This window comes from Diadema antillarum, unplaced genomic scaffold, assembly GCF_040938485.1.
Source record: "Diadema antillarum isolate AM-2024a unplaced genomic scaffold, OU_Dant_1.0 scf00000170, whole genome shotgun sequence".
Taxonomy (NCBI): Eukaryota; Metazoa; Echinodermata; class Echinoidea; order Diadematoida; family Diadematidae; genus Diadema; species Diadema antillarum.
In genome coordinates, this window is record NW_027271059.1 from 2,505,107 (window position 1) to 2,649,285 (window position 144,179).

Genomic DNA, 144,179 nt, shown 5'->3' on the forward strand with positions numbered 1-144,179 from the left:
GCCTTGTATCATAAGTATGAAGAGAAAAGTTAAACATATCGCTGGTGTTTTCACGAACCGGCACAGCCGGCCCCGGAGCCGCGAAAGTAAGTTTCGAGATAATCGCGTTTGAAGTTTTGCCTTTGCAAAATCCATGATTGCGCCTATATTTCACGTCCAGTTACCTAAATATCACACTGCACGACAGATTAGGAGTTGTTTGTGTGTTTCATGTTCTTGGTTCATCGTGAAAAACAAAAGTTTCGTTGAAATATCGGGCTAAGTCCGTCGTGCCGGTTCGTGAAAACACAAAAACACGTAAACAACGCTTCCAATATTTTCACGAACCGGCACCGTCGGCCGTGCCGCTTCGATTCTTCGCGCATGGTGCGGATTTCATTTTTCACGAAGTGACACCATCGGCGCGCACGCGCTGCGCGTTAGGTTATCTTCATCATTTCTCATAGCCGCGCGCGCACATAATCGAGCGCGCGCATTAGCGATGCTCCTTTGTATACTAGTGATATGAATTGGGTATCAAGATTTTGTTTGATACTCTTTTTTTTCTTCCCCCCTTCTAAATCTCTCATCCATTCGCAGAAAGGCATTATTATTGAGTTGTTCTTCATTATATTACACATTGATCATTGCTCTCAGCTCATTGCATCGGTCTTTCTGCACATTATTTCGAATCATAATTTTCAAGATTCACTCTCTTCCTCGGAGCATTACTGTATCTCGTGCTATAACCACGAAGCATGTTGTTTTCGAATATGAAATGTAATCAGTTTGCTCTATTGCTTTGTGAATGTGTCATTCTTGTAAAGAAAATAATTTTGTGCTGGTAATACTCTCTTTCACTCTCTTTTCCACCCTTTCTTTCGCTTTCTTTCTCTCCCTCACACACACGTAAACACACACATACACACAAACAAACACACAATCCCTCTCTCTATTTATTTCCTACACGTGACACCTTACAAAACTTTTTAAATTACATAAAAACTAAATGAGCTTTACTTGGGTATCTTTCCTCATTCATAGATTTATTACCACGTGTGTACACGAGTTTTAAATATGGCTTTTCAATAAACTATACGTGGATCATACTACTCATATAATGCAGATTCCAACTTGAATGAAGTTAAGGTACAGTACATTACCTTTCATTTATTTTTCAGATGTAACGAAGGTTTCTGTTATGTTCTAACATTTATACCAAGCTCTGTATGTATCATCCACCTTGATGATATCTATATTTCATGGCATTCAGGGTACTACAATATTTCATTTTTTTTTTTGTAGATTCAAAAATGTTATTCAGACGTATGAGACTAGATTGACTCTTGCCTTTAAAGCCCCAAAATCTTACAAAATAATGACCAAAATGTTCCACCTCCTTCCATATCCCATCACCTAACTTCAACCTGGTCAAATGCTGTTTACCAAACATTGACTTTATAATCAAACTAGAATTTGATTATATGAATACAAGTACATAATTACAAAGACACTAGCTGATTTGGTATGGATAACCTTCTTCATATTAAAGGCAATACAATCTCGTAGACAGTGACTGAACTAATTGATGTTTAAGTTGCTGTGACAGTTCACAAAGTGTATTGTAAATCTTCTGCAAACAGCCTTGATCTTCCCTCATTTTGTAAAAGTTTGTAAGCACTCATATTATGCACAGTATGTGCCTGAAATTTTATTCATTACCATACCATGTTATTTTGCAAGATATAAAAATCCTCATGTTTCCCTTTCTTTTCTCTCACTGCTAGAGGATACCATATACAAAGTTCCTTATCTAAGCTCAGTAAGAAGTGGCTATCAGATCTGCATTTACTCATTATTGTTTCAAAAGTAAAACCCACAAAAATATACAATATAAAAAGACATAGATAATGATGTCTAGGCCATAATTTCTGATGTGGACACAGACTGCAATAATATGGCTATGTATTGCAGTACATCTATCATCCAAGAAAACATTTACTGTCAAAGTTTATTAGGCATTTTTAGTTGCAGAGAGAGAGCAAGCAGAGGACATGTAAGCATCCGATTTTTTATATCCCTCTTGCAGTCTACTAATACCTTTCTAACTTGCACAACTTGACTTGACTTGGTCCTGACTTTAGTTTATGTCTGCTGTGGGTGTCACAGGTGCTGGGGTAGGCATAATTCAAAAATACTGAAAATTGTTTATGGGTTTGGCCTAATGGTGGTTGGGCTAAGGGAGACAAAATGAATAGTGTGATGGGAGAGCTGGTTCATAAACAAAGTAAAAGAAGAGACATCTATATGGTATTTGACATTGCTATGGTTTTGTTGTGAAAAGCACTGTTTAAAGTCAGAGAGGGGAAGCATAATACAGTGGAAATTGAGGATGGCATCATTGTGACAAAGCAGTATAGAGAGACCCGTGGATTGATGGTTAGCAAGAGTAATGTCAGTGAATAAGGTGACAGTGAGAGATACAGTATGTAGGATTAATGTCCCTTAATATCTCCTTGATTCTTTCACATACAATATTTTGAAAATTTGACACTTTACTGATAAACGCACAACAGTACTTCATGGTTTCTTAATGTGACATGTTGATCTTGTCATTAATTACTTTGTGGATTGTCAGTCAAACAGATACAGAGATTACAAGCTATTCCAAACTCTGCTGCAAGAGTAGTGTCCAAATTAAAAAAAAAAATGAACAAAAATTTCACCAGTGCTAAGAAGCTTGCACTAGCTTCCAGTCAAAATTCATACACAGATCAAAATGTTGATATTAACTTTTGAATCCACACTATTTGAAAGAACTACTTTAAATAGGAAATACACCAGAGAGATACCTTCGTTCAAAAGGTAGTGACTTATTTGTTATCCTGAATAAAAAATCAATGGCATACATTTGCTTGTAATGTCTCTACCATTACAGTCTAAACGTGAAAAAAGGTATCATTGTAATTGCAATTGTATGTTTTTGTTCAATCATTTCTATCCTTGAGCACAAAAGGCATAATACAGAATGTTTCCATATGCTATATATTAAAGCACTGTTGATTATTATAATTATTACTGTTTTTATTGTTATGATTATGATGATGATGATGATGATTATCATTATTATTATTATTACCATTATTAAAAATGATGTCCTACTTTATGACACCACTACCCCCCCCCCCCCATTTCTGCACACATACAAACCCAAAGTCATTAAATAGAAAATCAAAAAGAACATCGAAATAATGTTCTGCTAGAACCTGCCTGTCCATTCATAGAGCACACACTCTTGTGAAAAGTTTGATGCTGCTGTGTGGAGCAACTCTGTGATTGTGGTGAAATATTGCTATGATCTCCTTCCACAATGATCCCATGGCTTGGATTTTAGTGCAGATGTTCAGCTCAGCCACCCTAGTCATTTGTAGCTGTTTCGGGTTTCTCTTGGCTTTCTCCAGTAGACAGTTGTTATCTGCTTCTCTCCCTATGCAAAGAGGAACAATTGTTTTTCACAGACAATGTTACTTCTCCATTGCAGAGGAGAATGATGACATTTGATACAACAGTCATAACATACTTCTTAATTAATTTTACACATTTCTAAAACTACACCGATTTCCCTAAGAAAATAATTATATGATAATGTTCCTTTCATATCAACATTTTGGTAATGTTTTACTCAAAAGTGCTAGTACATCTTTTTTTTTATCATAAAGTTGAAATCAATGTGATAATGTGCATAACAAGACTGTCGTAGGATTACACCTAATTGTCCATTGACACTGGATTTTCTTAGTAATTGTCTATGACAAAATAAAACCAAATACTACATGAAAAGGTGTTATGCTGTTTATTGATCTTGCTCACCTTTAGCATGGTGCACAATGTAACCTTTGAGTGCAGTAAGAAGAGGATGCTACGCCAGACGAAATGGTGAATGAACATATTGTTGACTAGAATCAGGAGCAGAACTAAAGTAAAGAATAAAGAAAGCAGGACATCACAAGTGAAAATCAGTTACACAGTCAATTCCATGTAAGTAATGTCTCAGACATTTGACTTCTGAGTGAACAAAGAAAAAAACACATTGACATGAGTAAAACTATAAATGTATATTGAGACAGTTCATTTTCATCGTCTCTGCCAAGAATTTGTCATACAGTATGTGCCATTGACTTTTGCAAAGTTGATGGTATCTCATATCAGTACAGAGTGTGTAACTGTTTTTCCTCATCTCCCTTGCCCCCCCCCCCAATAAAAAAATAAAAACACAACAATAATCAAACTAACAATAAAAAACTACAGTTACAACAGTCCTGAAAGATACATGACACTGAAGAAATGCACACTGCTACCACATCAAAATCAGACTGAGGGACAACATTGCCTTTATACCAAAATGCAACATGACTACAGATAATTAGATGTCAAAATGTTGGATTCCATGTTATGTCAGTGCTTCACATTCATAAAACTACAAATACAGTTGTAATTAAAGAAAGAGTAAGACAAAACAATTATTTCAGTATGTGGCAAATCATATTAGGAATATTATTATTACTAGTAGTGTGCCTGCACTGTCTATTACACACTAGTCTGTCTAATTTACTCTAAGTCCTTGACAGATAGCAATGTAACTTACGGTTCTTGTTCAAGCTTGAGATGATAGGAGAAATCTGCAGGAATGTGGTATGGAGTACAATACTGTAAAGTAGCCCATCATCGAAGGACAGCACTCATTTCATTCCAGTCTGCAAGTTGTTGGGTTGTCCACACAAATGCCTCAATATCTGTTTGTAATGGAAGATGAATAAAAGATGTCAGTCACATGAAACTCCATCACTACCAGTTCTGTAAGAATATAAAATTGATGCACAGATTTGCAAAACATCACACTGCCCCCCCCCCCATCCCTTTCAGGTCTATATTCTACAGCTTACCAGAATCTGAAGTTTATGAACGTCTCTCTGGTTTAATTTTACAATTTGCCTAGCTCTGAATCCCTAGCCTCCATCCCCCCCCCCCCCAAAAAAAAACCCCTCTGTGTTTCAAAGAACCATAGATTGTAGAAAATCAAAACAAACAAAATGAAAAATCGCAAACTAAGGCAAAAGTACTTGCCACGTATAGGCCAATTACGTCTACATTGAGGCTTTTAGGCTCATAATATAGCATGATAGAACAATTTATGAATTCGTGTGCTGAGCATAAACGTTGCACAGGAGTTTTTTTTTTTTTCTTGTTGTCTATCCATTATTCCAAATCAAATTTGCTGGTACGGTATTCTTGACAACATTATCAAACTCTTCATTGTTGTTGGTAACGCCTCAATTAGACAGGGAGGTGGGAAGAGGACCTCCCTGATTTAATGTTAGACTTTTAGCAGAAGTAACTCTAAAATCATTTTTTTTTTTTTTTCATGGAGAATTCAAAGGTAATCAAAACAATTATTTTAGTATGTGGCAAATCATATTACATGTAGTAATATTATTATTACTAGTAGTGTGCCTGCACTGTCTATTACACACTGGTCTGTCTAATTTACTCTAAATCCTTGACAGATAGCAATGTAACTTACGGGTCTTGTTCGAGCTTGAGATGATAGGAGAAATCTGCAGGAATGCGGTATGGAGTACAATACTGTAAAGTAGCCCATCATCGAAGGACAGCACTCATTTCATTCCAGTCTGCAAGTTGTTGGGTTGTCCACACAAAGGCCTCAATATCTGTTTGTAATGGAAGATGAATGAAAGATGTCAGTCACATGAAACTCCATCACTACCAGTTCTGTAAGATCATAAAATTGATGCACAGATTTGCAAAACATCACACTTCCCCCCCCCCCCCCCCCCCCATCCCTTTCAGGTCTATATTCTACGGCTTACCAGAATCTGAAGTTTATGAACAATGAACATCTCTTTTGGTTTAATTTTACAATTTGCCCAGCTCCGAATCCCCAGCCTCCACCCCCTGCCCCCGAAAAAAAACCCTAGTGTTTCAAAGAACCATAGATTGTAGAAAATCAAAACAAACAAAACGAAAAATTGCAAACTAAGGCAAAAGTACTTGCCACGTATAGGCCAATTACGACCACATTGAGGCCTTTAGGCTCATAATATAGCATGATAGAACAATTTATGAATTCAGGTGCTGAGCATAAACGTTGCATTTTGCTTGTTGTCTATCCAAATCAAATTTGCTGTTACGGTATTCTCGACAACATTATCAAAGTCTCCATTGTTGTTGGTAACGCCTGAATTTAGACAGGGAGGTGGGAAGAGGACCTCCCTGATTTAACGTTAGACTTTTAGCAGAAGTAACTCTAAAATCATTTTTTTTTTTCATTGAGAATTCAAAGGTAGTCAGTGAAATAACATCACTTTTAGAGTAACCTGGACAGGTAACCTGGACAGGTCAAGAACACTATTAACATTGTAACACTGTTAACTATCTTAATTAGATGTTGAAGTTGTAGGCCTAGATATAGACTCCCTTAAATGGATCTAAATTCCTGGAAGATTCAGACATAATCAAGTAAGATAAGAGAGTTAAATCAGTCTACCTGCCACCTGGGAAGTAGGTCGTTGCATTACATATTTGAGCTCGTAATATAGGAAACAATAAAACTTCACAATATATCACCAGTTAGTGCGTTTAAGATTCGATGCAAATGTGAGACGTGTTCATTTGACTTTAGTTCGAATTACTTTCCCTGCCTATTCTCCACTTACACCGAATAATAGATGTGGGACTGCACACGTAGATAACGAACCTAGGACAGCGCCAAACGAAGTCAATGTGATCTGCAAGAATACATATTTACGCTGTTTTGATATTCTAATTCCTCATTCATAAATCTACATTCAAGAATGTGAAAAATGAACAATTAAAGTGTCAATACAGAGCGAAATGTAACTTTACCGATTTCATCTGTCTAGCTTCCGTTGCTCTGGGCGCAGCCATTTTAGACGCGCGCGTACGAGGACGTTTGGCAGATGAATGATTTATGATGACGTCCGGCGTATACGCACCGTCAACCCGCGATCGTGCCACTTCGTGAAAATCGTAGACCGACCAGTCGAAGTTTTCACGAAGTGACACGGTCGTTATTATTACGTAATTATTTGAGATTGAGGTTCAAAAATTTGTCAGGTTGTAGATCTCGGTATTTACTATCATAATATGCAAAAATCTTAAAATCGAAAATTTACTCGATTTTGGCCGGTCGTGCCACTTCGTGAAAACACCGACGATATTCTCAAATACTCTAGGAACATTACCAATATTAAAATCATGCATAAATTATGTATTGAAGTATTAAATATAATCAATTCCTGTGGAAAGTGGAAGAATTTTATTTTCTTTGAATAATGGGAATGTTGGAGCATCACGGACAGAGTGCGTTATAATTCGAATAGCTCTTTTCTGGAGCATTACAAGTTCTGATAAATAAAGAAGATTATAGCCCAATGTCATTGTTGTCATCGATTCCTAAACTTTATTGCAAAATAGCCAAAGCTGTTGATAGGACTCATCATACAGTGGGTGTTTTCCTGGACCTCTGTAAAGCCTTCGATGCCATTGATTTTGAAATATTACTTCATAAATAATGTCACTATATGGTATTTGTGGTGAGGCATTGAAGTGGTTCAAGAGTTCTCTTACAGATCGCAGACAGATAATACGTTGCGTTATCTGATCAGAACTCGGGCAACCAATGTGAAGTTCCTCAGGGTAGTTTACTAGGACCTCTTTTGTTTATTCTGTTCATAAATGATGTAACAAATGCTTCCAATATTTCACATTTATACTGTTTGCTGATGACTCAAATGTATTTCTTTCCAATTCAGATCCTCACATTCTGAACGTAATATATATATATATATATATATATATATATATATATTGGATAAGGTCAAACAAGTCATCTTTGAACCTTCTTAAAACTAAAGGAATATGTTATTTAGTAATATTTGAATTCGAACAGTCTCCCCAATAGAATAGAATAATAAAAATGGGCGCTTAAGCGCCAATTCCACATGACCAATGAGACGCAGTAATTCAAAGAGTGACTTATGAAATACAGAAATCCTTAAACACACATGTTAATGGAAGAAAATTAAATAATTATATGATGAAAAATAAGAAATAACATAATGTGCAATTCTACTGGAAGTAGGTATGAACAAATGCGTCTAGAGGGCAACTTTAAAGCAGTCAACATTCGAAATGTAACGGATAGCCTGAGGCAACTGATTCCACAGGTAAGGTCCAGCATGTGCAAATGGCCGATCCCCCATGATTTCTTGGTGTTTGGAACAACATGCAATTTACCATTGCATGATCTCAAACATCTGGGAGGGTTATGAAGTGTCAGCGAATTAACATTGTACTCTGTGGTAGATCCGTGTGTGCAAGGAAAAATTAAATACAATTTAACGGGTTACCAATGCAGTGAGGATAAAATTGGGGTAATGTGAGCATTTCTTCTATAGTAGGGGTAACAACGGGCTGCCGAATTTTGCAACTTTTGTAACCGTGAAAGTTGAGATTGTGTAGCTGAAATAGAAGTGCATTACTGAAGTTAAGTCGGGATGATATAAGGGCATGAACTAGTTTTTCTGTGGTTGAACGAGTTAAAAACTTGCGAATAATGTCTAAATTGCGTAACTGATACCGCACGGATTTACAAACAGCAGATATCTTTACAGACATGGACATTGTAGAGTCAATACTCCAAGATTTCTACACGATTTAATGGAATAATAACCAAATAATTGTCAACCGTAAGAGAAGGAAGACTGAACTTGTCAAAGAGAACTCTAGAGCCAATGAATGTCAATTTTGACTTTTCTTGATTTAACTTCAATATATGAGAGCCCATCCACTTTTTGACATCATGAAAACAAGCCTCAAGTTTCTGAATAATATCAACGACAAGGGTTTGGGTAGGTAGGAAGGGTATGTTGACTGTACACCTGGATATCATCAACATAACAATGATAGTTAAAAGAGTAACAATGTAAAACTTCTTTCAAACCACTCAGATAAATCGAGAAAAGGGTAGGGCCCCCGACACATCCTTGTGGAACACCACGGTCTAATGGAACAGGATCAGATTTTGCATTAACAGAAACAACCTGAAACCTTTCAGATAAGAAGTATGATTTGAACCCCTCAAGAGCTTTACCATCAACACCGAATGACTTCAGAGTATTTACCAGGATTGCATATTTAACACTCTCAAAAGCTGAGGATAAATCAAAGAGTAACAGAATAGTAATCCTCCCATCGTCCATATTTATTATCTCTGAAAATATCATTGGATAAGTTAACTAGAAGGTCTTAAAACTATGATGCGGCTGATATGCTGACTGACGGTTATCTAAGAGATTATTCTCCAGCAGATAGTCTAATGGTCTTGAAGAGACAACAAGCGCGAGGATCTTGGACAGAAGTGGAAGGTTCTATACATGCCGGTAATTCTGCAGAACCTCAGGATCAAGGGATGGCTTCTGTAACAAAGGGTGGATGTATGCTAACTTCAAAGAGGCTACTAGGACTGATGCCTGTTGAAGTCTCAAATTAACAATGCTGGGTATTAAAGCTTAAAAGACTGCTGCATACTCTTTGGATTTCATTCGTAGGACTTCGGTGATATGTTGCAAAAAGTTTCTCAATCTCAGTGGAGTGGTAGATTTAAATGATAACCAAGATGCATGGGTTTGCAAGGATGGTTGAGGGTCGACGGCTGCAGGAAAATTACTACGTATGCATCTAATCTTTGACTTGAAGAACTGGATAAAGAGCTGCGCCAAAGATTTAGCATTCACATGGGCTGGAAGGGGTGATGACTTGCGATTCAGAGGATGATTAGCCACGCTGAATAGACGCTTCGAATCCAATCCGCAGTCTTCAACGGGACTAACATGTAATTACGCTTGGCCTTGCAAACAAGGGAATGAACACTCTGTCTCTAATGGGAGTACAGCTGCCGATCTATCCCTAGGTTGTTTTTAGTACGCCATTTCCGTTCAGCTTTTCCACAGCTAGGCTTAATTTCGACAGCTACGCTTGGTGCTATTAAGACAGTGACATATTATTTTTCCACTCTCACCCTGTTTATGTTATATTCAGCTATTTCTATAACTTATCTTAATAATGGTATCATAGCTTGGGGGAAATACTCATCCAACTTATCCCGACAGACTGTCCTGTCTCCAGAAAAAAGTAATAATAACAATAATTTGCCACGTATCTTGGAAATCTCACACCGAAGTTTTGTTTTCGAAAACAAAATTTTAACTAGAAATGTCGCTTTGGCGACTGGTATGCCTCCGCCATAATGCATGATTTTCCCAATAGGTCTAGATAGTACATGTGGACAATGTGTGATTACATTTTCACAAAATTGGCAAAATATTGAAAGGACAAGTTTGTCACAAATGTGTTGAATGTTCACCTTCCTTGACCTAGGTTTAATTGGATGAATAGGAGAGCATGTAACTAGGGATTTAAGGACTTTAACTCGACTTTGACCCATTCATACATTTAGGCATTGAGTAATTTTCAAGGTACAGGTGTGGAGAAAAAGTGCAATTTCTGAATTGAATAGTAAATGGTTACCATTTTCATCTGGCCCTTGACCCTAAAATTCATAAGATAATCACTTTCAGGTAGAACATGCATAATATGTACTAAGTTTCAAGATAACTTGAGCCACTTCCGAGATATGGAGGAAAAAGTTAGTTCAGCACTTTCACTTGATCTTTGACTTTTTGACCTTTGAGGCAAAAAAAAAGAAGAAAAAAAAAAACTTTCCGGAGAATTTCTATTAGGTTACACATGTATGCATACACCAAGTGTAAAAAAAAAAAAAAACCTGCCGGCATTGCATGATAGGAGGGAAATAGTAAAATTTTGAAGTGTTGCACTTGACCTTTGACCCCTGACCTTTGACCCCATGAACCCTACATTCTCTAGATAATCACTTCCAGTCAGTATATGTATATACTATGTTCCATGATGATACCTTGAACAATTTTCCAAAGTATGGAGAAAAAAAAGAAGTTTTAATATTTTACTTGACCTTTTGACCTTTGACCTTTGACCTCATGACCCAAACTTGCACCAGAGAATCTTAATTGGGTAATACATATATACACTAAGTTTCAAGAAAATATCTTCAGGCATTCAATAGACATGGTGGAAATAGTGAAATTTTATGTATTTGACCCTGACCTTTTGAGCTTTGACCTTTGACCTCATGACTCCAACTTTCACCAGAGAATCTTAATTGGGTAATACATGTATACACTAAGTTTCAAGAAAATATCTTCTGGCATTCAATAGATATGGTGGAAATAGTGAAATTTTATGTATTTGACCTTGACCTTTTGACCTTTGTCCTTGAGCATGTGCACCCAAAAGTTGATAGGCAATACTTCACCCCCTAATACACATACATGCCAAGTTTCATTAGGATACCTCAACAGGTTTTGATAGTTACCTTGTCCACAAAATTCATTACGGACGGACGGAAGGACGGACGAACGGACGGACGGAAGGACGGACGGACGGAAGGACGGACAACCCGAAAACATAATGCCTCCGGCACCACTTCGTGGCGGAGGCATAAAGATAACCGATCTTTATTATTATAGTCTTGGCCAGTTTAGGAAAAAGTCAGTAATAATTTATTACCGTCCGTTTTCATCACCATGTTTGCGAGAAACCACTCCTTCCATAAATACCCGGCTGGTCGCTCTGATGAATTTCTTTCGCCTTTACTAGTACTATTTTTACACAATCTACATTAACATTTCATTTTGCTGGACCTAACTATTGAAATAACATCTGTGATAGTTCAATGGTGTCCCCAAGTTTTTATTATTATTATTATCATTATTCAGAAGAGTTTGAGTTTCACCACCAAAATTAATGTCTTATATATCAACATCACGAAATCGTAAAATTGTGCTATGAATTCTTTAATGGTTGCAAAGAACTGGAAAATCCAACTTCATTTTCTGTTAAAGTTAAGCATTCACTGCTGAGCTGCTTCAACCATCTATTATCTCTCGTCTTGTTATAGTCTTCTATCTTTTATCTTCACACCACATAATCAGTTTCTCTGTGTGTGTGTGTGTGTGTGTGTGTGTGTGTGTGTGTGTGTCTCGCTCTCTCTCTCTTTCTCTCTTTCTTTTCTCTTCCTGCATGACATTGACTTAGTGTAGTGATTTTCCGGGGTGTTTGTTTCGTATATCTTTGTAATTCCGCCTTTTATGTACAACAGTATATTAATCATATAATTTGTTGTATTACGTATGGGGGAATCCCCTCACAAGCACTGTTTCCTAGCATTCCAACCATTAGCATTTCTGTATACTTAAAATATTCTGTAAACATTTGTTATTACGAATGGTGATGAAATTTGTTTTCAATTTCTTTACAATATTTATATGTTTTTCTCGGAAATTGAAACATGGGTGAATAAATAAGATGTTACAGTTTGTGCCTACATTTGTGATCTTGAATAATACTATAAAGTTCGCTCCCAGAGGGAAGGCTGTGTCCTACCATCCACACACACGATGTATGTATACGGAAATCTCAAAGGAAAACCTCATACTAGGATAAAGAAGAGATAATCACCACGGGAGACACAAAAACAACGGCAATTTGTGCAGTTGAGTACAAGGAAAGCAAATATTAGATAATTGCAATCTCTTAAACCAACTCGAAGACCAATGGAAATATTTGGGAAAAATTAGGACGGACACGTCACCAGAACATTTTTAGGTCTGTGAATAGGATATGGATTCACGTTTCTTTTTGGATGATTTAACATTGTTATACGTCATATCATGGGTATCTGTACTCGAAATGTCGATTTTGGAATGATGATTTTTTTTTTCTTTCTGTTATGTTCGTTTGAGGTTATTTCGGTAATCAGTAGTTGGTTTTGAGCGAATTCTCATACTTTGTAGCTAAAACGACGTCATAATGGTCGAACCAGTGTTCAATTAGAAAAGAAAGGTGAAATCTTAACTAATTGCGTGTTAAGCCCAGGAAAGTCAATCTACATGACTTGGTTCTTCGAGCAATACTGATTTGAATTTCTATACGTCTCCAGGCTTTTGGTATGTTGTAAATGAGACTATGTGATATCCTGAGAGTTATTAACCAAATATATGTTTGGTACAAAAATTTCCAACTGAGAGTTTAAAATCTTGGGCTCCTTATAATTATTATGGAGATGTTCTGTAGCCTAATGGTATATCCTTCTAACTATCACGTTGTAGCGGCCTCAATCCGGGCATTTTTAGTTTTGTCTATCTTTTGTTATTGTTGATTTAAAGAGATCTTAAACTCGTTAATTTCATACTTTAATCTTGTTTCAAGACGTTTAATATTTTATGAATTGTTGCACGTTGGAACTGTATGTTCTATACAAAGTTAAAGGGGAATATAACATCACGAAGAAAATGTTACATAACCTTTTGAATTCAAAGTTGTAGATACTGAAAGATACAATTGCTTAGACGTTATTTGAAATACTGTTATTTTGAAAGCTACTCTCTTTCTCTAAGATGTTGATGGTTTATTGAAATATTGAGCATGAAATTGTGTGCAAAATATCTGTCAGAAAGGTCCGTTTTTCTAGCACTGGAGATTATGCGTCTGACAATTGTAAGATGACATCTATTGACTATAACTTCAGCATGAGATTGCTGTAGATCATGTTATAAGTCACCATTGATGAATTCAAGTTTCCGTTTGGTTGTTGTTTATGTTCGAGTTCAAGATAATTTTTTCTCAGTCTTAATAAAAATACCACTTGGGTATAATTCAAACAACGGAAAAAATGTCAAAAAAGTAATAAAAAAGCAAGGTCTGTCATAATTCTGATAAGAGTTAAGAAAAACAGTGAGACATCTTAGTAATACTTAAATACTGAGAGATGAAGATTTGTAGTTTTTGACTGAAGTTTGTGGATCCCACCAGTTGCAATATACACCGCGCAGAAAAAAGAGAGAATATAAACACTTTTTCATATTTATATTTCTAAAAGAATATTTGGCTAAAAGTTAATGCATCATATACGGCCTACCATTGTGATTGATTTTCAACCTGGAAGGTCAATAAAAGGGGAAACTTTACGTATGAGTGAACAATGCTGTTTTTCTCTCCCAAGGCATAAAAGTAAAATGGCAAAATTACATGTAACAACAAGAAAAAAAAAAGACAAATTTAGAGGAATGGTACAAATTTCATTTGAGATGGGGCTTCGGGTTTAGAACGCTTTTTGATGATGACTTTTTGAGATAATGAGAAACCTGTTATGTAATGAAACATGCAGCATATATCAATTCTAAAAAAAAAAAAAAAATTCAAAGTTGATTGGATGAAAATCAGTTTTGAAATGGTTGAGATACCCAAAACAAAGCGATCCCAATACAGGGTGGGTCTTGCTTTGTTTTACTTTGTTTTTGGATATCTCATCCATTTCCCAACCAATTTTCATCAATAAACTTTGAATTCCTCGTAGAATTGTATGTTCTCAAACATTTCATGGAGTGGTTTCCAAGTATCTCACAAAAAGTTTTAAAGCTAAATCCTCACTTCAACCAATACCATACCATCCCTTTGACACAATAATAATAAAAAAAAAAAAATGATGATGTTTTTAATATCTTTGAAGCCCAAAAGATCAATAAAAGCTTAAAATACTGGAGGAAACTGAAAATTTTTCTGTCAAATTCAAATGAAATGAGAAAAGAATCAATAATCAACAAAAATGGCAAAAAAATTAAATTGATATCTGAAATTAGGAAAATTGCAAATGATATTTGGTTCCCCAATATGTCTCACGAGTTCTTAAATGACAAAATAAAAAAAAAATAATAAAATAAAGATATTCTGTTCATCTAATCATCTTTGTGCTTTTACTCCCTACGTCTTTTGTACAGAAAATTCTTATTTTCCCCATATAGTTTCCCACATTGATTGTGTTTTAGGTTATAAAGATATAAAGAGAAAGAAAAATATCTTGCTATGTCACTCATGCTTCTCGTTGTGTTAAACTGCACTTTGTTATCATTGCTATCTGGAAGGGCATTTGCAAATGAAAGACAACATGTCAATTTTTGCAATTTTACCTTTCGAGGACAAAAACTATTGTGTTCACTCATGGGTAAAGTTTCCTTCTATATTGACGTAAACTAGGTTGATTGCAAATCAAATTGCCAGTAATATAGTATATAATACATTGATTTTCATCAAAATTTTCCATGAAAAATATGAACTTGAAAAAGTGTTTATATGTACTTTTTTTTTTGTTTTTGCTGAGTTTTACATGCACAAAATCCTGGACAAATTATAATAACTTAATTAATACCTATTGACCAAATCCCCTATATGCAATGAAATCATAAAGAAGGTTACAACTTTCAACAAAAGATTGAAGCATGTTTTGTTATTGCGATTATACGAGTTTTTTAATCTATATGTAATTAAATCAACGAAATCAACGAGTCCCTCACGTTAATGCTACTACGTCTTGATTCTGTGATTTATTTACTTATTTAATCATCACAGAATTTGCATAGTTTTTCACGTAGATCTGAAAAGTAAATTCTGTTCACAGCATCCCTAGGACAACGTCAAACCTAAAAGATATGCCCTACAAAAATGGGCTGGGCAGTGGAGTCATATAACTACGGGGGGGGGGGGGGGTATGGGGGGCATGAAAGGGTGATCAAGAAATATGATATTTTTCTAAGATTTCTTTTAACCATAATTAAAGGACAAGTCCACCTTCATATACATATGGATTGAGTGAATGCAACAATATTAGTAGAACACATCAGTGAAAGTTTGGGGTAAATTCGACAATCCGTTCATAAGTTATGAATTTTTAAAGCATCTGCGCAATCACTGCTGAATGAGGAGACTACTACAGTGTATGATGTCACATGCGTACAATAGTATAAGGAAAATAACAAGAGAATTTCACAAAACTTTGTTTTTTGAATAAAGTGCACATTTCTTCAACTCGTTACTGATGTATGTTAAGGGAAATATTATTCCCCTTGCCTTCTGAAAGAGAGAAGTCAAGTGTTCTTTTGTTATACTAGAAAAGTGAAAATATGTTGAATTTTCTTTATGCTTCCTTATATCGTTGTACTCATGTGACATCACCAGCTATAGTAGTCTTCTCATCCAGCCGTGACTGAGCAGAAACTTCAAAAATCCATAACTTTTGAACGGATTGTCCGATTTTCCTCAAACTCTCAGTAATGTGCTCTACATATTGCTGCATTCACTCAACCCACATGTCTATAAAGGTGAAATTGTCCTTTAAAGAGTTGTATAGTGTGAAACATTGTTCAAAAAGCCCGGAGCCGACAAAAGATAGTAATTCAGCGTGATTCCTGGTTGGCATTCTGAATATAAGCAGGATGTGCGTAGTGTATCAAAGCTATACAGATCATTGATTTTGCAGTGTTGCTTTACATACTAGTCTATATTAAAATTCCTTGCATTGCCAATAATAAGACTTGACCTAGGCTGTTTCCTAACTTTCCCATGTATATAAAACACACACACACACACACAAACAATTAGGGTATGCTCTAAAGTGCAGATATTGGACATTCTTCAGCTGCTTGGTCATTTCAATGCCCCCTCGATGGACATACCTCCCCCAATCATGAACATAAACCGACATCCTTGACTACCAGTGGCGAATCCAGGGGGCGCAACAGGCGCCCCCACCCCCCCCCCCCCCCTCTTAATTTCCAAAGCGAAAAAATAAAGCTACAAACGGCAGTTTTGGGACTGTAAAATGTTAAACTTTTCAAGCTCGCATTCAATCACTATGTCATTCTCCTGTGTGATGTTGCCGCCAGTAATTGCCAGCAGTTGCGCCTGGTGCGCCCCACCCCCTTAATTTGCAAAGCTTAAAAGTATAGCTACAAACGGCAGTTTTTATACTGTAGAAATTCATGTCAAAATTTTCAAGCTCGCTCGCTTCACTCGCTTGCATTTAATCGTTATGCCATTCTCCTTATGTTACTGTCAATAATTGCCAGGCGTAACCCTTGCGCCCGGTGCGCCCCTCCCCTTAATTTCCAAAGCGAAAAAAATATAGGTACCAAACGGCAGTTTTTGGACTGAAATATGTCAAGATTGAAAATTTTGACATAATTATTTCAATCCAAAAACTGCCGTTTGGTACCTATATTTTTTCGCTTTGGAAATTAAGGGGGGGCGCTTCGCTTTGGAAATTAAGGGGGGGGCGCATCGAGCGCAACTGCTTGCTCAATAACTACGCTGTGGAATGTATTACATTCCGTTATGTATTGTAGTCCCCACTAAGTTTGCAGACTGACACACACGCGCGCACACACATACACACGCATGCACGCACTAGCATACACACCCTCAAAATTAATTTTCCACGAGGTGCCCCCCCCCCCCCCCAATGTCTTGACCCACGGTACGCCACTGGGGCTGGGCACGTAGGAATTCACTCCCCTTAAAACCAGGGAAGAGAAGATTTCAACACTTTTTCCACAAATAAAGTGGCTTGAATGATTATATAAGGATGCGTCATAATCAGTGATAAAATTATATAAACTAGTTTCACTTTTCAATTCAACAGGATCAAATTACTTGAATCTAGCACAAACAAAAATAGACAGTATCACATAGTTGCTGGAATAGAAGGGTCGTCTTATGCTCTGAATTAGAGTAACTTCCTTTCTACGATAACATAATTATACACCCAGCCCTGGGCTGAAGATGCGAAGTCTCCTGTCCCTTCTCCCGGCATGGGGGGGGTGGGGGGGGGGGGGGGGGGGGGGGTGGTGTTCGACGCTGCAATCTTTGAGGTGATAATGCAGGATAGAACAATTGTTTCATAAATATGAACTACTGTGAACGCCATGACAAGAGAGAGAGAGAGAGAGAGGGGGGGGAGAATTTTTGAAAATCTGTGTGTGAAAATGGCATTTTCTTGCTAAAACACCACTAATAATAATAATAATAATAAATAAAATAAATACATAAATAGAAAAAAATAAAATTACAAGTTTAAAAAAATATAAGATTTTAAAAGAATGGTCCCCGGATTTTTTTTTTTTTTTTTTTTGGGGGGGGGGGGGGGGGGGGGGGTTGCAACCCCCCCCCCCCCCCCCCCCCCCCCCCCCCCCCCCTCTAGATCCGCTTCTGGTAGGCGTGAACGAGTGCACCATGCCGAGCGCGATACGACTCACGTCGAGCTCCGCATGAGTTACCCAAATATCTAGATAACAAACGAGTTCGTTAACAGCCTTGTACGAGTTTCAGTCGTAGGAATTGCAACACATTTACCCTCTCCATATTGGCAGTGATTTTGCTCAGTTAGTATAATTCGTTTGCCTCCAGAAAAAACAAAAGGAACGGGTGTCGATTACCATATTTTGCCATATGCAAGTACCTCCTTTAATCTAATGAACATTGCTTTAGATTAATGGTTCAGACCTATTAACCAGATTTCTTTTTCGTTTTCATGGGAGATGTGCAAAAAACACAAGAAAGTTCACCTGTTAACAAACATACATCAATAGATTAATAAGACAAGTTTATTCGCAGCCAATTTTATTGATATGCAACATTCATCTCACGAACAGAAAAATGGATTCTTTAATCCCTAATTAAACAATCCCACAGAAAAGGCAAGACATTCTAACAATTTGCCAGAATAGTACGAATTTAGTAGAATTTTTCCAGTGAATAGGACCTACTTGGAATTGAGTACTGAAGCGGATATTGTACCTTACCAAATCATTTTCACACGTTGGTAAGAATGTATAAAACCTGAAGTGCCGTGATCCTTAATGAATTTTACAACTGTATTTATGAGCCTGTAATGTTGTTCAAAAATAACGTTGCTTATCATGTCATTGTGCTTAGTAGGGGCCAGATATGAAGCCATTAACTTGACAAAGATGGAAAAAATGTGAGCAAAATAAATAGAATTATCTCTACGAAAAGGAAGGGCTGAACTCATTTTGATTTCTGTAAATATGAATGGTGTTTAAATGGTAATAAAATATACAAAAGAATCTTTAAGAAAAGATCTCAGGAAATTATTCAAATTGTCGGCATCATATGCTCAATTATGTTTGAACTTTCAAAGGCTACAGTATGTAAACATCTGATAGACCTGGGCTTCAGAAGTGCTCTGATATGTAGGCCTATGTTGCGAGATTTATAGTTAGTAAACGTTGGGTTGTCTTCAATTAAAGTACGGTTTGCTTAATCTATTCCTGTGAGGTAACTGAAGTTAAAAGGTAAAATTTCCTTCAATACGAGATGAACATTCAAGTTTTCAATCTCCGCCTATACGGTCCTTATCAATAACCTTGCGTTTCTGATAATGTTTATTGTTTTGTCATTTTGTCCCCCAAGCAATTCCCGAGATGAGGACAAATCTCGAACTTTCTTTATGGAAAGTTGGACAACTACCGCCAGAATTATGCACCGGATCGCTGAATTGCAATCATAAATATGCAAAAGCTACTGGGTCCCTTTCGATAGACTTTGTACACTTTTGAGATCGACGTTTTATTTCCTTATATTTATCAAAGAGTGTGCAGCAGATCTTTCACTTACAAAAGCTCCCTCATAATTATGCAGAGGCGTCGATGGAGGGGGAGGGGGATGGTTCCCCCATAAAAGTATTGGGACAAACAGATCATTTTGCTCCTCCTCGTAACTCCTGAGATGTGGAAATGTTCTTACTTTTTTTGATAGAAGACTGTCTAAATATTTCACCCAAAGATGGCTAGATTTCAATTCTGAAAATACAAAATCTCCCTCGCGTAAGAGGGGGATAGGCCTAACCCCTCCCATACCCTCCACGTTCAATCATTTCTACTTAATACACTTTAGATTGACAGATTTCAAAATGTTTCATCCAAAGTGTGCACCAGGCCTGTTACTTCAGTTTAAAGAAATGCAAATGTTCCTTGGGTGGGAGGAGATATCTAGATACTTTCAATTAACGGAGGATCCCCCCCCCTAAAAAAATAGTATACACTTCTGGGATTGAAATTTCCCCAGACTACATCATAAATGTGTTTACGAGATATTTGTTGCTGCCAGTAATTGCTGGCAGTTGCGCCCGGTGCGCCCCCATCCATTAATTTCCAAAGCGAAAAAAGTACAGCTACAAACGGCAGTTTTTGGACTGTAAAATGTCAAATTTTTCAAGCTCGCTCGCTTCGCTCGCTCGCATTGAATCGTCATGCCATTCTCCTGATGTTGCTGCCGGGTAATTGCCAGCAGTTGCGCCCGGTGCGCCCCCCTCCCCCTTATTTTTCAAAGCGAAAAAAATATAGCTACAAACGGCAGTTTTAGGACTGTAAGATGTCAAAATTTTCAAGCTCGCTCGCATCAGGGAGGTGGGAAGAGAAAGACCTCCCTGCTCGCATTTAATCGTTATGTCATTCTCCTGATGTTGCTGCCAGTCATTGCCAGCAGTTGCGCCCGGTGCGCCCCCACCCCCTTAATTTCCTAAGCGAAAAAGTACAGCTATACAAACGGCAGTTTTTGGACTGTAAAATGTCAAAATTTTCAAGCTCGCTCGCTTCGCTCGCTCGCATTTAATCGTCATGCCATTCTCCTGATGTTGCTGCCGGGTAATTACCAGCAGTTGCACCCGGTGCGCCCCCCCCCCTTATTTTTTCAAAGCCAAAAAGATATAGCTACAAACGGCAGTTTTGGGACTGTGAAATGTCCAAATTTTCAAGCTCGCTCGCATTTAATCGTTAGGTCATTCTCCTGATGTTGTTGCCAGTAATTGTCAGCAGTTGCGCCCGGTGCGCCCCCACCCCCCTTAATTTCCTAAGCGAAAAAATATAGCTACAAACTGCCGTTTTGGGGCTGTACAATGTCAAAATTTTCAAGCTCACTTGCTTCGCTCGCTCGCATTTAATCGCTATGCTATTCTCCTGATGTTGCTGCCGGGTAATTGCCAGCAGTTGCGCCCGGTGCCCCCCCCCCCCTTAATTTTCAAAGCGAAAAAATGTAGCTACAAACGGCAGTTTTTGGACTGTAAAATGTCAAAATTTTCAAGCTCGCTCGCTTCGCTCGCTTGCATTAATCGTTAGGTCATTCTCCTGATGTTGCTGCCAGTATAAAATTGCCAGCAAATGCGCCCGGTGCGCCCCCCTTAATTTCCAAAGCGAAAAAAAATATATATAGCTACAAACGGCCGCTTTTGGACTGTACAATGTCAAAATTTATGATCGCGTTCATGATCTTCAGTGTAAGAATTAAGACAAAAAAATTCTCTAAATGATACCATAATTTTTATAGGCAAAATTGTTCAATAATAATCTACATAAAATGTACTGCTACCTTAAACATGTTGGACTGTTTCAAGTCGATAGAACACGCAAAAAAAATGAATCAAATTGCACCATTTACAACATCAATATGCAAAAAGTTCTCACTGTGGGAGGGGGAAACCCCCCTCCCACACCCTCCCCCCTCGCTCGCATCACTCTCTCGCATCTAACCGCTCCCCCCGAAGATCAAATCCTGGCTACGCCGGTGATAGGCCCCACTATTTAGTAGGCCTTCACAGTGATGTCGCACAGGCGGAGCAAGAGCTGAAATACCACGATGTAGTCATTCAATTATCTATTAATATTTCTTTTTCTTACTTGTTTTTTATAGGAAAAAATATCCCAAATTTCACCAAAAGTGTGCACCAGATCGCTGAATTTGAGGTCTGAAAATGCCAAATTCTCTCGTGTGGGAGGGGGATACCCCCTCCCACACCCTCCCCCCCCCCCCCCGCTAGGCCGCTCCGCTCCCTCGCACAGATATTCAAACTCAAAGTCCCTCCCCTACCCCCCATCATTAAAACGGAACGATGCCCCTGTGATGATTGCTTTACTGACTTAAAGCAAGAAAATCGAAGAATACAATAAATAGCTACAGGAAAATATCTACTATACGTTATTCAAGAAATGGATATCCTAATTAGCATTTTATTGAATTCATTTGGGCATTATTCAGGGCTGCGCTACTTGTTTGAAAGGGGGGGGGGGCAAAATCGCCTGTCAGTCAAGAAGAAAGAACATCAAAAGACAAGAGAAACAACAGCAAAAAAGTCTTCATACTTTTAAGGTCTGATTTTCCGCGGAAAGTCGGCTGACAATAAAAAAAACAAACAAGCAAACAAAAACAAGAACAAAAAGTCGTCATATTTTTGCTGCCACTTCCCTCCCACTTTGCATGGAAAAGAATGGGACATTTGATCCCTGCAAAGTGTGTGTGTGTGTGTGCCCCCCCCCCCCCCCCCCCCCAGGGCTGCGCCGGTCCGGTTATGGGCTTGAAATCGTGGTAATGGTGACTATCGCCAATCATCCCCCCCACTCCTCAGTACGGATTTATGCCGTTGGTATAGAAGTATGTTTATACCAAAAGTGGGTTCGTGCGTGTGTGTGTGTTTGTGTGTGTGTGTGTGTTTGTGTGTGTGATAACTTCATTGGGCGAAACAACGTATAGGATTATACTGTTTAAGGGCTATGCAGCATTGTTGAAACCCCCTTTAGTAATAATGATAATAATGATAATAATAATGATAATTTCCCATAGGCCTATACTAGGCTCTTTTTTAGCTGGTTTTTTATTCCTCTGAACAGACAGATTACGCCACTGCACTTGAATCAAAATCAGAATAATGAGAGCGCTGTCATCTTTTTAAAACATAATTCAATAAATATTCTTCAAATCTGCAATTTGGATTTGATAATTTGATAAATACAGTTTGCTCTGGCTATAGGTCATTATTCAAAACCTCTTCATACGTTTACCTCTGACGAAATCGCTCTCATTACTTCTGACATTTTACCTCTGCCATTTTTACTTCTGCCATTTTTACCTCTGCCATTTTTGCCTCTGCCATTTTTACCTCTGCCATTTCTACCTCTGCCATTTTACTATGACATTTTTACCTCTGTCATTTTTACCTCTGCAATTTTTACCTCTGCCATTTTTACCTGGCACCAATCAGGTTCCATAGCTAGATTGAGCTAGGGCCTACGACAGTGACACTGACAGTGTGTAAATTTATGATGATAATCGATGGTGATGATGTTGATGATGCCATGATTAAGATCAAATCCCCAAATGAATGTTCGTTTTGCCAAATTTTGGTGCGTTTCAAATTCCATGAAACCGTAGTCCCGAAACCGTAATGTTTGTATTTATTTGAATTTTAAATGACAAATTTATATCAATAATTATCCTTAACTTAAGGTTGAGTTTATTTTGATGGCAAATTTTCACACACACACACACACACACACACAAATCAGCTCGCTCTCTCACATATCATTGAGTATCATGCATTGACCCTCTCCCCCAGCTCACAATTAATCATGTATTTGTAGCCTGTTTGTAAAATTCCAGGATATTCTTGTAAATTCCAGGAGTTTTTAGTGTTGATTTCAGGAGGACTGACCTTGAAAAGTGGAAGCACTGATGATATGAAGCAATAAGACAGACGCAGGATCTTGCCTGCTTTTGATGAGCAACTGAAACTCTGGGCCTAACTTCTTTTAGTGGCGAGCATTATGCCTAAATTAAAGTGCTTATTAATGAAGAAACTTGATTTATTTACGGTGCATATGTAATTCTAGGTTTAATAAAGTAATCTAGAAATTCAACAGCAAGAAAAAAACGCCGCAAACATGTTAAGAGAACTAATGTGAGTCCTCCGCATAGCCGCCATACAGCCTACACACAGCGCCCGTGCACACATGATTTCGTCGAGCTCTGGACCCTTTTTATCGACATTGTCAGACTGGCAAAAGATCGAGAAGTTTAACTCGAAGTTTTGCCAGTGTGACCGCAAACTTTCCACGTAACTTTCCGCCAAACTTCTCGATCTGTTTGCGGGCTATGTATCCGAAGCGCAAGGCCATTGTCATGTACAAACGTGCATTGTTACGTCATAATCACTAGCCACTGGACGGCGTGCTCTTGCTTGCGCGCGTACCAGTGGCCCAGTCTGACCAAGGAGGTACTAGGCAAGCCTAAGCGTGCACTCCATATAAGGAAAAATTGACCTAACAAAATGGCGACGCAACACGGTAAATTTGGCTGCACGGTCTCGTGTGTGTTGGGAATAGGGACACGCATTCCACTATGTTTTAGTTCGGTGGTCAATACTAGGACCCCTTTTATTTTTGTTATTTATGAATGATATAACGCAGTGTCTTAGATTTTCACAATGCAATATATATGCGGATGATGTGGTTATATATACCACCAGTAGGTATGTTGATGAAGCATCCTCACGTCTGCAGTCAGATCTGAATGATTTATATCTTTGGTATACTAGGAATAAGTTAAAGATCAACGTTGATAAAACAAAAGTGATGGTTTTGAGTATGTCCAAAAAATATGATCTGAATATTTGTATTAATGCTGAACGTATTGAGCAAGTTCACAGTATTAGGTACTTAGGTATTGAAATTGATGATAAGTTATTATGGAATAATTATGTACGACAGTTAACGAAGCAGCTAGGTTGTAAAATTTATTTACTACAGAAAATGCGTAAGTTTGTCAATCAAAATGTGTTGAATTTTCTGTATCTCACTCTCATACAACCTTGCATAGATTTTGCTTCTTCTGTGTGGGGCCATCGCTCTTCTAAATCACTGGATAATTTGTTACGTCTACAAAAGAGAGCAGCAAGAGTGGTGAAAAGTTATTATGATTATGTTAATAGTCATGGTGTTGATCTTATCAAAGAACTTAAATGGAAATCATTTGAGCAACGACGAGATTATTTTTTGGCAACATTAATGTACAAATGTGTATATTGTTTAGCCCCCACTCGTATGGTTAGTGAAATAGAAATGGTCTGTGACAGGCATTCTCATAACACTGGTTCAGCCGACTCACTCAATGTGGTCATTCCAAAACCAAATCTTGCATGTTTTGAGTAGTGCTTTCGCTTCTCAGGAGCACAAGTATGGAATTCACTACCAGACATTTTACAAAATGCCCGGGCTGTTCAGAATTTTAAGCGTGTATATAAGCAGTTATATTTTTTGTAATATGTACTTGTTGTTGTGACCATCTCAGCTGCAGAAAATCTTTCCTGTCGTTTTTATTCTAGGTATTGAAAATTATTTATCTTTTGGCTTTTTTTTTTTGTAACCTCTTTTCTGCGAGAGACAGCGAGGGAATATTATCATATCTCTTATATGCTTGTTAATATTATGATTATTCTTTGGTGTGTGTGTGTGTGCGCGCGCGTGTGTGTGAGTATGTGAGTGTGTGTGTGTGTGTGTATGTGTGTGTGTGTGTGTGTGTGTGTGTGAGTGTATGTGTATGTGTGTATGTGAGTGTGTGTGTGAGTGTGTGTGTGAGTGAGAGATTGGGTGGATATGAGTACTCTACTGTCATGTGCTCCCTTTGAAAAGAGTGACATGTATGCCGGCATTTATGCCAATATGAATTCTAATGCTTAGTCCAGATTTGTTTTTCTTTGTCTTTCTCTGCAGTCTTCTCGCCAAAGGAGTTGCAAAGTGAATTTTAGGACATGAATTTTATATTGTTGATAATTAACTATTCATCTGATTTGATACTTCAATTACTGCAGCTGACTTGGATTTTATACTGGTGACAATTCATTGTAATGATTGAATTTTTGTTTGTATTTTTATGTTTTATCTCAGGACCTTGATGAAAAACAGCTCATGCTGATCAAGCTATCCTGAATAAATATGTTTCAATAAAATAAGAATAAAAATGTCTAGCCATGCAAAGAGGTAAAAATAGAACTCCTTGATTATTATGAACAATGAAAATCAGTCATGTAAAACACACCTTCAAGATCATGGGCATTGGCGTTGGATACATGCCAAGCTATGAGGTTACGAAACAATCATTTATTTTTTCCTATAGCACTATACCATGCATTCGAATTTGTGATAAAAACTAGGAACTCCTCCTTGTGCCGAGTAAAGATGAACAGTTAGATTTCCATGACTTTCCGTTTCTCCGATTTTCATTTAATTTCATTTGAATTCTATAAAAAAAAAGATGTAAGGAATACAAAGAATGTAAGAACTATCATGAAAGAACCCTGGAACATTCCATGAAAAAAAAAAGTGCTGTAATATTTCGACGAGAGACAAAGGACGACATGAAAACAGGTATTTCAGTTTGTAAGGGATAAGCATACACCGTTGGTTGTTCTAGGGCCGATTCCGAGATTTAAATCTATAAAATGTTGTAATAGTTAATGTTGCAAAAAGGAAAAAGAGAACGACAAAAAGAACAAATACACATAAGAAGGCGAGAGACATCAGAAGGATTTACATAAAGCACATCGAATGGAAATAATAGTTTATAGTAATCTTAATGGACAAGATATAATTTGCTCTGTACCGATTAATGGTAATTCCGTATGTCAAACTGCAGTAAGTTTGCAATGGTTCCAGAACTTTCGTGTGAATAACTATGATGTGTGTGCGTGTGTGTTTGAGGCAGTACGGAGATCCCGAAGGAAGAAACACAGAAACACAGAAAGGATTGTAAGGATTGTACCTTTCATGTGGGAGCTCCGTTGTTTTTGTTTTTAATTTCCATGATTAACCTTGTCTCGATTGTATTCATGCTCTAGAACAGCCACTGAATGGTAGAAACTTATTCTAACAGAATGAGGTCCTATTTGCTTTTCGATTCCGCGATAGTTTGGTGGTTGTGTATAAACTATTCATTTCTACGAAGCGTATAGCAAAGAGCAAACAGCTCTAACGATATTATCATCTTTTGAGGCACATAGGTGATGAGGGTTAGAATAAAATGTAAATATTTGCAAAGACAAATTCTTTTTTCCCTCTAAGATAATGGCTTATGAAAAGCATGGTGCACACAATGTCGACCCCATCATGTTTCAAATGCAATGTAGATAAAGAATAATTCAGCCATTGATTCATCAGTCAGGTGGAACCCTCGGGAAGAGGTCCTTACATATCAAATAACGTCACCTCTACTGGGTTCCTTCTTTCCTCATTATTGTGACATTGCTCAACTTTCTCGCTCCTAATCCATTCTCTCACAATTATTCGTCATCATTTTATTTCCTTCATTCTCTTATTAACTTTATCTTGATCTACTACCTGTGATGACTACTACTTCTTGTTTACTCTTTCTCTCTATTTTTTCTCCTCTCTCCTTTCTTGCTTGAGGTTTGTTCTTGATATGTCCATCTTTCATCCTCCTCTTCCTCCGCTTCCATCACCTGAGTTTATTCTACATTTTACCTCTGTCTATTGCCGCTGAATTCTCATGTGTGGTTGTGGCTAACACTATATTCTTCGTACTGTACGATAATATTACTGATATTTTGTTTTACTACTACCACTTAACTGCTACTACGCTACTACTATACCATGATTACTGATACTATAGTACTATTGCCGCCGCTCTTTCAAATGCCCTGTGCCAATGTCCAATGCATATACACGATTTTTTCCTGATATGAAGTGAACGTCAAATTTTTAAAGCTACTACCTCGTTTGGTTCTTTCGTGTACCATTTATCAAATATGACGTCACCTTTTTACCTTTAACGTTTTTATTCTCTTGAGATTTTATTATTCTTCCGACTAGTCGAGATTAACAGACAGACAGACAGACAGACAGACAAACAGTCAAACAGCCGGGGAAGGGGACGGAGAAAGAGAAAACAAATACCATTGTCTTAAATAAGTATACAAAAAAGGTGAAACAAGTGAAATCAGTGTGAAGAACATAAGCTCAGGAGTACAGAGAAAACTCTGACACTCACCTCGGCATGGTTGGAGCGAAAATCCTCGCACTGTGTACCAGCAACTAAGGTAATAGTGTGATCTAGTCGGCAGGTGAACATCGAATGAATGTTACTCGACCGCAATGCTCCCATCAGGGGCTTGAAGGCGGCCAGGTGAATACACTGCTGCTGGTTTCACGTGACTGAATGTTATTGGGGCACAGAATTGCTAATTCTGTGGGTGTTGTTGTCTTTCTGCAGGTATTGTCAGAATGTAATAATGAGCTGAAGTATAATATGCGACAAGAAAAATCTGATATGCAGTCGATTCTGAAGTAACAAAAACACACAACGAATCTTATAATCCAGCATAAGAAGCATCTGTCGCACCCGTTCTTGTGAGAATAATCACAGGATCAGTAATAACAGACCTTAAACGTTCTCACCGAACTTGTACAAGTTGGTCTCGAAAATTCTTAACAGTACCCTAGAAAATACTCACCATATTCCAAGAACTCCAAGAACACTCCAAGAACACGACGAGTTCGGTCTTTTAATTTTAACCCTTTCACCGCAATTGGTAAGTATTTGCAAATAACTTTTCATTGTTTTATTTTTCCATATCAAAATGATAAGAAATTATCGCAAAATAATGGTGACGATTTGTACAAGATAAGGTTAAATGAAATTTGAAGCAAATGCTAACACAAACAGGAGTACACTATATTCAAATCAATTCAATAATTCATTTATTTCCATCAAAGAAACAAGTACACACTCGCACAAAGTATTCATTCTCATAATCATAGATCCACATGTTATGAAGAGCTTGCTTCCAAAAGAGGCTAAATCCATCATTTTCAATGGATTTAGCTCCATTTAGAAGCAAGTTTTTCATATACATGTATAGAACTGTTTTAATCTCCATGGAATCATTGTGGGTTGAAATAACACTAAGTAATGCCAATAATATCATAAAGCGTAGCCCTATTCGCATACCATCTCTAAGCTGGCTCCTATAAATGAAATAAAACCGAATAACCGCATAATGGCAAACGATTCTTCAGAATCAAACCTAATAATCGTTCATTTCTAGATAAAATTATAATATAGGCGAGTTGAATAGCATACAAATAGCGAACGATATATATATATATATGTGTGTGTGTGTGTGTGTGTGTGTGTGTGTGTTTGTATGCGTGTATGGGTACATCATGTGTACATATAGGCCTACTTCATATGCAAATGATATACTTACATAAGAATAAATACCAAACATGCACGATAAAGGGAGAAGGAGAGAGAGAGAGAGAGAGAAAGAGGGAGAGAGAAACAGAGAGAGATAGAAAAAAGAAAGGAGAGAGGGAGATGTATTTTGATTTTTGTTTGAATAAAAGTATGCATGGAACCGCACAATGAACTTATTTACTTTTTTTGTGCTTGTCAGCTGATGAAACCCGAAAGTGAACCCCCCTCCCCTTTACAGAATCCCTGGATCCGCCCCTGATGTTGTTTAATATCTCAGTGGTAACCTGTCCCTTCGTTACTGGTAATGACAATCCATTTATAAATTATCTTCAATACTCAATCTGGCGTGTTCCAACTCCGCCTAATCATGACATTTTAGTATAGACTTAATTAATGAAAAGTGCTTCGTTGAGCAACTATGGTTTTTGGATACATTAGCAATGGCAGTGTGTGTGTGTGTGTGTGTGCCTTTATCAGACGGAGAGAGATGTACTTTAAACTCTGCTGCGATTCGAGTATGAAAACAATCGACCCTTCAGTCTAACACGTTTGCATGTTGCAATAATTTCTATTCATACTGGCTTTTTATAGACACTCTTTGGCTCGAATTCACAAAGGCCGGCAAAATTCAATCCCTAATGGATGCTGCAATGTTTCATCTTTAAGAGTCTTAATTTTTTATACTCCTCTAAAATTTGAAAGACCACAGTCGAGGCAGGCACTCTGAACATTATTACTGGTTTGCCTTAGTTTACTTTGGGTTTGTTTGTTTGTTTTAAATCACCAGGGCCCCATATGATGGATGCACAATAGCATTAACACTGTATAAAGAATCTATAATTCACTTAACGATGATCGCTTTACTTTCAAACATGAAACAAAGCATCAGACTGCATGCTAACCATGTGTGAATAGTAGAAAAAAAAACAACAACGTCAAACATAAGCTACCGCCATCGTGACCACAGCTTGAGAGTATAACATGTATAATGACACCCTCTCTCGTCATAAAAAAGACATTGTATCATTAACGTTTCCATTTTGTTTGTGATTTACTACAGTACACGTAAAAAAAAGAAAAAGATAGATATCCATCATCCGCACCCAGTATACTTTTGGTCGTAGTGGCTAAATCTTTACACCTTCGAATATTACATTACGTTCCCGCAAAATCAAACAACTTTAATAGCACCTTGAATATCCTTTCTTGGTTATGCAGCATCAAAATATTCTTGAAAACACATTGGCGTGCATGCATGATAAAGTGATAAAAACATTTTAAAGCAAAGAAATGGAACAACTGTAGTTACTCTGGGCTGAATTTGTAAGAATGCGAGAGATCATCATACAACCAAAGGCAGGACGCTGGTCAATTCAATGAGTAACACGTGAGAACGTAATTGCTTTTATCTACTTATCATTTTTTTTTTCTCACGTGATTCGAAGAGTTAGTAAAACTGGCAATCCGATCGACTTTGAATAGGTATACATCGGCTGAATTACAATTTTACTGACTGTATTAAACTTTATGTATCAGTGTTCAAATTCTTCATTTTTGCAACGTTTGAAGAGTTTGTTCGCAAAAACCGATAAGTCCATATTTGTCAAATGGAGATATTTGCGATTAAAGGTCGAGAAAAATAAAGAGAATAATAAGAAAAAAATTGCTTCTTTTGGCCATGACTTCAAAAATGGACCTTTATATGTAGAGAGCAATATGTCATTGAAAATGTATTATTTTGTACTATATGACAGAGACCGTACTTCAAAATCTTCAAAAATGGACTTATCAGTTTTTGCGAACAACTCATCGTTTGCAAAGTTAATGGATTATTCTTACAACGTGAAGGAAGAACTCCTTAAAGGATAATAGGCCTATAGTTTTGGTAGAGATAGGGATTAAAATCTTAACTTTGTGCAGGATAATGATTAAAAATCTCTTATGAAATACGTGAAGAAATACTGTAGTACGAGAGATCATTCAATTCTATAGCAATTCAAAGTTTATTTACTGAAAATCGGATTTGAAATGGCTGAGATATCAAAAAAGACAAAAAGTAAAACAATGGGTACGTCCTAATAAAAGGCGGGTAACACCATGTCCTTTTATCAGGACCTGTTTGTTGTTGGATATCACAGCCATTTCAAAACCGATTGTCATGAAATAAACTTTGAGTTCCTCTAAGAATTGTATGCTTTTTCATATTACAGTATAAAAGGTTTCTCATTATTTCACAATGAAATTTGGAAACCTGAGGTCCCATCTCAGCCAAAACCATATCACACCTTTAAGGCAGTTATTTCAAGCTATAGAGTATTACACAATCCCCGTGATGGTCGAAATACATCTCACCTGCTTGATCTGCAAGTATTTCGTCGATACGTGCACGGTAAATGATCCTGTCTAGAAAAGGTCGTTTGGAATTAATGTACCACATGAAACACAGGCATAGAGAACTAACGTCACGAAGAATAACAGTGTACGTGACTCGGTGGTCCACCGAGGCCACTTTCTCTTATTCTTAATTATCATTGTTCTTTTTCATACTGTGTATAGAAGGTAAAACCGTTCCGATCAAGTCCTCTTATTGCTTTGATACTGAGTGAATTAAATTAGCACTGTCTATCTCATGCATTGCTTCTGTCTGCACGTGACATTCAGGGAAGTGGAAAGTCAAGCGGTCAAACAAACTTAAAGGGATGGTATAGTTTTAGTTATGGTTCTTATAAAAGGTGGACCCCACCTTTTGTTAGGACCATACTGTTTTTGGATATCTCGGACATTTCAAAACCGATTTTCATCAAATAAACTTTGAATTCCACTTAGAATTGTATGTTCTTTCGTATTTCAGAAGTGGTTTTGAATATCGGTTTTGAAATGGATGAGACAGTTACAACCAAAGTGGTAAAATTTTATTAGCACCACAACCAAAACTATACCATGCCTTTAAACGGTATAAACATTGAAGCCGACATCAAAAAGGGAATCGCCTTGTCTCAAGGCCACACTCCGTAATACTATGGGTACAGGTTACGTACGACATAGACATGACATGATAATATAACACAGTTCTTCTCAGTCACGATATTTCAAGAGAAATGTACAGGCCGCCCAAAATGTCAGGGATGTAACAATGACAATGTAAAAGGAACAAAGAAACAGACAACAATGATATCGCAATTTTCCCGTGAGCCTAATATTATCGCAGTTATTCATGTTATTGTTGAGGTAATACATTCAACCTTAACACTCGTGAAGAACACAGCTCATTTTGGATGGAGATGTAGTCAATTTCAAATTCCCTTCAGACACACCCGGTCTCCACAATGTTTTGACGAAGATCGATTTAATAAATTATCGCCCTATTTCTTTGTTAACTTCATTTTCAAAACTTCTTGAAAGGTTGGTATATACGCGCACACGAAAATTTCTCGAAAAGTGTGAAGTTTTTTGTAACTCCCAGTTTGGTTTTAGGAAAAACCACAGTACGACCCATGCCTTACTCACTTTTATCCATAAAGTTGCACATGCTATAGATGATGTCTCCCACACTATTGGAGTTTTTCTTGATTTTTCAAAGGCCTTCGACACAATTGACCATGATATTCTGATTTACAAGCTACGACATTATGGTATACGTGGGAAGGCTTTGGACTGGTTTCGAGATTATTTATCAAACAGAAAACAATTTGTGAGTATAAATGGTCGTGATTCTCAGTTAAAATTAATTTCATGTGGTGTTCCACAGGGCTCCTTACTAGGCCCACTTTTGTTTATTTTGTACATTAACGATCTTCCTAGTTCCTCGCCAATTCTTTCCTTTATATGTTTCGCTGACGACTCCAATCTGTTTTTAACACACAGAGATCCTTATACTCTTCTTAACACAATGAATAAAGAACTTAAATATGTGCAATCTTGGATATACGCCAATAAATTGTCACTTAATATCGATAAAACTCATTGTATGCTTTTTAGCAACAGTCTTAAAATCCTTCCTTGTAACATTAAGTTTTATGAAATTGAATTAAATCAAGTTAGTAGTATAAAATTTCTAGGGCTTTTTATTGACAGTGATTTGTCTTGGAAATCCCACGTCAGTTATTGAAGTAATATTCTTTCCAAAAATACGGGTGTTCTTAATAAACTGAAGAATGTTTTTCCAAGTCAAATCCTGCTTAATCTTTATTCCACTTTGATTACTCCGTACCTTATTTATGGTATTCTTGTTTGGGGGAATGCACCTAGAAATCTTCTTGACATACTGTTCCGTGTTCAAAAACGGGCCATCAGAAATATCAACCATGTTGGATATTTGTCCCACACGAATGATTTATTTTTCAAAAATAAGATACTGAAAATATCAGATTTATTTAGTTACAACGTCGGCATATTTATGTACAAATTTTCTGCCAAGGAGTTACCGGATGTTTTCACTCGCATGTTCAGGAAAAACTATTTGATTCATGATTATCCTACCCGCCAAAGTGATGCATTGCACCTTCCACGTACTCGAACAATTTTCGCTAAAAAATCGATAATGTATACGGGCCCTAGATATTGGAATGACCTCTCCCCCGAAATAACAAGCTGCTTGTCTTTATATTCCTTTAAACGCAAATTCAAAGAGTCTTTATTGAGTGCATATCTTGCAGAAACTGAATAATTGTAATGTCTTATGTAATATTGTGGTATGTTATTGTCCGATCAAACATTCTTGTCAACACGCTGCAGATTCCATTTTGAGTCTTGCTGTCAGGCTCTCCGAATTCATCATTATCAATTCCACATTCTACTTCGCTTCCCTCTCTTCCTCTTTCCCTCTTTCTCTCTCTAACTTTCTATACAGAGCTTGACGGCGGACACCAAATGGCTTGATAGATGTATATGTTACTTCTTGTGTCTTACTGATCATATCCTGGCGATAGCTTTAATGCAACAACAGTTTATAGTGTACATATATATATATATACCAAAGTAGGCTTTATGATTATGCAAATCATGTTGTCCTCCTGAAACCAATGATATCTCGGTCACAGTAATAGTGCACATTTTAGTGTGTGTTTTTTTTTTCTTATTTGGCACCCTTACATCATCTGGTCTTATCTACTATCCGTTCTCCGTTTCTTCTTCACAAACACTGATTACTCGGGGCTTACAGCCAAACAAGCTTGCTTTCATGTAGGTCCCGCCATACTTTTCTTTGATCAACCCCATCTCGATTTCAAATTTGACCAGTTATTACATATAATTACTGTGTTATCACCATGTATATTGTTGTGTTTTGCACATTGTTTACAAGGTGAAAGAACTTGTTTGATTTCTGTTATAATGTCCACAAATGAGAAGTATGGAAATAAAATGAATTGAATTGAATTGATTTTCTTTCTTGATTCTACATCTTGTAAAATATATCGTACAGATGTATATTTAACACGCTTATGTAAACGAGCAAAGATCAATACCTAGCACCAAAGTATGGTCCCAGCTTAGCTATATAAAGCTCTGACAATATGTTTGATGTTTCATAGTTACGAATACAATATCAATGTACGACTTTAGCAGTCTGCTCTACATAGCACAGCAAATTGAGCGGAAAGTCATCTTTCTGTAACCTTTTGATTAGACATCGACCCAGGTTCTTTTCCTCGGCAATCAGTCACATGTTGATGACGATCGTTCCTTGCGCCACCAAAACGGTGAACACGGTCAATGACGCAGTGAGAACCAAGAAACACACAAGAAGTAAAACAAGCATCACTCGGTACACCGTTCGATGGCTGCCACGTGCGTTCTGTGCCTTTGGAGCTGACGCGCTCGTCTGCGCGCTGGGCGTCGCGTAATCCTTGCGAGTTTCTCCAGTTTCTTCTGCGATGGACGCTGCGGGAGGGCGACAAAGTTTTAAACCGCAGATCTTCGAGATTCCGACGAGTAGGAGAATGATCTCGCCGAACGACATGAACGACATCCCGATGTACAGACCGAGGATGCCGCCAATATCGCCAAAGAGACTCTCGATCTGTGAAAAACATGTACACACAATTTCGAGAACGTTCATAGTGACGACGAAAACGCTATCGCTGAGATATATGCATAAGGTAAATAGTAATGGTGTACCCTCGGTGTGGAGCTGTATACGTTTAAACAGATTGTCAGATTTTCCTCAACGTCTCAGATTTGTTTTACTTTTTTTTACACTCACTCAATCCCCTCTTCAATTTTGGATGGACTTGTCCTTTAGGCTGCTTTTCCTAATTCGGGCCTATAGGATTAGTATTCAGCTATCAAAACTATACCCCTATCATTTTTTTTTTAATGTCTATGCATGAATAGGAGCTGACGAATGTGATCGTTTTTGTCTCCTGCTGTCTCTTGATTTCTTTTTTTATTACAAATGACTATTAAACATACACAATGGATTATTCTTCACACACATAAACACATACATGCACACACTTTTATATATCTATGTTCATATACCGACGACTATATCTCCAGCTTTATTTACATTGCTGTGTCTATATACATTACAAGCAGTTCCTACCGTATGCACAGCCACTTGAAGGTTGAGTTCATAGTTCAGCTGCTCGTAGTAAACGACCAAACGGACCAGATTTTTCCTGTGTATTCGAGTTACAGAGAAAATCGTAGTTACATAATTACGATTTACTTGTTTCTTTATATGAATCTTACTCAGTGTCAGCTTACTTCATCTAAGTCACCACGTATGACTATATAAGGCATATCATAATTGAATGAAGAGAATCAGAATCCGAAACCTTCGGATTGCCAGACCAGTGCTCTTACCGACTGGGCTATGGAAAGCCCATGTACGGTAATTGTCCCTGAGTATCCCTTGCTCGTGAGATCAGAAGCTATCATAAACCCGATATGCATAAATCCGATGGACAAACATCAACTTGGCGATAAACTTCAGGGATTACGAAGTGAAGCAGCTCTCAAAATAAAAATAATTCAAATATCTAATGGTGATGATGATGACGATGATAATAACAATGCTACTACTACTACTACTACTAATGATAATAATGATGATGATAATAATGATAATAATAATAATGATAAGAATGATAACAATTACAATGAAGTAGTGATACATAACAATTTATATTACTAAAATATTAGTGACAACAGTGATAATGATAATAGCATCAATTATTTCAGGATTCTAACAAATCTTTGCCTGAAGCGGTTGTTATAAGATTAAACAAGGGAGGTGTAAGAAAAGGAGAGATAACTCTTCATAATTCATGCATACACATGTTTGGGTTCAAAGCGTTACAATGGGATGTCTAGCATTCCACTATACGCTTTGAAGTCATGCTCTGCACCGCTCTAGTTGCAAGGCGAAGTTCGGAGACGAAGAACGCATTTTACCTTTCGTTGAATTACAAGCTTTATTTCCCCGTACAATTTTGAATGAAATACTCGAATTGATTAAGAGTAGTTTAGGAAAGAATTCAAAATAATGAACATGTATTTCTAGTTTCTTCGTAATGCGCAAATCGAAATGAATTGAATATTAGGCCCTCTAAAAACCTAATATTTTCTATAATGCGCACATTTCCGCATGTTAGTTTTCTATCCTTTAATCTGGGATATTTTGATCTTTCAAATAAAGTACTCCGCTAAAGCGTGCTCCAGCGTGCTTTTAAACTATTTGCTGTTAAAATTGTCAGTTTTACACTGCATTTTGATTCGCTGCTTCAATTCAAGGTGCACAAATTCATTGTTGCCATCACATTGAAAGAGAGAGAGCGAAATGCATTAGGGGCAAGTATTTCTAGATGTGAGAGCGCTAGTCCCGATTATTGATGCTCTCTTTTGTCAAAGCACCTGATTTCCACCTGTAGTTAAGCGCATAACTTCTCGGCGGAGCCGCGCATCCTTCAAAGGAGAGCAGGAGTTGTCTCTCCTTTTCTTACACCTCCCTGATTAAACTATGCTACCATCTTCGAGTAGTTGAGAACATGGAGTGTTCACAGGTATCATTTATATTTTATACATACCGAGTTGATTCCATGTCAGTCAGTATTCTTGCTGCATTCTGGCTAATCGACGAGAGTTGAGTGGCAAGGTGTTCCTGTGTGTGTGTGTGTGTGTGTGAGAGAGAGAGAGAGGGAAAGAGAGAGAGAGAGAAATAGAGAGAGAGAGCGATAAAGAAGTATCAGAGGCAAGAAAACTCGTCACGTGTTGCTTTTTAACACTGCTTTCATTACAACGTTTGATTCCAGTAATGCAAAATATGGGGAATTAATGATGGCTTGTCTTTTTCCGGTACCATCGATGCAGATAAAAGTTAACAGTTTAGATTCTACTACATGCAGATAAAAGATAAATAGCTTAAATTCTACAAGTTGCGGGTAAAAGATGAATAGTTTTAATTCTATACCCACCTCGTATCTTTCTCCGGGCCACAATGCTGATGATACCGAGTGGCGATAAGATATTTCTCTATCGACAAAGAGTAGATGAAAGAAGAAAAGACGGTAAATTGTAAGTAAAGAAAAACAGAAAACACCACGACGACGACTACCACCCCCACCACCAACAACAAAAACACCACACCACAAACATCAACACCACCACCACCAATATAACACCACCATCAAAACCAATATAACACCACAACCACCACACCACCAACACCAACACCAACACCATCACCACCACCACCAACAACAACACCAACACCAACACCACCACCAACGCCACCCATGTAACGCCACCACTTACAACACCAACACCAATATAACACCACCACCACAACCAACACCAACATCTCCAACACCGACACCAACACCGTCATCATCACTACGACTTCAATATAACACTACCATTACTACAACATTAATATAACAACACCACCAAAAACAACACCAATACCACCAACAACGATACCACCAACGCTAACACCAACACCACCATCACCACTACCAACAACAACATCGAAAATAGAAACAATTGCTATCACTGTTTCTACCATTCTCTGGTCTCCATCTCACTGTTTCCTTCTCCGTCTCATCCCCCTCCTCCTAACTCTTGCTCTCTTTCTATTTATCGTTTAATCCAACTTAGAGCCTGGAAGTGAATTTTCAGATTTTGTGTTGCCTTAGTATTTCACATCTTGTTTAGGTAGGGTTTTCTTTTTATCGGTAGATCTCATTAAGACTAATTTTTCTATTCATAAACCATTGCATATTTCGTCTTTTGTATATCATTTGTTTCATATTTCTGTTACCTAAATTAAAGTGAAACATGTAAATAAAAATGTCTTGAACTGTCCATCGAGTCAGTAATCCATGTTGGAATTTCAGTAATCAAAATCAAGTTAAACGAGAATAGAAAAATCAAATTTAATCAAACGTTTATTCTCATAGACAAACAAAATAATATTTCCCCAAATGCTGATTGTTGAAAAACTACCAAACACTCTCTCCTCTTGATTATTACTGATGGTTGTTCTCTTACAATCACCTTTTTTTCAATACTGGTCAACGATTATTGATATCAACATTGCGTTCAATAGTGAACGTGACACATTACATCCCACGCATGACAGGGCTTAAAAAAAAAAATTATTGCAAGGAACTATAAGTTAAGTCAACCTAGGTGGATATATTGACGCATGCATGTGAAACAATCATGTTTTAAGCTTGTTAAAATGAAATTTGGAGCTATTATTGTGCGATTGCACATGTATAATTATAAGTAGTCATGGGTAAGTGCGCATGTGTAATTGTACACTCGCGTTCAGACCCAGAATATCTCCATTTAATCCTGAGCAACTTCATTTTCTAACCACATAAGATGTAAATGAATTTAGTGATCCGTTGTTCATACTCGCAAGATATCGGGCATTCGCATTCGAGTGTGTTCCTTTCATAGAGATACTCGACCAGCTGCTGACACTTTTCTGAAACGAACACACAAAATATCTCACGTTAACAAGTTTGATCCAAATTTGAGGGATGGTCATCTTAAACAGTTGCAAGGCTATCTGCTTAGAAAGTGCAAAAATCACCTTATCACTATGATAAGAGCAAGAAGGGTGGGGCGGGGTGGCGGTTACCTTCTACTTTCCATAAAATGGAGAAGCAAAGACCTTTCACTTGATCACTTCTCCCATCTCCGAGGGAAATACTGATATAATCTCTTTCTCTCTCTACCCCCCTCTCTCTATCTTCCTACCTCAATCTTATACACACATATTGAAAATTTGTCCCCTTTTTCTAGATTCCATTTGTTGACCAACTGAAAAAGAAGAATGAAAGAAACGCAGAAAGAAAACATGGCAAACGGAATTCACTCAGAATATCCCCATCCCCCACATATAATATTGTTCAGACCATTTGACCAAAAATTGCAGAATCATTCGCATTATTATAATTATATCATATGTATTGTTATCATCTGTATTACTACTACTACTACTTCTACTTCTACTGCTACTACTACTAATATTACTATCATCATTGTCATTATTATCATTATTATAATCGGTAAGCTCTCAACAATTCAACATATTAATTTTTTTCTGGGGGGGGGGGGGCGGGAGGGGGAGTCTGCAACGATCAAATATGGGCATTCGCACTTTTTTTGCACCCCTATAGACATGTTGCTTTAGTTTGTCTGAATAAATACAATACAATACAATACAATACAATACAATACAATACAATGCAATACAATACAATACAATACAATAATCATTGTGAGATACTGAAATAAAAAAAATCTTCAGATTTGTCTGTATTCGATAAAAGTAATTAATGTTGAACTATTAAAAAACACATATTATTTTGTCTACTTTGTGACTTAATCGGATGAACTGACATCGTTTTGAATTCATTCTGTTAGATTTAACTTTGAAAGGATGTGGATTTGAACCACAAACCTTGTGTGCTGTTGAGTGCACTGCACTGGTTACTGTCAATGATCCTCACGTCAGTGATGCAGTCACACAAGTCAAGGAGCGTCTTCTGTAAGCAATGTTTCTGGCAAGCCTTCTTGGTGTACGAGAACTCGTCCGTCGTGAAGTTTGTGTTCGCTCCATTCGCCGTGCACGGTTCGCCGTATTGACCCCCTAGACGTGTTATGTTGAGCTGATGAGGAATTAAATCTCGCTTCATTACGTCATGTTATGTTATATTTACTTTATCTATAACCCATCGCCTCCCAGTCGTAATCCCTCTCAAAGTTTATCCATTACCACCCCTGCTGAAAAGAACACAGTGCCCCACAGTGTGAGACACACAGTGTGAGACAGCGCGAATACAGTGTGATATCTCCTCACACTGTTAAACTCGAGTGTTTTAACACAACGTGAACACAACGTGAGACATCAATTCAGAGTGTAAAACAAAGCATTACTATGTGAACACTCTGTGAAAACCACACCACAGTGTGAAATCATGTTCACACTGTTAAATTCGAGCGTTTTGACATAGTCGCCTATGTGAACATTCTGTGAACACAGTGTCAGACCCTGAGCTCATTCCAGTAGGGATATGTGGCACAATTCTTAAAGACGCTATTAAATATGACAAAAATATTGGCTGTAAAACTCTTTCATAAACAGAAAATTTGTACACTAAGTTTCTTGCAAATACTGTATCGCAGAATCCTGGCAATGAATGGCTTCAATCTTACATAGATCATACACATAATTATGTAGGCTGCTTGAGCAACACATCAAATTCAACGATTTCCTTCTCATAACTATAAAAACAGACAAAATTTTAGACAGAGAAGCGATACTGCTCCTGAGATCCGCAGAATGTTAAACGAGACGCACTGGTAGACTGCTTTTGTAATGTGTCAAAGTCCAATGTTCTGACAAAATCAGTGTAAGTAAACATTTTCTACCGTCTGCCAGTTTTGTACAGTTGTTCACTTCGCTTCACCAGTCAAGCACAGCCTCACAATTTTACATTGTACCCTAAAAGTGTTAAAGCTGTTATTCTCCCATGGAACATGCTTTGTACTGAACTTGAAGCTGCGCCTTTTTCATTAGATTTATGGGGAAGATTTGCTAAAAATAGAATGTCATTTTCACAAACCTTCTGCATTCCACTACACATTATCTGTGTAAAAGAACCCTTTGACGTAGCAGTCATTATTACAGCGTAAGCAAGCCGTCAGTGAAGACGAACGAGCTAGGGTGGTGCATGATTGATTGTCGACGCCAACAACAGTGTGAGACATTTTGAAAAGAGCTATCTTCTAACAATAATATCCCTTCCTTGGAAAAAAAATCTGCCAAATGAAGTCCAACATTGCAATATAGGCTTTCACACAGACGGACATCGTTAACACAATACGTGCAATGATAACGCTATACCTACGTAAGCACACATCCCCCCCCCCAAAAAAAAAAGTTGGTTAAGTTCATAACAAATGTATTCCGTGGAGGACAGACTCAACTCTGATTATTTCAGTCTTCAGTCTTTAGTCTTTATTGTCCATTTCATGGATACTTGTTTTGTTCACATGCTTTTTACAAAACAGACAAATATACAATACACAATAACATTGACGACATTCACAAGACATCACCAATTTTCAAACATTCAACCTATTAATATATCTTTATCTTTAACTGTAAATACAACAAAAAAACTGATATGGGTGATTTGTTTCCGAATATTTCTGGCACAGTATACAAAATCCTCGGACCGCGAATAGCATGCAATGGAGGATAAGATAATATCAAATAAACCGAATAAAAGGATTCAAGCTATACTCTTAAGCAAAGTAAAAGTACCTTAACATAGAGGTTTAGCCATTAAGAATGCGACTGCGGTAAATAAGTCATGGAGGATTTCTCTTTAACGGTAAAAATCGCCATCTTTTCATAATCTTGTTTTCATAATAATGCTCATAATTGTTATTATCACAAGAATTGTAAACACCGAAAGTTTTATCTGAAGCACAAAACTCATGCAGTGATGTGAATAACTCATCATCATCATCTGAACAATTCATTTCTCTCGAATTGGACTGTGCGAGCTTCCTTTACCACTGGTCTGGGCTCCGTCCCTTTTTTCCTTGGTGCGATATTTTGCCAAATGCGACAGACCAAGAGATGGCGCAAATTTTCTGATTGCGATAATCCTCGGACGTCACGCCCTCTTACGGATTGTCGCGTAGGAGCACAGGAGAGTTCTGTGGCTGCGAGTAAAAAGAGTTCAGAAGCTAAATTATGTTACCACTGGTTATCGAGGCCGATCCAGCAGCTGCTATGAGTCGTTACTTCTATTTTCTTTTTCGGTGGAAACAAGTTTTCCAAACGGCTTTACCCAGGGCTTTTTTCTCCTTTTTTGTTTTTGTTTTTGTTTTTGTTTTCTTTTCTTTTCTTTTCTTTTAGAGATGATAAATGCAAAGCTGTTTTGATTGTGGGGTTCGGAAAGCCTTTTTGAAAACCACAAATTTGTTCTTTTCGAAACAGGTTTCAGCCAGAAACGAATTTCTAGAACCGAGATAAACGCAAAGCGCACGCAGCTGTATAAGACCCCTTCTCCTTGGGTCAAACGGAGCAGTGCAGCTGCTGCTACTACTGCGCAGTGACAAGGCCAGTTTTGGTGTTGGCGAAGACTTGATAAACGCAACTTATTTTGGAAGGCGTTTGCATGAGGCTTTGGAAACGACTTTTGATAGTGGGTATGGAAAATTGTTTCAAAATGGAGAAAGATGATAAACGCAGACTATGACTTGACTTGTCTGACTTTTCGCCCTTTTACCAGAGACCACTCATGTAAATAACAAGGACGTCAGAGCGGAAGAAGAAAAATAGAAGAACAAACTGAAGGGGTCGGTGCAATAGTGCTAACCCACACTTGTCAAAAAGTTACATGCATTTTCATAATCCTTATCATTCACTCTAACCTCCGTGAAAATATAATATCTTAATTCAACCAATAAGATGGTAAGAATGCATGCATTCATGTTTTATTAATGTACAATGTATGGACTCTTCGAACATTCAACAGCGATTATCTCAAAATGACTATTGTGTGGGTTAGCACTATTGCACCGACCCCTTCAAATAATTTTTTAGTTTTTCAGGTGTCTTTGTGCCCTTCTTCTCAAAGAGAACTACATATTCCTTTTTCAAAGTGCCACGGATATGCTTCATAAGTTAGAATGTCCTGACATGAATAGTGATTTTAATGATAAAATTGTGCAAGTAAACGCTGGCTCCGTGAATTGCAATGAGTGGCGAGAAAGATCTCGTGGAAACTGTTTACGCCCTCTACGACTGCCATTCTAAGATCCCCGGTGGCAATATTTTTTTTTCCCAGCATGGGAAAGTCACTAGTGTGTGTAAAATCTACGGCAGTCTACTGACAAAAAAAGGTCAGAAACCTAAAGACTATAGGGAGACAATTTGTGTTCGTATACTTCAAAAAGCTCAATGACCACCAATCTCGGCAGCTCCTCGCTGTGGCACGATTTGTTGGTGCCCTGATCATGGAGCTACTACTGTTCATGGTAGCTCCATGCACTGTTCAAAAGATGGACGGTTGTTCGAATCCTAGACTGGGTTTTGCTCAATATCTTGTTTTCATTTTTGCTCTTAATTTCTAAAGTATATTAAGTTTGTAACGGTTTATTCCGTCAGGCTTAGAGAGAGTAATAAAGTCAAAGACTTGATAGTTATTCTCTATCCAAGTCACCAAGACAAATACATGCCTTCCCCATACTGGGAAAAAAAAATCGCTCCCCGATGGACAACTGTAGGACTGGAGGACATCGATCATGTAATTTGATCCCAGATTATTTTGCTTCGGCAATAACAGACTAATACGCTAAGACTGGTAACGAACCTTCCGCAGAGCTATGGTCGTTTTTTGTCCCGTAGAAGCCGTAATGCCGTCATCTTCCGGAAACGGCTGCTCTGTGGGCGGGTGGATAGACACTTTCACGCCGGAATCCGAGGTTAGCAAGCCAACGTATTCGGGGTGTTCCACAAACAATGTTAAGTGGAGCCCTTAGCGAGAAGGAAATGGGAAATAGGAAGAACTATGTAAACCAAAGCAACGTTTCTTTCCACCACAAAGGATAAAAAATGTTGCGTCATCATTAGCTTCGAATTCTTAACAAGTTGAAAGGCAAAACATCATCATCAACCCGTTAAAAAAAATAATTCAAACGGAATCTCGAGTCGAATTGTGAGGAGACACCAAGACGTATACAAAACATGTATCTACATATCGTGCTAACACCTCTCTGTGTAAATGTACAGAGGCAACATGCAGTACCACACCAGGAGTGGGGCAGGGAGGATTACCCCCCCCCCCCCCCCACACACACACACACACACCTCACCTAGCAACTAATGACAGACACTTTAGATAACAAAGAGAGAGAGAGAGAGATTGAATTTGCACGCACACAAACGCCTACTACACCCACTAAACCCATTTTGTGGTCCCAAGATGCTTTCGTGTTTGCACCATACAAAGGAATTCATAAGGTGTCACCACTTTGGGTCCCCCAATTTTTTTTTTTTTTTAACCCGGAAGTGCGTAAGCACAATAATGAAATAAATAGAAACCTTGAAGTCAGCTGAAGAAACCCGGAAGTAGCACCACAAGTTGCGCTGAAGGCCTTTGTTTTTGTTTTTGTTTTTGCTTGTTAGCTCATGAAACCCGGAAGTGCCCCCCTCCCCCCCCCCCCCCCCACTTTTGAAAACGTGGCGCCGGCGGTGTATAATGTCCATGGTTATAAATAGGAGTTTTATCTGAAAACGAGCTAACTCCATTCTTGTTAAGTTGAGATGTGTGATTAAAGCTGCTAAAAAAAGAAAAAGAAAATGGAGGATATTCTTAATCATAACTTTTAGAAAATTCCTTGTTATGTTACAAGTGGGGTATTGGAAAGGTTAAATTTTGGTCTATCTGATGATGGACTTACCTTGAAATGTTTAGAAATGGCGCTTAGCTCATTTTGCAATGAAACTCTTCTTAGATACGCCACATACTGTTTATAGGTTTTTCTGTTAGTTCACAAGAACCGTTGGCCGATATGAAACCTCACCATACTGAGCGCCTGTCTTGCCCGTATCCCGGACGTCTGTCCCGTTTTCAGTCAAATTCCCGCCATTGAATGTGAAGCAGTTGCCATAATCTTTGTGCTGAAATATCCTAAAATTTCTGAGGGTGCAAGGAGTAATGAAGATGACTTTGTCAACAGCAGCAAATCACAGACACAAACGCAATTTAGTGTAGCTAACTGGATACAGGGCTGTTTACAGTGATAGGAGTCAAGAATACCTACAACGTACCTACTTTGAATACCTGCAAGTGTATATTATCCGCATGACATTTCTTGTCGGGAGCATATACATAATGTGAACTCAAAGTCTTTCTAGAAGTTCTGTCAATGAAAGTCACTTTCTTTAATCAGACCTATCTACAAGTTCTGTTGATTATGACAATTGAAGAACGTCGGATGGATCATTCTGGGTCACTAGGGTAGCATCATAGCAATGTTTAAACGAATTCTAAGATTTACTGCAAGCAATTATCAAAATAATGAATTAGCGTGAGTTGACCAGGCAATGTGAAGCAGTTGGCGCGACTCGGATATATTCGGGAATTCCCGTGAAGAATTGTGTTAAGGTTCAACGCTGATCTCTATGTAAGAACACACACAACCGAAGAATCTCGACTGCAGTCGAACGTCACCGATGAGCGCAGCCAATAAGCCATCAGTTCGTAATTCATTTAGCTCATGTACACATTGGTACAAATGACTTTTTTTTTTCTGTTGGTTAGGCACTTCACTCGTTTTCAAAGCAGCATAATGCATAAGCTTGCCCAACGTAACAATTCATGGAATTCATCTTCAAACAAAGAATGAACTTGCGTTGAGTTCAGGTGATCGGAATACTCCATCAGTTGACAATTCAACATGCATTCATTTCATTGTTTTGTACTGAATGCAATAACAGCCTATTTCCTTTTATATGGCGAAATACCACTCTTGCTGTCAGGTGGATGTGCTTGCAAGCACCATTTAGATAAGGATCACATGAATAATCATTGCATCACAGATGCTTATCTCAGTGAATTTCAAACCAAAATGCTTGTTGGTACAAATGACCTTTTTCTGCTCATGCGCAAAGTGGAATTACGAACTGGTCTATCGTGTGTGTTTCGATGCAATCACTTGCTAATGGCCCAATACATTCTAACAGACCTGTTTCAGTCGTGGTTTTCGAATGAACATATATAGATCGGTAGCAGCGAATAGATGAAGACTGAGAAAATTGGAACGTGCCCTCCTACCTGTAGCTGCACGCTCGCCTATCGAAGACACACTGGAGAATGAAATCCTCTGGCTGGTGGCCGTACGCTCGAAGCTCCTCCAGAGTTGGGTTCATCAAATTCTTTACGTCATAGAAATCTGGGTCACGTGACTGCTCAACAATCGCATCCCAATCACTGCTTCCTGTTGAGAAAATTCAAAGATCTATGGATGCACACTCCACTTTGTATACCTACAAAATAAATACGTATGAATACATATATACAAAAATGAAAATAAATGCGCGCGCGCGCATGATCAGATATAGTGTAAACATTATCTTCATCAAGTTATACATTTTGTATTGACTTTGCCACACACAGAAACACACACATACAAATTATGTTTTTGGTTGATTCTGTAGCTGCTTAATAACAGGTGTCCTTATGAAAGTCAAACCTGTTATGTTAAATTATATAATCAATTAAAGCATTAATGAATTAGTAGGGCCTAAATAAACAGATGAAAATGAATGAGTACAATTATGAAAGGAGAATGATGTATACGATTTAAGAGATGCTTTTAAAAGAGGAATATAGCGAAGACTTATGATGAGGTGATATTATCAATTGAATAAGATTTGCATTATCCGATTGCTCTTAGAATTATCACTTATTCGAGGAAATGCATGGGAAAAATATCGAATTCTATACTTTCATATTCTCTGCCCGAATTTGTTGAACCCTTTATCGATGGCTAGTTTCGCCTTGATACGTCATACGGGTTCTTCAAAGACAAAGTTTGCTCGATAAACACGGCCAAGACGCGGAAACTTGTTTGTTGTGTAAAAGGTAGTCGACTGATTGTTGTGTACATGTAAAACCATAGATCTTGATCTGCATTTAATATGATTGATGTGATCAGTCCAGTCCATTATGCATGCACCATACGGACGTTACTTACAGCGAATCGTGAAAGACACTAATGAACCGTTGTATACAAAAGACAGCACCGCAGTCTATAATGATTGACAGTTTTACATTGTCGATCTTCGTAATAAAATGGTCACAAACAGCGTCTTCTTGAATCCTGGGTCTTTGTCCGTTTAAGCATTTGCGATATTTTATTTTTATATTTTTATTTTTCATTTTATATTTTTATCATTATTACTGTTATCATTATAATTATTGTTATTATTATTATTGTTATTATTATCATTATTATTATTATTATTATTGTTATCATTATCACTATCATTTTTATTATCATTTACTGGCTCTATATTTATCAGTATTCTTTCTTTTTGCATTTTTCTTTCAAGTGGCAAAGATAATTTTTCACGTTATTTTTTGTTACGTCAAGGTATATCTTACAACGATAAAATATTTTGAAGAAGATTTTAAAATTCATATATTCACTTACTATGTGATCGACTGCCATACACGATGTGGAAAGAGCCATCCACAACAAGTTACACAATTGCTTCTCGCAAGAATAGATATGGGTTTATGCAGGTGCTACTCATGACTGTATTATTATTATTGTTATCATTATTAATATCATTATTATTATTATTATCATTATTATTATTATTATTGCTTGTATTATTATTATCATTATTATCATTCTTCTTATTATTATTATTCTTATTTTTGCTATTACTATTTTTACTATTATTACCACTACTATTATTACTGTCACTATTCTTTCATTATTATCATCATTATTATTATCATTATCATTACAATTTTAAGTACTCTCACCATCAACACCAACAAAATTTTGGTCGTAGAAGTCGAAGTCTCCCCCTAGCCATCCACTCTCTACGAACGAGAATATGTTTGCCAAGTCAGAGCTGCTAGACGCCACCGACATCGCCTGATCAGACGACGATGGCGACAATGACCACTCCGTCTCGTTGGAAGACAAAGGAGTCGATGACGACGGCGATGATGTCGTAGATAATCCCGTGGTCGAGGTTTCGGTTCCATTCAGTGATGACAACTCGTCTCCTGTTCAAGGGATACAAATTTTGTTTCTTGAAGTGTTAGCTAAACCGAGGAAATTGTTCACGGTGTTGAAAGTGAAAGTCACAGCACAATGACAATTCCCAGTAATAATTCTATTTTTCAAAAATGATCATCAAGGCGATATGGAGCTCTTGAAAACTGAAGAAGGAGAACACATTGCGGAGCGTTTTCAAAAGGGAGGGGGGGGGGGGGGCACTTCCGGGTTTCAAGAGCTAACAAGCAAAAAAAAAAAGAAAAGAAAAAAAGGCCTTCAGCCCAACCTCTGCTGCCACTTCCAGGTTTCTTCAGCTGACAAGCAAAAAAACAACAACAACAAAACAAAACAAAAAACAAAAACAAAAAAGGTCTTCAGTGCAAAAACATAACCTTACCACGCTCACTCTTCACTGTCTCTAGTGCCACTTACGTACTTCCGGGGTTAAAAAGTGTGGGGAGGGCCCAAAGTGGTGACACCTTATGTATTTCTTTGTGGGTGGGGGGGGGGGGGGGGCGAGCGCCGCCCCCCCCCCCCCCCCCCCCCACCCCCGATTCCTCCGGCCATGCATTCTGTGCGTAATATGTAACGGTGTTGTGGTCATTGCTAGTGCCAATTAACATCTTCACTAAATATCACTGTAAGAGGCTGTTGTCGTTGTGGTACTATTAATAACGAAAGAGGCAGTGGCACAATTTCTTCCCTTTCCCCTCATACATACTGTCCATTATTCCTTCGTAGTTCCTTCCTTCATTAGTCCTTTAATTAATTAATTCATTCATTATTCAATCCTCCTGTTTCTATTCAAGGATCACAAATTCAAAACAAAAAAACTAAAGAAAGAAATTCAAAGAAGAACAAGAAAGTGTCATTGGATCAAAAAGATTACTGAAGTCAGAATGTAAGCAATCTATCTGATCGAATTAAATTTCACCGCTGTCTCTCACCTGTGTCCGCTGGGGTCTCAGTGATGCTCTCTGACTGCATGGAACTGTCGACCAAATCTCGATAGAATTCGCTACTGAACCACCAGGAATAATCGTCCGTGGCACCTGAAAAAACAAACAAACTTAGAAACCAAACATATTCAACAAATCAAACAATAATCATACCACTACTGCAAAAACTGCTACTTGTATCGATGATAACAATGTAATGTTAGAGATAATTAAAGTTGAGCACTGCCTACGATGATATCAATTAAACAGCCATAAAAAATCACGTTCATAATTATATATTCATAACAGTCGTTTTATCACATGAAGCCTGTCTACCATGTGATGGCGCTAATTCACCTCACAACGACTTGTCGTAACCTCACCCTAATCGCTGGAATCATACAAACTTGATTCTCACAACGCACTTACTCCACTACAAGGGACATTCCGGCCAGACTTTCACTTTTTTTTTTGACAGGCGGGCAGCGAAACTCACTAGGCCTACCAGCAAGATAAACTCCTGTTCTGCTATAACTTCCAGAAATACCATGCTTTCTTATTTTTTTAATGTTCACTAAAAAAACCAAAAAAAAAAACCAAAAAAAAAAACAAAACAAAAGATGAGGATCCTATACGAGATTCTGTGGTTTACTTTTAATGCAAACGACATGCAAGCGAACACACATATATACACACGCACACCATCGCACACACACACACACCACACATACAGACAGACATTTCCCACACCTGTCGAGGTTCCGTCAAGCTCGATCAGGTCTTCGAACCTCGTGTTGACAAGCCGCGATCTCCGCATCATGTTGACATTACAGACAGTGATGGCGGGAAACCGAAGGGACGATTCCGTGATGATGTCTGTCCTGGTGGTATACGGGTAGGACATGAAGTCCTGGAGAAGTTTTGTTCCTGGCAGGAATAAGAAATGCGTAAACATTATAAGAGCTACTCTCTCCCTCGGAATATAGTATGTATGAGACAACGAAATTGAGAGTGATTTCTCAGCCACATTGCTTATGCTAAGAACTGTGGCTGTTCTTCGAGTATAAAAAGTGACGTTTCCTCCAAAGAGATTATGTTCAATTCAATTCAATTCAATTCAAATGTTCGACCAGCAATTTAATTCAGTGTTGCTTTAGCAAACGCACATGTTATTGCGGTTAAGGAAAATCCATAGTAAAGGTTGTTTGCAGAAAACACATATGACAATTTCTTCAAAATCTGTTACTTTATTGGTGCTGATTAATCCCATGTGAGCTATGCTCATTGAAAGACAGTAATCCTTGTTCATGTTACAGATTTCCGATCTATTCAGAGGGCAATATATATAAGGTTAGAACTACATAACCTTCGAATGATTGTCCGATCTTCCAGACATACATTCCGTATGCATTTCAATAATATTTATACATTCACTGACTTATCATTGTCATAATTGTTTTGAGAAACGTCAACATATTAAACGTTATGATGAGGAAAGGTACGCGCCAATCTCATAAGGCATATTTCAAATACCATGTACATACTTACAAAGTTACAAAGAACCCAGCAAAATTTTAGCCCATTTATCTGATTTTTTTTTCTTTAAAAGACAATCATCTGACATGCATGAAATGTACGGTCACAATTCAGTTACAGTAACGGACATGCGCCATCCAATTATGTAGTTAGAAAAATCGATCGGTTAATTGTTAGCAGTAAATAAATGATGGAGTAAAAGTAAATACTTCTTTCTACAGAGTGCCTCACCATTCATCTCGTGCGAAATGTTGCACCATTTCACTCATGACCATTCACTATTTGTATAACAACATTCACTCAAAACGTACTATAGAGCACCCTTCATTCAATTCCATTTGACCTTGACATTAAGCCTTGGTAAGATTCAACAGCACTTGCGCTAATTTGACGGTAGTCGTAAAATGTTGCCTATAGTGGAGAACTTGCACGGTCAGGCTGTACTTTTGCAATTTCATACGTATATTTACTAAGCATCAATACATCAATAGCATTGTATTACCTTGAAAGAGAAAGACTCCTAAACACCCACAGAAAGCGCAGATCCAGAAGAGCTTTTCGACGACCGACTTGGCGGAGTAGACGCGCGGGATGCCGTGGGCCGTGGTCCTTATGGCGAAGTCGCCCAGGAGAGACGAGACCGTGGACGGTGAATCATTTTTCACGTCAGAGCTTCGTAAGCCGACTTCGATGTCGTCATTATTGCTGCGTATAACGTCAGAAAGTTTGAAAAGAAAATTATTACGACAAGAGGGAATAAATGGAATGTAAGAATGTGTGGAAAGCCGAAATTAATAATTTTGCATGAGAATACATTGAAACGTGTTTTCAGGTATATTATATTCATGTGTGAATACCACTGAATGATATTAATGGTTAACCATTTAGATATGAATAGACCTTCCATGCACGCTACGATAATTTCTCCAAACTTGGCCAGATCTTTATAAAACATCTCCGCTAATCCGAATGATTAAGTTTTTAACAATTTCCTGACATTTAATTGTCTAGATTTTTTTATTTCTCTTGCAATGGAGTGTTGCACTTTATATATTGTTTTAAAGTTTAGGATTTGGAGAATGATATTTGCCAGAGGAAAAAAAAATATATATGGATTTGATTTACTCCCGATACCATTTGGTGTAATCCCTTGCTACAAATTTGACTACATCGGGGAGTGGATTTCTCCCCCCCCCCCCCCCCCCTCTCTCTCTCTCTTATTGACTCAGTCCTTACAACAACTCTCCAGTACAATGTAATCGTTTGTACCGAATAGATTGGCACAAATCTGTGGTTCGAGTAGGAAGAAACTGCAGTGATAATGGTTCTAACATGACACTCGGCTTCAGTGAAACTTTTTTTTTTTTGTATTAAGTACCGCTGATGGCGTGCCAACTTCTATCAATTCAATTCAATTCAAAGTTTGTTTCATTTTTCGACAAAACATGTTTCGCTTCTTTTGATAACAGAGAATAAGGTAAATAAAACATAGTGAAATGAAAAGACTGCACAACAGTTGAGGACCTATAGTAATCATACATTGTATAGTAAAAAAGATACAGAAGTGATCAAAGTGAAGTACATACCGTTGCTTAAAGTGCGAAAAATGGAGGGACCCACTAAAAAGACAGAGCTTGTAGTATGTGGGCCCCTTAAGTATACCTTTCTGTGACGTCACGGACGTGGTCCCAACCAGTCCTACTGATTGTTTCATTGACTTCATCTTTGCTTATGGGCACAACATTATAGAGTCTACCTGTGTCCTGATTGTCAGGCTATTTGTCTGTGTGTTCATCAGTTTATTGTTGTTCATAAAGAGTGACGCACACGTCCCACTAAACATACGCACAAAGGAACGTGTACTACCGCCATGGCTTTTATTTATTTTTTTGCTATAAAATATATATAGTTACATGTGTGCATATAAAGGTGATATAAGTGGGTGTGCGTGGGAATGATTGTCACTACCTAAAAATCAATACTATTGCAAAGCTCTTTAAGTGGCCCATAGACTTCACATCGCATGTCACCTCTATACTCTTCTCCATTTCATATTGAAATTGATCTACGCCTCTTGAGTCTACTAAGTAGGGATAGAATTTCCTGATACACAGCTGGGGATGGTGTGTAAGATAATAATAGGACCATCCCAATATTTCCCATACACATCACATCAATATCTCTAGTTTCTGGGGAAAGAAAAATGAAAACGATGATAAGATAAAGGATTTGAAAATGGATCATATACCCTGCTGACTGTGTGCGGGGGACAATTGCCGAATTATGCCCAAGCATTTCATGTGTGTTCACTTTCTTAGTATACATGATATAACACAAATGTAAAAAATGTAGCAAAAATAATAGTAAAAAAAAAAGCAGCTCGAAAAATTACTTATCCAGTGGCGGGTGGCAGGCCAGTGGAATAAACTGAAGTCCAAAGGGACTTGAGATTTCGATCCTACCAGAATCTTCATCAAAGGCAAAATGAGTGGATAGGGAAAGACATAGTAATAACATTGAACACAACAAGCACAGTAAGAGCTATCTTCAAGTATTAAAAAGTTGATTATATATATATATGGCCAATAATGACTTGATTCACAGTACAATATATAATATATACATATAATGCAGAGGGCCGCCGTTATAAGCCGTGCTTGAACAGACGGACAGCCAGAGTTAAATTACCATTTTTTAGGAAATATAGGAAATGTACTCTTAGCAATGTTCGAGTTGTTTTATTGACAGGGGAAGAGATAATACACTCGAGAATTCCTGAGCAACCTGTGAGGTGTTATTGACTTGAAACCCATACTCTTTAAGAGAGAACAAAATAAGCAGCAAAATAAGCTACAGCAATGACTTGTTTTAATATGAGTTAGATCACTCAATCAACAATAAGCGAAAATAAGATTAATTCAGAATGATCTTTTGCGACATTGCTCAAACACTATTACAGCATTGTGGATTCAGACTTTGTTGTTATTAACGAGAAGAATCCTGCTCAGTCATATAAACCGACATTACTCAAAGCTTCCAGTTTCTCACAACTCGCAATCTCATCATGATATTATCATAGAGAATGATTTTCTGAACAGAAGGAAAATAATAATAAACATGATAATGATGATGATGAAAATAATATAATAATAGGCCCTAATAACAATAATAATAATCATAATAATAATAATAATAATATTAATAATAATCACAGTATTACTGTTATTAACATTATTATTATTATTATCATCATTATTATTATTATTATTATTATCATTATTATTATTATTATCATTATTATTATCATCATTACCATTACTAATAATGATATTGAAAATAAGGTCTTATTTACCCAGGGTAGCGTCTTTAGTGTTGCAACTGCTCTACCAGAGGGAACTGCTATTATTATTACCATAGCGTTGCGAGGTTCCCATTCTTACATTTTGGTCGAGAGGGACACAGTTGGACTGAAACATCTTGTCCAAGAACCTACGCACTGGGCCGGATTCGAACTCGGGTCCTCCGATCAGGAGTCGGGAGTCTTAGGACCTATCCACTATGCCACATCGCCCCCCCCCCCCTCCCCCCCTCCCCCCCCCCCCCCCCATAGAAAGATACAAAGTTTTGGTGAAATTAAGACAACGATGGCCTTCTTGATGTTATGATGTGTTTAATTTATTGCTGCCCTGCCATATTTTACAAATAACTCGGTGTCCTAGAGAGGCATCGTTTTCACTCGTCCGCCGATGGGTCAAGAGGCCACGCTACCTGGAGGGCTTCGGCCACGTAAGCCTACTTAACTCTTGAGAGGACCAGTGAGATGAAACTCACTGTGAGGAAGGGAGAAATGTTGTTTGTTGGGACTATGAATGCCCTGGCTCTTTAGTAAACATGGTGAAGGTTAACAGTCCGTGAGTCTGTTATATACTGTGCCCAGGCTATACAGTATACAGTTGCGAATCCAGAGAGGGGCGCACTGAGAGCGCGCCCCTCTGTATTTGTTGCTAAAACAAAAGAAAAAGACAATGAGATGAAATCCGAAAGTAACCTCGGAAATATTGTTTGCGCCCCTCCTCCCCCCCCCCCCCCCCACCCTTTTGCGGAATTACTGGATTCGCCCATGATATAGACTATGGAACTACTACCAGACGGGATGTAAGCGGTACGTCACACAACAGACCTGTATGAGAGACTATGCTTCACGATCTCGTAGTAAAGCGAAAGCCGCCAGCAAGCTTCGTAATCTACAAGCATATCGTTATCTACGGGCGGCATGATTTCATCACCTCAAGGTCGCAATCCTATCTTTAATCCCAGCGAATGTTTGACAAGGGCGAGGCGGTAGGGACAATGATTTTTTTTCCACATTCATTTAAGAATTTCACTTTCAATTACGTCGCTTGGATATACGGAACTACTAATAGGCCTATTAATAAATAATCAAAAATATTCGGCAATCTAAAAAAAAAAAAAATATGGAAGAAAGCATGACCACAAGTTGTACGCCTTTTTTGCAACCTAATATCAAAACAATAAAATGCAGAAACGAAAATTCTCACTTTAATTCTTTACTTACTCGCTATGTGTTTTTTTCATTACAAAAGGAAAAGACTGATGAAGTCGTGACAAAAAATATATACAATCTGGATATTTTACAACTGATTGACAAATTGCCCTACATCGATGTAAATAAGCACTAACGAATTAATCAGTGTTTTAGTAGTAGCCCTGGTAAAAAAATTCGTACACCCATGATTTTTTTATTATCATGGCTAGTATTATACTTCCATAACACGTGATCAATTCAGTGCTTGTTTACGTCGATGTAGGGCAATTTGTCAATCAGTTGCAATGAAAACATCTCTACTGAAGAATTTCATGAATTTGAATCTGGATATTACCTTTTACTGCTCCGTGGTATATCTTCAGCTTTCATTGTGCTTGATCAGTACAGATGACGAGTAAGTGGCAACAGATTCTTGCAGCAGAGAGAGCAAAACCCGCAATCACTGGGATGGTAGAGAGGTACTTACTACCAGACGTCCCTCTCATGCCGCGGCGGCTCCACAAACTTTGCATGAAAGCGTGCGCTTTGCGTGCAGCGAACTGAGCAATGTAAGAGCACAGACATGACAGTGGCGTGATTTACATGGATAAGACCTCCACTTGTTTGTTTTCCTTTAGTGTAGCCGACTGCGCCGTAATAATAATCCTTCTTTATGTTTGTATACAGACCCAGCCTTCTCTCTCCATCTCTACCCCCTCTCTTTCTATCTCTCTCTCTCTCTCTCTCCCCCCTCACTATCTACCTCTGTTCATCACATTGTTTCTTTTAAACCTCTCTGTGCTATTTAGCCCAATTTGATTTCACACACAACCGATATAGAAAGGAAATCATTGTATCACGCAGCATGAGAGATGAATATTACGTAACACGTGCATATTCATTCATTTCATTTATTTCATTCCTTCTTTCTTTTTCGGCAAACATAACACGAGATGAATCAGAAGATATAACATAGGCATGTATTCGACTTTACATGGTAGATAATGTTTAACAAATACGAAATTACACATGCATACTGGCAAAATACAAAGTTATGTTTAGAGAAAAATAAAAGAAAGAACTGAGAGGTTCACTGAAAAGCATGTTTGTAAATTGTGAACTCAAAAAATTGTTGTGAATACATGATTATTTATTTATTTATTTTTTTTACAACGACAGGACAGAACAAGACAGTAGAAACACAACGACATTCCATGACTTCACAGTAGGGTATACCATGATAGTAATAAAACACAAAAGAATAATGGAAAGAAAGGAGAGAAAGAAAAAGGAAATGAAAGGAAAAGCCAACACGCTGAACATCGGGATCAGAAGAGGGAATTGAAGTGCTTCAGCTCGATCATCCGAGCATAGTTTGTGCAAATAAGATAATGTAAAAAATACACAATGATGAAATAAATGATTGACGATGAACCCTTAGGCTGTAAAGACCAGCTAAGTAATGAATCGTATGTATGTTAATATGAGTTCAAAAAAAAAAAATAACTTACGCTTAAACGAATTCAAAGATAAGGCCAGTGTATATAAATGTATTTTAAGCCAATAACGTTCTCAGAAGGGGTAAATGAAACTCATTTGATCGCCTGGTGGGATAATTATGAAAAGATTGATTTCGTGGAAACATTGAATCAAAAATGCTGGGAAGTGCATTTGTGTTATAATTAAACATAAACTTATCCAGCTGAAAGAAAAACAAATCTTTAATTTTTAAAATCTTATATCTAATAAATAATGGATCTGCATGGGAACGTGGAGAAACGCCACAAATAATATTATGGTTCATCATATTACAGTTCATCTCTAACGTGTTAGTTGAATACTTTGTAGCTTCCAATGTAATAAGAGTGTGTGAGAATGAAGACTAATTGCTTTTGTTGTCCAGACAAAAGGAAAGTAGACAATTTCCAAGACTGAACCTCTAGTCTAGTGTTGGGCTCCGAGGCGATTTCCCCTTCACACGTTAATCTGCGAAGTCAACACGAAGGTATATATGACACCATTATGATGCTAAACGGTGCCATTGTTGTAATGCCTACCAAAAAAGTTTCAGCAACGTTCATGCGACATGCAAAAAGAAACTCAAAATAATATCCTTAAAACTTTCACTTTCGCTTGGCCACCCTGACAATGTTTAATTTCGTATGATTTTCACTTTAATCAGACCCACAATTCAAAGGAGATGTATATATGTACACATAAGATTCTCCTCTTTACACACAAACTATAGTGATGTGATATCTTACATCTGCTTTCTCTGGCTCAATTTCTGTCTGTGTGTCTATAGTATGTCTGTCTGGTTGTCCGTCTGTCCATCTACCATGTCCCTTTTCGTCATTCTTTCTAGCTCGTCATCGTACAAGCAGCTATCTCTCAAGGATAACGATGAATATGAATGATGATATCAAAGAACGTGAAAGAGCTGGACCTGTTAGCCTTGTAGTTCATCCCTCCCACACTGGCTGCATTCGTTTGTCTGTGAGTCCCTGGGAAAATGACTGTACTGCCCTCGCTCGTCGTAAGGAGGAAATAAAGTGTCTTGAGTCCTTGCACGGCAGCGGTATTTCTCCATCATACCTTTGCATTGACCTAAGGCATAAATCCCTTTTTACTGACTTTCACGGATAGCATCACGGATCATCAAGGATCGTCATCTCCATGGTCATCCCGGGATTTCATCCGTACACTGTTTCCGGCATGACCGTGTTGACTCCGTGAAGTCATCCGGCATTATCCTTGATCATCTGGCATGTCCATGAAAAAAAGAAGCTTGCTTAAGAAATGCATAAAACACAACTAAAAGAAATATTTGACTCCAGAACGAACTATTCGAATTTTCACCGAACAAACTGTCTCCTGTATAGTCTTTCATTCATTTTTTTTTCTTTTTGCATACATTTTCTGAATTATACGAATTCAGTAGTTGCTGAGACAGTGTTGGTCAATACAGTATTCTCTGAAATAGGAGAATACATTACAATGCAGAAGAATAAGAAGGAGAAGAATATGAAAAAGAAAAAGACAAGAAGAAAAGGTTGACGAAAGAAAATCAAGAAGATGTAGAACTTGAGATGAAAACAAAAAAGAAATTAATTTGATAGCATAAAAAGAATACGAGGAGGATGAAGGAGAGGAAGAAAAAAAATCAATTAACTCTTTGTGTGCTTTAAGTGTCAAATGATAGAGAAAATCCTTATAGTATTGTACACACTGTACAAAATCCCTGGAACAGACAGGGTTAAACACGGCTGTTAAACTGTCTCATGCCATTTTACCACAGGACTGATCTCTTGATCAGTGGAGCTTACATGTATTGGTCAATAGATGGCGCTAACCAAGTTTTGTGAGCAGACTCTTCGTGACGTGCACCGAATGCAGTTCAGAAGTTGTAGCTTTGGTTATCTCAGTGATAATATCAATAATCGGTAGAAGGTAAATCTGGGATAGGACTACATGGCCACGCCGCAACAAACTCATACTTATGAAGACCTGAATATAAGAACGACGCAAGTCCAATTTTTGGCCAAATTTAGTTTGACATGGGAAATTGTAGCTTATGCATGGACTCAATACATCTCATGTATAAAATCCTAATTACCCCCGGAAGTGCCTGAAATGAATGAGTTAAATCTTATATTAATGTAAGAATGAAGGACTTGGGTCATTCTTACATTCATATAATAGCGCCCTCTCTCATCCTTCTCTCATCTCTATAGCAGAATATCATGTATATGAATCAAAGAACGACCCAAGTCCACCACACAAAATGGCCTCTTCACAATTAATGTAAATGTTAATTGTCATAATAGTGTGTTCTAATTTGTATAACAATGTTGCCTTCCCATCACAGTTAAATATAATATTACTGGACAAATAAAAAAGATATGAAGTTCTTTTTTTTTTAGTTTACTCGAAATGGTCTTCCATGGACTTGGGTCGTTCTTATATTCATATATCATACTCTTATGTTTAACACACTCGCAATCGTTATTAGTACATATAGATGAAAGAGGCTACTAAATTAAATATCATTTCACCCAACTGATAGCAGGGGTGACGCTATAAAGAATATTGAGGCGATTTAGAGAGAGATATATATATAGAGAGAGAGAGGGAGAGAGAGGGAGAGAGCCAAAAAAAAGAAAAAAAATTCTATCTTCATAATCAGAGTCAGAAACTTTTTGCATGCCGTTACTCACAATTCGTGTTATTTTGTTTCTATCTTGTAAATGTAATTTTCTAATCAAACAGTGGGATATTTTGTGTATTTGAAAATAATGAAAACCCTTCTTTTTAACAAATAAATGGATGTGGCTTCCCACAAACACAATGATATCGAGACTGCAAAGACGTGACTTGCTCCCCACAGAGTGACACACAGTCCTTCTATTAATCAGTTGCATTCCAATATCTGTACGTCTACCAGTGAAGTACCTTTTTTTCATGACGTCACACGTGAGTCAGCCAAGTCAGCCAGACGATTTCAAGCTCGAATGAGCAACAAGAGGGAGAGAGAGGGAGAGAAAGAGAGGGAGAGGGAAAGAGAGGATTATAAGAGCGAAGAGAACAAAACAACAACAGCAAGAGCTGAAAAGAAAAGGCTATTCATCAGAAACACTGCGTAACAAAAGAATGAGAGCCGTTATTTTCTCGCCGCACGTAAGGGTCTGTGTATAAACCGGGAACGCAAGAGCTCTGTGCGTTGAATGGCTGGATGCAAGCACATACATAGGACCGTATACTAGTATGCATTGTACTCAGACTCTCTGCTCTCCGCGCGCAACAACACGAACACAGGACCAAGTATGCGTTGATATGATAACACTTTCTCAGTCAGCATCCGAGAAGTAGTGTGTATTTCCTGGAGGACATTCCTACGATATTTCATCCTCAGCACAGTGCGACAGACAGGAACCAAGATGATAGTTTGGATAACGTTTTTAACGGCTTTACTTCCCCTCCTAGCAGGTAAGCAAAGGAAGGTTAATGTGGAGGGATGACGTATGCTATCTCGAACCAATTTGAACCTTGAATGTGATATGTATGGATCTGTTGTTTGAACTACAGCTGTATATACGTTTACGTATTCACCGAAAGGGAAACATATGATCACAATTATATATTGTATATTACCACAAAAAAATGATGTATTCATCCATTTCCATAATACATTGTCATGGTACATTTTTATGTAGCAACTTACATCCAGGATTGCGGAAAATTGATACACGATGAGAAGAGACAGCGTGACTTCCGTCGAAAAATGCGGAATATTTTCAATGAACACAATGAATGAAAAGCCCTCGTTGCGCTGCGTTGCGTTGTTATATTGATTGGTAGCAAACCCAAATCAGATAATGCTTGTGTGACCCGTGGAATGTGTACACAGGTATTTGCAAATGATGAAAAGAGAAAAATGAAAACCAAAATGGGTAAAGCAGCAAGACTGAATTCGGGACTAAAGAGGCCTAGGTTCAACACTTGAAGATCAGGTGGAAAGAAAAGACACATAGGAGCAAGCCAGTTCAAATTATAAAGTGTGATATCAATTTATTAGGGAAGTTATTGTGAATGTGAGATTCGATTGTGAAGAATCTCTGTCTTATCCCTGATACAATAAAATACTAAACAAAATGAGTTGCTTTAAAACTAAGAACAACCCCTGACCAATATCCAACAAAGAAAAGAGAGAAAAAGGACCAAAATTAACTAACTAAACCAACACAGCACCGTCCGGTGCACGCCGTTAGGTGTACATGTGCTGTGGGCAATGAACAAAAGAAAACATGAATCAATATACATTACGTACAAAGGGCTCATACCAACTACAAATTAGTGTAATCTAATGCAACTAAAATCGTACGCGCGCTTTCTTACAATCTAACCATAGACAAACAATCTTCTAACAAAATATTACTTTACTCCATAAAATGTCGAAGAGTGCAACAATATGAGTTGAATCTACATATGGCATTATTTGCTTAACATTCCACCTCGTTCCAACGTGTTGATTGAATATTCATGACACTCTTATTTCATGAACTACTCCTACATATTGTGTTTGATTACTCCTGGGGTGATAACATAATTCCTTTTGTTGCTATCCCTGTTAACAATAACCAAAGAAATGAAACTGGGATTATAAAAATGAATACCAAGAGCCTTAATACTACGCTCGCCCTTGACATTACAGCAATATATGAGGAAATCATTTCTCTTCGTCAACATTCTTCTTAGTAAAATGTTTTAACTCAAAACCACACGTATCACATTAACTATATGTATTCTTCTAATCATTTCTCAGTAAACTTTAAGGGTCCGACCAAACCGGGTACACAATGAAAAACATGTATTTGGTTATCCTTAGAGATCACAGTGACTTATACCATATGCATAAGCTATTTGAGATTAACATGAACATTGAAATATTATATACAAAAAAAGGGCAAGAAATGATGTAGACCAACTACAGGCAAGATTTACCTCCTTATTTGGACAGTACCCAGCAGTACCTCGCCTTTGAACTCAGACTACTCGATAAGAGTAGAAATTCAGCTATAGAGAGAACAAATCAGATTGTATAATGATTATGGTAAACCAAATGAGTGTAACAGGTTCATAAACACATATCTATGTACAAAATCCCCCAATGAATTATGGGATCCAGTTGTCATGGCAACAGCAACATAAAAAACCCCAAATTAATGTGAACAAGGTTAAGGGAGTTAACAGACAACTAGTGATGAGGATCCCCCCTTTTGTCCAAAGCAACTGACCGTCACTGATGCAGCCTGCCTACACACAGGCTCATTGTTTACGTTAACCCTTCAGCCACCAGTGGCGACTGACCACACCGAGTGCACATTACATCTTGGCATCCCAGTTTTCTTCATACCAGTCTAAAATCTAGACCCTAAGCATATCTTTGGTACCAAACACATAATATGAGCCATGTACAAGACTTGTCCGTAAACAATATGAATGAACAAAGGAAACAAAGTTTACCATACCCAAGATCAACTCACTAATATCAACAGCAAAATAAATGAAGCAACAGCACACATGTGCGAATGTTTAATACATATAAGAATACGAACCAGCCTTGGTTCACAACATGCCTAACCGACCAACCCTTTCATATGAACTGAAGTTGCTATCCACATCCAAACTTCGTGTATTTAAATAAAGGGTGATCTAAAAATCTGGGTGATCCTTATCCTTATGTAAATCGAAAATACAACACGATATTAAAATCCGATTAATGCATGTACACCAACATATGTATAATGTATAGCATGGTTAAACTTACAATTAGTCGGCGACCAGCAGCATGATTCCACAAAATAAGTATGATAACCAGCTCTATGCAGGCTGAGACACCTCCTCCTCTTGTGAATGCAGAATGTGGAATGAATCCTACCTCTTCGATGGGGAAGAAGTGGTCCATTGTTTGTCATAATGTCTCGAGCAAAGCCTTACCACATTGTTTATGTTATAGGGAAAGTCGGGGAGTGGAGTTCCGGAGACCACCTATGATTTTGGTCAAGCTGACCTTGCTTCTTCATCCCCTCGATGGGTGCTAAGATGTATTATGTCTGTGGGAGTGCTACATGTACTCCTGGTCATTAATTCAACACACATGGCACATAACATATAAATGGTACATATTTACAAAAAGAGCAAGAGAGGGGAGAGAGAGAGAGAGAGAGAAGGAGAACGAGGTGCATAGCGAAAGCATGGCATCTGGATAGACATACAATGTATTACAAAAAATACAACAAAAATGTGTGGCTACAACACCGTTCATTTCCTAGCCTCACACTTGGATCTAATATCCACTGAAAATGGAAGAGAAGAACAGCCAACTGGCTGGCGAGAGGCGGAGTACAATTCTAGCTGTATTTCTAACTGTTCAGTCCTACATGGAACTATATTGCTATGTATGAAAAACCGTGTATCATCACTGATCAATACATCCCCACGTACAGTGTACCCACGTCGGTGTTTTCATGTTGTGCTATCGCATCGTTTGGAGAACCCTGTAGCTACGCGATTATATCACAAACATTCATTCACAGTCATTCGTCATCGTTTGACTCAATCCGACCGACTCTGAGCATAACAAGTACAATATGTTGTACGTATATACACCGCAGTATGTGTGGTTGACAGGAATGTGTAGGAAGGCATGATGTAATTCAACCCGATATACACTTTACTCCATATGTCACAGTAAAAAAAAAAGCTCCGAACATATTTATCAACACTCATAAGACCCTCAAACACTGGATGAATGTAGGCCTACAGCTACATTAGCTGTACCAAGTTACACTACACGATTGAAGGAGGGAGATTATCCTGATGTTCAAAGGAGGGGAAAAAAAAGAAGGATTATTAGTGGTCGGGCGTTCACTCATCACTGTGCGATATTATTTTCATGGTTCTCGAGTCGAAATAAATGATAATGTTCCACCCCCTGCACATAAAAAGGAGGAAGAAAAAAACAAGAGAGAAGAGGGAATATAATAGCGACAGAAAAAGACTAAAAGTACAAACTACACTTCGGTTTCCACGGCAACTCTTAAATTCATGGCCGTCTGTATCAAGCTGTGCATCAGATTTCGGCATTCCGGGTCAATGACGTTTTAGGAGTCAAAGGTCATAGAATCCTACACAAAGGATCACCGTCTGACATTAGAGGAATTTAACAACCTCGCGCGTTGATGCTAATGGGGGAGAGAGATTCGTCATAGGTGTATAGCAGGGAAATAAGTACTCTCTAAAACAAATCGAGTGAAAATATACATTTTCACAGGAGTGAAGACAAAAAAGTGTGGATTTATTTTGAAATTGGAGTGAATTTTGAGTGAAAATGTTCACTCTTTTTAGAGTGACCTCAGGGATCACTCCAAAATCTTCGAGTGATCCCTGAGGTCACTCCAAAATTAGTGCAAATCAACATTTTCACTGAAAATTCACTCCAATTTCACTCTAAATTCACTCTCTTTTGTATTCACTCCTTTAAGAGTGAATATTTTCACTCGATCTGTTTTAGAGAGTATACAATTAACTACACACGTACATTGAATGTAGATAACTTAAATTCTCTCACAGACTGTATATACAGTAATACTCGAATCACCATAATCTATACTGTAAACTTAAGCTACTTCTGTTCATTCTGTTCTGTGTGAGGCTACCCAGTCGAATATAATTCGGTATCATGACATATTGTGTAAGTGCATCATGCGTTTTGTTGTACATGTATTTGCATGATTGTTTTTATTGTTGGGGAATGGGATTCCAAAGAAGTAACCATACGGACAGTATGATAAATGTGTGGCTTTTGAAAGTACGAAGTACACTGAGCGTGAATAGACTTTAATCAGGAACCGAATGAATAACAATCAGAGTGAACTTTCCTAATGGCTTAACCACAATAATATGGACTACAGTGAACTGCCAGTAATGGCAGTCATTGTGTCTGGGGTTTAACCCGCCATCAGTATCAACTTCAAAAACAGAACAGTTTTGCCTTGGTTTCTTGCTGCAAGGAACCAGTCATCTCTTTAGGAGCAGAGACTCAATGTACTGTCACCGTAAAGGACAATCCTTTTAAATCGTTTTAAAGTGTGCTAGCACCAAGGAGCTTCAGTATATAGCCCCTTGCTAGCACTAGTACACTACAGTACATGTGAACTGCAGTAATGTTTGCCTATTAAGGCCGCAGGGACACCTATGTTGGTGGGGTAGGACATTTTGCGAGGATGTTATTTATACGGAAGAGGCTATCATAATTGTTGTCAGCTACAGTACACAGACTCCTTTTGCGATGCAATTGACAAAAAGTGTATGTACAGAAATACAATGTACATCCCGGAACGATGACACATATATAATATGAGACGTTGACAGAAATTACATGGTAATGGTCTATTTACTACAATAAGAGTTTGAGATATTGCCGCCAACAGCAAGGATTGTGTGGGCGCAACTGTTATTCATCGCTTGATTTCTGATTACTACATGTAGTAGGCCTACTATACAGCTGTACACGGGAAATACACACACTGCAATGTTACAGCTATGTCTGTGTGCATACACTGCTCTTTAGTGGTATCTTTAAGTTGTGACTTATTCAAACACAGAGTATAACTGATAGATATTGTAAAAATTCACCAAATAAAAGCACTGGTCTTTAGTTCTCCTTATACTAGAACAACTAAGAATTTTGATTTGTAGAAAAATAATCACATGCGCATACGAAAATAGTTATAGGCTCCATGCAGACATAGACTTCGTAAATATCAAGGTATATTTATGTATGTATAATTTTTTTTCACAATGATTTTGAAAAAAATATATACTTGATATGACTGGATTGCAAAAAAAAAAGAAAAAAAAAAGAAGGAAGAAAAAGAGTGCACCAACTTTTGTTCACAAGGAAAGTTTACATTGCGTCCACTGAAAAAAGTGCACCAACCATTTTCACCATGTCTGGTCTTTTTAAGTTAGGAACACGTGCTTTGTTTGCTTAAATCGAGAGAGCTAATAGAGTTGAAGTTGTGACCCTATTTGTTTAAAAAATGTAACCAGAAAAGTCATGTTTGCCGTGTTGGGGAGACTTCGAACACTGTGTGCGATTATTTGCAGACTCACGCTTCTTTTAAAAGACTGTGAAAGATGTTTACAAGCACTAAGAAACGAAGATGATTTCACGGATGAGGCAGAGAGAGAGAGAGAGAGAGAGAAAGATGATGATCAAAGTAGTTCCAAGGACGAAACGGAAAACTATGTTGTTGGTTTTTTTTTTTCAGATAGTCTACATGTAAGTACTCTAGTTGATGTGAAAGCCTTATTTACATATTAAGATGTTGACTTACATGTGTCTTCATGATAATGAAATCATATTATCCATTGCGGAATATATAATTCAGTCAAGGATATTATAACGTTACAGATCGAACGCTTTTGATTAACTTTTCTCAATCATCTCTTTTTCTTTCTGTTTTTTTCGGACCCCTTCAATGGGTCATTTTCTATCCATCCTCCTGGCCATCTTCTATTCTCCTCTCTCTCTCTCTCTCTCTCTCTCTCTCTCCCTCTCTGTGTCGTTCTCTCTTACCACCTTTATATTTCCTACCCATGTAAACACATTCCTACCCCGCTCTCGCTGTCTTTCTTGCCCTCCTCCCTTGCTCAATCTGTCTTCTCTCATGTAAATATTCTTTTCTTATCCTCCTCCCATTTCTACATTCTCCACCTTCTATTATCTGTCTCCATGTCTTCTATCTACCTCTCTCTCCTTCTCCATCACCCTCTTTCTCTTTCTCTTTCTCTAAATGTTAACCCTAGATGCCCTTACCGTGAATCCACCGGGGTCGTTGACCTTACAGGTCGGCGGGTCGGGGATCTTGACCTGCGAGAACTTCGATGTAGACGGACCCCAGCCAGAGTGGGACGACCCCTACGGTGACCCCATCTATACCAGTTCCGGAGGTCAGTCAAACTTTAATACTAAATGGATAATGGATAGAATTAGAACTCCACTTCCGCAATGGTTTGAATGTAGAGACTAAAGTTTGTTTGTTTGTTGTTGTTTTTTTGTGTGTGAGAAATAGATTGTTGTACTCACTCCCTTCTATTTCATACGTGTTTGTTTATTTACCTTGTTCGACCTGTGGTCTGAAAGGAGGCTCATTCTGCAGGATGCTTTCCTTCGAAAGATTTGATAATTTTCATGCCTTGACAGGAGAATTTGTAGGTTCATTCATTATGGAATATAATTTGTGCTGCATAAAAAAATCACGACTATCACAATTGATACAGTGTAAGTCTTTGTCCTCCTTGATTTCCACATGTAAATGTTTGGAACAGTGATTTATATCACTCCTTTCACTTTCTCACTTCAGATATCGTAATCTGTTTCCACTAGAATTCAAAAAAAAAAGAAGAAGAAAAGAATGCAGAATATTGTTAGCTCTTTTGTTGGATTGAATTGATGTAGGATGTCCTTCGTATCAGTTTGTCAACGGATATGTCAGAGTGATTATAGCTAATTATACTGTTGTGTTATTTCATGTTTTTATTTTTCGTAAAACATAATCATTCAGTTATTCAAATGTGTTTATTTTGACTAAAACTTATTAAGTGCTTTTAGTGAACGACCACACAACGTAATTCTTCGTACAGTATTCACTATAATTCTGCTAAACGGCAGAAGGTCTCATGTTCGAAACTTACGTTAAATGAAGAGAGACAGAGGGAGAGAGAGAAAAAAAAATAATATCCGCAGATTTGTCTGGCACGCCAAAGTGAAAATTTGGCATCAGTCCCAAAATCGTATGAATGAATTTAGAATAATTATGCTAACGCTAAAGAGCGCTTTCAGTTCCAGTGTACATGTGTATGATAGCATTTACAAAATAATTATGAGATGTGTTGTACTATCCTGGTTAACAATCCACAGGATCCGGCAACCGTGTGTACATCACAAACTCCATCGACCCCACGGACTTTCACAAAGTGACCAGACTTCACCTGACCAATGTAATAGTCACCGATGGGGGCGGCTATTCGTGCAGGGCTCCAGGTCACCAGACGCAGTCGAGGATCGTGATCGTGCAGGGTGAGTGAGGATATCGATATGATCGAAAGAAGAAGAAGTGAAAAAAACAACAACAACATTGTTCAGATCATCTTTCCTTTTATCGTCATCTTCTAGCGATGTCTACCAAAACAGTCGTATCAAAAGACCCGAATTACAAGATTTCAGAAGGATTTAGGTTTAAACACATTGTTTTAACAGTTTTTGATACGAAGACGGTAACCACGCCAACCTGAAATACGATTTTTTTCCAAGCCGTATGGTAAATATATTTGTTTGTGAAAGAAGAACATATGAAGAGTTTGTTTGCAAAAACCGATAAGTCCATTTTTGAAGATTTTGAAGTACAGTCTCTGTCGTAAAGTGCAAAATAATACCTTTTAAATGATATATTGGTCACTACATACAAAGGTACATTTTCGAAGTTATGGTCAAAAGAAGCAAAAATGTTCTTATTATTCTCCTTATTTATCTCGACCTTTAATCGCAATTATCTCCATTTGGCAAATATGGTCTTATCGGTTTTTGCAAACAAACTCTTCATATTTCTATGAAATCATCAATCAGTCTCATTCAGGATATTTGTTCATTATTAAAAAATTACCATTTTATATTTTGGTTCATACATTATTCTTCTTCAATGTGTCTGTGTTACACAAAAAAGCATTAGTCTACCTACCTTTCCATCCACCTATCTACAGTCATATCTGTGTCTATCTATCAGTCGATCTATTTATCCATCTATCCATCTATCTATCTATCTATCTATCTATCTATCTTTCTATCTATCTGTCTGTCTATCTGTCTGCAAATGTCGATCTTTCTGTGTGTATCTATCTGTCTATATATCTATCTGTCTCTCTCTCTATTTATCTATCTACATCTTTCCATCTATCTATTTGTTTTATCTATCTCTCCATATCTCCCATCTATCTTAACGTCCCACCACCTATTTATCTTTAATTCTTTACCTCCCATTCCCCATACCTGTATCCTATAGTCGAGCTCTCCCATTAATACACAGGTCGAAAGATAAGGGATCATACTGTACCCTAGTCTCCACCCCTCATACCATACAGGTGCCATTCCACTTTCACCAAAACGCCTTGTTTTACTTGTTTTCACCCGATCTAGAGCTCATTCGTTTCACGCGCCAAGAAGAGGAGCAAAACCAGCGACTCATCTTCAACACGACGGGCACGTTGTTCTGCACGGCCGAGCCCCGCGACACGCTGGAAATTGCCTGGTCCAAGGACCGCGACTCCGTCGATCCGAGAGGTACGATTGCGCCGTGCTATACTTAGTATTTCTATGTCATTGATAATAGCTTTTATACAAAGGCGTTTTCAAGCAGCCACGCTACTCCCTAGCAACTAAGAATAAAAATAATGCTTCCTAGATCGCATGTAACTTTGTAAAATGAATCAACTTTATAATATCATTGATACATAATAGAGAATTTTAACTCTTGGCAGACGTACTGTTATAGCTGGTTTATAGAGTGCTCTGGGCTTAAGGACTCCTTGATAATTGTGTCTCACGAAATTGTCCTTGAATGTAGCAGGGAGGTGGGAACTTTCCACCTCCCTGAATGTAGCTATACATTTTGTAGTTTTAGAGGTTGTAAAGAGTTTACCAATTATCTTTTTTTCTCATTCCCTAATATACCGATAAGGTGTCCATCTTCAGGTCCCATGCTTGTTCATTTTGGATACTTTCCAAACATCTTTACGAATATAATCATGATGCACAATACTTCTAATTCAGTGACCTTATACACTGTAAACACATCGGTGTTAGATTTAACACCACGGGTGTTAAATCTAATACCGATCAAACTTCAATAAAGGACCACACCCACAGGTGTTAAAAATGCACTGTGATGGTGTTGAAAAGTGTTCACCTGACACTTCGTGGTGTTAATTTGACACTGTACCTGGTGTTATTTTGACACTGTACTGGTGTTAATTAAAAAATGACACCACATGGTGTTGATTTGATATTTGTTGGTGTTAATATCAGTGGTTTAACACCCGTCCAGCTTCAATAAGAGACCACACCAGCTGGTGTTACTTTGGTGTAAATTCATTTTCACATTTTTTCAAAAATCTAGTATTTTAATGTAAAATTCTTGATCGTCTTGTTTAAATTAAAAATCAGCAAGCAGTGCAGTTACTAAGAAACTCTTCAAAGAAACAGTTTAAAATTTGGAAATGACACCCGGAGGTGTTAATTTAACACCATAAATGAGCACCGAAAATTTAACACCAGCTCGGTGTTCACTATTTAACACCGGACTTTCTACAGTGTAAGAGCATGTGCTGATTTCTGAAAAATTTGTGTTAGTCAAACATAAAGCACGGACTCGCTTGTCCTTCAACTTGCTGTAATACCTCTCTGAATTTTTGGACAGACATCAAGTATTCCATCGTGTTCGGTCAACTCACGGTACACAACATCATCGAGGCAGATCAAGGGATCTACACGTGTAGTGCGTACTACCCAAACAGCGGCTCGACCTCCGTTCTCGACATCAACGTCGTGGTCCAAGGTAGGTGGCTATGTCTGTTGTACATCCCAAGGAAAGTGAAGTTGGGGGGGGGGGGGAGCTAGATTAGCTTGAAAGGAAACCCTAAGGAGAAAAGGGGATTTTGCAAAGTCTAAAGATACAAAGAGTTGATAGCCGTCACTGATAAATAGATATCACTGACTGCCAGTCGTTTGAAGTGATAAAGGGTTTCTGCCACCCTATCCAAGTATAGTGAACGTTCATGATCCTAGTGAAACGTTCATTATCCTAGTCAAACAACCAACAATGATTATTTTTAGTTAATCTAATATCTTTACATAAAACGAGCAGGAAGGAATGAATTAGTAACAGGATAATCTCCACATTCTCACTGTCACAGTGCCCCCAACCTGGGAAGTCGCGCCAGGGAATCGGGAGGAAGTGGTAGGCACCACGGTGGTCATTCAGTGTCGAGCTCGAGGTAACCCACCCCCTACCTACACCTGGACGGACCGCACGGGGGCGGTGGAGCGCAACATCACAAACGACGACCCGCGGTACTCGTTGTCAGACGACGGAGAGTTCCTCACGATTAACAATGTAGAACTCCCGCAAAGTGGCAATATCTTCGTCTTTGAGTGTACGGCCAACAATGATCCAGTGGGCTCGAAATTTAGGTATGAATCGTTATTGTTTATTTGTTCTTTTTATCGACTTTGATTTTAAGAAACGAAAGTGTTGTTACAGTAGTATCATTTTCTTCCATACATTCAGGCTTGAAACAGTTCATTTGTCCCTTTGTCTCCGATGAGAAACCGTGGACTAAGAATTAAAAAAAAAAGATTTTGGACTTGCGTTTTTATGTCAATGCTCTATAAAGAAATTGAATTTCATGATTTTTTTTTTTACTTTTTCTCTCCTCTCCTACGAACTACCACAGGACATCAATCAGCAAGTCGTTTCTCTTGACCGTACTCGTCCCACCCACACTCAACCAAGCCGTCACCATTGTCGTGTCTGAAGAGCGCCCCCAGACGGTCAGCTTCCAATGCGCCAACACACAGAGTAACTCCGAGGCGACGTTGTCATGGCGACGAGATGGACTGGAGCGTGAGGACGAACTTTTCCTCGGGTCACAGGTACGTCGTTTGGAATGCAGGAGGCTGCAATGTCTAATTTGTCGCATATTATTTTGCAAGTGCATACTAATGTATGTCTATGTCCAAGTCGACCTTCATGACTCACCTTCACCTAGCTGACAAGTTGCTCACAAGCGAGCATTCAAACCTAGCCATTTCAACTTATGTCACTTCATGTCGCTTATGTCATCGTGGTTGTGATTATTATACTGCAATACAATACAATGAATGCTTGATGTGCTCTTATAACAATAATGTTAAGGTCTTATTTACCCTGGGTAGCCTCTTCAGTGGTACCACTGCTTTACCAGAGGGTCCTGCCATTATTATTACCCAGGTAGCCATTTATACACCTGGGTCCAGAGGGACATAGTGGGTAAAAACATATTGTCCAAGGACGTCAGCACTTGGCGGGATTTGAACTCGTTTCCTCCTGCATTATGCCACAGCACCCCTGTCTTCTCATGCGGCTCAGAGCGCTAACAAATCACTGCCAAATACTTTTATAAGTCTCAACATGATTGTTGTCATTATCATTATTGTCTTGTTGATTTTCGTACTGCTTCAGCCGGACGATTCCCGTGTGGTGGTCACAAGAGATGACCAGACTGGCGCCCTCACACTGACCATTGAGAATGCCCAGAGAGTCCACGAGGGCCAATGGAGCTGCTTCGCGGAAAGCCGAGCGGGAGAGTTCTATGTACACCACATCCTGAGAGTAGAATGTGAGGATAGCTGAATCTTATTTCTTTAATCTAAAGATCGAGGTATAAGTAAAATAAAGTAGATCAAATTAATTGATCGATCAGTCAATAATTCGTCATCTTATTGGAACTTCTTTTCAGGAATCAAATTCTTAAATGATTAGAGCTGTTTAAGTCAATAAAGCAATCTATGTTTATCAATCGCACAGTGCTTGTAGCCTCTAGACATTCCGGTGAATGAACAATAAAATGTCCAATAAATTACATCATTTTGGCTCTCGGTAAATCAAGCTCAGAAAGGGATTGGAATTAAAGACTGCACTTAAGAAATCGTATTTGCGCATCTACTGAGTTCACTCTTTGTAGTTTTGGCATAAAGCTTTGGCTCATATTTGTAGCCTGATTCTACTTAGCCCGATCAGAGAACCAGGACAATCACAACTAGAAGTCCTAACAGTAGTAGCACACTGTAAAAACATCGGTGTGAGATTTAACACCATGGGTGTTAAATTTAACACCGATCAAGTGTTAATAGAGGACCACACCCACAGGTGTAGAAAATGCACTGTGATGGTGTTGAAAAGTGTTCACCTGACACTTCGTGGTGTTAATTTGACACTGTACTGGTGTTAATTAAAAAATGACACCACATGGTGTTGATTTGATATTTGCTGGTGTTAATATCAATGGTTTAACACCCGTCCAGCTTCAATAAGAGACCACACCAGCTGGTGTTACTGTGATGTAAATTTATGTTCACATTTTTTCAAAAATCTAGTATATTAATGTACAATTCTTGATCGTCTTGTTTAAAATAAAAATCAATAGGAAGTGCAGTTACTAAGAAACTCTTCGAAAAACAGTTTTATTTTTTGGAAATGACACCCGGTGGTGTAAATTTAACACCATAAATCAGCACCGAAAAATTTAACACCAGCTCGGTGTTCACTATTTAACACCGGACTTTTTGCAGTGCAGTCTAGAAGAAAATGGCGGAGGATGCAGAATAATGGTTGTGATAACAAGAAGAAGAATGGAAGATGAAAACTGGATGATGACCAGGAGAAGGAGGAGGGAGGGGATAATAAAAAGAAGGCAAATGACACGAAATGAAATTTCGAGTCTGTTGAATCTAAATGAGAAAATATAGCACTCACATTTTATAGCTGAGGTTATAACCAAGTTTTGCCGTTAACGAAATCGATGACAGAATATTTTGGGATATCTTCTGAATATCATCGATTTTTGACTTTCAACAAAATTAACTCATGCGTATTTTCATGTTGAATGTCTATGTACTTCAGATGCACCGATCATTGATCAGACTAGAACGCCCTATCGGACGATATCTTGGGAAGGTAACCCGACAAACCTGACGTGTGCTTTCCTTGGATACCCTAATCCTACGCTCAGATGGTTCCGGAACAACTATCGGTTGAACGAAACCGATCACATTGATTTCCTATCGAATCTCCCCACTGGCGTGACGATTGTTCACGTGAGTACTAACAGCAAACGATTTTATATTAGAAGTGCATGGCGGTGTACGGATCTTTCCTATCCTCCCTGGACGTAGTTTAATTCTATTTTAAATCCACCTGCATTTAACAAAATTCATCTGGATAGCAGGAATCAATGGAAGCGTGATTAGATGTTCCAAGGTTTTGCAAGCCCATGTGAAAAAAAGGAGAAATGTAGGAAAAATTAGATTTTGTTATTAAGTTAACAATTGTTCCTTCACTTATTGCATCAGAAAACATGCACCAAACCGATGACAACAGAGTCTCGTTCCCAATGACAAAAGATTGTTTCCCTTCTAACTCTGCGATCAGTGACAAGATGTCCTTATAAACCATTAGTCTGTATAAAATATTAGATCGTTATTGTTCCTTATTTCTTGCCCACAAATCTAATTCCTCATGTTGTTTATTCTTTGAGAAGAAAAGACTAAGAGAATTCCTTTTTAAGGCCTGACGCAGATGCACTAGCATGCACCACTTTGGAGAATAATTAACATCTATTTTCAGTAGCTGTGTTCATATTAAACTTATGTCTTTACCAGGGTTCGTAATGAATATGTCTGTATGTGATTTACGTCTTTTTTGAAAGGAGGAGACACAAACAATTTAGAAAGAGTACACAGCAGAGGTCGTTATCCTTAGTCTCTTCTTTACCTTTGTCACATGTCTGATAGATTGTTCCTCAGCTGGAAGACTTCGGAGCCTATTTCTGTGAGGCGAGAAACTCCGAGGGATACCTGAGATATCGTCAGGAGCTGATCAAAGCGGGTGAGATCGGCGGGACGGTGACTCGGAGGTTCCGATGGTTGATTCGCTTCGTGCTGCTGTAGACCTGCTGACTAATATGATTGATTCAAATTCTATCCATTCCATTTTTACGACAGAAATGTTCTTAACGATCAGAGAGCATGCACAAGGGTTGTAGAGTATTGCACAACACAAGAACTAATAACAAAATTGCTTCCAGAGATTATTGTATTTAGATACAATGAGTATCGCATGTGTACATGGATGGTACAGCTCGTAGCTGGGTCCTGAGAGGAAAAAGAAATGTAAGATTTTATACTCTGAATGCTCTCTTAGATTGGCCTATTCAATAGGGCTGAGGAGCAGGGATATTCCGGATAGAAGACCCTTCAGCAATTTTTGTTAGGAAACATCTAAGTGTGTATTTCAAAGTGGAGGGGAAAAAAATAACACACACACGGCAACCCCTGCCAGGCAAGATAAAAAGATAGTGACCCAATAGTTATTGTTCAAAATGAACAAGTATTGCTGTTATGAAGTTGATATCATTGGCTTACCATCAGTAAAGGCACAACGGTATCCTGATAGATACAAGTAAGGGATTCGAAGTCATACTTTCAGGTTTATGCCGCCTAACTTACAAACTTATAAAGATTAGAGAATCTTATATCTCAAATTATTCTCAACTGAGGGAAGAAATCACACGCAGCAGAGAAAGCTAAATGTCATGCCGATTGTTAATGAATTTATCTTGAAGAGTTACGTCGTCTTTCAATGTAAAGAACAGTGAGTTAAATTGGGCACAGACCTTACCCGTCTTTGTACATTCACAGATAAAACCCAGGAAGAAAAGTATTTATCAAGTGTCACATGTATACAAAATATATCAGATAAAGTGCACCCCCCCCAAAAAAAAAAGTGTCGTAGACAAGCTGTTTATCGACATAAACTATTACAATGTTCCCTGACTGCTGACACTTCTTCCCCCCTGCAGCAAAGCCCTCTAGGCCGCTGGCTTTGGAGGTTCGCGACGTTAGCGCTTCAACCATCAAGATAAGATTTTACCCACCAACCGACGATGGCGATCTACCGATTACCGGATATGTCGTCAGTTACTGGATCCGATTCAACGTCCGGGCAGAAAACTACATCTACGATAATCGTATGTTGATCGATACCCGTACTTCACTCGATTACGCCATTAACATGGTGGCTGTGTTATATCAGTGAGACGAAGGGCAGACGATTGGAAAAGAAGTGGCTTCATAGCAGTTCAACCTAGAATAATAATGTTCTAAAAAAGACATCAATTTGATTCAATTCAGTTCAGTTCGGTGTAATTCAATTCAATTTAATTCATCTCAATTCATTTCAATTCATCTGGCGTAGATTTTTTTCTCTTCATTTTTCCGTTTTGGCAAAGTATTATTCCGAATTCAATATTTCTTGTATGTTATTTTGCTCATTTTTGGGTTTGTATCAACCTAATGTCAAAATATATTGTACCACAAATATTAACATTGCATCATTAATAAGAAGGTATCCTCTTCAACAAGCCTATTTGCCTCTCATGATTCCGCATATAACTGTCATACTTGATGACCTGTATATTTTTTATGCATCTATACAAATTCGATTATGTATAAACTGGAAATGAATGACTTGAACTGAAATGATTCGAATTTGAAAATCCACCTGTTTTGAGGAGACAGCGGAATTAATTGCACACCAGGTACAGGTGGTAGAGGGGATTATTTTATCACCTCGCAATAGTCTCCTAACACAAATCTTATAAATCGAAATCAGTGAGAAGATGGTGTATCCTATAGTACCCTAGGAATGGTGACTTACATGTATATGGGAAAGGGGTCTATATAGCTGTCCACCAAGTTTTTATACCAAAGTTTTGACTACCAACCTGGTTAATCGAATAGATTACACAGTGATGCTTTTGTCTTCACTTTGAATGAGGTCACCCCACATGTCGCTATGTGAAACTTAATTGTTTATTAACTTAATTACTTTTGTTACATAAGTGGAATTAATTTCTTGTTACATGTCCGAATCTGATAATGTTTCAGCCATTCTCCTGTACATCGTATTTACTTTATTTGATAAACACAAGTTAAACATGGCGTGGTATACTCTTTACTGTTGGCATTATCTTTATTAGTTTGCATACCTTTCGTAAAAGTATTCCATCTTGTCATACCATCCAATCATATTTTGGAAATTATATTACTTGTTATGTAACCTCTCAGCTGTTGCATATTTGGAACCAGTCTCATGTTGTGTTTTATAGACACTACCAACTATCAATTTGCTTGTAATGTTCACCCACTTGCGAATTTATTTACACCACCTAATTAAAATATCGAAAAGAGAGCACAGTCATGCGGATACAGCCTCACACAGGTATGTATTTCATATATCAGTCAAACGCATTTCAATGTATCACCGTGGTTACAAGTTGTATCTATCACAGTATGCTCTCTCCCCTTCTTGTTTGTATACCAATGTTTCCAGCCTATTCCGATGTTGATCTTTGCCGAGATATACTGGCGCCCCCTAGCGCCGGAGCCGAGCTAGAGTGTTTCGATTCCTGTGAGAACACGTTGCAAATCTGCTGCCCGTTTGGAACAAGGAGACTGTGTGTGGATAGACCCGTCACGCAGGAATGTAAGTAGGGCTGTAAATAGCTCAGAAATAGGCGCACGTCACCTCTTCGTTGGTCCTTACATGCCGAAAGTTTCTCGTGTATTTTTCCCTACCATTGCTTATGGAGAACTTGATTATTCTGTCCTAATAAAAACTGAAGTACAGTTGAACCTCTCGTATCCGGACAAGTCGGGACCGGGGCTCGTCCGGATAAGGGATTTGGCCGGATACGGGAGACTCAATGCTTTATACATGTACATATACATACACATGTACTGATGTAGCCCATTGTAGTACCACATGTAGTAATGTGTATACTGCAACCTTTTCATTGTTACATTTGGGGATGTTTCGGGATGTTGAAATGTCTGAAGGTAAGCAATTTGGAAGGAAATTTGATGCAATGTATGTTAATCATATTGGAAGTAATATGTAATTCATGTGTGTTTGGGTAGGAGTTCTCAAGGAGTTGGGAATCCCCCTTTCTTCCCGTAATTATTTAAAAAAAAATCACGGCGAGATTGCGTCCGGATAATAGAGAGATCCGGATAAAGGGAGGCCGGATAATAGAGGTTCAACTGTACTTCTTTACCTGCCCCAATCAGGCCCCAATGGTCATGTGAAGTTTCACTGTCCAAAACATCTCTTTTCCTTTTTTTAAATGTTTTTGTTTTGTTTTGTTTGTTTGTTTGTTTGTTTGTTGTTGTTGTTTTTTTGGGGGGAGGGGTCTTTTTCACCTACACCATCTATTTTTTTTAATCATCTGCAATCTTTAGTGGCAGACAATAGAGATAAAACAAGCCACCATTTATTGTAGCAGCGCTCTCTCTGTTGTACGCTACGAAGGTTAAGCTAATTAATTACAATTATAGAAGAACGGCTAGTTCTGTTTTTCTTTCATTTTTCATAATGTTGTTTTCATACATTTTCTTTAATGTTAAATGTCTATTTATTATATCAAAAAGAAAATCTGACTATTTTTTCATTCTATTCAGACACCGAAATTCTACTTGTTGGACTAAGCGCACAGAGTATTTATATCGTCCGAGTAGCGGCCATGAACGACCTGGGTACAGGGGAGTGGACCGAGAACAAAACAGTCAACACCGATGTTTTCAGTGAGTGATCATGTAATCATGAAGTCATGTTGTCATGTAGCCATGCATTCATGTCAATAAACAGTACCACAACTCCCTGGCCATCCTTCCACGTCATTATCAACTATATCTCATGAGTACCGGCGTGTACGTTTTAATGGAGATTCTTTCTTCAAGGAGATGTTGATATTGTAAAAGTCTTTGAGGAAAAAAAAAACCCCCGAACAATTAGTGATTAGTCAGTTGACGAGTATTTGGAGTGCAGTGACTTGCATTGAACCCACATTTCACAGAACATACCGGTGATGATTGAACATACATTATCAAGCGACTCTATTGTCGTTTTCATAAGTCTCATTTGAATCTGAAGACACGTGTACAGTAGCAAGAGCGAATCCTGTGACGGAAAACGATTAGAGCTAAGCGAGGGATCACAGACTTACAAAGGTCTTACTGCTATCAACTATTCCATTAATTTGTATTGTTTTAGACATGTATGGATATGTTTATCTTGGTATGTATGTATATTTGTATGAAATCCTTCATTATTTCATTCCTCAACCTATTTATTCTTGAGTTATTATGTTTGTTTATTTACTTGCCCAGCAACAGTTCATTCACGTAATCATTAAGTTTGTTTAGTCAATTGATTACCTCATTTGTTAACGCATTTTTGATACACTTATAAAGCAAAAGATTATTGATTTTATTGCCGCTATCCTCTCGATAGGTAAACCCGATATGCCGACGATAATTTCCCGCCCGGAGTCGGACAAAGGTGACGAGTATACATTGAGATGGGAACCACCGATCAACGATGGAGGGTTGGATATCGATCGATACCTCATAGCATATTCTCAGGTACAGTGTGTGACATGACCGAACTAGGGAGTGGCAGTGTGAGACTCAGTCATATTCGGTTAATTTTTTGTTTTTTGTTTTGTTTTGAGGGGTTTGGAAAAGGGGTTGGTTATCATGTCACTTTTATTTCTCAGTCACTAAGCAGACACTCCATCACTCATCACTAATGACCAATGTAATGTCAGTTAAATGGGACGTACGCCCTCATCGGCCATCTGTTTCTGGCTTTGTTTTCTTCTCTTTTCGTCAGTTATTTGTGTTTGAAATAGAGACCCTATTGTACGTATTACCGTCTTCTCCTACTCTTAATGGGCTTCGACTGTTCAATTTCTTATATTCACCCTTCCCTCACTCACTGTTCATCATTTGCGTCATTTACTCCTCATTGCAGATATTTTTTTCTTCCTCTACTTTCTTTCTTTCGATCTATTCCTTTTGACATCTTCATGTTATTTTGTAGTGCCTTCCACCAGTTTAGCTATAACACTGTACTTGCACATCGTGGATACAATGCAATAACATAATGACAAGACTATGTGGAGGAAACGATTTTGTATTAAATGGAGCTAGAGATCCAATGTTATGAAGAAAATGCGATGTTGTGGTTGGTGGAGCCTTAAAATTTCTATACTAATCTCAATTCTCCAGGTGGACGGACCGTCAGTGGATTCTCTTGGGCCACGGCCGGTGCGAATGACAGCTAAGGGTAACAGTCGGAGCCAGGTGCTTGACAACCTCAACCCTGGGATGTTCTACCGCATCGAGTTGAGAGCCGAGAATGACATTGATGAAAGTGACCCGGCAGTCATTACCATGGAAACGGCTGGAAACTTTGTCTTCCTGACCACACCCAAGAGTAAGACCCTCCTTCCCTTGCATCATGATGTGACTCCACCAAACAATAAGATGCCCCCTTTCCCTCCTGCTCTATAACATCCATCCGTATTATTCCCCTCCCGCCCTGTTTTCACACTTACCATGATTCTTAGATACGCCATCTTTCTTGTCCTCCAACTACTCACCTCCCCTGCTATTCCTAATTGACTGATACGTGAGAGTAATTCTAAGGCATGATAAAGTATGAGATTAAGATTGATTTGACCAAAACTCTCATTTCTTGCAGTTCATGTCTGCACACTCATTACAGTGATAATTGCATTCCATCAAATTTTACATCATCATCATCATCATCAGCAACAACAACAACAAAATGTAGGTTACATGCCCGGTTTTTGTCATGAGAAACTGGTATTTAGATAAACCCTTTTTACCTTTCAGGCAATGCGATTCATAATACTAATTAGTATTCAAATAATCATGTTCCGCTGTATTCTTCCCACTATTTCGATATAAATATTTAGCTCGGCCGGAGGGTCCCTTTGGTGACAGGTTTGTCTTCTCAAATCGCATCATCATCGCTATCATATTCGTCGTCCTCTTGGTGTTCATGATCGTGGTCGACCTTTGCTGTTTCTGCATCAACGACTGCGGGTTGCTCATGTTCATCTGTGTAACCTGCTGTGGAAAGACGCCCCCATCGACGAAAGAACAGATAGAGATGGAGAACGAATTCAGGTAAAGGGAAACAGATGTCTTTGTTCTAAAAACAAACAAAGAAACAAACAAACATAGATTTTGGAACATCAACATCACCATCGGCAGTAGGAGGAGGAGCCTTCTACCCCTGCCGGTAATGATGATGATGTTGAAGACGATGATGTTAAGGAGAATGCTTAATGATCATGATGTTGTTGATGTTGACGATGTAAACGGTAATGATACTGACGAAGATGTTTTTAATGATGTTACGTAATTGATAACGAAAATGATAATACACATTATTGATGACGATAATGATGATAACGTTAACGATGATTAGTATTGTATCTGTTACCATCTGATCATTATTGTCATTCCTGTCAATGAAATGAAAATGGGTCTAAAGAAATTTTATTCCTCTTTGCAATGACAGAGTGCATATCTAGTGGGATGAGGGTAAAATCATGCCACAGTTCTACAACCACACAGAAATCTATTTTTGTAGAGAATTGTGTAAAATGTTAAGCTGGTAATCCCCGCTTCTTGAATCTGATATTCTTTAAAACATTGTATCTGGTGGTTTGTTATGCGTTCTTTTTTTATTAATGAAAGGGCATGTTCGTTAATTTATGTTTATAAAAAATGTATGTGTTTTATGACATTTCCCGCTATACTTTATATCCCCAGCACTGTCCAAGACGATCTAAAGGACTGGGAGAGTTTTGACGGAAGGCCGTGAACGATCAAAACTTGAGACCAAAACCAGAAAACTATTTACTGTGAATATAAAGGAGCGAGTAGTGGAGAGGACACCGAAAGGATCTCTTTATGAAAGGTCGCAGGAGGTCAAGACCTCTGTCCATCATTCATACTTGTTAAACCTCCTTTCATTGTCAAAGCAACAACTGTGATCAATTACCATGACAACTAACTTTCCTCTGTGTCTAGGTGCAGGTGTATTTAAAATTTTAAGAGGAAGATCAAACATACGTAGTGGTGGTAGTTTCCTCACATCATACCTGAAGTAAATGACACACATAAGACAACATAACAACACTAACAGTGAAACATGCGACTGTCACATGGTTGAAATACTACCCGAAGGTTTTAGCCTTCAATATAGCTTGCGATGACATGTTTAGTACAGATTAGACAGATTAGTAATGTCTGTAATGTGATTGTCAATAAAAGAAAACAACACCAACAACAAAAAATGCAAAATCAAGATTGTATGTTGTTGAAAACTTAGCAAGTACAGTCTACATCGCCTAAGTCGACATCGTACAGGTCGAAAATTTTGCTTTGTCGGAGCATTTTCATCTGGATGGTTATACTGTAAACATGTGCTTTGTCTTTTGTTGTGTAAGTCAAAATTCACATAAAGTCTGAGAATTTTCTCCGGACCCTTTGCAGGGACAAATTCAGGAATTTCATTAAAAAAAAAAGGAGGGGGGGGGGGGGGGAGGGGGACGCAAAAATATTTCTGGTGTTACTTCCGGGTTTCATTTCACTTTTCCTTTGTATTTCTTTTGTTTTAACAAAAAAAAAAATTATGGGGGCTCACACACGGTGCCCCCCCCCCCCCTTTGGATCCGCCACTGCTTGGATTTAACTCCCAGGCGACGTTAACTGTATAATTCCCTCCACTATAATTCATCATTACAGCTTTCATTCCACTTGAAGGGAGAGAGAAAGAATAAGAAAAAGAAAGAGTGCAAGTTGCTGTGAAAAGTCTTTTTTTTTTCTCATTCAAATGAAATCAGTGTGTGAAATTAAAATTTTGCATGGAGTGATGTTTTCTTGTCAAAAATGAACCACGATTCATAATGATACGACGTACTACGAAAATTGCATTTCCGATCGTGCGAAAATTCCTGCAACAAACAGAGACTTTCAAGCACGTTCTAGAATGATGAACACTCTGTATGTAGGAATACTTTAGACATATTTCAAGTCATTTCTTCAGTTTGTCCCTTATTGGATTTGCGTTTGTTCGTTTCATTTTTTGTTTGTTCGTTTGTATGTATGTTTTTGGACACAATGTTTCTTCCGCCGAAGATTGATTCCTTTGTGAGGTACTTTTGTAAATATGTAATCATAATCAAACAGTACTATCGATTTTGTAACATATTACGGTGATTATGTACATACTTTTCTGCCAAAAGTGGTATATTTGATATTTCATCTTTTATACAAGTCATTGTGATGTACATTGTAATCATATTACATGTATGTACTTATGTACGAGAAATCTACACGTGCAGTGATGTCTTATTGTAGCAAACTCGATTTGTTTTATCACGTGACGTCAAGTTTTGAGAATCACTAACTTTGATATAAAATATGAGGTTTGGGGCAAGAAAAATTGACTTTAAAGGGGAGTATGTATCCTAATATTAGTTTTGTAAGTACACGCAAGAATGCGCTGTATTATGTTTGTTAAGATCCGTCGAGCTGATATCACGCTCATGTCTACAATCTTAGACGATTGGATCTCTCCAATGCTGAGTCTTATAAGATCTCTCTCGTTTACAAAGGTCTCTATATGAAAGGCTCGCAAAATCCTACATGCGTGTAACTTAAAAAAAAAAAAATTCCTTTTCCCCCTTCTAAACTGTATTATAGTCAAGTCACGCTACATCTAGACGTGCTGTATCACATGCTTTGCTTGTTTGGTTACTCATTCATTGGCCAATATGGTGTGGCATAACTTACGTAATATACATTCACTGAAAAATGGCATTGCGTGCTTGTGCGTGAACGTGTATGATATAATAATGTCAGTAAACTGCCGCAGAAATATTGTGTTTGCACTGTTCGTTGGTCATTAATGTTTTATGACCGTTCTGGAAGCGGTACTCCCTTTGATCATAACGAATATCATACAGATTGGAATACACTGTACTATTAGATTACCATAGTAGACTTCAGTCCCTGAACACCACACATTAGTGTAAAATTACAAACATTGCGCTTTCTCATTGTACAATGTACAATGTACCTTTGGATGGCATTCAGGTGAATACACGTAATACGCATTCATGCAGTACTGACCTTGTTCACGAGTTATGATTACGCCTATTGTCTGACGGCAAGAGCAGCACGTTAAGACATTTCACGTAGGGTGTTTGCTAAATCGTAGTGTATATAGGGCCTATCTATGACTTGTGCGATTGTTTTTGTGCGTTTGTTTGTGGAGAGGGCACATCACACTCTTCTAGATAAACAATTGTTTATTTTCTTGTGAGCACTTCAGGGGCGGAACCAGGAATTCCGAAACGATGGACGCCTTTGCAAAATTAAAGGGGGGGGGGGCACACGCACCCATCCGCATTTTTTCTTTTAATTTCTTTTGTTTTAACGAAAATTAGAGGGGGAAGGGCGCACCCGGTGCGCTTCCCCCTGGATCCGCCGTTTTTAGTTTTGTCAGTATAACGACGTACATACCAGACATTGCCTTGTTAGATTTTGATCCACGGTAATTTCACTTGTCTGGTGGCTTCTTTCACGAGCATAATTATGAAAATACGAATCTGATTTCATTTATGTGTACATGATTTCAAGCAGTCCAAATGTTCATTCTTGTGTTTAAAGTGATGTTATTTTGTTAAGTGATCTCAGATGTTAAGTAATACAAAATTTACTTGGAATGTATACAGTGCTCATGTCGTTCTGTTTATTAAAAGGCTGAATTCCCTTTTTGATGTAAAAGAACCAGTATCTGGAGGTTATTAAACCGGGCAATTCATTTCACTTGAATTTAATTATATAGGAAGAACGTTGCGATTAATGCTTTTTTTTCTGTATTCGAATTTTGTTCAGTGCCACAAAATGTAAGTTCACAAAATCAAAACAAAACATTGTACATAGACAAACTACATTGTACACAAACATTGCACAGAGATACAATGTCATATTATTATGATGCATTTGAGCAAAACCGAAAACCGTGATTCTCTTTTATTTAAACACACATTCTTGCCAAGTTCTCCCATACTAAGGACACCATTGTTTGCTCAAGGCAATTGGGCACAGCTAACCACTTGTTTCTTGAAAGAAAGGAAGGAAAAGAATAATGTACATATAGGCCTAAAGGTGTTTAAGAATGCACGCAATAAACATAGAGTAATACAAACAGGACTACGGGTTTACTACATGTAAAATATAAAAACGAAAAATAACAAAACAAATGACCACAAGTAAACAGACTATCAAAATCGCAGTCTTTGCAATAATTTACTAAACTTAGAGTTATGGCGGACTGAACCACTCAACTCAAATATAACTAAGAATGTGGTAGGGGAGCAATATAAGCCCTACAACTCTTTTTGAACAGCTTTGAAGACTTACATTTTGATTAAGATCCAACTCTGTGTAATCACATTACTTGCTGGTGTTTAATGCACGATCAGTTCTTATTCAATTTCTAATTTTATATTATGACCTGCCTTGATTTCACTGCCTCGACATGAGCGAGTCGGGCTCCTGTTCAACTTAAAAAAAAAGAAATGAAAAGCATACTTGTTTTAAGACTAGGAAGCCAGATGCGTCATGATTTTAGAAACCATTCGACTTTCAACAATGGACCTGTTTACATCGCATATTCAAGCGCCACTTAAAGCAGTTATCACCAATCGCTACCCTTTCGTTACTGGCGGACCTGATGCCGGTCTCTGCGAGGAAAACACATTACTCTCTCTCTCTCTCTCTCTCTTGCTGCGCTAGTTTCCGCTGTTGTTTTTCGAATGTCATTGAACAAACCCCAAAGTTGCAATAGTCGGAATGTTGCCTTTTGCTTGCTTGTTTGTTTTTAGAATGATTGTGACTTCTAACGTGTTTTTATTTTATTTTTTTGTGTGTTTTATCTTAAATGCTGAGGTTAAAATGATATTAGCTAAACGAACTGCTACTGAGAGCCAAAGATGACAGCAGAGGATATAACAGCGTATAATTGATGTGGGCATGAACGTTCACAATTTCCACTCAAAACATTAGAATTATTGTTTCTGATACATGTTCAATCTCATCCGAAGTTGCCTTTCTGTCTGTCTCATCATGTATTATCGCTCGTATCAAGTATCAAATATCAATATGTTTACACGCATTTTAGTACTCCAAGCCTGAAACTTGTTTTTGAAATGGACCTTATTCATACGAAAAGAATAATTTCAAAGGTATACCTTCTGATTTTGAAATCTGCTTTATTTATTGTTAAAGGATAAATTCACCTTCATAGGCATTATTTTGAGTTTTGTGAATGCAGCAATATTTGTAGAACACGTCAATGAAATTTTGAGGAAAATCGGACAATGTGTTCAAAAGTTATGAATTTTTTGAAGTTTATGCTCAGTCACGTCTGGATGAGAAGACTACTACAGCTTGTGATGTCACATGTGTACAACGACATAAAGAAAGAATAAAGAAAATTCAACACATTTTCAGTTTTCTTGAATAACACAAGAACACTTGACTTCTCTCTTTCAGAAAGCAGGGGGAATAATATTGCCCTTTACATACCTCAGTAACACGTCAAAGAAATGTGTACTTTTTTTTTCTTCAAAAAGGAAAGTTTTCTCTTTTTATTTTCCTCATTTCGTTGTACTACGCATGTGACATCATACACTGTAGTAGTCTTCTCATCAAGCAGTGACTGTGCAGATGCTTAACAAATTCATAACTTTTGAACGGATTGTCCGATTTTCCAAAAACTTTCACGGATGTGTTCTACTAATGTTGTTGCCTTTACTCAATACACATCTATATGAAGGTGGACTTACCCTTTAAATCTTGCTAATTCATAGTTTTTGACCGTTTCCTACGCAAATATTCCATACATTCCAGAACTTTTACAACCAGATGGCAAGTCAGTGTGTCATGTGCTGATGGGAATTCCCACTTCATAGGATTGCGCCATGATGGAAGCAGCATTGCAGTCTTTATTGATGCTTTTATGGTTGATAAAAAATGGTATGTGGGCAGGGAGAGAGAGAGAGAGAGAGAGAGAGAGAGAGAGATAGAGAGGGAGGGTCAGTTGGAATTCGCTATGAGAGAGGGAGAGAGAGGGAGACAGATAGAAGAAATAAAGAAAGAGAAAGAAAGCTAGCATGATAGAGTGGAAGAAGTAATAATGTGTTGTCTATTTGTCGCTCTGATGGAATGTTCATAAACGTTACTTGTTATTTTAGGGGAATTAGGGAATCGTTGCAACCGTGAGAGACATTATGAAGATACTTGTTTGGACCTGCCCAGTGAGTTGTAACTTTCTGACAACCACTTAACGCGAGTTGCATTATAACCATGTTATGTATATACAGGGCGCCATTGTAAAGCAGTTAGCAAACTGAATGTGCCTACCCTGTATTTTGTTAAAGAAAACATGAATGAATAGATATATAAATAAAATTTAATAAAGAAATAAAATGTTAGTTTTAACACCGTACACTGGAATTATGTTAGAGACTTGCTGTATCAACGATAAGTGTTTAAATTGTGCCGAATGTGCACAAGAAATTTATTCGATTTGTAGTAAAACATTTGCTAGATTAATGTTTAAATTTTATGGATGAAAATTAGACGGGAATTTCAAATGATATGTTGGGTGATGTGTTGATACCAACATCTCTTGCCCGTTGAAATTGTGTGTTTCTTTTTCATTATGCCAACTTAACGTTGATGCAAGAAGTGATGTCGGTTGAAGATCTTTCGAAGGTGATGCACACACATACTCACACATACACTCACACAATCCATCTTGGAAAGAATGAGGGATTCCATATACATCTAACTTAAACAAAATATATTTAAAAAGTTTATCCAATTCGAAGGAGCTACATCTGCCGCAGTAACTCCATAGTCACTTCCCGGCTTCGGACCAACACAGATTGAGTACATCGTTGGAAAATGACGTTGGTTTAACAAGATCCAACACGTACTGTGTCAAAGTTTACCCGACCTCGGCTCAACGTTCGTTTCCTCCACCCCTTGAGAGAGTATAGCTTGCGCAACGATAAACTGGTGGGGAATCCCAGTCACAATATTTCCACACTAGATCCGATCGTCACGGTCTTCAAGTACAGTCAACAGTGATTCGCTGCTTGACTCCCCGAAAAAAAAACGAAAAAATCATGAAAAGACAAAAAGAAAGAGAGGGAGAGAGAGAGAGAGAAAGAAAGAAAGAGAAAGAGAGAAAGAGAGAGAGAGAGAGAGAGAAAGCGGGAATTAAAAAAAAATAGAATGCATCCGACAGAAAAAAAAGAAACGATTTTGTTTTTGGAAAAAAATACCAATATAAAAAAAAAGCATCGAGGCAAATCTTAATATATCTGGGTTAAAATTGCGGGTAGCACAATATATGGACTAATATTTGGAATGGGAATGTAAGAAACAATGCGGAGGGAGGGGCGTGAGCTTGACTCACTCCACTAATTTCTACAAACTGCGCACCATTCTTTCGTGGCACCATGGAAATCATTCTCGTGGTACATTATAAAAACACACAAACTGCGAGATAGAGTGATGAATGATGAGTCTTATAAGATCTCTCTCGTTTATAAAGGTCTCTATGGTATATGAAAAGCTCGCAAAATCCTACATGCGTGTAACTTAAAAAAATATTCCTTTTCCTCTTCTAAACTGTATTATAGTCAAGTCACGCTACATCTAGACGTGCTGTAGGCCTATTACATGCTTTGCTTCTTTGGTTACTCATTCATTGGCCAATATGGTGTGGCATAACCTACGTAATATACATTCACTGAAAAATGGCATTGCGTGCTTGTGCGTGAACGTGAATGATATAATAATGTCAGTAAACTGCCTCAGAAATATTGTGTTTGCACTGTTCGTTGGTCATTAACGTTTTATGACCGTTCTGGAAGCCGAACTTTCTTTGATCATAACGAATATCATACGGATTGGAATACACTGTACTATGAGATTACCATAGTAGACTTCAGTCCCTGAACACGACACATTAGTGTAAAATTACAAACATTGCGCTTTCTCATTGTACAATGTACAATGTACCTTTGGATGGCATTCAGGTGAATACACGTTATACGCATTCATGCAGTACTGACCTTGTTCACGAGTTATGATTAGGCCTATTGTCTGACGGCAAGAGCAGCACGTTGAGACATTTCACGTAGGGTGTTGCCAAATCGTAGTGTATATAGGGCCTATCTATGACTTGTGCGATTGTTTTTGTGCGTTTGTTTGTGGAGAGGGCACATCACACTCTTCTAGATAAACAATTGTTTATTTTCTTGTGAGCACTTCAGGGGCGGAACCAGGAATTCCGAAACGATGGACGCCTTTGCAAAATTAAAGGGGAGGGGGCACACGCACCCATCCGCATTTTTCTTTTAATTTCTTTTGTTTTAACGAAAATTAGAGGGGGAAGGGCGCGGCACCCGGTGCGCTTCCCCCTGGATCCGCCGTTTTTAGTTTTGTCAGTATAACGACGTACATACCAGACATTGCCTTGTTAGATTTTGATCCACGGTAATTTCACTTGTCCGGTGGCTTCTTTCACGAGCATAATTATGAAAATACGAATCTGATTTCATTTATGTGTACATGATTTCAAGCAGTCCAAATGTTCATTCTTGTGTTTAATGTGATGTTATTTTGTTAAGTGATCTCAGATGTTAAGTAATACAAAATTTTCTTGGAATGTATACAGTGCTCATGTCGTTCTGTTTATTAAAAGGCTGAATTCCCTTTTTGATGTAAAAGAACCAGTATCTGGAGGTTATTAAACCGGGCAATTCATTTCACTTGAATTTAATTATATAGGAAGAACGTTGCGATTAATGCTTTTTTTCTGTATTCGAATTTTGTTCAGTGCCACAAAATGTAGGTTCACAAAATTAAAACAAAGCATTGTACATAGACAAACTACATTGTACACAAACATTGCACAGAGATACAATGTCATATTATTATGATGCATTTGAGCAAAACCGAAAACCGTGATTCTCTTTTATTTAAACACACATTCTTGCCAAGTTCTCCCATACTAAGGACACCATTGTTTGCTCAAGGCAATTGGGCACAGCTAACCACTTGTTTCTTGAAAGAAAGGAAGGAAAAAAATAATGTACATATAGGCCTAAAGGTGTTTAAGAATGCACGCAATAAACATAGAGTAATACAAACAGGACTACGGGTTTACTACATGTAAAATATCAAAATGAAAAATAACAAAACAAATGACCACAAGTAAACAGACTATCAAAATCGCAGTCTTTGCAATAATTTACTAAACTTAGAGTTATGGCGGACTGAACCACTCAACTCAAATATAACTAAGAATGTGGTAGGGGAGCAATATAAGCCCTACAACTCTTTTTGAACAGCTTTGGAGACTTACATTTTGATTAAGATCCAACTCTGTGTAATCACATTACTTGCTGGTGTTTAATGCACGATCAGTTCTTATTCAATTTCTAATTTTATATTATGACCTGCCTTGATTTCACTGCCTCGACATGAGCGAGTCGGGCTCCTGTTCAACTTATAAAAAAAAAAATGAAAAGCATACTTGTTTTAAGCCTAGGAAGCCAGATGCGTCATGATTTTAGAAACCATTCGACTTTCAACAATGGACCTGTTTACATCGCATATTCAAGCGCCACTTAAAGCAGTTATCACCAATCGCTACCCTTTCGTTACTGGCGGACCTGATGCCGGTCTCTGCGAGGAAAACACATTACTCTCTCTCTCTCTCTCTCTCTCTCTCTCTCTCTCTCTCTCTCTCTCTCTCTTGCTGCGCTATTTTCCGCTGTTGTTTTTCGAATGTCATTGAACAAACCCCAAAGTTGCAATAGTCGGAATGTTGCCTTTTGTTTGCTTGTTTGTTTTTAGAATGATTGTAACTTCTAACGTGTTTTTATTTTATTTTTTTGTGTGTTTTATCTTAAATGCTGAGGTTAAAATGATATTAGTTAAACGAACTGCTACTGAGAGCCAAAGATGACAGCAGAGGATATAACAGCGTATAATTGATGTGGGCATGAACGTTCACAATTTCCACTCAAAACATTAGAATTATTGTTTCTGATACATGTTCAATCTCATCCGAAGTTGCCTTTCTGTCTGTCTCATCATGTATTATCGCTCGTATCAAGTATGAAATATCAATATATTTACACGCATTTTAGTACTCCAAGCCTGAAACTTGTTTTTGAAATGGACCTTATTCATACGAAAAGAATAATTTCAAAGGTATACCTTCTGATTTTGAAATCTGCTTTATTTATTGTTAAAGGATAAATTCACCTTCATAGGCATTATTTTGAGTTTTGTGAATGCAGCAATATTTGTAGAACACGTCAATGAAATTTTGAGGAAAATCGGACAATGTGTTCAAAAGTTATGAATTTTTTGAAGTTTATGCTCAGTCACGTCTGGATGAGAAGACTACTACAGCTTGTGATGTCACATGTGTACAACGACATAAAGAAAGAATAAAGAAAATTCAACACATTTTCAGTTTTCTTGAATAACACAAGAACACTTGACTTCTCTCTTTCAGAAAGCAGGGGGAATAATATTGCCCTTTACATACCTCAGTAACACGTCAAAGAAATGTGTACTTTTTTTTCTTCAAAAAGGAAAGTTTTCTCTTTTTACTTTCCTCATATCGTTGTACTACGCATGTGACATCATACACTGTAGTAGTCTTCTCATCAAGCAGTGACTGTGCAGATACTTAACAAATTCATAACTTTTGAACGGATTGTCCGATTTTCCAAAAACTTTAACGGATGTGTTCTACTAATGTTGTTGCCTTTACTCAATACACATCTATATGAAGGTGGACTTACCCTTTAAATCTTGCTAATTCATAGTTTTTGACCGTTTCCTACGCAAATATTCCATACACTCCAGAACTTTTACAACCAGATGGCAAGTCAGTGTGTCATGTGCTGATGGGAATTCCCACTTCATAGGAATGCGACATGATGGAAGCAGCATTGCAGTCTTTATTGATGCTTTTATGGTTGATAAAAAATGGTATGTGGGCAGGGAGAGAGAGAGAGAGAGAGAGAGAGAGAGAGAGAGAGAGAGAGAGAGATAGAGAGGGAGGGTCAGTTGGAATTCGCTATGAGAGAGGGAGAGAGAGGGAGACAGATAGAAGAAATAAAGAAAGAGAAAGAAAGCTAGCATGATAGAGTGGAAGAAGTAATAATGTGTTGTCTATTTGTCATTCTGATGGAATGTTCATAAACGTTACTTGTTATTTTAGGGGAATTAGGGAATCGTTGCAACCGTGAGAGACATTAGAAGATACTTGTTTGGACCTGCCCAGTGAGTTGTAACTTTCTGACAACCACTTAACGCGAGTTGCATTATAACCATGTTATGTATATACAGGGCGCCATTGTAAAGCAGTTAGCAAACTGAATGTGCCTACCCTGTATTTTGTTAAAGAAAACATGAATGAATAGATATATAAATAAAATTTAATAAAGAAATAAAATGTTCGTTTTAACACCGTACACTGGAATTATGTTAGAGACTTGCTGTATCAACGATAAGTGTTTAAATTGTGCCGAATGTGCACAAGAAATTTATTCGATTTGTAGTAAAACATTTGCTAGATTAATGTTTAAATTTTATGGATGAAAATTAGACGGGAATTTCAAATGATATGTTGGGTGATGTGTTGATACCAACATCTCTTGCCCGTTGAAATTGTGTGTTTCTTTTTCATTATGCCAACTTAACGTTGATGCAAGAAGTGATGTCGGTTGAAGATCTTTCGAAGGTGATGCACACACATACTCACACACTCACACACACAATCCATCTTGGAAAGAATGAGGGATTCCATATACATCTAACTTAAACAAAATATATTTAAAAAGTTTATCCAATTCGAAGGAGCTACATCTGCCGCAGTAACTCCATAGTCACTTCCCGGCTTCGGACCAACACAGATTGAGTACATCGTTGGAAAATGACGTTGGTTTAACAAGATCCAACACGTACTGTGTCAAAGTTTACCCGACCTCGGCTCAACGTTCGTTTCCTCCACCCCTTGAGAGAGTGTAGCTTGCGCAACGATAAACTGGTGGGGAATCCCAGTCACAATATTTCCACACTAGATCCGATCGTCACGGTCTTCAAGTTCAGTCAACAGTAATTCGCTGCTTGACTCCCCGAAAAAAAACGAAAAAATCATGAAAAGACAAAAAGAAAGAGAGGGAGAGAGAGAGAGAGAGAGAGAGAGAAAGCGGGAATTAAAAAAAAAATAGAATGCATCCGACAGAAAAAAAAGAAACGATTTTGTTTTTGGAAAAAAATACCAATATAAAAAAAAGCATCGAGGCAAATCTTAATATATCTGGGTTAAAATTGTGGGTAGCACAATATATGGACTAATATTTGGAATGGGAATGTAAGAAACAATGCGGAGGGAGGGGCGTGAACTTGACTCACTCCACTAATTTCTACAAACTGCGCACCATTCTTTCGTGGCACCATGGAAATCATTCTCGTGGTACATTATAAAAACACACAAACTGCGAGATAGAGTTCAGTGTTGTTGATGAAATCTTCAGAGGCGTTCCTGTTTTGCAGCCTTACGTCAAACTTTTCGTTCGCATTCAGGGCTGCCTGCATCCAGTACAACAAAAGGAAACTAACATAAATTAGGTGAGTCCATTTCGTCTGGTATTTGATAGGGCAAAGAAAATTTTCTCACATTGTGCCATTGTAAAATGTTGGAATAAGAGACATTAGAATTGTTAAACTTTTCTCAGGAATCACCTTCAGTAGGAATTCATCGGCATAGTTAGAGTGAGTACTTATTTCTTTTTCATTTTTTTTTTCTAAAAAAAGGGGTGAGGCGTCGTGGACTCTTTATTAGTTTTTTAAAGTGATATCATAAAATAAAGGGCTTTGTGAAAGATAATGCAGACAATACCAATGGCAAAAGGGTACCAATATGAACATGAGCGCTCTCTACCTGTGTAAGTACTATTTCTTGATAGGAGGAAAGCAAGACTATTTTTTAATGTAATCTTTGCTTACTTTGCTTTAATTTTATAACACATTTGAATGAATTGTGATTTCAGAATTTTGATGATAATTCATCTTCCACGTAGTCAGATATACCTATGATATTATTCGTAGACACCCACCATGCCTTAAAGGTTCGGTGTAAAAATGGCAGAGGTAAAAATGGCAGAGGTAAAAATGGCAGGGGTAAAAATGGCAGAGGTAAAAATGGCAGAGGTAAAAATGGCAGGGGTAAAAATGGCAGAGGTAAAAATGGCAGAGGTAAAAATGGCAGAGGTAAAAATGGCAGGGGCAAAAATGGCAGAGGTAAAAATGGCAGAGGTAAAAATGGCAGAGGTAAAATCGACAGAGGTAAAAATGGCAGAGGTAAAAATGTCAGAGGTAAATATGGCAGGGGTAAAAATGGCAGAGGTAATTTTGTCAGTGGTCGAAATGTCAGTGGTCAAAATGCTAGAGATAAAAATTTAGTCGTTGAAATGCAAGAGGACGAGGTAGAAATGACAGATTTTTTTTCTTCATGTTTCTGACACCTTTCTCGCAATACGCGCTTTTCGTGCCTTCTGAAATAAAGCACGGGGGAGACCGGGGAGAAATGAGACACGGGGAGAAATATGGGCACTCATGTAACTTGAAAAATGCTTGGCCAATCAACAATCCAATTACATCAGTAAAAAGATGAGCCTCTGTATAATACACCTGAAAATGGACATATTAACCACTATACAGCTCTACAGGTATCTTGTCAGTAAAATATCAAACTTACTATAGATCTGGTAGGTCCTATACTATGTTAATAGGTATTTTAACAAACTTCTGAAAATAAAATTGCTTGATAACAGACATGCAGGTATGAAAAATTGGCAGGGATCTATCACTGTTTCTGTTACCACTGGGAGAAATTTAATAAGGCAGTGTTACATATCTCCCCGCGGCACATGTAAATCCTATTTTGGTCATGATGATTATCCAATTTCTCTCCAGGTTGTCTCATTATGTTTCTCCCCGCTTGATGTCCCATTCCCCCCAAATTAGGGGTTAAACAAATCATTAATTACACGAAAATGTTTTATATATAAAGGGGTATCACTAAATACTCTTAGTGGGGCAGCTTAGCAAACCTATCGTGCATTTTGTGGTACAAGCACCAAATTTGGCACAAATGTTTAACATATTGCAAACATTTTCAGATATTGGGCCACTTGGAATTCTCTCTTTATGTCCGCCATATTGGATTTCAAAATGGTCGCCATTTGAAATCTACAGTTGCGATTATCTCTGGGTCTAATGGTGCTATTGACCTGATTCTGGTGTGTTCCGGGATTTACGCCCATTCTTTGGGGCAACAGCTAAGTTTGAAAGGCATCAAACATTTACATTTTTTCGTCTGCGGATTCGTTCAACAATGATTGAAAGAAATCCCATGGCAAACTATCGGTTTTTTCTCTCACTAGAACAGTTTATTGTTAAAGTTCATCTCCAGTTTTAATAGGCATAAGTTTGTAAAGTGACCACAATGTGTTCACTAAACTTCGAGATATTTGTTTTTGCGCCATGTGATACTTGAACAATGTAATAAAATATTTTGCAAGAGCTTACTTATGTCTGCCGATACATCTGCTGTAGTTTGTTTTTTGCGTTTTGTATTTTTACTTCTACATTATGTCGTGATCAGGCCTTCTGAGATAAAAAGGCTCCTACGAAACCTGAATGTGAGAAAATAGCATAGAACAGGTGAAAAATTAGCGGTTGCTTCGACTATGTCTCCTTCACTTCTTTACACTCAACAGTTCAAAAAGTGAAAAATAATGACAATTATGCTAGCCTGGACGTGAGCGGAATTCGTTTGTGTAAGAGTGTGTATGTGAGAGTATGTAGATCTGCGTATAGAAGTATAATGCTTATACCAAAAGTGGGTTTATCATTACTCTGAACAGACAGATTACGCCACTGCACCTGAATCAAACTCAGCTAATCTTTTTAAAACATAATTCAATAAACATTCTTCAAATCTGCAGGTTGGATTTGATAATTCGATAAATACAGTTTGCTATGGCTATAGGTTATCATTTAAAACCTCTTCATACGTTTATCTCTGACGAAATCGCTCTCATAACTTCTAACATTTTACCTCGACATTTTTACCTCTGCCTTTTTTACCTCTGCCATTTTTACCCCTGTCATTTTTACCTCTGCCATTTTTACCTCTGCCATTTTTACCTCTGCCATTTTTAGCCCTGCCATTTTTAGCCCTGCCATTTTTACCTCTGCCATTTTTACCTCTGCCATTTTTACCTCTGCCATTTTGACCTCTGCCATTTTGACCTCTGCCATTTTTACCCCTGCCATTTTTACCTCTGCCATTTTTACCTCTGCCATTTTTACCCCTGCCATTTTTACCTCTGCCATTTTTACCTCTGCCATTTTTACCCCTGCCATTTTTACCTCTGCCATTTTTACCTGGCACCGCCTTGGTTGCACATGAAAAGTACATGTGGAAAGAATGAAAGAAACTGGATGACAAAACCAGATTAAAACAAAATGTTAAAAAATGTTTTTCTCCTCATTTTCTTTCTGTCAACTCAGAATGGCGGCAACTGCAACGTTCATACTCCTGGCTACCTGCAGTATTTTCCTTCGACATGTTCAAGGTAGGAATCAAACACTGAGTACCTAGTATTTCCTGCTAAACAAATCGTTATCATATCGTTAAGTGGTAATCACAATAACAATATCATCCATCTGTGTGGACATGTGGGTAAGTGATTAATATATGAAGGTGATGCGTCATCACGAGTGCCAGATAATGTGAGGAAAATTATTTCTGTTTTGTTTCCTAGCAGATATTCCACAATTTAACTCCTACATAAAAAAGTTAGAGTTGACCATACATAGTTTTATATTTTGGTAGATAAAGCAAGCCTTCTTTTTTGCCCCTTATTGAATAAGAATGTTGAATATTTGACAATGTTCTACTAAATCATGTGGCATATTTATTTTCCCTTTGACAAATCAAATATAAATGTACATATATGTAAAGTTTATGTAATCTAAATACCTCTATTACTCCCAGTATTTGGAATAGGTGATCAGAAGGTGTTCTGAGTGGACTGAAGGTGATAGCTCGCATGGCCATTTTCTGACTAATTTAAAGACGAAGGCAGTTTAAATGAGATTTGCATGTACTCCCCCACACTTCAATTCCATATGTTGGACTGAATCAAAGATTTGTACAGAAGAATAAGTGTATGTTGGGGGACACAGTGTCGTAATTTAAAAAGAATACCAACCTTTCGTCTTACACATTGAAGTCAAATGACTATCAATGCACATTCCAACAAAAGATGCATCAAAATGAAAATGATATGGAACCTAGTCAGAAATGAAATTCATCTCTTTAACAATGTCATAATCTTTGTTGCAAGAACCTCGGCTACGAAGAGTAAATTGTCTTGAAAGTCATTCTCGTACAAGGGAATGGTATATCTTCGCACTGTATTATACATAAGATTAAAACAATTGTCTTAAAATACAAAACGATATAAAACAAGGGATTGGGGGATAGGCGTGACAAAGAATACGCATAACACACCAACCATGAGAACAGTTTAGTTTAAATAGCTACATGCTGATGATGAAGAATCGGGAAAAGATGAGCATAGAAATGCTTCTGAAAAGCTAATGATTCTTTGTAAATGAGAAATTGTGCCAGATAAAAAAAGGATTGCTTTGGAATGACTGAGTTTTAATTTGTTGTTGATCAGGTATAGTGACGTTGCCCCTATAGTGATGATGAACAACAACAACAACAACGACGACAACAAAATTTACAAGAACAACAATTTTTACTTGTATTTTAAATAATCCTGTGAGCGAGTGTTTTCTTTACTTCTTCTGTTTTTTAATTCGCGACCTACAAAATTCCAAAATTTAAGGTCTGTTTCACACGAGACTATAATTAGACCGCGTATGAGGACAGTTACGGAATGATTTGTTTTGAGAAACCTGGCGATAAATTGAAGTCTTTTACTCTTTGCGATTCTGAACCCAAAGAATGATATAGGCCTATGCGAATTAGAAGAGGGCAACTCTGCAAATAATATTATACAACCTTCTCTTTTATCGAACAAAATTGGATGGGCGTTTTCTCCTTCATGGGATCCCTCTGTAAGGTAAAGTAAAAAAGAACAGAGTCATTAAAGAAGAAGGGGAAATGTGCTGCTCTGGCTGCGCTTAAAAATTTGTTAAGAGTGCCAGGTTTTAATGCGCAATTATGTAGCAGATTCTGTAGCAGTATTATAGTCTCTGAGAAAATTATCATCCAAAATACAAATGCAATTTCAGGAGAACCCAATCTTGCCAAGGTTGTCCTGGAGAGCCTTGATGGTATATAATGCGAGGGTTGTCCAGGGCTTCACGACGCACTCTTCGAGCAAGACGTGGGGAGGATATCTTGGGCTTCCGACCACTCTTCCCATCGGTCTTTACAGTGTGAATATTGTTTTGTGTCGTTGCAATAGGCACTGTGAAAAGCTTGGATGTGCATGATTTTATTACCCTTCCCATCATTCTGAGCATGTACAATGCACATTCGGCGATCTTCATAAAGTTCTGTAGTCTTTTTCATATATTATTGACATGAACTGAGAAAGGCTGCATTGCCTGAACATAATTTGGACTCTATGCAACAAAATCCAGTCCAGTTGAATTTTCTTTGCGGGTTTCAATCCCGAATGTAAGGAAATAATTATTAACTGCAGACCATGAAAACAACTTCAAAATCGAATTTCTTGACCCAGTAAACAACTAAAGCTGACTTTGTAAATGATTGTAAACCTTTTATGTTTTCAATTGCAAGAGGGCGCCCTTGACCAGAAATATTGATTTTCTCAGCCCTCAGCAAGTGCAATTCTATTAGCAAGCACTATATGCATTATACCTGCTATGTTGGCCATAGCACTTTCAAATTACCTGTTATAGATACAATGGCTTGACCGCCAAATGACCTATAGGGTTACCTTCAGAGGATATTAAAAACACCACTTGACCCAGAAAACTTCTATAATTGAATTTGTAAAAATTAATGAATGTACTTTCTCATTTTTTAAGTGACCTTTAAACCTATATATGGCGGTCATATTGTATTTCGTTGCTTGTAGAAGAATTTGAACCAAGTAGTCTCTTGCGCCATCTACTACTATGGAATTTCCCGTCGTGTGTGAGGAACTATTATGCACATCATCAATTTCGAGAATTGAAACAACGCCCCCTAAAAAGACAACAACAACAACAACAACAACAAAACCGGGAAAAAAAGAACAAGGAAAATCAATCCTCTTCTCCTTAATAGTCCGGGAGCCAGCGGGGGTCAGCCTAGCTGAAAAGGTTACCAATTTTTATGTATATAGCAATTTAGTACATATGCCCCTAAGTATGGAAATGCACGTCTGGCTGGTCATCGGTGGTGGGTGTGGCCAGGAGGGCCAAAAAAAGGACCCCTCAAAATCAGGCTAGCCTAGCTGGAAAAGTAACCCCATGAAAACAATTGGAACTTGTTCGTTACACTTACAGGATAAATGAATGACCATTGCCAGACGTTTTAAGTGGTGGGGGGTAGCCGCCAGACGCTCTTAAAGGCCCAACTCCAGCTAGGCTAGCCTAGCTGAAAAAGTAACCTCATGAAACCCACTGGAACTTGTTCGTTACACTTACAGGATAAATGAATGACCATTGCCAGACGTTTTAAGTGGTGGGGGGGGGGGGGTAGCCGCCAGACGCCCTTAAAGACCCAAATTTTTCCAGCTAGGCTAGCCTAGCTGAAAAAGTAACCTAATGAAACCCACTGGAACTTGTTCGTTACACTTACAGGATAAATGAATGACCATTGCCAGACGTTTTAAGTGGTGGGGGGTAGCCGCCAGACGCCCTTAAAGACCCAAATTTTTCCAGCTAGGCTAGCCTAGCTGAAAAAGTAACCTAATGAAACCCACTGGAACTTGTTCGTTACACTTACAGGATAAATGCATGACCATTGCCAAACGTTTTAAGTGGTGGGGGGTAGCCGCCAGACGCCCTTAAAGACCCAACTTTTTCCAGCTAGGTTAGCCTAGCTGAAAATATAACCTAATGAAACCCACTGGAACTTGTTATTTACACGTACAGGATATCGTACGCATGGCCGTTGCCAGACGTTTTAAGAAGTGGGGGGGGGGGGGGGGGGGGTAGCCGCCAGATGCCCTCAAAGACCCAATTTTACCAGGTAGACTATAACCCTGGCTGGAAAAGTAACCTCCTGAAACCCACTGGAACTTGTTTTATGTTTGTATCTCACCTGATAAACACTGTCGACATAGTATTCTGGTGTTCTTTCAATAACTTTCCACACTTTTGAGCTATATAATGACCACCAAATTCACTCCTCAGATCATCTAATGATTGCTGTCAAGTGTTAATATTGGTGAAGTCCGACTACGTCAACAGTCAAAAAGTCAATGAACTAGGCCTTTGCCATTTGAAAATCTCTGTAATTACAAAGTCGATACGTGGACGAGACATCACTTCGCTTTTGCCTTGTTAGATGGTGAATATGTGTAAGCTTCCGTTTCTAATTCATACAGCACCAGCATACATGTCTGAGAATAGCGGTAAAGAAGATTAGAGTCTTTGGCAACAAGTGCAAAATTAAATTCTGTGCCTTATTTGCTAAACAAACGTGGTAGGAGGATAACGACCTGTTAGGCAATATGGCGGTACAATAGCTCTATATTATTAGTGTTACAGAATAACTGACAATGATGTAGTTCTGAAGCATACTTTTCATTAGATGCTTTTGCAATGACTCAATGTATACTTTTAATCGAACTAAGTACATATCCATGACTTGCTCATGAATTACGGCAGAACGATTCGGTGAGGAATGTTTTCTGTCATGTCATTACGGAAGAAGTGAACGTGTCAATATTTTGCTATTTGTTCCATAATTATTTCTGAAGTGGTTAAAGGTATTTTCCTAAAACATTTTTTTTCTTTTATATAATACACTGTACCTACGTTGTATCCAAATGCCTATTCGTTGAAAAAATGCGGGCCATGTATTCAAAGGTCAAAGATCATAGGTTAATGGAAGTAGGGCATACATTGTACAACATTTCACTAAGTTGTTGGTTTTGTTTTGTTTTGTTTTTTTTTTTGGGGCGGGGGGGGGGGGGCATGATTCAAATTAGTGTCCTAAAACCTTGTATAATACATGTATTTAGTTTTGTAGTCACGACTCTTGCTATGTATGATGCCAAACTCTTCCCGCTCATACAAATGCAGCCGTTTCAGGGAAATAATTATGATAATGATTGGTAATGCTGAAGTGGTTCTACTATGTATAGAACAGAAAGTGAATTTGACAATGGTATATGATATCCGCAATTTACTCTTTGACAGGTTCTATCATCCGATTAATAATGTATAAATTGAATATACAGTAGTCCTTTATTCAGTAACTACAGGTTAAGTTAGATAAGCTGCATTCATTTTGCACGCGACCATGGCGTTATAGCCAAAGATGATTGAATTCTGTAAATCTCTGTGTGCCTGCACAGGATTGGAAAACGAAACAACTTTCTGCGTATAGAACAACGAAACAGAAACTGGTGCATGCATTATTCTCAGTCACTTTGTTATGCATAATGATGGTTTTCTCATCACAGTTCCGGAATCTCAGCTCGAGGGACTCGAATTGATCCCAAATCAGTCGGCATGCGTATATCACCCAAAACAATATCTGAACACAATTATAACTGTAGTCCTCCATAGTCCGTATTGGTTGCCGATAAGGGACTGGTATCAAGTTTGATTTTCATATTATTTACAGTACCTTGTATTTTAATGTTTTCATCGAAATGCCCGTATACGATATGCGTATCTCAGTTAACTCTTTAAACCATAGTTGTAATCTACGTGCCAAGAATATCATGTTTTCAATAAGCGTGAACTCCAAGACATGTCGAGATAAGGGCTTTAAGACAAAAACGGTTTGGCATCGTCATTATAAAACGAATTCCCCTTTTACAAGACACGTTTTAGATTTTAGATAGAAATATGGATTCGTTTGAATGAGTGCATACAAACAGCTTCTTAAATCCTCTTACATTTTGTTTTTAAGATATGGTGTATACTTTAGAAGTGTAAGAAGCATGCTCTTGTTTTAGAGGCTTTGAGTACTGGTAAGAAGCATATGTTATTCTTATAGATTATGTGAATAAGTACGCATTCAAGACCGTTTTGAATAAAACGTATCCAGACAACTGCATATCATATTTTCACCTCTTCCTTCATGCAGATGTATACTCTTGCCGAGAAGGTTAACTGTTTGATAGATATAGTGCTCACCTTATTGAAAAGGTAATTGGGTAAATTTTTGGTTTCAGTATATTATTCAAACACAACTAAGTTAACTTTTACATTAACATTTTCACAACTCACAAATTCCACACGCACACACATTTCATGATTCTCAAGATTCAAGTTACACTAATCCTATTTACTTTGCAGAGTGCAACAACAACATAAGTTATATACTGAGCAAATAGGCTTACATCAGTTCGCACTATTCAAGGTTTAGAGTAGTTAAGGAACTAAATCGTACCCGATTATGTGATGCTAAGTTGCACCTTGAGATGATGGGCAATATTGCCCCTATAAAGGAGGAGGCAGTGACACTGACTTGCTCTTTTAAAGGAGCAATTTTGCAGCAGTCATAGAGCAATAAGCACCACATAGGTGCAACGTCATACCAATAAGGCACAAGATTGCACCCTCACGAGAGGGTACATTCTTGCATCCTTCGGGCATAAAGTTGCACCTAAAGGTACGAGGTTGCGCCTTTTTCAAGGGGGCAAAGTTGCTCCCGAGGGTGTAACTTTTACCCTTTCTTGCGGGTACAAAGTAGCACCCAAAGTTCCAAGATTGCACCCTCAAAACAAGGCACAATCTTGGAACTTTGGGTGTTTCTTTGCACCCTCACGAAAGGATGTAAAGTTGTACCAAGATGTAAAGGCTACACGGGGTGCTAGCACCACTTTGTGTGGGTGGAAAGATGTACCCAAGGGAACATTTTCGCACCCTCAATAAAGGGTTCAACTTTGCACCCTCTCTGCAGTATTATTTTATACACACGTGAATTCCTTGTTCCTGTGAGCTACGTTTAATATGAGCGTGACACAGTATTAGACACGTGTCAAGCCTTCGCAGACACAGAATTTTTTTCTTCATATTGTTTAAAGGTCATTTAAAACAAATTTGAATATATATTCATTTCTTTTAAGTTAAGAGGAGCAAATGTGGAGATCATGACCTGTGATACATGTTACGGGAAGTCTATATTTTTATGTGTACTCGTTTTTTTTTCATCTACAAGGAATTACCTATGAGCTAATTGGATAAAGAAACTGAGCATTCCTTTTTTTTTCATCAGTTAATGTCAGTGCTGGTGTATTATTCTTGAAAAGTTGGCATCTAAATGTCCTCCAAACCAAGTACTTACTGTGTAAAATTATATTCCTGTGAGTTACGTTTCTTATGAGCATGACAGATCTGTAGACACGTGTCATAGTGGTTACAAACACTAAGTTTCCTTTGCTTTCATCGTCATCAAGAAGCGATTTTGAACAATTTCAGATGTTCTGTTTTTTTTAATTTCGTTACGAGAAGGCAATAATGATTACATGTAAAACATGTTAAGGAAAGTTGATAGTTTGGTTATTTTATCATTACTCATCTTCGTCTTCTCAACAAGAAGATGATACACATAAGCTCATTTGCTAAAGAAGTTGAAGGATGTTTAATTGCTGGTAGCCACGTGATAGGGGCTTTTGTCATTTTGTCATTTTACATCTTAATCCCTCGAAACTAAGTACATGCAGTATTAGTTTATAGATAACATAATATTTTTGTTGTTGCTGTGAGCTTATTCATATGACTTTTAGACATGTTTCTCATATGTTTCTGTCATATGCTTTACTGAAGAACAGCAAATGTTGAGTTTATTGGCAAGAGAGGTTGATCATTACTTTACATTTAAGTTCATTGAAGTGCCGGAGCATAAACTTGTCTTGAAATATTAGCATCCAAAACCCTCCAAACCAAAAACGTGCAATACTAGACACGACAGGAATTCCTTGTTGTTGTGAGTTATGTTTCTTAAAAACACTGATTTTTTTTCTGCTTTTGCAATGTACTATGTTCAAAAACACTCTTGAACAATTTTCAGATTTCGTTTCTTTCTTAAGAGAAGAAAACGGTGAGGTCATGTGAAGCATGTTCCTATAAGTTTTATTTCGTTAATAATTTTTCTTTACCCATCTCCTCAACCGTAAGGTGATACGGTACCTAAAAAGTCATAGGCCAAAGGTGTTGAGCTTTACTTCCCCTTTTTAAAGTAAATTTAAGAGCTGGGGCATTATTTTTAAAAAGTTGGCATTTTAAGCTATGTACACCGAGGACGAGTCTTACTGAATGGATTTCTTGTTGCAGTAGAATTGTATTTTTTATGAGCTTGATGGAGTATTAGACAATTGTATAAAGTGTTTGCAAAGACTTTTAATGTATTCCCTTTTGCTAATGTCCAAAGAGTTCATTTGCCAAGTTTTGATTGTCTTTTGTTTTAATCATCAGGGGTTTGTTTTATCATGGTCATAGAGGAAAGAAACTTAATTATAAAAAAAAAGCCTTCATATAAGAAGAGATACTGTAGGACACAATTTCATCAAAAGTTGTGATTTTCAACATTTCCAAAATGCAATTGATGAATATTTCTCCCCAGGGCACAGAAAGAAAGTAGTTTTTGATCTTGTTTTTTTTTTACGTCAGTATGTTATAATACCCGCGGGTTTACGCCCATCCCACCAATTTCCATCCGGATACTGTACCCGGCCCTGTTTTTTGTTTTTTGTTTTTCATTTTTGTTTTACACTGCAAAGAAAATGAGAACACTGATGTTTGAGAAAAATCCCGACATGTTTGATTGGGCAATTCTTTTTTGATATCTATTATTCTTTCCAAATAAGTTTTTTTGGTTATCACTGAGGACAAATACAGATACCATATTTCTTCTACCAAAACCACAGCACTGTATATTCTCATATTTCTACAGTATTTCGTCTCAACACTTGCCCTATTGATATTTCAAAGCATGTTTCCCTGTGCGCTCAAGAAACTCCCCCATTAAAGGAGACCTCCGGGTGATTCTCAGATTTTTACATTTGTACAACTATGAATTAGTTATACTGAGGACAGAGTTTCAGAATTTGTGATAATTGGGATGAAGAATAAGAATATTTTCAAAAAATAGAACAAATTGCAATGAACAAGGATGATGACATGGGAGAGTCACCATAAGAATGCATGAGTTGGGGCTCAAGGAAGCAGAACAAAAGAATAAGGCAATGAATAGATTATAGACAGGTGAACTCGCAAGCAAGCGGTATTGTTACGGAATTACACTGCTATCATTTCTGAAATATGTGAACCTTATAGCTGGTAAAATTGGGTCTTTGAGAGCTTCTGGGGGCTACGCCCCACCACTTAAAGCGTCTGGCAACGGTCATGCATTTATCCTGTAAGTGTCACGAACAAGTTCCAGTGGTTTTCATGAGGTTACTTTTTCAGCTAGGCTAGCCTAGCTGGAGTTGGGCCTTTAAGAGCGTCTGGCGGCTACCCCCCACCACTTAAAACGTCTGGCAATGGTCATTCATTTATCCTGTAAGTGTAACGAACAAGTTCCAGTTGTTTTCATGGGGTTACTTTTCCAGCTAGGCTAGCCTAATTTTGGGGGGTCCTTTTTGTGGCCCTCCTGGCCACACCCACCACCGATGACCAGCCAGACGTGCATTTCCATACTCAGGGGCATTAAAATTGCTATACACATAAAAATTGGTAACCTTTTCAGCTAGGCTGACCCCCGCTGGCTCCCGGACTATTACCACAACTGGACGGTGGTACGCACTGGGGAATTTAGTTAAATTGCAAGCTGTTAAAGACTCAAAAAACTTAAACTTTCTATTTTTTAAGATCGCATATCCCAGCATTTGCCTGCACGACGTTCCCGCGCAAGGGCACACAATTACACACCCCTACACGAACACACACCCACACGTTCACACACTGTTAAGAAGAAAATATTGCTCAATTTGTCATCAATCCGTTAGCAATGCAACTTAAAGGCTTTTTACACTTGCAAATTCTGTGGCTAAGGACCCCCATCCCCACCCATACCCCCTTAGCCCCACCGTTGGTACCGGACTTTCCTTAGCACGCTTTCTGTTTACACTCGTTTTTGCCAAAGTGGGCTAGCCCCACCGATAGTCCCGTACTATCTGGCCCTGCAAAATAGCAGGGTTAGCACCGCAATTGCGGTGACAAGCAAACGAGTGTAAACAGAACGAAAAAAAAAATCGAGGCTAAGCGACGGAGACGCAGTTCGACCCCCACTGTAAAATCAGAAACGAGATAATAAAGTGCTGCCGGTGCGTGCGCGTAAGTGTACAGTTTACAGCGTAATCATGAATATGCATGTGGTTTGGAAAGTACCGGACTAAGAAATACGAGTGTATAAAGGTAAATTTTCTCCTTAGCCCCGGACAAGAGCTTAGTACGGGACTTTTTGGCGAGTGTAAAAAGCTGAAAAAATTGGTACGGGACTAACGATAGTCCTGGGTCAGAGAAAGTACGGGGTTAAGAAACACAGGTGTAAAAAGGGCTCAAGTCAACCTTTGCTTATGGTAGTGCACTTATTTTGTTTCCCCTTTTTCGTATACTGTCGCTTACTATCAAAAAATATTACAATATAAAAAAGAAAATACAGGAATAAAAAATAATATAAGAAACGGCGCAAGGTCTCGCTATTTTCTTTTCATTGACACCCGATTTTTATACTGTCACAGGTAAAACCATAACCTGCTGGAGCGGGTTGGACATTACGATGAGCTATGAACCAGGCTTTCCTGAGGAGTTCAGGGATATTATCAACATGATATTCCCTAAGAACGGAAGACCTCTTGTTGCAAAGGAATGTGACACGGATGAATGGAAATCAGCATGTGCCATACTCGATGTAAACATGACGATGTCCTATCCATTGGGTAAGTCGGTTTTTGTTTGAATTTCTTTGCCAAGAGGCAAATGCGTCCAGTCAGTCTGTGCCGTGTTTTTCGCGTTACTACTTTTAGAAATTTTTTGGAGGGATCCCAAATAATGTCAAGCCATGTATCTCTGTCAAAATTAAGTGTTTTTTACACTGTGTCCATTGTCCCCTCTGTTAGGTCGATGAAGCTAAATAGTTTTCTTCCACTGATTGGGAAAGGTTTTTATGAAGAAAATGACAAATATACTACATTATACAATTTAGCAATGAAGCTTTGCTGAGAAACATTTAATTTGATATTCTATAATTTCAGCATAAAAATGTGCCATAAAGTCAAAGCTTGCGCCAGAATATCAAATTACTGAAAGTGAGTTGGAAATAACTTTGGAAATACCTCAGACCATTCTGAGCATTTTAAAGATTTGCGTGCGTTATTACCCTAAATTTACGGGTCCGTAAAGCAAACAGTTTATGTATATAATCTTTTTAAGGAATCGATTCGAATTTCATCTAGAGTATTTTCATATCGTTACTTCAAGTCTATATGATTTAATGTGACGTCATTTAGGCTTTTCAAGTTGGATGTTTATGTGTGCGCCAATGTCAATTATATAACAGTGTCAATGTGCGATAAAAGTGTATAATGGTATCGAATCCATGGTGGCTCATTAGAATGTACCTGTGGTGTATCTTGTTTGTCTGTTAGTCTCGTCGCTGCTGGATTTGTAAAATTCATTTGGACTTTAGTCAGTTTCATCAACATCCTAACTCAGTATAAATTTATGATAACGTTTAATTTGACTAACTGATTGAGCAATATGCTGACGGGGTCATCCTTCGAGACCGACACTCACGATTCATACAGCCTATGGGTTACACGGCTCACGAGTCGTAGAGCCCATGAGTTCGAAACTACGCAGAAAAGGCTCACAAGACCGACGCTAAGCAAAGAAAGCCACGAAACGGACACAACGCAAAGAAGAACAGCGCCACCTATGAAATAACGGAAGCAACTAACAGCAAAGCCTGTAAATATCTGACACTGCTTGTTGGTTCCTTCGGTTCCGTGCGTCCTTTTGTTTGTCTAATAAAAGGTAAAAATCTTGAAATGGAAATGAAAGTTACAGCGTAATATTCCACAAAATGGTCAATGTCACAGCGGACACCTGTTTTTAAGATCGGGTATGGGGAGGGTAGTCATCAGCGAAGGTATGGATTTAGTATGAATTCAGGAAATAGCGTAATCTTCTACCAAAGTGTTCAGGAAAAATGATTCAGGAAAAGAAGATAAATCCATAAAACAGCCTTTTATTCCTCTTTTTTGTTCCCGTTTTAAGGAGAATAGTATTCCAAACACAAACCACGAATCAAGGATGCATCGCTGCAGAATAAAACGTTTCAATCAATTAAAATTCCGTCACTATAGTGATAGGAATGTACATTCTGGTATTTATATTATGTATTGTATGGTTGTTTCAATTATGTGCATGTATACACGTTGACCCGATTCGTGGAGAAGCTTGTTTTTATTGCCATAGCAAGAATCTATATTATCATCTATCTATATATGCCAAAGAAATTGTGAGGTAGGCTGAGTACCGAACACCTCTGCTATGGACATTCATGTCACTTCTGTCTCTGAAGAGACTTGTCCCGTGTTACTTCCTGACCTGCCATTTTTGTGGAGATAGGGCCTGGGAGGAATATTGACTGACTCCATTCTCATGTCAATGGACAATCACATTGCTACATGGAAGCTGTATGGTGGCTTTAAAGGGACATCGCAAACACAAAGACTTCGACAAAATTCACAATAATTTCACAATAAATTGTGGATATTTTCGCAATATTTTCAAAAATAGTTTACAATTTGTACGAAATATTTCTACAAAATATGAGAAGAAATTCCCATTTTTTCTCAAATATTTCACAAATTATTCACAAATATTTTAAAAGATATTAAACAAATAATCAACGCTGATGAAGGTGATGGGACAAACTATCATTTCCGAGGCGATCTGGATGTAGCTATCTTTCCGAAGCGCAGCTGAGGAAAGACAGCGTACACATTCAGATCGCCGAGGAAATGATAGTTTGTCTCATTGCCTGAAACTAAAAGTTGATTATTTGCTTTATATTCCACATCTAGGGTCCTAGAAATTCTCATTTTATTCCACATCTGAAACCGTTTTAGCTGTCTTTAGGTACCCTTAGGGCTTAGGCTACGTGTGCGCGTAGATGACAAAACAATGAATTTGCTGTGCGCACCGCGCGGCCCCGAAGTGAAAGTGCGTTGCATTAGCCGGGTTCACACGTACACCAATTAGCGGGATACAAATCTCGAGATTTGCATCGCGATCGTCATCCCGAGTTTTTTGCACGTGTGGACAGAAAAAACCCGAAAATTAGCGGGATAAGCATCGCGATGCTAATCCCAAGAAATCTTGCGCTGGTTCGTCAATTAGCGGGATAATTGGCCCCGCGCTGGTAAGTGTGAACGGTCGGGATTAGCATCTCGAGTTTTTATATCCCATCATGCAATGCGCACATCACAACAGCGAGGCCTCTGCGAAGAGGTCCTTCACCTCTATGGAGTGCAACAACAACAGCGCGCGAACCACACCACTGACGCGTAAAAGGCAATGGACAAAGGTAAGTGCGCGCAGGCAGTGATAGAGAAGGGCGCTGCGTGACCCAGTTCGCAGGCTTTGCTGTTATCTCTATCGGCAATTAGCGGGATAATTCGGTACGTGTGGACGCTCGCCAAATTAGCGGGATACCGATCGCGATCGCTATCCCGCTAATTTGGTACGTGTGGACGCTCGCAAAAAAACTCGGGATGTGGATCGCGATCGTTATCCCGCTATTTTGTACGTGTGAACCCGGCTATTGTGTACTATCAAGAGACCTAGGTCACATGATAGTCCACAGTGCAACGCACTTTTATTTCGCGCGTGCTCATCTTGCGTTAGGACTGTGTGGACTGTGTAGAGATCAGCAAAACAATAGGGACTATCAACATAGAGTGTAACGAACTTTTCTTCTCAGGTGATGTGATGGGCAAAACTACGCTTCATCACGTGATCAGCTCTGGACCAATCCTATTGCAACATTCTTAGTATGTGAAATATAATTAGTAATAAATATGATAATAAATAATATTTCACAAGATATTTACAATTTGTCGCAAATTTGTCGCGAATTTCGTGGCGAATTTTCATCCTAGCTAGACATTATTATTTTGCTGGCTTATCACTCACGCATCGACCGGAAGGGGTCGTTATAACGTCTGGATTCTGCACGTGTCGCTTTGAATTTATACATTGGACTAGCGTAACTTGTGCCCATTGATTTACGACAAAGTGATCATTTATCCGTGCATCAAGGACCGCTCATCTTTACATCGAACAATATCTTTGGACATTCCCAGGGGATAACATATGGACCTAATGATTTTACTTTGGACTGAAACATTTAAGTGACTTCATTACAATTCTATTGAAATGTAAGTAATAGTGCAGTCATTACCAAAAAAAAAAAAAAAAAAAAAACGAGCGTTTTTAAATGCACCGCGCAGAGCGCACAATCAGGTATAGGACATTTACACGGACTCTCGACTTTACGAACTCATACCTCCCAGAATATGTCTTTTTGCTTAAATGCACCTGGTTTTTATGAAAAATTTAGGTTTCAAGCTTGCTCTACATACCTCATTTGTAGAGTTTTGTGAGAATTTTACATCGGTACCTTTCGAGTTCAAAATTAGGTGTCATTTCTCACTCAAACGCAATCAGCTCTACGACATCACGCAATTTTACATTGACGGCGCGGTGTGCGAACTGTCAGCCTGAAGGCCATTTTGGATGGGTTATCACACTATATACCTGTTGTTTTTGTACAATGCACCTGCCTAATGATTTGCAGCAAATACTCACGTGTATTTATACTGAGTTTGGAGGAATTTTGTGAAACTTCGCCATCGGTACCTTTTCGATATTCATAAACCATGTCAGTTTAGCCCCGAGTGAATAACCCAGCAATATGTTCATACACTAAAGCAACTGCGTGTCCCTGCGTGCTTCTAACTTGAATACGCTACGCTGATTGGCTAAATGTCATTGGCCTTGCGAGGTCGCATCGGGTCAACGCGTGATCGTGACGTAGCGTGTATGCAAATTCGTGACGTGACAATAAGTGCGCGCGTCTTTATTACTATTTAGATTTCATTAATACATTAGCTGAATGTAGGATTTGCGGCGCGTGATTGCATCATGAATATGTATTATTCTTTAAAGCTCAACGCACTGTGATTTGTGGTATGCAAATGACGGATCTACGTCATAGCTCATTATGTGTTTGTCGCCGTTCGCGTGTATAGACTTTTTGCAATGTAATTCGTGTTGATTGCGTATCTATACACAGAATATCATTGTTAATAAACTTCTTGAACATTGGTTTATTGGTTCCTTTGTGCGATATTTGCAGTGTGATTTTGGTCGTAACAACAGTTACAGAGACAAATTGGTTTTCCAAAACGTCTAAGCAGTCGGATAGGATATCTAAATACTTAACTAGTAGAGTTAAAGAGAAAAAGGGGAAAAATCTTATTTCCTTTCGTAGCCAGAAATGGGGAAAGCCTATTAACACGATGAAGCCATCGTTCTGGTCCTTTTTTTTTTTTTTTTCGTCTTTTTGGCGGGAGTGGGGGGGGGGGGGGGGGCTGCTGGGTCAATGAAGAGTACAATGTTATCATGGAAAACAAAACATCAACAATGTCGCTCCTGATAGCGTGACAAAACTGCCCTTAATGCCACACCTCTAAAATACTATTGTTCATTTGTAGATGGCTCTATTCAATTAGTTACAGAGTGGCGAAGGTGCACCAGGCAGTATGTTATTTTCCCCTTTTTATGTCATCAATTCATAACCCTGTACAGAAGCATACTTGTACAGAAGCATACAGAAGCATAAGAAAGCTGTCTCCTGAACCCCTTTTCTCTCTCGAAATACTGGTCTCGTGGCCCTTGTTTGCGTGTTGTCGGTCCCGAGCGCACTTTTTTGTGTGGTGTCGAGTTCATGGGCTTTTACTTTACGTAGTGTCGAGCTCATGGGCTGTAGGACACGTGGGATTTTGAATTCATATTAGGTCACACTTCAATCCTCCGATTTTAACTTTTGTTTTGTATGCCAAAGAAAGTGCTAAAAGTATAACCTAGGTTTCAATAACTTTGCAAGATTAGACTGGAAAAATATTTCACCTAATCTTGTGACCCGTTTTATATCTATGCTACCAGATGGGGATGTAACTATGCACGTGAAGCTGCACGACTGTAGTCTGGAAACAGCGGACGAACTCAATTGTGAATCTCGGGAGTTCCGAGATTTGCGAAAAGATGTGCTCAACTATCTGCCACGTGGTCTAGAGGCACTGGCTGATAATGCGGAAATGGGTACCTGCGTCTGCGACTCTGCGAAATGCAACGAATCTCCAAAGACGATGAAGTGCTGTAACTCAATGAAGGTAATGAATATAACTGTTCGCACCAGAGGTTTTTTTTTTTAATATAAATATATTTATGTCGTCGTACCGTCTTCTGTTTGTAGGTTACCGCACTATTGAAGTGAATGCAGGGAAATAAAATTATAATAGTGATATCAATTCTATGCGTTTATAGTCTGGATGTTCCTTCCCAGTAGTTTTCATAAAGCTTTTTTGTTGTTGTTGTTGTTGATGTTGTTCTACATGGGCCTATAGTAATTGACGGGGTGCCCTTAAAAAGACCTTTGGAAGTGAACATATCAAACTCTTTCTCAAAGGTAGCCTTCCCACAGGTTTGCTTTTCATTGATTATTCTAATAGTTGGGTATAGACATAAGTTTCTCGGAATTCTTTCTTTCATTCTTTAGTTTTATTCGATTCTTCAGATTAAAAAAAATGTAAAACAACAAGCATTCATATTCTGGTATACACAATATGTGCAGGTATAAAATATTTAAAAACGAGTTCAGCAATCAAATACAGTAGAACAAACAGAGTGCATTATAATAAAGAAAAATGAAATAAGATGTATCAGTAAAAGCCTATGAGGTTTGAAAGATAGATACACCCATTATGTATGACACAAAAATAACTACAGTATAAAATTGAAGAGTTTGTTCGCAAAAACTAATAAATCCATGTTTGCCAAATGGAGATATTTGCGATTAAAGGTCATGAAAAATAAAGAGAATAATAAGAAAACTTTTGCTTGTTTTGATCATATAACTTCACAAATGAACCTTTATATGTAGTGACCAATATATCATTTAAAAAGTATTATTTTGTACTTTATGGCAGAGACCGTATTTCAAAATCTTCAAAAATGGACTTATCGGTTTTTGCGAACAAACTCTTCAATTATTCAATGTGCGTGTTTTTTTTTTTGTCCTCAATTTGAGGGACTGATTGTGAGGGACAAATTGAGGACAAAAAAAAATCAATGTTTGTTTGTCTGTGAGCGTGTGTGTGGATGTGTGTGCATATACAAATGTTTAACAAGAGGTTTAGATAAACATAAAAAGACCAAAAACGAAGCTTATACTTGGTTTCAAATGAGTTCAGAAATTGGATATTATGTAACCATTGAGGTAGAGAATTCCACATATTTTGCCCAATTTATTAATATTATCATTAATATGTAAAGCGTTCAAACAATTGAATAAAGACATAGATGGAGCATGAAATTAAACAGATACGCAGAACCCTTTTTTGAAGACGATGAAGAATTATGGTACTCACTCTAAAAATTTAACATAATTACTGAAAAAATAAAGTCTTCTGCCTACTCTTTCTCAATTTTGCGACGTGAGTGTCATTGTTTCACTGATTCTGTGTTTCGGTGTTTCTACTATCTGTGTCTTCAGGAAAGTTCGAGACAATCTAAGGAACTGGGAGAGCTGTGACGGAAGGCCGTGTATAACGAAAACTTGATCGAGAGAGCTTTGTAGTTTGAAAAGGCGTTCAGTGTGAGCTATTGTACCTAACAACAAGTATCTCCCCTTCGATAATAAACGTGCACCAAAGTTTTCCTTGGACTGAAAGTGATCACTTGACTATTCACCTGTCTTTTAAATCTGGTCCTGGTCAATGTAATGATGTATTAAGATTCTTATGTTGTTATGTTAAATGTTTTCTTTTCTTGTTCGATATGATAAAAACAAGTCATATAATAATGATCCGACAAGTAAGTTGGTAGATGTTACATCTATAAAATCGCATCCAACTTTATGGAATAAATTTGAAATATCAACATCTTTTAAATGCATTGTAGAAAACCTTGCATATCGGTGACAATACAATTTGCAAATAAGAGAAGGTTCTAAAACCATCTTAAACGATGATTCCTAGAACATGGTCTTGTGTGGGGATCATGGTGCAGGGATATGAAAATGAACAATTATTTATTTATTTATTTATTTATTTATTTATTTATTTATGTATTTATGTATTCGTTCATTCCTTCATCCATCAATTACTTATTTTATTTATTTATTTAGCCACATCTTTTAACAGTGACATTCCGTTCACTTCTATAATATACTATTTACAAACCATTTTTTACAACTATACATTTGCAAAGGGTACAAGAGCTATGAATTTGTAAAGTTTCGCTACCACCATCTTTTTATAAGGAGACAAAGAAGACTGATGCCGCAGTAGGGCAACGATATGACGAAAATTTAAAAAAGAGTTCGACGTATTTTCACATTTCTAGCATCATGAAAGAAGTCTTACTTGACGTACCTCTTTCAGAAGGCAAGTTGTATAATATTACACTCAACATATGCCAGTAACAAGGGAAGGAATGCATATTTTTCATGATTTTTTTTTTTTTTTTTTGGGGGGGGGGGGGGGGGGGAGGAATTATCTTATTTTTGTACACTTCTTTGTGCTAAAGTGCCATCATGAACTGTTATAGTCTCTTCATCCAGCGATGGCGATACCACAATTGTAAAACTTAATAACATTTGATCGGATGATCAGATTTTCCTCAAACTTTACTCACATAATATTCAGGAAATCGTCAGGGTGAAAACATTAATTAGCAACATGGATACTCATAAATCATTACTTTACATAAATCAGCGTAGAACTACAAACAGCACGTACATTGGGATTAAATACAAAGGAATCCACTTGTATATGTGATATCGTAGTTAAGGTCATTATCAGCCGGTAAAACATGCCCGTCCACGTTCTTCATTAACATAGGATATCACCAGCTTGCAATTTGTTTCAGTGATTTTTTTTAAAATTATATTTGAGTATGGGGAGGAAGTCTTTTTGCTAACCTGTTCATTATTACTTTCAAACATTGATTTTCTGTTCTTTGATTTGATTTTATTTGATTATTCAAAAACTGCATAACGTACATTATAGATATTATGGTTTGTAAACGGCGGAATTATTTGTATATGTCATATACATTTATGAGTGGATCGTCATAAGCAGCTATTCTAAAGATATATGGGACGTTCAGCAGATATAACTTATACACCTACATCCATAAACATTACACACACACACACACACACACACACATGTATCGTACATGTTCAGTACCTGTAAGATTATAGAAGGAAAGGGAAAGAAGGAGAAATACTGAGAGGAAAAGTAGGAGAGGGGTACGCCACCTCATGATTGTGTTAGGTATCAATTTATTGTATTTATTCTGGTGAGATGAAGAAATGTTTGAAAAAACATGTATGCTGTAAGTGTTTTGCTGACTTTTGTTGTTTGTTCTTGCTTGTAAATGTATTGGAATTAACCTCAGCATATTTACAGACCTTCTTTGGTGATATGAAAAAAAAAAGTAGGCCTACATCGTTTTCATCCGTAGACAATCTCCGTTTGCAGTTCACTGTTGTTTTTAATTCGATGTATATTATTTGAATGTTGTTCCTCTGCTCACGTCATTCTTTACGGTATTGAAAGGGCGTATTCCCTTATTTATGGCCAAGGGCATATACATAATGGCTGTCTTCTTTATTTGGCAATTATTATTTTTTTCTTAATCTGTTGGTAGCAACAATATTGCGATCATTTATTACGCTTACTTGGAATTATTCGCAGGGAAAATCACATGTCAACATACGTGTTATAAAAGATGCATACGGTACAAACTATTAGACAACAGGATTGCAGTACAAATAATAAGAAAACTGTCAAAACGAAAAGTGACAAACAGAGCTAAACAACACACCTATGCACAAATAAAGCTGTTACCCCTTATCTCTATCTCACAAAGACTCTGCTGGGTTGATTTTCCGGTAAGTTCTGAAAGTGTACAATGGTATCCATCTAAATATTTTTTCAGAGTGTTAGAGTTTCGAATTAATGGATTCATTAAAAAGGCATGGTAAGCAGAATAACATGCATGTATAGACTCATTTATCGTTCCCTCAAGTTTGTTTTCTTGGTTGTCTATCATAATGTTTGTGAAAGAGTGTATGAAAAATAAGTCTGTTGCAGCTTTTCATTCTTTATAACAATAATTGGAGTCTTCCATGTAATTAACCGGGATTGGAGTAATTGGATAATTCTTTTCGTCACATAGATCTAAATCCTTCCTTTGATCAAGCACAAGGTGACTATAATCAGGGAACTTTGATAGGTTGCACTTTTTATGGTCGATCTTCCCTCAAAAGCAGTAGTCGTGCCTAGTTTTCAAGCGGCTGCTTGAATTCCAAGCAACTGCTTGGTGGGTGAGAATGCCTATTTTGCATGAATTATGTATCATTATACTGCTGCAACCTCCTCTTTTAGAATTTGATCCTAATACCCCCATTCCATAGAAATTCCTTCTCATCGGTCATTCGTCGGAGGCAAAGTTTGATGCCTCCGGCCACCCATCGAAGTGTATCGGATCGCAGTTTGATGAACCCGACGTGCGTTCGCCTATTTCACCTACTTTCACATTTTCACATTTCTTTCTGTTCCTGCAAAAATATAGTTTATCTTTTAACAGTGTGATTACGTACGTTGATATATTTGATGTGCTCAGACTGAAATGCGCCATGTCGGCAAGAAAACAACTATAGGCCTGCTCAATCAAAACGGAATTTTGGTAAAATAACTTCAGAGTCTGCATTAGAATTAAAGTCTCCAGCAACCTTTAAAACGAAATTCTGTTAAAATGCTACTTATTAATAATAGGCAATAAGCTACATAAAAAAAATGGAAATTTCAATCTAATCAAAACGGCATAATATAAACGGTATTCGGGTGAAATCATCAGTTTCTGCATTAAAAATTCGTTGTTAGAATACATGACAGAGGGAATGTTAAAGAAATTTTCTGTGCAACCAACAGTGATGAAACACATTAATTCTATCGTATTTTAGAAGGTAGAGATTTCCGGTCTGCTTAAAAGGGGGGGGGGGGATACCCTTCCTCTTAGCCCCCACTTTGGGAAAAGGGAACAAATTGGATTTGTTGTTCCTTCGAACAAATGGGATTCTATATCAAGGGATGATTCCTCAAACGTTTGGTGAAAATCCGTGGAAAATCCTTCCCTCCCTCCCCCCCCCCCCCCCTGCCGATTGGGGCATCCCTGGATCCGATAAAAGGAAACATAATCTTCAGTAATTAATTTCTTGATAGCATTAATTTAGCTCTATTTTTTTCGGTTCGACAAAAGAAGAAGAAAATCTAGAGTTTAGGGACTCTGAGGCTGCAACCCCCCCCCCCCCTACGGCGGTAAGGGGTAGGGGATACGGGGGGGGGAATCAAATGGGGGAAATCAAATGGAAATCATAATTATAACGGTAAACATGCTATATGCCAATTTAGGTGACAATCCGTCAGATTTTTTTTTTTTTAAAGAAGAGATGCTCATAATCAGTGTGGAATATCCCCATCTCCATCCTTGCCCTCCCCCAAAAAACTCAATCAGGGCACCATTGGATTCACCAAAATCAAACGTGAAATTTTCGTCATTAATGTCTTCATAAAATTATCACTAAGTTCTATCTCTGTCGGTTCGACAAATGAAGATAAACATATCAAGAGTTTAGGGACTTTGAGGCTTCAATTCTCTCTCCCCCTTCTCTCTTTCTACTTCAGTGGTGGTGGTGGTGGTGTGTGTGTGTGTGTGTGTGTGTGTGTGCTGGGGGGGGGGGGGGCTCATTTTAACAAAACAAAACATGTTATGTTTTGTGAGATTTGTTTTGTGAGATTTGTGAGATTTTTCAAGATGTTGAAAATATGGAAAATCAACCTCCTCAATCGCCCCCTAACCCCCCCATTAAAAAAAAACAACAACAAAAACGCCATAATAAAACTTGCAATTTTAGTCATCAATGTATTCATACCATTAACTTGGATTTTTCAGTTCGACAGAAGAAGATTGGACAAATTCATGAGTTCAAGGACTCTGAGGCTTCAACTAGGGGTGAAGATGGAGTTGAATGGGGCTCATTTTAACAAATTGAGATCATATCACCATAAAGTTCACATTTGCAAAGTTTGAGGAAAACGCGTCGTAAAATTTTCAAGAAAATGCTGAGTATGTGGAAAACGCCCCTCAGATGCTCCCCCTTAACACCCCCACCCCCCCTCCCCATGCAATCAGGGCACCCTTGGATCCGCCATGATCAAATATGGAATTTTAGTAATTAATGTCTTCATAGCATCAACTTCGTCCCATCTTTTTCATTTTGACAGATTGAGATTAAAAAAAAAAACATCTAGAGATTAGGGACTCTGAGGCGTCAATCCCCCCCCCCCCAAAAAAAAAAGAAAAAAAAAGAATCGGTGGTGTGGGGGGATGGAGCTCATTTTAACAAATTAAGATTAGTTCACCATAAAGATATTATCCTGCCAACATTTGGGAAATCCCGTCCTAGATTTTTTCAAGAAGATGCTGAAAATGTTGACAATATTATGTACACTATAATAATGCAATCAATGAGTTTTTGCATTTGCTGTTGACGCGCTATGAAATTTGCGGGTAATTCGTGGATCAACCTTCATCCATCCATTAAGTTTTATCCATTTTTTTACAGACAGACGGACAGACAGACCAGGAAGGTGGGAAGGGACTCCTCTCATCTGCATAGGCAGACAAACGTTCATCAAATGAACGATCCACTATTTTCATGGAAGCAACGAGTTTTGACATTTGTGGTTGACGCGTTATGACGTTTGCATTAAAAATGGAAATTTTAACATCAGTGGTCGATTCTGATATTAGTGGGGCTCGACAAGCTAGGGGATTGCTCTGCACGTGTCTAGACAAGCAATAATACCAGTTTCTTTGAACCTGTGTAGACAAAATCCTGAAGACCCACTATTCAACTATAGAGTCTAGGGTCTACGTGGTTACTGGTATATCTAACGTTTTCTAGGCCCTACGATAGGTTAGGTCTATAAAAGGCCCTGGCCTAACGTTATACTAGATCTACGTCACTTACGAGCGACAGAGCTAACGTTAGTTAACACTTGACCCTACAATAGGTCTACCATGGATCTAACAATAACACGTTAGACGCCCTACTTACTGCACTGTGGGTCCAGGACCAGGACTAGATGATGTTTTGTAGGATTGGGGATCTACTGGATTTAAACACAAAATTAAGCTCGTGCCAGGCATCATTGAAGGCATTGCTGCACATGTGGATTCCGAGAGTGTGTTGTAAATGTCGTAGTAAAAGTTCATAGCGTAGCGTGATGAAAGAGCGCTTAGCGTAATACCGTACACACGCTGCCCATTTCCACGGCGCACTTCCGCGTAGAATGTACGGAGAAAGGGGCACAAATCTTGGGTTGAATTGCTCAATATCCGTCGGATTGATTCCCTTTTCAGAACAGTAGGAGTCCAAAATTCGTAGGGCGTATTTCATGGCATCCTTTGTGTCCTTATGGTCTAATATTATAGATCAGTCTCTGTAAAAGTAGCGAACCTGTTCATTTCAGCTTCCATGTTTAAATCTACCGCTGGAATTCTAGTCCTACACACAGATAAGTTGCTGGCACTAGCCAGCGAGAATTGATAATAACGATAATATCGAGCAAAGCATATCGCGGTTGTGGCGCAATCGCGTCCATACGGTGCGGGATTCAGTACTCGATGATTAAAATGAGGGAGCAAAAACCGATATCAAATCGATAGTGGGTTATCGTTTGCAATCGTTATATTTTGCGTGCACTATAACTTTTGTCATGCACTGCCGGCCTGTATCAGAAGTATGTATATATATATATATATATATATATATATATATATATATATATATGTATATATATATATATATATATATATATATATATATTTATTTTTTTTATTTCAACACGTTCATGTTGAGCGATTGCATGATTCATCTTTCCAGTTCATGCTGTTCATTGGACTATGATGTGGAATACAATGTCGATTTCGGAAACGCAGTGCATGACGAAGTAGCTTAGTCGACAACTCCTATTGTATTTTTCGTTGGAGACATAATTGATGTGGAGTAGTGTAACAAATGAGACCGAGCTGATTATGATTGGGGCACCTCTATGTTGCCATGGTTGCAGAAAACTTTACATGTACCTGCCCCACATTGGTTTTCTGTGGATCTAACAAACCCTAAACGATACGCCTCTGAAGTTTTTACATTAAATCCATGCACTACCACGAGGAGGTACTCTGTGTCATAGTTCTGTACGTGGTACCGGAGTGCAAAGTACCTCAATAGTCTGCATGCGTTTAGTGTGACTTGAGAGCCAAGACATTCCCTCCGTGGAACATTTACTGCTCAAAAGTATGTGGCTAATTATCAGCAGATTATTGACATAATTCAGTTATTTACGAATGCTGTCTTGATTTCAGAATGAAATGTATTGTCAGAGAATAAAACCAGCAGGATGAATAATTTTAATGGTTTATTTTGCCGTGTTTGCTTTTCTAAAGTCTAACTTTGTCGTGGATCTCCATTATCCCATAGTTTTCGATGCATTGCTCAACATCTGGACGACACAACAATGCGTCTGATGCTGGGAATCCCCACTCCAATCGAACAATAACAAGATCAAAGAGGTGAGAGCGCAGATTATGACCTCCTTACCTGCTGCTGAAGTAGAGAGGGAGAGAGAGAGAGAGAGAGAGAGAGAGAAAAGAAGAAAGAGAGAAGGACATAGAGAATGACAAAAGAAGAAAAGATGATGAAGCGAGGGGCGGGAGTGTCAAAATGAGAACAAAAAAAAAATGGTTGAATATTCATGCGGTTTTCTTGTTGTTCATTGAGTGAAAGGAAGTGAATGATTTACACTATACAGCCACAATGCATGCGCACATACATTAGACACGTACATATTAGAAGTGTTTGATGAAGGTTGGAATATGCTTGTATACTGGTGTGTATACTTCTTGAAAATAAAATATAGTTATAGCTTTAGACATATCATTTAAAACATTTTAGCTTATGTCAACATATTATATAATAAAACATAATAACCTAAAACGTTTTTTTTTTTCTTTGCCTTAAAAGGAAATGGCGCGATGTGCAAATTATAGTATGTATTTTGTTCAGTGTAATTTTGGCGGGTAATCCCAGTCAAAATATTTCGACAATTGCTCTTGTTATGGTTAATAACAAATTTCTTCACTACTGTCACAGAAAAGGAGGAAGAGATATATTATATTTTTATTCTCAAAAACGGTTGGATTTTTTTATAACGTTATGTTTTAGCGTTTTGGTGTTGGTTATTTGTCAGATCGAATTTGGTGTAAAATGTGCAATAATAGAAACAATAGTATATATTTGTTTGTTAGATATACATATTGTACGTGAGAGTGTGTGTAACAGTGGAATGAGAGTTAGAAGAGAGAGAGAGAGAGAGAGAAAGAGAGAGAGAGAAAGAAAGAGAGAGAAAAATAGAGAGAGAGGGGGAGAAAGAGGGAGAGAGATGTGCAATTATCAGATGCTCATTTCGTATATACAATGCACTTATGTAATGCGAATCATCGATTGACTGATTTGATGTAATGCGCTGTGTATAGATTGAATGTATTCTGATATGGGAGTTTATGTATATTACGAAGAGAAGATTGTGAGGATTTTTTTTTTTTAATCAAACTGATTATCTTTGTGGTGTAAAATGTGTTGATTTGTGCCTTATGATTATCTGATTATTATTCTTTTTGTTTATCTGACTATCTTTTATCATTTTTGATAGACTGATTATTTTTGTTGCGTAAAATGTGTTGATCTGAGCCGTATGACAACACACAACATCTGTATTAATTCATAAGTATAAATGACCGGTATATATAATTAACATAAATTTATTTTTTTTTTGATAATCATTGAGAACAGTAATATATTGTATCTGTAATATCTGATTTTGTTTTGTATGATAGGTTAATCTAATTTTACAATGGTTCTGATGAATAAGATTGACCCTTTGTTATTTTAATGTATTTTTTTTTTTCATCGCTATATACATTGTATTTTGTGAGCATTTTTAATGTATACATGGTCATTGTTAACAATGTCTGTAATTCAGCCTCCGGGCTGCGAAAGATATTGATTAATAAAACACCATTTCAATTCAATTCAATTCAATTAAAAAAGAGAGGTAAAGAGTAAAAGCAGAAAGAACAGACAAACAAAGCTCTGTTTGATAAAAGAAATGAAATAAAAACACATAAAACCATCAGGGCAAAGTTTCAGGCAGCTGTGGCACTTGATTGATTTTTCTTGTCACAATACTTATTGCACAATAAAGATTACACCTTGTACTAGCAGGGCGGTTAAAGAAATGTAAGAAACGAATAAAAAGGAGGGAGGGGCGTGAAGCTTTCTGTGGGAACATGGATTAAGCCACTCTTAGTGATAATTTTTAGCACACTGCGCAACCTTCTCTCCTGGCACAATGAAAATTATACATCTATAAGTACACAAAAAATGTGAGACAGTTTTCATTGAGCAGTTGATGAAATCTTTCGAGATATTTGCATGTGCGGAATTCTCCATCGTATGCCAGTTTTGCAGCTTATCGTCCTATTTTCCGTTCGCATTTAGGACTACGTGCATCGTGTACTACAAGAGAAAGGTATAAGTGCATTTCATTCACTAAGCAACTTTACTCGGTGTTTGATTCACAGACTAAACATCTTCCATGCCTATGTTTGTTTCTTAGCTTTCTCAGAGAGAGAGAAATCTACTAAGCTACCTGTTCGACGGTATAGTGCCTACTAGGATGAAAATCACTAAAGTTATCCCGATATACAAAAAGGGCCGAGAGGACGAACTGGGAAATCATCGACCAATGTCGTTATTAACTTCTTTTTCTAAATTACTTGAAAAGATTGTGTACACACGTGTATTCCAATTCTTAAATGACTGTAATGTAATAGATGAAAATCAATTTGGATTTCCTAAAAAGCATTCCACAATTCATGCTATTTTACTCATGATAGAGAAAATTATCAAAGCGATCGATGCCAAGTGTCACACAGTAGGTATCTTTCTTGACTACTCCAAGGCCTTTGACACAATCAACCATGAAATATTATTATACAAATTACAACACTATGGGATTCGTGGGAGGACCTTGGAGTGGTTTAGAAGTTACCTTACTGGAAGAACTCAATTTGTTAGTGTGAATGGCCATGTGTCCAGCTCACAGCCTATAACTTGTGGGGTACCGCAAGGATCCCTTTTAGGTCCTTTACTGTTTATTCTTTATATGAATGACTTTCGCACTTCGTCCTCTCTGCTCTATTTTCTACTTTTTGCCGATGACACCAGTATTTTTTATTCAAATCGAAACCCTCATGTTTTACTGAATACCATAAATACTGAATTAAATTCAGTATCTAAGTGGATTCAGGCTAATAAATTGTCATTGAATTTGACCAAGACAAAATTCATGGTTTTTAGCAAGATAATCAATATTTTACCGGGTAAGTTGGTTGTAAACGACGTAGAATTGAAGCAGGTGGAATATATGTGACAGTGCACCTCAAAACAAACAAAAAGTCGCCAGATATGAATTTTTAGTTAAGACCATATTCTGAAAGACCAGACTTTAAGCTTTAAAATGATGTATAACTCAGATCAAATGGACTCTCCTAACCCATCTAAATATTGGAAAGAAAGCACAAACTCAGGAAAAGTGTGAACTGAGAAAAGAGGCTCTGAAGTACAGTGTCTATTCAAGCGCTTAATCTTTACCAAACCGTGCTGGCTGTGCGATGAATGGGACAAAAAACAGGAAGTAAACCACCAGAGTAACAACAATGAAGGGATTATCAGATTAAACTGAAATTTAGCATGCCTCATTAACACATTCTGTCCATAATTAATGCCAGCTTTGAAAGCAGTAGCACTATCCTTTCAAAAGTTATTAGAGTTGAAAGTGAAGAGTGTGGACAAGGTTTTTCAGAAATGAAAAGGGGATTCGAAAGACGCACCTAATCACACTATTCTGCCAAAAATGTTCGAGATAAACTGCTAAAAAAAACACACTTTCCTGCCCGTTTTATGATACCAAATTTTAGCATAATGTAAAAGAAGACCCGCTCTTTCAGAAGATATGAAAAAGTCAAGTTCGGCTAGGTTGACCCATTTCACTTATTTTCAGTCCTCACGCAAAATCAGTGTGTGCGACTTTATGTTCGTTTTGAGGTGCACGGTCACATATAAAATTCCTCGGTCTTTATATTGATTGTAAGTTGACATGGAAAGTTCATGTTGATTCTTTGCGTAAATTACTATCAAAAAATGTAGGTGTTATGCATAAGTTAAAACAGTTTTTTCCTAAACATGTTCTGCATTCATTGTATTCTACTCTATTTTTGCCTTATATGGGTTATGGAATCCTGGCATGGGGAAACTGCTGTACAACTAGACTTAATTCTTTAGTATTGATACAGAAAAGAGCTATACGGATAATTAACTTCGCCACATTTTTCGAACACACTAATGTCTTATTATTTTCCAGTAGAACACTTAAGATCCAGGGTATATATCATTTCAATATCGGGTCATTTATGTATCAATTAAACTCAGGTGGTCTTCCTGATGTGTTTTCTTCGATGTTGTTCAAAAATACTGAAGTTCATTCTTACCCTACTAGACAAAAATATTCTTTTCATCTTTCTCCTGTACGAACGGTATCTGCTTTAAAAACAATAACCACTACAGGACCTAAATTTTGGAATGAGTTGGATAGAGAAATAATCCAATCTCAGTCTCTTTATTCATTTAAGCATAAACTTAAACTAGTTTTTCTGAATTCATATCTACAGCTATTCGTCAATCCTCCTCGATATTCTCTGTTCATACTTCACATTACTGACATTATCGATTATGTAACATGTGCCTCGCTCGTAATTTCTGTATTATCTCCTGAACTTCCTTTGTACACATTAGGTATCTCTGCTATGGTACACTGCATCTGACTTGTACCTCGCTCGGGTGATCACGCAACTCTCGAGAAGTCTGTGCCGCGGACATTGTTTTCTTTTTTTTTCTTTTTCTTTTTACTTTTTTGCGTTTATATTTCTCCAATTCACAAATTGTCATTCCTTTAATTACATAACCAAGTAAGAAATAATCTCACATCCGCATCTGGGAATCTACACCGTACAAGCAATGCTTCTATGTAGATTCCTCATATTTCACATGTTTTATTGTCTTATAAGTTGTACTTGACAATTCATCCAGGCTTTTGAATTGTGATGTTTATGTTTTATGTATTTGTTGAAATGTGGAATATGGAACAATAAAAAACAAAACAAAACTTTGCCGAGGCCACGTAATGCATTGCCTACGTATACATTACAAGTTTTCCTCTTATGCAGTCTTAGTAACAAATATGGTGCAGTAAATTCAAAATCGAGTCGACGCTCTGGAATTCTGATATTACTACGAAATTATTTTATGCGTATAAAGAACAACTGCGTGATGTTAAAATAATATGTGTGGAACAGTTCGGAACCACAGTATGTATTCTGCTCAGTGTCATTTTGGCGGGGAATCCCAGTCACAAGGTTTTGACACCTGCTCTTTTTATGATAAATAACGATTGTCTGCACTACCCTCACACAAAAGGGTGAAGAGAGAGAGAGATGTAGGGAGAATAGAAACACGAAACAAAGTGCAATCGTCATTTAATAAACGATTGTTAATAAAAAACAGCAAAAACAATTTTATAACCATTGCGGCAAAGTTTCAGGCAGCTACGTAATTTTTTCTAAAAATACTGACAATATAGCAAAAAAAAATACACCTTGGACTTTTAGCACTGACAAAAAAAGTGTAAAATATAAATAACGAAGAGGGAGGGGTGCGAAGCTGTCTAAGCGAAGCACTCTGAGTAAGCACTCTGAGTGGAAATTTCCACAGACTGTTCATCATTTCTCCTCTCAAAATGAAAATCGTACTTGTGGTTCATTCAAAAGAACTCACAGACTGTGAGATATACTTTCGAGAACACATTTCATCGCATCCCAGTATTTATAGTTTTAGTACTAACTTTCAATCCGCATTAAGGACTACGTTCATCCGAAACACAATAAGAAACTTGCAGATAGTATGTGAGTTCATTTCTTCTGGTCTTCGAAATGGCAAAGAAAATTCTGATTCGTTTATCGGTTCCCCAAAACGCTTAAAACGCTCACGTCATAGGGTATATTCATATTTTTTTGTCTCAAAATTATATTTTTTATGATTTATAACACTTTGATGTTGGCTTACATAATATGCTGCATTCTCATACGGTGAAACTACACTAAATCATGGGCGTCACCGGGGGGGGGGGGGGGTGCGTTGGGTGCGAACGCAATAAATAATAAAAGTCGTGGGCTAAAACAATTCGCACCCCTGGTTCTGGCAGCATTGGTTTTATACATATCTACCGTACTTGTACAAGTGTATCCTATACAGTGTTTAATATTTAGATATATTTTGGACATCCTTCCCCCGCTTGGTCACTTCGACGCCACCTCGCCGGTCATACCTCCCCCAGTCATGAACATAAACTGACATCCTTGACCACCAGTGGCGGATCCAAGGGGAGGGGCTCACCGGGCGTCCCCCCCCCCCCCCTCTTAATTTCCAAAGCGAAAAAGTATAGCTATACAAACGGCAGTTTCTGGACTGTAAATTGTCAAAATTTTCAAGCTCGCTCGCTCAGCTCGCTGGGGGTAATGCAATTCTCTGAAGTTCAGTGCTGCCAGTAATTGCCAGGCCAATGCCGGCAGTTCCACCCGGTGCGCCCCCACCCCTTACTGAAAAAAAGAAAAAAATATATATATATCTACAAACGGCAGTTTTTGGACTGTAAAATGTCACAACTCGCTCGCTCCGCTCGCTCGCATTTAAATTCTCCTGATATTGCTGCCAGTAATTGCCAGCAGTTGCGCCCGGTGCGCCCCCTTACTTGAAAAAAAAAACCCAACAAAAACAAACAAACAAACAATATATATATATATATATATATATATATATATATATATATAGTTGAGACAATGTAGATAACAGAAGATGTCGCATGAAACCGGCAGAGTTGTGAAGCTTTCGACCGTGGTCTTCCTCAGCTTTAATGTCTGTTTGTGAAACGAAATATATGTTTTTGAGCATAACAAATCTGAAGTCATAAACACAATATATTAAATATAAGTTGACCATGAGTTAATAGTTACATGACATACTTGGCAATATTTTTTGGCACTTTGCAACACATTCAACAATGTATAACTGTAAATGAGTGTATAGTGAGTATATATAGCATACAAACATATCATACAATAAAAATTATCAAACATATATCATAAACAAACTAAATAATATAATTACCTGCTAAGCAGACGTTTGCGTTGCCTGGATGTCTTGTGGCTGTCTTGTGGCGGCATGTGAGTGATCATGTGATATTGGGGGAAGGTTTGTGTGCGGTGGTGCATGTCAGGCAGGAGTGGGGTAGTGTAAAGAATTAGGTTCAGTGTTACAAGTGTGTCAGTCGTGTCAGTGCAGATAAAGAATTGTTAACAATTACGATACAATGAACATTCTCGTGGTCATTAACCCCTACAGCTGATTCACCAACAATCAAAATAGCAGGCATGGAACCCGGGTACAGATAGAGTGTGAATAGAGAGTGGATAGGGTGTTGCCACTTGTCCCTAGGTACATAACACAGAAATATACAATGTACACATTATTTTATGTACCAAAATTATTGCTGAAACAATCTTCATACTCTTGCCACATAATATAACAAAATTGTGTCGCACAGTATAATTTTTCTGTGTACACCTCTATCAATCTATCTATTAATGTATTCATAATTCATATTTATATATATTCATATTGAGATCATATATATATATATGTATATATATATATACATATATATCCATATACATATGCATGCATACATACACATAAATATCATATACACACATACATACATATATGATTACATAATTCCTTCTATCCACATTATATAATAACTGAGTATATAACAATACCTATCAGTTAACCAATACAACATCAAAAAATCGCAATCCTTTACAAACATTCTAGTCTCATTTTACCGGGTACAGATAAGGAGGGGATGATGTTTTGCCACTTATCCCTAGGTACACAACATAGAAATAAAATATATGCCAAAATTATTGCTGACAAAATCTTCATGCTATTCCCACGTGATATAACAAAGCTGGATCACACAATATTATATATACTGTTTCTCTGGTGCACAACTCTACCTCTCTCTATCTATAATCATCATTTCTTATACATATTATATAATATTCATGCACCCATGTTATGATTATATTCACATGTATACACTATATATATATACATATATATATACATAGAAGAGCCTACTTGCAAAAACCGACAAGTCCATATTTGCCAAATGGAGACACATGCGGCTAAAGGTCAAGAAAAATAAAGAGAACAACAAGGACATTTCTGCTTCTCCTGACCATAACCTCAAAAACATATCTTTATATGTAGTGACCAATATATCATTCAAAAGGTATCACCTTGTACTTCATGACAGACATCGTACTTCAGAATCTTCAGAAATGGACTCATCGGCCCCTGCAAACAAACCCCTCATACATATATGGGTAAGAATTTTGAACGATGTACAATTGAGCCAAAACAAGGCAAAATTTAAAAAAATTGAAATTCTCCAAATTATTCATCTTACCTGAAAGAGTATAACTCAAGCTTTGATATGAACCCCATTATACTAGGATTTTCCCAGAGGAACAAGTTTTTATTCACCGCTGAAGTTTACCATGTCCAGAGCAGCGAACGTCCGTGAGGAATAGTACAGCACATACACTTGAATACCATTTAACATAGTTTGCAAAGATCTGATTCAGTTCAAAATCCTAACGAAATATCTTAAGGGACATGTGTACGTGCTTGCAGAATATTAAGCTTGTACTCTTAACCTGTACGTAATGTTAGACAGCTGATGATTTAACTAAATTCGTCGTTTCTGTTGAAATATTGCTCTTCCGCTAAACATTTTCTCCACTTTACGCGCATTTTACAGAAACTCAATATTTTCACCTCTTATTTCACTATCCCATACTTTAATCCTCACTCCCAAATAATAACATACCTTTTAAAGATGTATCTGATCTAGGCAGTCTCTATAACCCAACAAACATAGCATAGTTTTCATCACGGAGGTTCGCATGTAGCTCACGGACGTTCGGAACAAACAAGATGCAGCTCTCTTGAGTTGGAAACGCATTCTACTCACAACAAACAGCGATTTCATGTCGATAACAATCTCCTCTGCAAAATCCTGAATTGATATTACCAATTCTCAATTATATAAGCTTATCTTCTCATACTGAGGAATCAAAGAAAACAATTTTTCCATCTCTCGTAAATGAACGTACAAACGTACGTGTTATCTCAGTGACGTAGTCCATCCTTGAGAACGAATATATTTATCAAAATTTCGTTATCATGAAGTAAAGATTCAAGTCCTAAATTTGTTGTCTAAAGTCTACAATGCAAAATTTGCTTAATAACGAACATGGTCACAGCTAAAATTATGACAAAGAATTAACATAGAAAGAGAACAGAAATGTGCTCCGTTATAGAAATACGAAGTTTAGCTGGGGAGGGCAAACGAATACGTTGGGAAAAAATCCCTCTGTGTTTGCTCCTTGTGTTACACACACTGTTAACGAGGAGAATTTGTATTATTACATTAGTCAAAAATGATAGTAGGTTCGATACTGCGAAGTTTCGTCATAACAACACACAATAAGTCCATATAACTTGGATGGATGTTTATGACTTCGATATTATAGAATGTGGTTTGTTATATCAAACATTTTGTAGCGCCTCATTTCGGAGGCTCGTTATTCATACGGTTTGTCAATACGAAAATTGATAGAGTTCTTTTTATGAAGCTCTTTTATTCGGTAAATGATAGGAATCTCCGAAGGTTAATCGAAAGGTTTATCAATTGGAACATGAAAAATCATGTTCGCTTATCCAAATGTGGAGAAACAAGTTAACAACTAAAATTCTCCAAATTTCAAAACCTCAGAATAACCGTTTTCACCTAAACGAATATCAGGCCCTTTCCACTTTTAGAAGAACGGACCTAAAAATAATGATCTTTAATATCTTTTTTCGGACTAACAAACTTTCGGAATTAGAAATTTTTAATAACACACCTCCTTAATTAACTAATAACTTTTTTTTTCCATTTTCGGAATAACAAACCTTTGGACATCGGAGTAACGAATCTTAGGAAGAGCGAACGTATCAAAGGGCAACCTTAAACCTATTCTTAATCATTACCTTTTTAACATGTGTTTTCAAAGTAAGCACAAAAGCACAAACAAATTGACGATCTCTCTGTCTCCTAAATGTAAAATGAAAAAAAAAAATTGGAAAGAATTACAAATGAACATTGCTTTTCATTGATGAGTATAAAACAACAACATGTGATGATAAGCGGAGGATTTGTTTGTTTTCATCGGACTAATTGTATACTGCATTATTTTTGTTCGCTTGTGACGGCATTTCGATGAATAAAAAACATAAACAAACAAACAAAAACTTCTCCAGAGGAATTTGGTACAACGGGAGTGCACTGGCAATTCTTTTCTTTGTGTGTTGGAGCTCGATCCCTTCTCTGTTTCTCAGTCATTTTCATTCAACTGCTTCCACGTCCTTTTGAACCTTTTCCATTTTTTATTCAACACATGCCCATTACAGACTTCTTCCGTCACTATCCTACATGTGATTACGTAGCACTTTTCGGATTTGTTTTGGTCTGCTTTGTTTTGTTTCTATTTTCTCTTTGGTCGCAGCATGTCCAGGCTATTGAGGGAATGAGAGAAAAATCATCATGAAGAGAACAATAAGAATGAATTAAGGCATTTGATATCATGACAATTAGAGCGAACGTCCGTTATGGAGACCAAACCTGGATGTGTTCTGTTTGAGACGGCAGCTACCATACTCAAAAGATAAACACTTGGAGCATCTGTCACTAAAAAGTGGCACTGATCCTCTTTCTCCTACTATGTAATCCATTGACTTATTCTACCAACGAACATCCGTAACCAAAACGTTTTCCTTTTGTTATTACAAGAAAATTGAGCGCTGAAAATTATTCACTTTTGGGTATGGGCGGCTTGGTGATTTGGTAATATTTTCAACTAACATTAACTTTATGTGCAGAGATATATTTGTAATTATCAGAAATTTCCTTTCTGGGACAGAACGTCCGTGAGCGAAATTTTCAGAACCTGTAACACTACAAATTGTCTCCAGATCCTCATTAGAAAGAAATTTAAATGCAAAGAAATTACAGATTACGCAAAATTCCATTTTCCTATAACTTTGTTTTCAATGTTTAGCTGTTTTTGTATAATTAGAGGGAAAACAAGCGTAAAATTGTGAGTAAATTTTCAACTGTTTGTTCATCATGATCACATAACGCCTTAAAAATTCTGAAACTACTGCCCTAAACTCATTGTTTACTCTGTAAAACTTTATTTGTGGCTATTAAAGCTAAAAGTTTTAAAGAATACAGGACACTTTCGGGACAAGCTATCCCTATCGAAGGGATTGCATACGTCACGGACGTTCGCTGGAATTGTCACGGACGTTCTCTCTACTGATAGGGTCATGTTCCAGGACGAATAACTAATCGGCAGAGAGTACCTAGCCTTCCTAACTCTTTCAAAAATTTGAAAAGGTATTGTCAATGCAAATTATAAGAAATTTGACATCCTTACAACTTATGTATTGCTCACAGGGTGACCAGGAGGTGAATTTTCAGAGAAAATATTGATTATTTGCTTGGTTTTCGGTGAATTGCATGGTCCAAAAACTGCGAACAAGCCTCAGTCCGCTCCAAAAATAACATGCAGCTCCTCGGCTAGAGAGCCAAAGGTAAAATGCACCTTCGTCATCAAAGCAAGATGGTGTCCCACTCGAAAACGTTTCAATCATCACGGACGTTCTTTTTTTCTCGGAGGTTCGTCTAAAAATATAATTTCGGTTCCTATTTGACAAAGAATGGATAAAAACTCAAAGCAAACATATTATCGTGTGGCTAGATCTTAGTTGATTACGACTCAGAACAATATCACCAATAACGTTTAATGGGATACGATGTTTATTAGAAAATAGCGGAAGCACGTCCGTGACGAAAACTGAGTATAATTTTACATAAAAGAATATTACGTCCCATGTACAGCCAGCAGACGTACAATTTTCGCAGGATATGTTCATTAGGTGGAACACCAAATTTTCGTATACATTACAGTTGGGACAACAAAGTGGAATTTGCAGCAGCGATAGAAATAAAAGCATCATGGACGTTCGTCTGTTTTTAATACTTTGATATTTCAATTGTTCTCTGTGATTTAATACGTGCTCATAAAGTTCTTATAATTTTGTGGTTCATACACATGATATGTCAGATCAAGAACATGGTCAGATATTAGATGCCACGTACGCTTAAAAATGCAAATCATTAGTTTGAAAAACAAAAAAAAAAACCTTTTTGGCACTGGCTGAAGTCAGACGATCAACCCTCTGGAAGAGTTGATGAACGTCACAGTCGTCAAGCTGCTCGGAGTAGAACTCTTGCTTTGCCTTGGCAAGTTGCTTGCTGTAGAAATGACATTCATTCTTAAGGATCTGGCGATTGATTTCAGTTCGGGAGTGACGATATCTTCTCTCCAGTTGTCTTACCCTCTGCTTAATATGGCGAAGATCATCACTGAACCAAGGGGAATGCGGTCTTGCAGTTATACGTCTAGTGATCATAGGGGCATGATTCTCTAGAAGAGCTTGAAGTACCCTGTTGTACTGGAGAACAAGCTGATCAAGATCTGAGGCGGGTGACTCATAAAGTTCAGACTCAAGAATATCTGCCCGGAAAGCCTGGATGTCAATATGTTTAAGTTTTCGAAAACTAATATCAATTTTCGATGGATCCGGCTTCTTGATGTTAACATAACACCTGACAGATGAGTGGTCAGATGGAAGAAACTGCGATGATTGAACTTGGGAAATGACATCATCAGAGGCTCTGGTAAGAATTAAGTCCAACGTATGGCCCTTTTGATGGGTAGGAAAGTCAACGTGCTGTGTAAAATTAGCTGATGATATCAAGTCCAGAAACAGAAGAGCTTCTCGATCTTTATCATCATTGACGTGAAAATTAAAATCACCACAGATTACAAGATGGTTGGATTCAGATGCCAGTTGTTCAAGAAATACTGCAAATTCATCCAAAAAGATGGATGAAGTTGATCTTCGGTTCTTTGTTCTCTGTGGCCTGTAAACTACAACCAGACGAAGAGGCTTTTGACGTTTGGCAGAGATCAAAACATTGATGTATTCAAAAGATTGAAGTGTACCCACATCTCTTCCGAGAATAGTGTAGCTTCGATGAAGGCATATACCGACACCACCACCTGATCTCTCCTTTCGGGGTGAGTGAATAAACTGATGAGAAGGGAGGTCAGTAGAAAAATCAGACAGGGCTCGATCATCACGTGCGTCTCCTGTGAGCCATGTCTCGGTGAGTGCCAAGATATCCACATGTTGCGAGATTACCATGTCTGACACCATATGCATCTTGTTATTAAGAGATCTGGCATTCCAGAGAACCATCTGACAACGTCCGCAGCCTGGTGGTGGGACCTTTGGATCCTGGGAAAGCTTGTTGGTAGTTTCAGCATGCTGACGTTTGTGTCTGCCCCCTTTACAGCCTCTATGGGTAGGGCGTCTTCTTGAGATCCCTAGTGTTTTAATGGTATCCCAAGTACCCAGGTCAATTCGTTGGATGCAGTGTAGGTCAAAGAGTTCAGATCGGCTGTATGATACTCTTCGATCCAGACTCTGTATCCTGGGTACAATGGCCTGTGCAGAAAATGCTGAAGAAAGCCCATGATTCTTAGCGTTTTCACCAGGGCCCGGATTGGGATGTACATCACCAGCTTTTGTCAACTCAGTGCGAAATGTGCTGGTGGAGTTGCTGTAGTATAGAATCCTTTTCCCTGCATAGTGATGGCGGTGATGGTCATGGCTTCTATTCACTGTCCTGCCATGAATAGATGAAGAAGCATAGTCCACATTCAGGTTGATGGACAAACACAAAAGAACCAGTGAAAGGAGGCTAATGGTGCAAGGCATTGCTGTCTTGAGTGTACAGTTGAGTGAACAACAAGGTACTGCACAGAAGTAATGGCTCCAGGTCCCTGCAGTGCTGTGACCAATACAGCCTGAAGCCAGAAAAGTTGATATCCAAAATATCACGTTCAAATGCAAAATCCAGGCACCAAAGTTGTCTAGCAGTGTCAGCAAACTAGTGCAATCAGACTAGCAACAGCCTTATAGAAAAATTCCAGCTGAAACTGATAAGCAGAGCAAAAGTAGAGAGAGCTGTGGGAGGCAGCTGCTAGGCGCACTCACCACACTCACAAAAAAAAAAAAAAAAAAAAAAAACTGTATTCTGCGATTTTTTTTTATATCAAACATTTCTTTCTTTTTGCTAGTCTTTAATTTCTTTTGTTACTATAGTTGTTGATAATTGTTTGATGTTTAGGTGTATGCTACGATTTTTATTTGTAGAAAACGTATATGTCATACATCCCCCAAACGTGCGCTAAACGTTCTCGAGAATGTCTCAAAAGGTACGCGAACAGTTTGCGATTACGGCGTAAAATGATCGGAAAAACTTCGCAGATTTCGCGTAACATACGCGAGACATTCTCCAAAGTTTCGGAGTCTGTTTGGGGTTTCACGAGCATTTTGCGAACATCGCGCGTGTCTTGCGAAGGTCTTGCGCATATGACGAGGCTTTAAAGACACTTTCGAAAACAATTCACGAGCAAATCACGACCAAGTGTGCGGAAAAGGTTCGCAGAAAATTTCAATCTTTTTTGAAATACTCGCCGAAGTAAAAACGACATTCGCGAACAGTTGACGACGCTTCCGAACCCTCACGTTCGTTTGGCGATCTTTTGCAGACCAAAATGCGAATGCTGGATTTTGCCATTCGCGTCCTTCGCAAATCGTTCGCGTGCTCCGTGAAATCCCACCCTTAATCTTTACCAAACCGCGCTAGCTGTGCCATGAATAGGACAAAAAACAGGAAGTAAACCACCAGAGTAACAACAATGAATAGATTATCAGATTACACTGAAATTAAACATGCCTCACTAACACATTCTGTCCATAATTGATGCCAACTTTCAAAGCAGTAGCACTATCCTTTCAAAAGTTATTAGAGTTGACAGTGAAGAGTGTGGACAAGGTTTTTCAGAAATGAAAAAGGGATTCTAAAGACTCACCTAATCACACTATTCTACCAAAAATGTTCGAGATAAACTGCTTAGAAACACACTTTCCTGCCCGTTTTATGGTACCAAATTTTGCATAATGTAAAAGAAGACCTGCTCTTTCAGAAAATTTGAAAAAGTCAAGTTCGGCTAGGTTGACCCATTTCACTTATTTTCAGTCCTCACGCAAAATCAGTGTGTGCGACTGTCAGCTCTAAGATCTGTATTCATCTACGACTGACGATAAGTCTGGTTCTGCTATGAGATACACTGTAATTAATACACTTCAACACTTCGTGAGTTTACTGAACAAAAAATGCAGCTCTTCTGCTATTTATTTTTCCAACAAGACTTCATGAACAAAAAATATATTTTTACAATACTTTCCCACAAAAAAAACGTATTACAACTGCGTTCGTATTTACACCAAAGAAATTATAGAAACGTTCAGGAGCGATCCAATGAGATAATATAATATGCTAATAAATCCTTTCCTCATGTAAACACATCCTAAACTAATCTTATAAACACATCCTAGACCCGGGTTGAATAAAATAACTGTGGTTCAATACTTTACTGTGCGCACGTGTGGTTTCAATGTATACTGTCCGACGGGAATGGGGGGGGGGGGTGTGAACTAGTCTGGCGGTAATGCAGAAGTTGCCTGGATAATCGCGATGTCGAGGATGTCGTCCGGCTGGCGGGAGTTGTCGTCGTGTCGACCGAGATGCCACCGCTTGCACCGGAGGACTACCAAGGTACGGGAATTCTGTCAGGGTAGCGGGAATTGCCCTCACGCTAACCGAGATGCCGTTGAGCTAATGGTGATGCCGTCAATATGATGCCGTTGAGTTACCTGACGGTGATTCCGCCGAGCGTATTTGCTATGCAGTCGAGATAACGATGGTTCCGTCGAGATAACGATGATTCCGTCGATGTAGTGAGGATTCCGTCGAGCGTATTAGCGATGACGTCGAGCCCAGCTCGTCAGTGTCGATCTATAAGGGGACATTATAACCACCTCTCATAACATTATATATTCACAGGGTAATATCAATCATGAACCACAGTTCAATACTTCCTTATACTTAATAATGCTCCTGTATACTTCCACCATGACAAACAGACCTATATATACATACTACAGAAATAAACCATCGCCATGTATATACTCATAACTCACTTAACACATAAACATGACAGATCATCTCATATAAACTATCTCAATCAAAAACCAGCTGAACTGTATTCTCTTAACATATATCCCTTTCTCATTATAACTAACCTTTAAATCCTTCAGAAACCGAAATTACATTTTAACTTATCACTTAACAAACTTCTAACTTCATTCACTTTAGTTATGAACAACAAAACCTGGATTGTACTCTTATACAACATATCCAATCTGATATATAGCACAATCTTTACTCTAACATTCTTAATCCACATATTATTATAGTGAACCAGCGAACATAACATAAATCTCTATATACAAAAAAAAATATATATATAACAATAATGACGAACTCCGAATATTGCAAAAACAACTTAATACAGCTACAAAACTACTTACGTCTGATTTGGTGTTCAGACCCTGAAGTAATGGTGAGGAGGAGACTTCAGCTGTTGTCAGTGCCTGCAGCATGTCTTGCGCGTGCCCTGCCCTAATGCGTGGGGCTGCTGTGCCATGACTCTCCTGCCTGAAATGCAGCGCTGCGTTGTAGGCCGATCAGCTACCTCTCTACTCCTATCACCAGTGAGTTAGAAGAGCATGTCTTGCTCTGACAGATGTTCAGATCCAACTGATTTTCCCTCCAAATTTACTTTCCTTGTCGCCTCTAACATAACTCCACCCTCTACTGTGCTTAAACTGGTTCCAACTAGCTTTCCCCTTTTTATTACATGTCCCTTTTCTTTCCAACTAATTCCTCCTTTTGGCTTTAAACCTATCTATCCCAACTATCTCCCCCTAACTAAATACCTATTCTCTCCTACCAACTCTCCCTTTCTACATTAGCCATTCTACCCTGACTCCACTGAGCCACCCTCTTTCTTCCACACTGTCCTTTCTCCCTAACCAATTCTCTCCACCTGGCTTGCCCGATTCTAACTTTCTATGCTGTTTACGCCTGCTGTCCCCATTTCCCACCTGATGGATTGCCTGAACAAAGGAATCTCACACATTCCACACTCGCACTCTCAGTCACATCGTGACATATCACCCCCTACTTCAAGAAATTAGTCATATCTAATTTTCTAATAACTTTTCGGTGATATGACACTTCTGAACATTTCTCAACAAACACACATCTAGACAGCATATCCTACAGCTACTAAATCATCACTCATGAGCTATTACTCAGTGAGAATGACAACAGTGTGACACTTGCACACCAAATTGTTGATACCTGACATATATACAACATCCTACCTATCTGCAGAATAATTCATGACTCGGGTAGTCGACTCAGATAGTCTGCGCCGACATTTTCACTACCTTTGACTGCAGTGATAAAGAAACTGAAGTTGATCGTCATCCAGCTCTGGTCCTATCTGTACGTCTCGAACCGTTCCTGATGAGGTGAGAGGTGGGAGGTGTACCAGCTCGCCGTTTGGTACTGAGCTGACTCTGTCCTCCTCCTCATCTTCACTCTCATCCATGCTGCCATCAACTACTGGCGTGCAGGCAATGTCTAGGACTCCTGCACGTTCCTGCCGTCTGAAGAACTGCTTCAGGAGGTTTGCATGGAAGGTTTTTACCTTGCCCCCTACATCAATCTTGTAGTCCATCTGACCTACCTTTCCAACCACTTTGAAAGGCCCTTTCCACTGCATGAGCAATTTGTTGCCATCAGTGGGAAGGAGGAGCAGTACTTCGTCGTCAATTTCAAACTTCCTGGCCTTGGCTTTCTTGTTGTACTGTCTCCGATACTTCTCTGCTGCTCTCGATAGGTTCTGCTGAGCTAGGTTGCAAGTTGCCTCTAGTCGGTCTTTTAGGTCCAGCGCATATTGGTAGGTCGTCTTCGTTTCTGGCTCCTCAACATCACTTGTCCATAGCTCCTTGAGAATGGTTAGTGGACCTCTAACCACCCGTCCATAGAGGAGCTCGAAGGGAGAGAATCCCGTACTCTCTTGCACTGCCTCTCCTTGCTCGCTCCTTCTGTCCTCTTGTCTCCACTACCTGTGCCTGTAGCTCTGGAGGTGTCCACGATTGGTCGGGATTGGTTGGCTCCTTCACACCCGGTATGTTTCCGAGGATGACGTCATACACAGGCCTGGTCATGCATAGTGCCTCCACCTGTCCTCTGAAGTAGGGCGTATCAAGCTCTACGCGGGCTACTTGGAAGCTCTTGACAGTCCCGTCAATAAGAACACACGTCCTCTCCTCTGAGGTGAGTTGCTCATCTTTCACAAGGCCCTGTCTCACTACCACAGTCGAACATCCCGTGTCTCGCAGCACGTCCACTCGCTTGCCATTGACCATGCCCTTGCAGACTGGCATCCTCCCTTCACTGGTACCACACGCGACCGCAGAGAGCACAGGTAGTGTACCTCCACAGGCCAATTTCACTTCGCTTCCGTCTTTGGTGAGATTTCGCCCAACAACCGGCGACCTATGTACCACAATACACATCGCACCTTGGTCACGGTGAGTTGACGAACTCCCCTTTCTAGTTGACGGTGACTCCCCACCTGCCTCCTTAGGTGGGTCTCCTCTCGTTGAGTCTTCGAGGGATGCAGCCTTCTCTGACCGCACTCGTCTTGCTCTGCAGTCCCTGGAGAAATGTCTGGCTTTCCCACAGCTGAAGCACACCTTCCCTGGTGCAGCATTTCCCTCGCTGGGTGCTTTGCCTTTCACAGGTGCATCTCCTTTTGGACTGCTACTATCCGACGGCTGGGCTCCATTTGGACGTTTCTCTTTTATGCGTCGGAGTCTCGGGTCTGCATGCGCCTCCCGGTACTGTTCCGCCAGACACAATAACTCTGGAAGCTTTTGCGGTCCCCGCTCTCGTAGAAACATCAGTAATTCTTTACTGCATGTCTCTAGAATCTGTTCCTGCAGAAAGAGATTCTTTAATCCAACAGCATCATCACTATATTGGCTAAGTTCAACCCATCGATCCAATTATTTCTCGATTCTATCGGCAAATTGACTGTACGTTTCCCCATGATGTATCTTTGCATTCCTAAATTTCAACCTGTACCCTTCTTCAGTGAGGTCGTATCCCTTGAGTAACGCCTTCTTGACATCCTCATACTGCATAGATTCTGATGCCGTAAGTCGAGACACAATACTCAGAGCTTTACCTGTCAACAGGGCTGATATAGCTATCCCCCAATCTGACTGCTCCCATCCTACACTGGTAGCGTGTCTTTCAAACCTACACAGATACGCGTCTATGTCGTCCTTTCCATCTTGGAACACTGGAAGAGGAGGAACACTTGGCCGGTGTGTGACCCAAGTCGCACTGCTGGACGTTCCTATCTCTTTCCTAAGTTCCTCGAGTTGAATTTGTTTGGCTATCAAATCAGTTTCTGATTGCTTCAAAGCCGCCTCTGCAGCTCTAGCTGCCGCTCTCTCATCTCGCGCTTCTCGCACACACGTGTCTACATATTCCTTTAATTCCATCCCACTAAGTCCAAACTCTTTACCCTGTTCTATAAACCTGTCCCTATCCATTATGTTAACCCCAGCAATAAACTCACCCAACGCAGCACAGCGGTATCAGGCAGGCACAGGAGTACTGGCAACGGTGCTTGTATCAAAACTGGAAATGGCACTGCAGCAGTCGAAGTCTCCGTGCACCCTGTAACTATTTCTTGGTGAGAACATGCAAAACTTGGTTAACATAAGACAATGGAACACATACCAAATCCATATAATTAACAGTTTCTCAATCTAACCTAACCTATCAATGAAAGAAAAAATGTCCCTTCGTGGTCGCCATTTATGTCAGCTCTAAGATCTGTATTTATCTACGACTGACGATAAGTCTGGTTCTGCTATGAGATACACTGTAATTGATACACTTCAACACTTCGTGAGTTTACTGAACAAAAAATGCAGCTCTTCTGCTATTTATTTTTCCAACAAGACTTCATGAACAAAAAATATATTTTTACAATACTTTCCCACAAAAAAAAAACGTATTACAACTGCGTTCGTATTTACACCAAAGAAATTATAGAAACGTTCAGGAGCGATCCAATGAGATAATATAATATGCTAATAAATCCTTTCCTCATGTAAACACATCCTAAACTAATCTTATAAACACATCCTAGACCCGGGTTGAATAAAATACCTGTGGTTCAATACTTTACTGTGCGCACGTGTGGTTTCAATGTATACTGTCCGACGGGAATGGGGGGGGGGGTGTGAACTAGTCTGTGCGGTAATGCAGAAGTTGCCTGGATAATCGCGATGTCGAGGATGTCGTCCGGCTGGCGGGAGTTGTCGTCGTGTCGACCGAGATGCCACCGCTTGCACCGGAGGACTACCAAGGTACGGGAATTCTGTCAGGGTAGCGGGAATTGCCCTCACGCTAACCGAGATGCCGTTGAGCTAATGGTGATGCCGTCAATATGATGCCGTTGAGTTACCTGACGGTGATTCCGCCGAGCGTATTTGCTATGCAGTCGAGATAACGATGGTTCCGTCGAGATAACGATGATTCCGTCGATGTAGTGAGGATTCCGTCGAGCGTATTAGCGATGACGTCGAGCCCAGCTCGTCAGTGTCGATCTATAAGGGGACATTATAACCACCTCTCATAACATTATATATTCACAGGGTAATATCAATCATGAACCACAGTTCAATACTTCCTTATACTTAATAATGCTCCTGTATACTTCCACCATAACAAACAGACCTATATATACATACTACAGAAATAAACCATCGCCATGTATATACTCATAACTCACTTAACATATAAACATGACAGATCATCTCATATAAACTATCTCAATCAAAAACCAGCTGAACTGTATTCTCTTAACATATATCCCTTTCTCATTATAACTAACCTTTAAATCCTTCAGCAACCAAAATTACATTTTAACTTATCACTTAACAAACTTCTAACTTCATTCACTTTAGTTATGAACAGCAAAACCTGGATTGTACTCTTATACAACATATCCAATCTGATATATAGCACAATCTTTACTCTAACATTCTTAATCCACATATTATTACAGTGAACCAGCGAACATAACATAAATCTCTATATACAAAAAAAAATATGCATATATATAACAATAATGACGAACTCCGAATATTGCAAAAACAACTTAATACAGCTACAAAACTACTTACGTCTGATTTGGTGTTCAGACCCTGAAGTAATGGTGAGGAGGAGACTTCAGCTGTTGTCAGTGCCTGCAGCATGTCTTGCGCGTGCCCTGCCCTAATGCGTGGGGCTGCTGTGCCATGACTCTCCTGCCTGAAATGCAGCGCTGCGTTGTAGGCCGATCAGCTACCTCTCTACTCCTATCACCAGTGAGTTAGAAGAGCATGTCTTGCTCTGACAGATGTTCAGATCCAACTGATTTTCCCCCCAAATTTACTTTCCTTGTCGCCTCTAATATAACTCCACCCTCTACTGTGCTTAAACTGGTTCCAACTAGCTTTCCCCTTTTTATTACATGTCCCTTTTCTTTCCAACTAATTCCTCCTTTTGGCTTTAAACCTATCTATCCCAACTATCTCCCCCTAACTAAATACCTATTCTCTCCTACCAACTCTCCCTTTCTACATTAGCCATTCTACCCTGACTCCACTGAGCCACCCTCTTTCTTCCACACTGTCCTTTCTCCCTAACCACTTCTCTCCACCTGGCTTGCCCGATTCTAACTTTCTATGCTGTTTACGCCTGCTGTCCCCATTTCCCACCTGATGGCTTGCCTGAACAAAGGAATCTCACACATTCCACACTCGCACTCTCAGTCACATCGTGACAGCGACTTTATGTTCGTTTTGAGGTTCACGGTCACATATATGTATTTAATTATTTGATAACTTGATATATAACAATGACAATGACTATCAATCATCCAATGCAACATCCCTTCTGATGAATACAATATCATCTTTCATATACATTTCCTAAATACCATACATATTACTCATCTGCATTAATACAATACGGTGTGAGTGTTTTAAGTTTCAAGATCCAGTATGATTCCCGCCTTAAAGTGACTTGATTTGATTTTTTTGTGGATAAGTTCAATGCCCGTGACCCGTACATCGTCGATTGTGTGATCAAGTGTGCTGAAATGCTGTGCTACCGGAATTTGTTTACGTTTTTCTGTGTTATATTTGCGGATGTCAGAGCGGGTGTTGTTCATGCGTGTGTATAACGTTGTGGTGGTTTTTCCAACATACTGTTTTCGGCATCGGGCGCATGTGATCAAGTAAATTACGTAACTTGATTTACAGTCAATATGTTGCAGTATGCGAAACTCCTCTCCCGTGACGGTGCTGGAGAATTTATTTGTGTTCTCCATCAGTGGACAGATACAACATTTTTTGGCATTGCATTTGCTTGATCCCCTTGGTCTGTTTGCATGTACATCAGCCTCCTCATGCACTTTGGCGGAGACCAGCAGGTCTTTAAGAGATCGACCTCGGCGAAAGGATACAATAGGAGGCTCAGGGAATATTTGTTTCATGTCCTCTGACTGATGCAGAATTGGGAGGTGTTCACGCATGACCTGAGAGAGTTTTCTTAGATTTGGGTGAAATGATACAACAAAGGGCGTCCTTTTCAGTGGCTTTTTGATTTTGTATTTCAGAAGGTCTTCTCGGGGGACGGTGGAAGCTTTATCTACAGCTTTCTGGACATCTGTTATGTTGTAGTTGCGCTGTGATAGATGTTCTTGTAGTTGTGCTATTCCCTGTGAGGCATTCACCTCTTCTGAGCAAATTCTACGAATGCGCAATGCTTGACTATAATTATGGGATACTCTGTAAAGTATGGGAGGGGTGACAAGATTCGGGAATTAGATAAGCATGACTGTCATTGGGCTTAGAGTAGAGGGTAGTGTGGAGTGTTCTGTTCTTAATATAAATCAAAACGTCCAAAAAGGGAACCTGAGTAGTGGATGTTTCAAATGTGAGTTTGATTGTGGGATGAAATGAGTTTATCAAGGAGATGAAATCATCAAGGGGAGATTGATCATGACACCATATGAAATTGATGTCGTCGATGTATCGGCGCCATGAGTCTTCGTACGGTTTGTGTGGTGATGCATGAAGGATTTCTTCCTCTAAATCGGCCATGAAAATATTGGCATAGGAGGGAGCCATCGGTGTGCCCATGGCTGTTCCTTCTATTTGTAAATAGTGGGTGTCAACAAATTTGAAATTGTTCAGTTTGAGAATCAATTCAATTAGGCGGGTTAGGTGGTCTGTGGGAGG

At 38.2% G+C, this 144,179-nt stretch overlaps 2 protein-coding genes and 2 long non-coding RNA genes across 4 annotated transcripts; 2 read left to right on the plus strand and 2 right to left on the minus strand.

Moving 5' to 3' along the window:
- Nucleotides 1–3,180: 3,180 nt before the first annotated feature.
- LOC139722733 (uncharacterized) lies at nt 3,181–4,791 on the minus strand. Its single transcript, XR_011710300.1, has 3 exons — nt 4,625–4,791; nt 3,850–3,953; nt 3,181–3,466 (listed from the first exon to the last, which is right to left on the minus strand). It is a non-coding gene; the product is annotated as an uncharacterized lncRNA (long non-coding RNA).
- Nucleotides 4,792–34,513: 29,722 nt separating this feature from the next.
- LOC139722700 (epithelial sodium channel subunit gamma-like) lies at nt 34,514–55,755 on the minus strand. Its single transcript, XM_071633992.1, has 14 exons — nt 55,721–55,755; nt 51,322–51,524; nt 50,034–50,210; nt 49,293–49,397; nt 48,105–48,353; nt 46,383–46,545; nt 45,130–45,245; nt 43,917–44,080; nt 39,986–40,193; nt 38,932–39,004; nt 37,485–37,542; nt 37,098–37,171; nt 35,612–35,687; nt 34,514–35,086 (listed from the first exon to the last, which is right to left on the minus strand). Exons 1-14 carry the CDS (start codon nt 55,753–55,755, stop codon nt 34,727–34,729), a joined length of 2,061 nt encoding a protein of 686 aa, XP_071490093.1. The 3' UTR covers nt 34,514–34,726.
- Nucleotides 55,756–60,233: 4,478 nt separating this feature from the next.
- LOC139722701 (fasciclin-2-like) lies at nt 60,234–82,184 on the plus strand. The gene is made up of 17 exons (XM_071633993.1): nt 60,234–60,351; nt 66,739–66,882; nt 67,853–68,011; nt 69,125–69,268; nt 70,404–70,541; nt 70,900–71,176; nt 71,440–71,638; nt 72,207–72,363; nt 73,647–73,840; nt 74,537–74,630; nt 75,604–75,771; nt 77,136–77,288; nt 78,263–78,385; nt 79,095–79,225; nt 79,874–80,081; nt 80,587–80,800; nt 81,452–82,184. Exons 1-17 carry the CDS (start codon nt 60,303–60,305, stop codon nt 81,501–81,503), a joined length of 2,604 nt encoding a protein of 867 aa, XP_071490094.1. The 5' UTR covers nt 60,234–60,302; the 3' UTR covers nt 81,504–82,184.
- Nucleotides 82,185–93,304: 11,120 nt separating this feature from the next.
- On the plus strand, nt 93,305–106,787 carry LOC139722734 (uncharacterized). The gene is made up of 3 exons (XR_011710301.1): nt 93,305–93,427; nt 96,377–96,441; nt 106,723–106,787. It is a non-coding gene; the product is annotated as an uncharacterized lncRNA (long non-coding RNA).
- The last annotated feature ends 37,392 nt before the right edge of the window (nt 106,788–144,179 follow it).

Bases quoted from the DNA above. Each gene is read 5' to 3' on its own strand.
- LOC139722700 (XM_071633992.1), bottom strand. From the start codon at position 55,755: ATGAAAGCTGAAGATATACCACGGAGCAGTAAAAG. The intron at 49,398-50,033 runs GTGTGGGAAATG...TTGTTTTTTCAG, and splicing joins GCTTGACGGAACCTCGACAG to GTGCCACGGACGATTATTCC. The intron at 39,005-39,985 runs GTTTGTGGTTCA...TGTTCGTTTCAG, and splicing joins TGCACTCAACAGCACACAAG to AAAAGTGTCAGCAGCTGGTC.
- LOC139722701 (XM_071633993.1), top strand. From the start codon at position 60,303: ATGATAGTTTGGATAACGTTTTTAACGGCTTTACTTCCCCTCCTAGCA. The intron at 70,542-70,899 runs GTAGGTGGCTAT...TCACTGTCACAG, and splicing joins CATCAACGTCGTGGTCCAAG to TGCCCCCAACCTGGGAAGTC. The intron at 78,386-79,094 runs GTGAGTGATCAT...TCCTCTCGATAG, and splicing joins AGTCAACACCGATGTTTTCA to GTAAACCCGATATGCCGACG.